This window comes from Filicampus tigris, chromosome 5 (assembly GCF_054856515.1).
Source record: "Filicampus tigris isolate MCC_2025a chromosome 5, RoL_Ftig_1.0, whole genome shotgun sequence".
Lineage (NCBI taxonomy): Eukaryota > Metazoa > Chordata > Actinopteri > Syngnathiformes > Syngnathidae > Filicampus > Filicampus tigris.
Window position 1 is genome coordinate 21,212,157 of NC_141221.1, and position 121,896 is coordinate 21,334,052.

The following is a 121,896-nucleotide window of genomic DNA, read 5'->3' on the forward strand; positions in this document are numbered from 1 at the left end:
CCTGTCTCAACAGCTCCCCAAAACCTAAGGTCGCCTTTGGAATTACCCTTGAAAACCTGAAGTTCTCCCAGAAATTCAACACTTACAAAATGATTAATATCTTAGCCCCTGTAGCAAACAGAAACATAATTCCAAAAGAATTAAAGAGCTTGGACATGTGGCTTTCACACAGGCAGAATTCATTATTTACTGTTTCAATCAAAGATGTAAAAATAACGTGTCAGTGCAAGAGAAGCACTATTTTAATTTTAAAATATTCGAGTGGTAATTACCATCCTCTATTCTGTTACAAAGACGTCAATATCGTCATTGTCTACAAACCATATCATATCACGTTCTACTGGCTCCACTGGTCATGCACGTCGTCTATATAGCACTGCCGTTATTTATCAGAGCTCCCGGCGATCGACGGCGTCCGCCATTAGCCTACCTACGGCTCTAAAAAATTCCACGGCATCCTCTGCGGTCTCGCGACACCGTCACATGTATATTCTAATGCATTAAATTGGCTAAGAGATGGAGGATTGGATTACAAAAAGACACCGACGTATCCGCTCTCCCGGCTTTAAAGGTAGAATGACGCAACAGCGCCCCCGCCCTCTAGTGGTAGAAAGGCGGTTATGCACTCCCATCCTTAATGGGTTAAAAGTAAAGACATCCATCCACCATTATCCAAATGGCTTAAATGGGATCGTCTGTAGTTGCAGCTATTGAAGAACAAGCATAGGCCAAGTATATATCCGCCGCCTCCTATCTTTTGCATCTTTTAGCATGGTTGTTATTCATGGGCGTTTAGGCTACTTGCGAGGAAATATGGTTGGCACTCCATTTAATTTCAAACATTGTTTATCCAGACACACCAGTGAGCTCTCTCATGAGCTGAAGGTAATGAAAGGCCTTAAATGGGTCTGGGCTGAATTGACAAAAGCACAGCCGCGGGTTTTTGGGCCGGTGGACTCTTCCAACTGTATCCTCCCACTGTTTTCTTAACTTTCTTTCTTGAGGAAAGCTATGGAGGCTAACTTCACTTTCTTTACTCCGCTTTAATTTGAATTTACACCCAAAAGCCGCACAGTGTGGCATAGAGCGTGACACAGGAGTGGATTTTCACTCCCAACCCTGGCATAAACAGAGAGCCATTCACACTCATGTTCACCAATGGTCTTCCGCTTATGTAATATGTATTTGGAATGTGGGACGACACTGGAATACTGCCCTTGATTGGAAAATGACAAACAATATTAGTGATGTAGAGAACCGTACCTTGTTGCTGCCGTGATTCAAATTGAAATTGAACTCAAAGGTTGAGCAAGTGTGTTTCACCGAGTAGACAAATAAGAGAATCAATTTGAGTCAAGAGCACCTGGCGCCACAATTGTTGGAGCGTATCACAGGCCAATAACTTTCTCACTCTCGCACAAACAAACAGAGCATAAATCACCACTGATGCAGTGAGGCCACCACTGGCTTCATCACAAAGCTCCCATGAGTCAATGCCTTTCATGAAGCCCTTTACCTTTATGCTGCAGTGCTCTTTTTTTATCTATCCGTTCATCCATATAGCACAGTGCTTTGCAAATTTCTCATTTTTTACAATGCTGGGTGACGAGCAGTTTACACATCCGCCTTACATTTCCGAGATTGGGGTTTGAATCCGGGCTTCAGCCTTCGAAATTTGCATATTCCCTCTCGGTTATTTGTAGGTAGGCTACTCCGAATTCCTCCCACATTGCAACGTCATTTGTGAAAGGTTCACTGTTCGAATGTGCATGCAAATCGTTAATGTGATTGACTGGCAACCACTCCAGGATATACCTCACTCGAAGTCAGCTGGGATAGGCTTCAGCACAACCACACCCTTGTAAGGATAAGTACCCGTAGTGTAGGATGGACAAAAACAACTCTGGTATTCTAAGGATGATATCAGATGTAGAAGAGCCGAATTTGAAGTGATTTGCTTTGATAGTCATTAATATTTCATACTAGTGGGCGTGATGAGACTTTCTTGGTAAGTTTCTCCTTGGCAATTCCTCTCCCATGACCACAGGTGATAATATGGATTTCTTTAAGTGCTTGGTTTTGCTTTTGGGGTGGTAATACGCAAACATCAATGATGATGATAATCAGAAGCGGGGTCGGATGTGATGATAAAATTTCGTTTTCCCATGAGAGAACATGACAAAGTATTTTACCACTTTGGTTGCAATTACAACAATTCACCAACCGATTGTTAAGTTTGTCTTGCGTAAAATGAAGCCACACTCTTGGACAAATGAAACCTCAATTTGCCAAACCCTTCTTTAAAATGTCTGTAATGGGCTTGAAACCGTGCTTTTTAAAGACTGTCAGACGAGAGCTATCAGTCACGCATCTTTGTTGTGCAACCCCTCCGCTTCACCACCACGCACACACACCCACACACAATGGCATCAAGGGCATCAGCGGCTGTGCGCATTTGAGCAGTCATGCTAGATTATTTGAAAGATAAAAGAACACTCATTTGTATTCAGGGTTGTGTGAAGACCGCGGCCAAGTGAGTCTATCATGCTCAAGCAGGACAGAAATTTGCAAATGAGAGCAACCCGTAGGTCGGATCAATACCCTGTCTACAATATTACAGTGAAGTAGTGAAGCAAAAGTATTGATATTCTTTATAACACTTTCTTCTTGAACAGTTCAACGAACGACAATGCAGTGTCAAGGCTCCAAACATTCAAACCCTACACTTGCTTAGAGTATTTCAATGACTATTCTGAGATGAGACATCTGTTAAGATTTCATTTTAGCGAACTGACAAATGGTGTTTCATGACAAAACACAGACAACTGATATTTGGATTGCTCTCCCTATTTCCTTAATCATGTGCATATTTGCAAAGTTGTATATTAAACAATTCCTACATTAGCTCAGTTTCTTGGTTTTCTTTATTTTATTTTCTGTTATGAGAAAAGTGTATGTAATTTCTCTTATTTTTTGCTTGTTGTTGGAATGACTTCTAAATACATCCAGCCATCCATTATCTATACCGCTTACAAGGGTCGCGGCAGCGCTGGAGCCCATTTCAGCTGTCTATGGGCAGTAGGCGGGGGACACCCTGAACTGCTTGCCAGCCAATCGCAGGGCACACAGAGACAAACAAACAACCACACTCACAATCACACCTAGGGGCAATTTAGAGAGTCCAATCAACTTACCATGCATGTTTTTGGAATGTGGGAGGAAACCGGAGTACCCGGAGAAAGCCCACGCAGGCACAGGGAGAACATGGAAACTCCACACAGGAAGGCCGGGGCCAGACTTGACCTCCACACTGTGAGGCAGACGTGCTAACCAGTCGACCACCGTGCCGCCAGGGTTCCGTCCAAGGATCTGAATTTCGTCTAAAACGTGAAATGTGAAAACAGTCATATATTGCATGAGTGCCTGGGACGGTACATAAAAGTTTAAAACTCATTTTTCAAATGATCTGATCATGAACGTTCATTTGCTTGACTTCTCTAAAACATAATGTCTTAAACAACTGCTATTCCAATTTGTAAACACTATAGCTGCTAAATGGTATTTTGTACTAACCAAGCTACATTGATTAAAGTACTAATCTTGTCAGTAAAGTCTGTGAATCCTCATTGCGTATTCTGCAACTCTTGACTTGCCTCATGAAAATGATACATGATTATTGTTGATGTAAAACGGCCATTAAAGGCAGCAAACACCTATGTAAAGCCAGTCAGATTCTTTGTACCAATGATATCAACAGAATTGTGGAAAGAAAATAGTATGGTTAAATGGTGATGTTGTCTGTTCACTTTCAGCCAAATGCTACACATAGGACAGTGGGGATGGATAAGCATCTCCAGAGAGGAAAATCCTCAAACTTCCACCAAGTACAAACATATGATATTGTAGGTACAAGAATACTGTTTACCAGCACAAGCAACACACAATTCAACCCAAATAAATCTTGCTAATAATGTACGATATTGGTAGACAATGAGCTGTCCAGACGGACTGCTCACATTAACTAACAGGCAATGCTTATGAAAGGTAAAAGAGCCCTTTTTATACTACAGTAGTGAGAAAAATGAGTGCAGCTGATGGGCTGAGAGGGTTCCTTGCATCTGTCTGAGTCACCAACTGCTCAGCCTAAATTGGTGGGTCAATTTGAAGAATAGGGTGATCATGGTGGCACCTAATCTTAGACAGTACTAGTACCAGTACAGTACACTATTAACAGAACATACAGAGTTGTAAACATGTACCATAACAGTGCATAAACGCGTAGTCAAACATTTTAAACACTTCTCAGGCAAGCTCGATGTGAAATCAAAGGTAAGTATGCAATGTAATGGAATTGCAGATCAAATGTGTATTTATTGATTCCAGACCAGGCGACGTTTTGGATCAATCAACTGACCTTTTCTTTTCACTTGTTGGCTCTTCCCATAAGATGACAGTCATCAGAGCATTTGAGGAGGTGCTTTGACCTTGAGTTGACTCAATGTTTCTTTTAGCCTCCTCCAAAGAGACTGGAAGGACGCAAGGAAACATTCATTCCCTTAGTTCCAAAAAGTGTTCTCTGCGGGAAAGTGATGCATGTGATGGGATCACTCTGCCATGGCGGGCACATACACTCATTGACCACAGATATATCTGTACAATTAGAACCAATACAAAAGATGAAATTAACCCATTTCAATGGTAATCATGCGGAGGTAAGGAGGTGTTTAATGAAAAGGAGAGTCTGGTGACCAAGGTCAAGGCAAATGCGTGGCTGGCAGCAAGTAAGTGATGGTATGGCTGAAAGTTGGGGACCTGATAACAAGGTCAAGGAATAGCCCAATGGTGCAGTGGTGGAATGAGAGGCCCATGGAGGAATCGTGGAGCAAGGCTGGAAAGTGGGGCACAGCAGTAGGGAGCCGGGAGGCACTGGTAAGACGACACAAAAGGTTAAGCAAAGCAAAAACTTGAAAATACAAATGTTTGCCCTATGAGAGCCGACATACCACTCTTGATATGGGAATCATCTGGCACATGCTCTCAGATCAGCAGAGGTCTTAAGCTCAAGAGTTGATTACTGATCAGCTGCAGGTGCCTGATAGTGAGTGAGTGCGCTCTAGAAACCACACCGCCCAGCCTGAAACAAGATCTGGCCTCGCCAAAATAAAAGAAGGAACAAGCTGGAAAGGAGTAAAATCATAACAAATAAAACAAGTCTGTGCATAAACATCATAAGGAGTCACACATAAGTAGAGAGTGAACAGGCAAACGCCACACAGGAGTGCCTGAGCCAAGATTCGAACACGAGACGTCTCAAGGCAGACGTCCTAACCACTGCCTCCAGGAAGGCCTCCGACAGCAAAATACTGAATAATAAACAAACAAAAAGCACGCAGTTCAGAAAGCTCTTCTTTGAGAAAATAGTTCTCGATCAAATGTAGCTTTTCATTTGGCTTGTTCAATAAAATGCACAAATGTGTGGATATCCCATTACGACCTCACTCTATGGTTTGATAGATTCCATTCATCCGTGTTATTAAAGGCCTGGAGGGCAGCCAATGAACATATTGTATTGTATGGCAAAGCAGCGCTCGTCTGACAATTCAATTAGCCTCCTCCACTTTCTCACCACCTTCACATGACCTGCATCAGCCGTTTTTTGCTGATGGAACAACGATTCAAAGAGATGATATCTTTGAGCTGGAATTTGTACTTGATTACTCTAAAGAATTATGATTATAATTTATTAATTTATAATAAATGCTACTTTCAGCTCTGCTCCGAGATTGACTTCTGTGAAATGGCAGCATAAAATTAGGCTCAAAAGATCTGTCACATTTGATGACTCTTCCTCCAAGCATGTGATGGGTATAGCCTAAATTGCACTATTTCAATTTCAGTAGTCTCTCTAATGTCCTTCTTTGGTCGTTAGGTTGGTGTGTCAAAGGCAATATTATTGTAGTGTTGAAGTAGCTAATTTCTTATGAACATTACACATGCATTCCATTTAGCACATGATGTTATACCCCGAGTTGAAAAATACAATCAACTGTGTGTAAATAAACGTCAATATATTAGCAAATTTAAGCTAATAACTGCTGAATTTTTCAATATAAACTCATTGGTCACCACATCAGGCACAGTTCCATAAGACAATCATTCATACAAGAAGATGATTATTTGGGTGAAGTGATCATTTTGGTTCTTGAGATAAGCAAATTGGTATAATGCGATACAGTTTAACCCCACAACATCCAACTATATTATACTGCATACATTGTGTTATATTAAGATTTCTCTGACCATGTCACTGACAGCTGGGCATTACTATATTTGCAAAGCTAGAATTTATGATACTACTCATGGACACTTAAACAATTGAAAGTTACGAATTTGACCTGGATTTAGACAACAGATTTGCTCGGTTACTTTTCTATCACAAGCATTACCTTTCCCAAGCCAGTACTAAGCATGTTCAGTTTCCTGCCTTATAGTCTGCTGTTGGGTCTGTTTTCTTCAAACACCACACACAAAAAAAAATTGGAGACAAACACCGCTTGCCATCTTTACAACCAAGGTGATTGCTGATGGCTTGTGTAGATACTATATTACCTTCGCATTTGTAGTTTTGAGTTAACTATATTTAACAAATATTGGTTGTACTGTGGGCGGCACGTGGTCGACTGGTTAGCACACCAGCCTCACAGTGCAGAGGTTGTGGGTTCGAATCTTCCTGTGTGGAGTTTGCATCTTCTCCCCGGGCCTGTGTGGGTTTTCTCCAGGTACTCAGGTTTCCTCGCACATTCCAAAAACATGCATGGTAGGTTAATTTGACACTGTAATTTGCCCGTACGTGTGTTTGTGAGTGTGAATCTTTGTTTGTCTCAGTGTGGCCTGCGATTGGCTGGCAACCGGTTCAGGGTGTACCCCGCCTACTGCCCGAAGACAGCTGGGACAGGCTCCATCATGCCCGCGATCCTTGTGAGGATAAGCGGATTGGATAATGGATGGATGGATGGTTGTACTGTCATTGTATTATGTTTGGATATTCAATCCTAATCTCTGTAGTGATCCTCTTGCCCTTTTGATGGCAGAAAAAGGTCAAAATGTATAAAGTCCCAATTCTGTACACGTAATTCTTGTCTGCCTCTGATGTGGTTGTGTTGTCAACAGTTATTAATAGTATTTAATATCCTTAACACTAAAACAGAGTTGCAAATAAAATGCTAAATGTCTCTGACTGTCACACCAAGGTCAGATATGTTGAAAATTATATGATTGCCATATTTGATTTTTTTTTTTTTTTTTTACCCAAGATGATCTCATCGAAACCATTTGGCATTCATTGTCTTCTACATAGGTTGCAAATCCTTGGATGCTGTTCAGAATGAGAATCAGAATCACCTTTATTGGCCAATTATGTAAAACACACAAGTAATTTGTCTCCGGTAGTATGGAACACTAGTATTGTAGTAGCAAGCAACTACAATAAATTACATAACATATCTAAGTATGGGTCCGCTGATAGTGTAGTGGTACACACGCCTGAGTTGTGTGCAGGCAGCGTGGGATCGATTCCCGCTCAGTGACAGTGTCTATGTGTGCCCTGCGACTGGCTGGCGACCAGTTCGGGGTGTAGTCTGCCTTCGCCCATTGACGGCTGGGATAGGCTCCAGCAACTCCCCGCGACCCTATATAGGATAAGCGGTTTGGAAGATGACATGACATGACATCTAAGTATGGAAAATCTTTCTGTAATGTAAGGGTACCATTGTGCAATCGTACCACCCAATGACAGCTGTACAACAATGTGGAGAGTCATGAGAGCAGAGATAAAGTGATCAGTGGTGCGGTACTTACATTACTATGACAGTTGTGCAGATGATCCAGATAATCGTTGTGCCATTTTTAAGTGACCAGACGCAGTACATGTAAAATAGCTTTAGGTGTGCAATCATGCAGAAAGTCCTTGAATGCTTTAAGGAGGAAGTCAACCCAAACATATTTTTTCCCACAATATGTTCTATCTATGAAGGACCACTAGCCTAAACATGGCATTCTGATTAACCCATTAAGGACTAAAGCGCCTGTCTCAACTGCTCCCCAAAACCTAAGGTCGCCTTTGGAATTACCCTTGAAAACCTGAAGATTTCCCAGAAATTCAACACTTACAAAATGATTAATATATCAGCCCCTGTAGCAGACAGAAACATAATTCCAAAATAATTAAAGAGCTTAGACACGTGGCTTTCACACAGGCAGAATTTATTATTATTTACTGTTTCAATCGATGATGTAAAAATAATGTGTCGGTGCAAGAGAAGCACCATTTTAATCAAATGAAAAAAATCGAGTGGTAATTACCGTCTTCTATTCTGTTACAAAGACGTCTACATCGTCATTGTCTACGAACCATATCATATCACGTTCGACAGGTTCCACTGGTCGTGCGCGTCGTCTATATATCACTGCCGTTACTTATCAGAGCCGATTGACGGCATCCGCCATTAGTATACCTACGGCTCGAAAAAATTCCACGACATCCTCCGCGGTCTTGCGCCACCCTCGCGTGTATATTCTGATGCATTAAATTAGCTAAGAGACGGAGAATTGAATTAAAAGAAGACAATGACGTATATCCGCTATCCCGGTTTAAAAGGTAGAATGACGCAACAGCGCTCCCGGCTCTAGTGGTAGAAACGCGGTTATGGGCTCCTGTACTTAATGGGTTGATATTGTGATTGTGGAATATGAGAGGTCCACCCGTTTCTAGCCATATCTGGGGGTGTCCATGCATTTTGTCACAAACCCTCACAAACCCTCAGGGATCAGATAACGACTAATCATGGCTCACCTGTTTTCTGAAGCTGAGCTATGATTGGTCGTTATGTGAACCCTGATGGTCTGTGATGTCATTTTCAGTAGACAGAAGTGATAAAATGGCCGCCCCCAGAGATAGCTAAAAACGGGTGGATTTTGTTGCTTAACTCATATTCCACAAACGCAATATTAATCAGAATGCTGTGTGTGGGCCCGCATAGAACATATTCCTAAAAAAATATGTTTGGGTTGATTTCGTCTTTAAAGTGTCTAGTGCTTTGGAATACACATCAAAGACAGTCGTTCAAGTACGTAGGGTACTACTGTCCCACAGGAGTGTGCAAAATTGGCAAACATTTGCAAAGTGCCACTTTAGAGTTTGAGTCAACTGATAACTCATTCACTGCCAGACATTTTCAGACCCTCTTTCACCCTAATGTTTGAAAAATATTGAAAAAAATATAAATAAGTTGCTGGGACTGAATGGCTGGACTGTGAATAGAAAAGTCCATTTGTCAATGGCAGTGAATGAGTTAAGGGAGTTAATGGGGAGAGGCAAGAAGCTGTTTGAATGTCTGCTGGTTTTGGTGTACTGTACATGGTTCAAGGACGAGGTGGTGGCCGGGGTCTGGGGGGGAGGTGGTGGCCAGGGTCTGGGGGGTCCAGGAGGATTTTACATGCCCTTGTCTTGGTTCTTGAAGTGAGCAATTTTGGGTAGCGAGGTTCAAATAACGTTATGTGGCAAAAGCACAACATATCTCTCCAACTCACACAAGGGGACTGACAGTGACACAAACAGAAATGCGAATAATCCTTGACACTAAAATTGGACTGCATTTCATTACCGACTCTTGCAGTGCTTCTCCTCCCTCATTTGGGAGCACTTCTCAGCAACTAGTCTGCTCTCAACATGTATTTATGAGCCTGCATCAAACAGTCCTTTGTGAGCTTGTCTCAGGTTGAGTGTTAGACTTTTGGTTTTAAATTCAAAGCTTTTATCCATCTATATCATTGCTGTGTTTATTTCGGTGACTTTAACAGGCACTCTGATCATGTATTTTGAGTAAGGGGCAGTGTGTTGTTGATATGTATACCTCTGGTGGGAGAAAGAAGAGGAGTGCACTGGTTAAAGGAACATGGATGGTGCAAATCTGAAGCATTGCAATGAGTAATTCATTTCCACAAAATGGTGTCACCAAAGTCAGGGAGCACTGAGAGAATAGAGAAGAGAAAAGTTGACCTTGATGCAACTAATAACCATATGGCAGCCCTTTGGGTCACACATCTATGAGTGATGATGTGAATGTAATACTACAGTGGAACCGCAAAGATTGAACATGATTTGTCTGTATTTCAAAACACATTTTCCCGTGGAAAATAATAAAAATGGACGTAGAGTTGTACTTTGATTTACAAGTGCCCCAACTTGGAGTTTTCTGAGTTACGAGGCATTCGGGTTTTGGTTGATATTTTGCTTTTGTGTTGCGAGCCGAAATGTGAGCCGGAAAGAGAAAATAGCATTTCAGGTGAAATTGATTTGAGACAGAGTGCAATTATATTCAGTGATGAGCTTGGTTACAGGAATAATTCAATTTGTAAGTCAAGGTACCACTGTAATCCCTTCCAGTGTCCATTGGCATGACTAAACACGCAACACCATTGCACCAATGGTCTAAGTTTTAGAGTAGGCTAACCACTGTATGATGAAAGTACAATTCTGAAAAGCCAGGATTGAAACTTCAAGTGTTTTTGTCGCTTCAGTAGCAGTATCTCGCAAGTTCAATTACCATTCGTCACACACTTTGCAATCATAAACGAGCAACAAATGTCACTATTGCAGAGTATAGGAAGTAGTCAATATGCTAGCTGCATCCTTGTCGCTGTGGCAGGAATGCTGAATTTAGGTGATGAGAGTTAAATGTGAAAAGTATATGATTAATACTAGTAATAATTATGTAATTCAAAAATAGTATATTGTGAACATCAATAGCTGTCTCATTGCTCTATAAATAGCTTTAAATGACAATATAATGTGTGATTTTTTTGGGAGGTAAATCGACCAATAATAATAATATCATCATCATCTTAATCACTTCAATTTGCTAGGTTTCAGGGGCCATATCAGGATAGTTTAATGACATTAACACTACCAAATTATTGATGTTAAAACCACAAATAGCAACGTTAGTATTAGAATTTGTATTTGTATGAGGAATAGAATGGTTCTTTGTGTGGTACAACTTAGAAATAATATACAGTTCTCCATATCGGAATATAAACAGAATCCTCCTCTGTGAAAAATTAGTGTAATGAAAAGATAAATAAAAGAGGAATATTCTACACAGTTAAAGACCACTGTGTACCATTTCATTTTATTTCCAGAAAACAATATGACTTTTAGTTAATTTGTTTATATCTATCTATGATTCCTTGGGTGTGCTAAGCTAGGAATAGAAATCAAAACAGACTACATGTGCGGGGATATGAGCTATTAAACATACAAGTGTTAACACTTCAAATCTCTTGGCCTATGCATATCTTGCGCTGTACATGTTTCTGTTTCCTGATGAACAATACATGCGTTATTCTGTCAATAATGCAGAGTGACGAGCAAAGGAGAGCACTGACAGTTGTACAAGATGATGGGATGTAAGAGTGAGTAGACCTGCTACGCGTCTGAAAAGCTTGTGAATCTTATAATGAGATCTCCAGAGATGTGAGCACACTAGCTCCAAGACACAATTAGGCACAGTGTTGCTTTTACTCCCGATCACACTGTACAGTCAGAACCAAGGTGATACTGTGTGCGTGCACGTGGTATTGTTGTGCTGCATATTTGAGCAACGCAATTGACGATCTAACGATACACTGATTGCTATTCGGCATGTTTCATTTCAAGCTTGATTTTGTATTTTGTGACTATATACTGTATATGACCATGCCAAAATACTGAAACCAGTCACAGCTTGTAAAGCTTTACCTTGGCTCTGTGCACTGTAGCAAGTCAGATCACCTTCTTCTTCCACACGCAGCTCCAGGCTGATTTGGAAACTCAAAGGAAACCGACTCTCAGCAAGGTCTCTGCACCATTTGTTTGGACTGCAGCTGTCCCACATACACAAAGTAGCCCAAATGAGGAAGAGACAGCTCCAGAGTAGAAAATAACCGTTGTAAAGCAGTGAGGTGAGAAGATGCCTTTAGGCAAGGATGAATACAGAATCAGCATCCGTCTGTTCGCGAGGCTTGCATCTAAAAGATCGAAGCAAAGGTTTGTCAGAAGAAACAGTGAGCTGTCAACATGATGAATGCCTTCTAATGACTAACCGCTCATATGGCAACATCAAGACGGTCTGATGAAAATTTGAACCGAAACAGTGCTGACAAATCAAAATGTGCATGTGATTTGTCAGATGTTCAAATGTGACTTGACAAGATACCGCCACAATGTGGCATTTAAATGAATGGGTTGATTTATCCCCAAATATCCATAGAATGTGCACCTGTGACATGGTAGGACAGTATTGACATTTTTCTTCCTTGAAGTCAACTTCAAATCATTTTGTCCAAGTCAAGTAAGGGTTTGTGGCGAGAATTTATCAGTGAAAAAACATCACCAACCATTAATGTTTGCCCATCTATAGCATACATTCTTACCCAGTTTCATTCTGGGGCCATAGATATTAATTGTTATTTCAAAGCAAATGTTTAAGTTTCTTGCAGCTATCCTGGTGTTAGCTATAACATGGTTAAAATGATCAAAATGCCAAGCAGGATTTCACTTAATACTAATAGGAATTGGCTACCGATAGTCAATTTTAGAAAAATAAAATACAGCTATTTAGTTTTTAATATTGCAAATTGTAACATTTCTTGGAAATCTCTTGTTGATAAGATCCCCCCCAAAAATTTTTTTTCCAATGACTTGCACAAAAAGCAGAACACAGAATGGATGGCATTTTAAAATGCATAAAACCTTGTACCTACAAATTAGTCACTTTTCAGGAGACCCCAAAAATGCTAAGTTTGTTCAACCATTGGCATTGCATCGTGAAAGAGACCAAGCCATTTTCAACACTTTAGATTGGTCAGTAATGTGTAAAAATAGCACCCACGCATGCAGACTGGCCAATAGTATAAATATTTGAAAAAATATGATGACCAAAATGTGATTTATGAGGATTTGGCCCGATGCCAAAGATATCCCCTTTCAAGGGAAACATGTAACCCTTTACTAGACAACTGACAGGACAAGACATTTGAGAATAATTAGAGAAACAATTTAATAAAAACTTGCATGCAAGGTAGACAGTTAAAATACAAAAACCAAATCAATAAAGTGATTATACAATATTAGAGAGAGGAACGCTGTCTGCCAAAACAAAAGATTAGATGACTTATGATTACAATGAATGCATTTTAAAAGTGCAAAAGGTACATATTTTTTCAAATATATTCACAGCAGCTCTCTATAACAAACCCATATTTATGAGTTTTTTTTATATTCTCTCAGCTTGTGATAATGAGTATAAATGAATGTGTTTCACAAACCTCACAAGTCAAACTAATTTGCATTGCAATAAGCGTAATCATGAATTTATTTAGCCTGCAATTTTGACTTGCAATCAAACTTGAAAATACTGCACCCTTTCATTGTCAACGAAACGATGAAACGATGAAAGTGTTGCGTTTATATTTTTGTTGAGTTTAATAAGAAGTGGATTGGCGGGCTGTGCATGGTCTGAGTCAAAGGACCGTTCTGACAGCAAATGGAGACATGCCTTATAAACTTGATGTTATAAAACATGTTTTAAATTTAATCGGGTACAGGTAGACAGATTATGCGCTCCGCGGACATGTGTGGTGGATGCCATCGTATTTCATTCATAAATACTGTGTGACAACGGCGTGCATCAAACTCACTGTAGAAATGAAATCGCTGAACGCATAAAAATGATTTTCACCGTTCTTATATGTTTGAAATGTCTTTGCTAAAGACAACGCGAGTGTATTTAAATCATCAACTTGTCATTATAAATTCACTCTAACTACAATACTTGCCCTTTGCACAAGATGTATGGCTACTACTTGGGAAACTGTATCATTTGTATTTTTTATTACTTTCTTTAGCCTAACAAACCACATCTTAAAGTGGAAGTCTACCCCAAAATGTTCTTTACAATAATATGTTCTATGCAGCCGCACTAGGCACAGCAAAGCATTCTGATTAATATTGTGTTTGTGAAGTATGAGTTAAGTAGTGAAATCCACACCTAACCCTATCCATCTCAGGGGGCATCTGCTTTTCAAACAGACCAATAATCAGTCAGTCTTTGCTCTGATGGGGAAATACAATATATGTACAATAACTTCTCACTGTGTTGCAGGGAAAGGGCTTTGGTGTGGCCTCATGGTACATTTTGTCCCTTTTGAAACCCTTTCACCAGATGCTACCCAGCCAGTCACCCCCAGCAGCATTCTGAATAATGAAGTCACCTCTAACTCTTGGCAGTAGCCCAGGCGTAAAAAGAGTATTGTCAGCATCACAATGAGCGCTAACGTGGCTCCCCTGCTCATGAGACGGATGCGTTGTCCTTGTCCATGCGACCCCTTCTCCAGTCTCAACACTATTCCCCACCCCCAGTCCCTCATTTTTGTACCAGCCCATCACTCACTGTCACTTTGTCATCCACTCAGAAGGAAATAAAAACTGTTAACGCAAACCACTTCCATTTTGGGCTTTCAGAAGAATTGTGTTATTCTCAAGCTTACAACATGCATAGATATGTGCTGACATTCGGTATGAGACATGAGCGTGATTCTTGAATTTCCCTTTTGTATAACGAGCATGCACAAAAAAAAAATCCTTTGCTTAAAATCGTCAACTTGTTTTATGAATGTGCAACCGAAGCCTAACTCGTGTTTTTCAGCGGCTCTGTCGGAATGGAATTGTTGTATTCATTCTATAGAATAGTAAATGGCAAATGGGCTGTCACTTATATAGAGCTTTTCTACCTTGGGTACTCAAAGTGCTTTACACTGTACCTCATCTACCTACTGATGACGCAGCATCAGGAGCAACTGGGGCTTCAGTATCTTGCTCAAGGATACTTCGACATGGTCACAATGGCCGGGGATCGATCCCACAACCTCCGGGTTGGGAAACGATCACCCTACCACTGAGCCATGCCGCCCCGATAGTGGATGTCAGCAATTCAAAAAATAGACCAGCAGATGAGAAATGCTGCTGATGTTGGCATTGTCGGCACTGGATAGTAACCTGTTGTATTGTGGGCAGTAAATCTTCGAAAAAGCATCAGCGTCCCAGCGCAAATTGATGTCTTATGTTGAATTAGATGACAGTATATAAAAAAAAATAAAGGTACAAGCTTTTTGGGTGTGTGGACTACATAACGCTGATGGATTCTTTTTTCTGTGCTTATGATTGCTGGGACTTGAGTGAGGCTCACTTAAGCCTGGTTCACACGACAGGATAATCGCCCTGATTTTAGCCCCGAATCTCCCCTCCAGACATTCGTAGTTCAGGATCGACTCTCGTAATGGCCTCAAAAATAATCTTATTAAACAATCCTGCCGTGTGTGGTGTGCTCAGCCTGATCTCGGCCGCTCGGAAGGACGTCCGACCTCAAATCGGGGATATTCAACATGTTGTATTTTTTTCAGCCCGACTTTGCATCGTGTGTGTTGTGCTCTGAGGACAAACCAGCTAGTTGACAGTGACGTACAGTCAATCAGAAAGCGATGTGATGGGGGGACTTGATATTATTCAGTTTGTCATTTTATTAGAATATACAATGTGTCGGGACAGGAGGATTGTGCACAGTGAGAGAAATATTCAAGCCCAGCTTGGTCAACATGATCATTGAGGACTGTCAGCTCTTCATTATTGTGGAGGACAAAGGGTTCTGAAGGTTTGCTACAGCTTTGAACTCTACCTACAGTAATGTTCTCCCCACAAGGAAGGTGTGTATGTGAGCACATGAAGTATTTTTTTCTCATTTCCCCATAACTGGGAATTCCAATAGTGTTATCATCTTCCCTTTTAGGCTATGAAAGCTATGGTGGATGACAGATATAAAATGGGCCAAGAAAAAGCCAAAGAGAAGGCTTCTGCAGTTAGCCTAACAGCAGATATGTGGAGTTGACGTCTATGAACACAGATTTGTATCTGGCTGTGACCTGCCATTTTATTGATGAATATACATCATTGCACGGTGTTGTTTGGGGGGGTAGAACATTTCCCTGAGACTGTTGAAAATCTTGTTCGAGTAAAAACTGCACTCATGTTTGACGAGAGCATCATTGACAAAGTTACTTGCCTTGTGACAGATGGCGCAGCAAACATTCGTGCCTGTGTGAGGGAGCTTCATATGCGACACACAGTTTGTCGCACTGTGCACTATAAATCTCCTGATAAAAAAGGTTCTTGCCCAGAACTCAATGTGCCATGCGAAATTAGGGAGGAGTCCAGAAAAACAGTAGGCTACTTCAAGTTCCTTTCATTGCAATGTTCTAAAGTCAACTGTTTAGTTGTAAGTAGCTGCTGCGGTGACACTTGAACTCACCACTACTGGCTGAGCTGCTGATACAGGTGCAAGAGCAAATGGGCCAACCAGCACTGAAGTTCATTCAAGAAGTCGAGACAAGAGGGAACGGTGCGTTTTTAATTCTGAACGAATGTATGACCTGAGGGAACCTGTTGGAGCAGCTTCGGTGGGCCTGCGCACTGACATGACTCCGCTTATCATCACAAGAGGACTCAGTCGTTGCTGAAAGTCTAAAAGTGCTTGCCCCTTGTAATGATGCCACAGTGGAGCTGTCAGAAGAGAAAAGAGAATCTGGATCAAAAGTCATTCCACTTGTAGGAATGTTACACCATGTATTGGAGCAGCAGGAGCTGGGAACTCCTCAAACTCCAGAGACCACAACAATGGCTAAAAATGTGAGGAGACAGTTTAGAGTGAAGCTCAACACATAAAAATCTACGTGCATCGTGTCACTCAAAACACTGCTTGATCCTCGATTCAAAAAGATAGGCTTCTTCAGCCCTAAGAAAGCAGCAGATGCAGAAAAAAGACTCAACGCGGAATGTGCTGCTGTGATAAGAAAATACAACCCTTCCTCCACTTCTTCACAAGCACACATGTCAGAAGCAGCTCAAACTGTGTGTCAAGGTAATAGGATACACAACGTGTATCATTGTACGCCTAGTGTGTCACTGACAGCCCGTTTGTCTATCAGAATTAGCAAAGTGTGGCAGCGTTTGAATGCCACAGTCCAGAGGACCAGGACCTCAAATTTCATGCAACTGTGGAGGTCCAAAAGTAACTATCTGAACTAAATGTTGACAGAATGAACAATTTGTTACTGTATTGGGAGACACAGAAAACCATATGGACATTTATATTAACTGGCAGTTGCATTTCTCTGCATCCCAGCTTCATCTGTGCCCTGTGAAAGAATATTTTCTAAAGCTGGAGAAAAACTTTAAAAATGAAAACAAATTGCCCTTACAGCACTTGTTGCATTTTGTTCATATTGGAACTCAAGCACGTTTATATCATTTTCTTACTTTTTTTTTCTTCTTACAAGTAGGCATAGAATTCTCAACACTGTTGATCTCTTGGGCTTCCAGACCACTTGATGGCGCCATAGAGCACCATGACGCTTTGAACCATGTGCAAACCAATTGTCTGCAACGCTTCATTGCTTCATGAAGCTTCATTTGGCCATCACTGCCATTACTTAATCACTGCAATAACATTCTTCATATTAAACAATCGCAACTCCTCTTTGACTTAATGTTTTCCTGCTGCCTCGAAACATTAAGACTCTCTTGTTATTACACATTTCACACCTTGAAATAAATGCAAATTAGCTATATGTTTGCTTCTCTTTGGCAACCTTTATATGAGGAGAAACCCCCAGAAGTAGGATGTGAGATGCAGGTAAACCGACACAGATCATGTTAAAAGTTATTTTCTGTAGGCCATGTGCCGGGGCCTCTATAAACCAGGCAATGGGCTGAAAATCGCCTGTGGGACTGGTATCTCTGGCATAATCCCAGCACTGTAGATGCAAAAAATAAAAAATGAAAAGACAAAATGAGAAATTAAGAAACAAAATGACCACCACCTGGGAAACCAATTTTTAAGCGACAGCTGTGTAATATCAGTCCAACTTGATTTTTGATTGATTTGATTTTTAGAATCAATCTCCGGAATTTTCTGATGTAAACTATCTAAACTACAACAAAAGTGTAGAAATGCAGAATAGTTGTCACCAACATGGTAATTATGATGCTAGTTGGGCCAAAGCACAAAGCCTGACAACAATGCATATACAGTTGCAACTAAAGGCATAACAAAACATTGTACCAAGAATATCTTCTTTCGATTGCCTGCAGCTGTTTTGTATGTGTTGTTGTTATTCCCACCCTGTCAAGTGAGTTAGCACTGATGCTGTATTTGTTTCACAGAAGCTTGTAATTGAACTTGAGAGGCTTGTCTTACTAATGGCCTTGAATAACAAAGTAGGCCAAAACACACACACGCACGCACACACTCACAAACAATTTTGTTATAGGTCACAACGTGCTCATGGAGTTTCGTCAGAAAGTAATATAATTGCATCTGTAGCCTTTGCTTCATGCACTCTGCACTGCTGTTCCTGGGAGTCTGTCATACACTGATTTAGCAGACTAGCCTCAGTGGCGCAGATACACTCAGTATGTTCAGCATGGAGTAACTCTGGTCTTTGAGTGTGGTGTAGAGACAACAACCTGCTCCTGAATACATCCAAAACAAAGGAGCTCACCATTGACCTCAGGAAAAACAAAACTGACTTTCAGCCCATTCTCATTGGTGGGAGCTGTGTGGAAAGGGTCAGTGACTTCGGCTTCCTGGAGTAAACATTGAGAAGAAGCTGACCTGGAAGAAGAACTCTGCACAGGTTGCTAAGAAGGCACAAAAAAGACTCCACTTTCTGAGAATCCTGAGAAAGAACAACATTAGCCAGAGACTGCTTGTGTCTTTAAACCGCTCCACCGTGGAGAGCATCCTCACCTACTGTCTGTGCACATGGTTTGCCAGCTGCACAGCGGCAAACAGGAAGGAACTCCAGAGGGTCACCAAAATGGCTGAGAAGGTTATTGGGTGCCCGCTGCCAACACTAGAAGACCTTCACAGCTCTTACTGCCTCAGGAGAGTGCCAGTGCCATCTTGAAGGACTCCGACCACCTGTGCCATTTGTGCTACTCCCGTCGGGCAGACGGTGCAGGTCCATAAAAACCAGGACAAATAGACTGAAAAACTGCATTAAGGGACCTAAACAATGGGTCTCTGTAACATGTGAAATATACTAATGCAACAAGCTCCAGTTTTCAATATGCATATATCTCGCAGTAACCTCACAATGTGCAATACTTAACTCAGTTGCACTTAATATCTGCGCAATCTGTGTTCTGTTAATGTGACTTTTTAAAAATTTTAATAGTGAAAACTTGATTCTTTTATTTATTTGATGTGTATATGCGTGTGTAAGTATGTGTATGTATGTAAATGTTTACATAAATATATATATATATATATATATATATATATATATATATATATATATATACAAACACACAGTATATATATATATATATATATATATATATATATATATATATATATATATATATATATACACAGTATATATATACTGTATAGTCTTTGCACTGAAAGGGCCTGCACCTTACTTTTTCGTTGCACTTGCTGTAATGACAATAAATTAGAATCTGACTCTGTTAAATCAGGAAAACCAATATTGCAAGAACAATTACTTTCTTAATCTTGACACAGGCGTTAGGAGTCACCACACTCACAGTGTTTGTTAATCAGACACCTTAATAACATATTAATGTACACTTGGAAGGCTGCAGCCATCTTAAACGATACAGAGATGACGAATTGCTCAGATGACTCGACTTGAGGCAGAGGCAAAGAAGCTGCAAATTTTTAAAAGGGTGCATACAAGTTGCATAGCACGACAGTCCGCAGTGGAGAAGACAGCCATCTCATTGCTTCCTACAATGGAGTGAATTCCTGTGATTGCAGTGGACTGGGGAAATTGATTGAACACAATGATTATATTGGCCTCAAGAAGAGCGACACAGAGGAGAGGGTGCTTTTAGGAAGCAGTTTTATAGATGTGGAAGAGACGAAAGTTGCATGCGGGTTTGTCATACAGTATTTTCATCTCTTTGAGTTCCAGCATTTGAATCAGGTGTGTTGCAGGCAGGGAGAGATGGAAAACAGAATGGATAGGAGCTCATGAGGACTGGACTTGAGCACCCCTGCTGTAGACGTAATTGTTGTTGTGTCTTCATTCCATAAGGTGCAAACCATGCGCTTTGCCATCTTATTTTTGTCAACGTCATCGACAAGATAATCCAGTAATTCAAGTGAGTAATCCTCAGAGTTGCTCCCACGCTGTTGGTGTTTATGTCGCCACTTCACACTAAGTGACTGACTGGGTTGCCAGGTTGGTGTGAATGAAACAAAACAACTTTTTCTTGTCTTTTTGCTTTACTTTTTAAAAAGGCAAACTGTGTTAAAATGCAGATTCAATTTACGAACGAGATGACTTGCCAAGCCGTATGTTTTGTAATTCAAGTCTAAATTATGTCGAGTCACTTAGATGCCAAGTCAAGTCGTTCCCAAGTTTTTGGCAAGCAAATTGCAAGTCCTAAAATTGGCAACTCCAATCAAGTCATATTACTCGATTCCATGTCTCTGATACACACTACATATACATTATATGTTTCAAATTACTTTGCATATAGAATTTAAGTTAAATAAACAAGGTAGAGCTTTTCTATCAAAGTTTTCACGTTCCTCCTGTCTTTTTATATCACTGATGTCAATCTCATGTAGGTTTGCTAATAAATTTTCCATTTCAGCCATGTGAAAAGGAAATTACGTGTTTTACATTGATAAACTCCATGTTTTCATTCAGAATGGGCAAAAAGAAGGATCTTCATGCCGAGGAAAACTGTACCGCTGGATTAATTCAATGCCTTATGAAAGCAATGGAAAATAAAGTATGCTGTGTTTACACTATTTCCCCGGCGACCCACGGCAGACCTGTTTATGGCCATTGTGATCTAAATGGGATGGTCATGAAAAAAATTGCAGGGCTGAATGAGCAAATGTGACAGTGCACGATTGTCGGTGCTGCTCGGCCAGCTGCTCTGTGGGATGTTTTTGTTGTCCAAGAATTTGCCACAGCAGTCAAGGTGCAGATGAGGTGCCTAGTCAGCCATAGTACATATGCAACAAAAACTGACAGTATATACATTAATAGGGCACTACACAACTTGGAGGCATTCATTACTGATAGTGGAAGTATATTTTTATGCCCACATCTCACATTCACCGCCTACGACTCTTGTAAACCTAAGCCATGGGTTTAATTTTATTTGCTTACAATGCCTGCCATGGCAAACACACGCTGTAAATCCTGCACGGCGTGAGGCAATTTAGCAGATGAGCACTCGTCCGGCAGACCTGAGAGAGGGAGGTCTGCGCTGCTGTGGGAGTGGTCACAGAAAATCTCAACCTCAATATAACACCTCAGATGGAGGGGGTATTACTGTATACATATGGACATTACATTCGAGACGGGGGGGGGGGGCACCCTGAATTGGTTGCCAGCCAATCGCAGGGCACACAGGGACAAACAAACATCCACTCACATAAACTCACACTCACAGCTAGAGGCAATTTAGAGTGTCCAATCAACTTACCATGCATGTTTTTTGGAATGTGGGAGGAAACCGCAGTACCCGGAGAAAACCCACGCAGGCACGGACGGGGAGAACATGCAAACTCCACACAGGGAGGCTGGAGCCGAGATCTAACCCACAACCTCTGAACTGTGAGGCGGACATGCTAACCAGTCGTCCACCGTGTCGCGTCATAGGCCCCCACAGGAAGTAAATTAACTGAGTTAATTCAAAAACACACTCTCAAAGTCATACTTTGTGGCGGCACCGTTGGCTTTTTGGGTAGGAATCTATTAGTATTTTTCATTGATAAATGGTGTAATACCGGTACATGAAATACACATCCAACAAAGTGTAACACAAAGTAACTCAGCTTCTGTGAAGTGAAAGTGAGACATATGATCATAAAAGTGATTTTAATATCCTATCACTGTAAATCCTTCACTCTTACAGTTGGCTATATTACTATATTGTTTTTACTGTTTTATACATTGCTTTAGATATTAACTTACAAATAGTTTGTACATGCTTTAGGGACTTACATTCCCCGGTCAGTTGAAGCAAATAATGGTAAAAAGGCACACAGTTGCAACTGAGCAATACTGTTAAAACAAAACAAAGTATTGTTGTAGTTTTGTGTTGCTGAAGATTTCAATACTGTGCCCCCGATGAGAAACTAACAACCTCCTTTAAAGCCCATTATATACTATAGTAACCACTGAGCGCAATATGTCAGACACAATTTTCAGAACCTCAAAATAATCATTTAATGTGGTAAATTACAATTTACAACTCTGATATTATTTTAAATTGCTCAGGTGCTCTCATCAAAACAATACACACTTGCACACACTCACATTCATGTACAAAGATGAAATGGATAGCTTTACAATAGAAATAAAATCATTTCAAGTCACACTCGTGTGTCACTGTACACCACTTAATACAGGTCAGAAATGTGAGCTTCCTCCAAGTGTAGCCACAGAGAAGTCATGGAGGTGGAAATTTGTGTGGCCTGAGGGAAGCCCAGGAGTGGGGTGGCGTCATACCACATCTTTTCCCAACTGCGACTTGAAAAATGACCCCCAAAAAAGTTTCAGAGGGTTTTCCATGGCTTTAGTGCCTGGGATGCTTAATCCAGTTTCGTATGATCCACTTCTGACCTGAGCATCTCTGCACCACTAGACGAAGGCCAAAGTTGGCTTCCTTAGACATTTCCACTTCTAAGCAACGACCTGTGTCCCTGCTGATGATTGGGCCATTCTGTAGGGGGAAAAGTCAAATAAGACATCTGGCGGACTATAAACCATAGTAGAAAAACAGATTATCGGGATGCTTTACAGAGAAAACCATTGTGAAAAAAAATAGCATGTGTTTGTCATTTGGCATTTTCAGAGGTGGACATTCCGTCAGTCGGGCCGGCCGGTCTGTCAGTCCGTCATTTTTCGTGACGACTGACCGACGGGTACCCTGGCTGCTGACGGACCAGCAAAATTTAGTAAAATGCCCACCTCTGTGTATTTTCCATCGGCATTGTAGACTACCATAAACAGTGTCAACTCACACATTTACACAACTACCTTTATTCTTTATTAATGGTCCCCAGTGGCCAAATTGTTTTCATCTAGATGCTGGGTATAATCATAAATACATTATACTGCTATTGTGACATTTATGTGAATTTATGGATCTATACCTTTCTGCATAACAGGTCATGGGAGCTAATTTGTCAAGATCATTTGTTAGCTGTGCACTGCTAACGGGGTAAACCAAATTACAAAGTGGTAACATGCTCTATAGATGTTTGTCACTGATCCAACTGTGTGAGTGATGGACGCGCATTTTGTGGACGGACGGGCGGAGCAAGTCATTTTTCCAACCAGCTAGTGACTAGCCTTTCACCTTTCTCCCTGGTCTTACTTAAACATAAATCAACGATTAGTATAAAACTGTCACTCAATAATACAAAGCACTGTCAAGCTTAAGTACAGACGCATAGTCATGACCAGAGGTCCGTTGTAGAGGAGAAAAAAAGTGACGCCTTTCAGACATTGAGTTACTTGCTCACGGGTTGTATTGTACATGCGGGGCACACACGGAGCAGCCCTACTTCAGACCTTGTGCAATTTTTGTTGATCAGCATTCGCCTTCTTCAGAGACGTTTGACTTTTACAGCCCTTGACAGCATGCTCAAAAAGCCCAGCGACACTGAAACTGAACAGAGTATTTTATTTGTGTTTTTTCGTTTGTTCAATTGTAGTTGGCAATTGTAACATTATTGGGACTCCTTACTTCGTCTTAATTTTTATACAATTCTAGCCAATTTAAAGCAGTGAAAATAGTAAATACTCAAATAAAGCACAATTTCACGGCCGGATGTGTGTGCCACACAATGACGTGTTCGCCGTCTGCTGAATGCAGCCCCCTTTTTTTTTTTTTTTAAAGTCAATAACGGTTGAAAATAGTAAGGTTCACTGGACTACGTTGGCTTGTTTAATATGGATCGATGAGATGCTTCGTTGCAAAAAAGACCCCCTCACATGTGTCGTGAGGTAAGTCTCTGTTTCATTTTAATATGCACTTTAGACACGGTTAATTGGATCATTGTTTTATTGACTGCATCCCCCATGGCTTTAAACCTGAAAGAAGGCGTTTTGTGAAGGCGTTAGAGCCAAAATGTGTTGTATTACATTGTATTGGGCAGGTGTGTTTGCTGGTGTGACGTTTCAAAGGCTGGGGGCACGATGGGAGCTTCCCATGAGTGTGGACTTTGAAGTACTCGGATGTCGCTGCATGGCTTGGTTTTTGTACTCTTTTAATCAATTCAAGTGTCAAATGAATGATTTTATGTATTTTATAGGTAGTAATATCTGGACGTGAGTGTGCAATAAGGTATGATACATCTTGAACGAAGCGGTGGCTGGGAACTCAAACAAGCTGAAGCTTTTTTGGAGGTTAACGTCAAGAAGTGTTTGCGGCACCCAGGGTTTTCTTTTCCGTGAACACCGGGTCGAAATGGCTCTTTGAGTGTGAAAGGTTGCCGACACCTGACCTTGGGAAATCAACTTCGGAACATTTCGTCACTGTACTGTGAAAAACACTTTGTTTTATTTTGTATTATCATTTTTGCATTAATGGAGTTTCTGCGTTACAGACTTCCCATTAACATGATTTTTTTTTTTTAAATAACAAAATTGGACATATGTGTTTTTCACAGGACAGCGCCGGTATTATAGCAACCTGTCCATTCAGGTTGAGATCATATGCATATGTTTTTACTGGGGAAATGTTGGTCCAATGATACACTGAACCTGACCCCAATGTGGCTCAAAATGGACCAAGTGTGTTTGTTCAGAATATACAGAGTAGTATCACAAGTTTTAATACTATTACATTTAGATTTGTAGTTTTATTTTTCATTTCGTGGTTGTTTTTATCCTGTTCACGATTAAGAGAGGAGCAGTAGCCTCTCCTAACTGAAATGGGCGAGGTACCTGAGCAGGGTACTCCCTGGTAGGAAAACCCATTAATAAATCACCGTGTAATTGTCATTAGGACATTGTTTGGGAACACTATCAATAACTTTAAAATGTATTTGTATTGACCTAAGTTGAGAAAACTGATGTCTACGCCAACTTATCTTCAAAGCTGTTTTAAAATGCCACAAGCAATACATCCACTGATCTCAAAACATTGGTTTTTTTTTTATACCTGTGTGAAATCCCAAAGCCGCTGGGAAATCCTAGCAACAGCTTCACATTTTTTCAAACTGGCAACGCGTCCTCTGCCATCATCAACGAGGCATTTTGTGTCAGGCAGGAAGGTGGTGGACCCCAGGGGTCCAAGCTGTAGAACCCCATCAGTCGAGTAGCGGGCAAGCTGGAACCAAAAGATAAGAAGTGTGTTTCATTGCTAAGTTGAAGGATGTCACTGCTGTAGCAAAGCACAGTTGTGAGTTTTGAGAAACTTCGGTTAGAAAAGAGGGTTGAAAAGATACAGAGAGAGATATTGACAAACAGTAGGAACTTTCAAAAATGAAAGGAGTTGTTAGTGGGCTAAAACATCGATTGTCTTTGTTTATATTTGTTTTATGAACTTTTCTACTGTTGAATTTTCCTATTATTTTCTCAGTGGATATTTTGGACAAATATATTAACATCAAACCTATGAGCTTGAATTATCCACAAGAGAGCTTTATTTTGAAGAACTTCAAGAAAATACAATACAATAATGCAGCTTATAGCATGCTACCATTATGGGCAAGCCAAGTGTGCTAATAAAAAGAAAAAAATGTGCTCAATGTGGGCATATTTCCAGAACTGGGCACTTGACCCTTTTTTGCCGGTCTGGCCGCGACCCTCCGCCCTTGACCTGGGTACCATTTCGGCCTCGACCCTCCGCCCTTATTCATAAAACATATAGACCCCAGGCCCCATTCCATTGCCCCCCCCCCCAAAAAAAAATTAAAAAATGGAAAAAGTGTGCGTGCATGACGCCGCTGCGGGGGGGGGATGCTAACAGCAGAGGTTTATTAAAAGATCATTACCTGGCTAATTTTACTATTCAAACCCGCAGTGGGCACACTTCAAACATGCTCAAACACGCTTTTAACACGCCACTAGCAGTTACCCAACTGTGTTTACTTACTTCCATTACTAGCACATGCACTAGTGTGCAATACACAAAGTCTCACGCAGGGGAATGGCGGCCACTTTATTGCGATGTAGAAACCTTTTTTGTTTGCTCCACCTCTCCAATGTGTGCGAATGACGCGCTGCAGCATTCTGTTTTCAAATTTCCTGTGGTCAAACGCCAGCGTACCTTCTTGGTCTCATTGTTCTTCTCCCTTCTGAGCAGCAAAACGTCCGCTAGCATTCAGCAAGTTTTTTTATTTTCCATACTTCCCCTCCTATTCCCGGCCTTCAAAATAAAAGCATTCCAGCAAACCAATACACAGCACGTTTGCTAGGGCGTATTTCCGGAGCGAGAAAGAGAAGAAAGAGAGAAAAAGAGAAGTGAATTAGAGCGAGGTTCTATAAATTCAATGAAAACGTCCTGCTGTGTTGCTTGTTAAAGTAGGGAAGACGCTAGAAGAAATGCATGAATTCCACCTTGATTTGCTAGCGTAATCCTTGAGTGTTGCGCACAGCTTGAATTTATACTCGAGGACACAATGTGCTTTTGGAACAGTTGCATTCCAAGTCGGGGGCGTCGTTTCAAAAATAAAGTGATAGCAATGGATATCGTGCCTGCTACAACCAAAAAGGGTCCGAGATGACTAGACAATGTATTTAATTGTATTGCGAAAATGATCTGGAAGGTGGCGACGACGGTGGTGCGTGAGTAGCTTCTTTATACACACATACGTGACGAGAGCAGCAGCAATTCCTGATATGTGCGTGGCATGTGCTGCAGATCTATCGCCAACATGTCTCACAGCGTTATACGTTAGTCACGTGATGATCATATTACATATTACATATTACAAGTGCAGATCGAGCAGCTTGGTCTTTTTTTTATGAAGTGGTGCCACACTTTTGACTTGTGTCGAACATCCATAATTATCACACCCTGCGAGCATTATCCTATAGTCTTCATTGCGGTCTGCGTGTGGTCGGCACTTGCTGCTCGCCGGCGCAGAGCACACACATTCCCTATTGGTTGTACTTTGCTCGTGTCTGTTATTTACACACACTATTGGTACTTTGTTTGTTTTGGGCGGTTTCCTCCATGAGACGGATTAGGAATCTAAATGTGGCACCGACATTTTAAAACCTAAACGATTCCATCCATCCATCCATTATCTGTACCGCTTCTCCTCACAAGGGTCGCGGGGCGTGCTGGAGCCTATCCCAGCTGTCTTTGGGCAGTAGGCGGGGGACACCCTGAACTGGTTGCCAGCCAATCGCAGGGCACACGGAGGCAAACATCCGCACTCACAATCACACCTAGGGGCAATTTAGAGTATCCAATCAACTTACCATGCATGTTTTTGGAATGTGGGAGGAAACCGGAGTGCCCGGAGAAAACCCACGCAGGCACGGGGAGAACATGCAAACTCCACACAGGGAGGCCGGAGCCGGGATCGAACCCACGACCTCTGAACTGTGAGGCGGACGTGCTAACCAGTTGACCACCGTGCCGCCCCTGAACGATTCCGTGAGAACCAAAGTGCTAGTCCCAGTTCCATTTGGTTCGTGAGTAATCTTCCGTCCTCCGTCATTCGCCTTTCTTTCCAGGGGGGAAAAAAATAATACTAGTCTATAGGCTGGTCCGCCTCAAATTTTAAACGGTCATCCGTCGGCGAGTCCGATTAAACTTGCACACTGACGGGTGTTGGTCTTGATGATGCAACAATTTGCAACCCTGCCATATTGCTCTAGTATGATCCCCAACACCACATGTTGGCTAGATCACGGGAAGAACATGATCCTTCAGTCTTAAATGCATCCTATTAAAGGCTCATTGATAATGTGGTGTTTCTATTATGCAAGGATACAATAGACGTGTTTATTATTTAGAGGAGTGATCCCTCATGAAAAATGATATGGCAACAATACAAAGGCAGGCAGCTCTCTCTCAAATGTTAGAGCATCGGATAGTTAATGCAGCGGTATTACAGGCTTCGGAGCGCTGATAGAGTCTTTGGAGTCTCCTTGGAGAAAGTCGAGATGTAGCGCTGAATGGCCTGTGTAGGTGTTGCGGCATGTAATGATGATTTATTTACTGCTATTTAATCCAATCAAATGTTCTTTCCTGAAGGGCCAAACCGAACATTTAGGGCATTTGTGAAGTACGACTTTAATGTCACTCCAGGCTCATTGGAGGTGGTTATGGCCTATTCACACGGATGATGAGTCAAGAATCTTGGGAGATATAATGCCGTGAACCCGTGTTCATGTTTGTCTGTGGGTGGTAGCCTAAAGGTCTGAATTACAGATGGCTTACTTCTGTACAAATTCCTGACAGTATAGTAAATTGTTAGTGTCTTGGCTGGGTGTACAAATAAAGCCATATAATTCCTTTAATACCGCTTTACATTTCAGTCTGGAAGCCCTAATGCATTCAAAATGAGACAATAACAAATAATTAATGCGAGCCAATTAACCTGTGTCTCTGCAATGTGCAATGCTTCGCTGCCTCTCTGAGATCATGAAAGGTTTCAAGCTGTTTGGAGGTCAACCTAATCCGTTTCTTAATTAGCTCATTAACAGCACAAGACTGGTGTTGTTGTAAGATGCAGCGCTGATACAATATAATTTTCAGAACTGTACATTTATAGTTTATTGATGCAGCAAGCATGTGAATATGTTCACGGGACCAATTATTGCAAACATTTCAAGTAGGGCTTGACATGCGATAACAGCCGTGGACCTGCATTTGACTTGCCCGTGTGGAACTTTCGCGTCTCTAGGCATGAACAACCAATGTAAGTTAGGATGCATTTGTTGCTTTAACTGACTATTGCTTTGGGTGAAATGAGGCCGTCTTTTGAGAGACATGCAGAATGTTTCCCAGCATCCCCCACTTCTGACAAAGGTTTCAATGAGGAGAGGCACCCAAGAGAAAGAGAAAGAACATGCTTCAAAGGCATAATGGAAATGTATGTAGCAAAATTATTGTTTCACGAGCAAAAGCAATCATGCTAAGAGAAATACAATAGAAAAATAAAATAAATAAATAAATAAATCACTCTGTTCCACAAAATTGAATTGTCCCACACTGTTCATCGTTGTAATCTAATAACACTAAGACAAGGTATCCGGCTCTATTTGTTTATTTCCCTAGGGGGTTGGATTAAGACATGAATAACATTTACTTGGTTTGCAAGGGTTTGGCTTTTGTTTCCCTGCACCAAAGTCAGAAACACAGCGAACACTCAAGGGATTCTGCATCAACATTTTACACGTAGGTAGCATGTTCATGGAAATGTTTTTGTTGCACTTAAACATGTATCTTGTTTTCTTCACAATGCTACAGCATATTCATGATTACATTAGTGACATGAAAGGATCATCTTGAATCTTAGAGGTCTTTGTTGCTTATTTGAATAAGCAATTACTTATTTACACTTAATAAGCAATTTCAATGTATATGTTTGGGAAAATATGCAAAAAATAAATAAAAGTTAAAAATAACATAAACATGAACATTACACCCCTCCCCCCCAAGACACACACATATATATACAATGTCCAAAATACTGATTTTTTTTTTTTTATGTGGCATTTCTGCCATTGTTTTGGAGTGAGTCACTGCAGAGGTTTGCACACTGATGTAGCTGGTATATCTACGAAATATTGTGCACTCCCACTGCATGGCAGCCTCAGGCATAAATCTATGAAGTGATGTGTCATTGTTGAGTCTGATGGTTATATGAGATTTTATCCAATGCTCCGGAACTGGACAAAAGCTCTATGCATTTGGAATTAATTTACCATTTAAATTGTTTCTGCACAATTAATATAAACAATTCGAGCATTTTAGGTTTTTTATTCCATTGTAACTCTACTGGGATTCATGCGTTTCAAAAAAATAGCTCAGCGAATTAAAGGTTCATTTAAAAATAAATGGAGTTTGGATTTACAAAAAACATTTTACTTCCGTTAGCATATGACTGAGATCTCATTTAGACTAATACCATTTTATAGAAACTAATGGCTAAGTTAAAAAGACCTTGGCCGCAGGGAAGAATCAACATTTAAAAATCATTTTTCAGGAAATTAAATAAACAGCAATATAGAAGCTGTTTTTTCCAGGGGGGCGGGGGGGGGGGGGGTTATTGGCTGGTTGTTGCAGGACAGACACATTTTACCGTATTGTACTGGAGATGCACTCATGCCAAAAATCACCATTGGTTTTGAGATCGCAGTTTGGTCCATGGGAACCAAACACAAAACATTAGTCTAGTAAATTAACCAGTAAAAGTAAATTAAAACACAACACCAATAATAGTATAATAATAATCATAATACAGTGGTCCCTCTACTTAATGTCACCACAAGAGGACATAGGCCAGTGCCTTATTGTGTCAGTCCCAAGCCCGGATAAATACAGAGGGTTGCGTAAAACTTTTGCCAGATCAAACATATGACTTCCATACCGGATCGGTCGAGACCCGGGTTAACAACGACCGCCATCGGCGCTGTTGACCTACAGGGCGCCGGTGGAAATTGGACTATTGTTGGAAAGGAGGAAAGTGTGTTCGTAGGAAGGGAGAGAAAAGGAGCGCTAAGAGTATAGGACTGAGAGTAGGGACATTGAATGTTGCAACTATGACAGGAAAATGTAGAGAATTGGTGGACATGATGCAGAGGAGGAAGGTAGACATACTGTGTGCCCAGGAGACCAGGTGGAAAGGTAGCAAGGCTAGAAGTTTAGGAGCAGGGTTCAAGTTGTTGTATCATGGTGTGGATGGGAAGATAAATGGAGTAGGAGTTATCTTAAAGGAGGAGTTTGTTCGGAATGTCCTGGAGGTAAAAATAGTGTGAGATAGAGTGATGAGTCTGAAGGTAGAAATCGAAGGTGTGATGTTCAATGTTGTTAGTGGTTATGCTCCACAGGTAGGATGTGAGCTGGAGGAGCAGGAGAAATTCTGGCTAGACTTTGATGAAGTAATTGCAGAGCATACCTAGAAGTGAGAAAGTTGTCATTGGTGTGGACTTCAATGGACATGTTGGTGCAGGAAACAGAGGGGATGAGGAGGTGATGGGCAGGTTTGGTATCCAGGAGAGGAACGCAGAAGGCCAGATGGCGTTTCAGCATGTTGAATTAGCGTTGTGAGTCATGACATTTAGTCACTCTGATTGGCTGTTAGCTAGCAAATCAGCGCTCAGAGCACCAACGGGACGTGACAAATGCGGATAAACATTGAGCACGCCTTTGCTGCGTTAATTTTACAAGTACAAGCGCGAGGGTTGATAATGTATGATCATTTTCTTTCTTCTTTGCTTGGTGTTCTCCTCCTACCTGACGTCAATGAATGATAAGAAAAAATGTAAAGCCAGTATGTTTTGTACTACTGAGGTGCTCCAGTGAACTCCCCAAAATTTCCATACAGAGCTGCCTGGCGAAACGGCAGATAAACGGACGGCGGAAGGGTAACCCGGCTGTCGGCGATAAACGGACTGCAATTTTTTTGTAAAATGCCCAGCTCTGAGTGCAACATTATCATCATAATGTTATCAAAAATCTCAGTCAGTGCAAGCTGAAAATTATTGACGCTTTACTGGGAGTGGTCGTAAGATCTTACTCTTGTCTTACAACAACAAGAACAACGCTAACACTTAAAGGATGATATCAACAAACAAAACCAAGTGGTCGGTACATCTAACAGATTTAGCTCCACAAATGTAACAGATCCATAAAGTGACCTAAACAGTTATTGCAAACCAATGCATTACGAAAATTCTCATTTACTTTCTAGTAACTAATCCGTTATCTCTGTGAATCTCCCTTATCTGTTTTGGTATGCTCGTGCACGGTAGCCAATGTGCTGTGACGAAAAATACAAATACGGATACATGGAGCGTTACCACTCAACACTATTTCTATTCATTGTAACTGTTAGAACATCATTGACAAAACATTGGAAATAAATACACCATTCTTTGATGTGCAGCTGACCTGTGAGGACATGCCATGGCACGGATAGAGGATTGCTTTGTCATCATCCTCAGAGCCCTGGTCCAGACAATAGCCACTTGCTTTGCTGTTCCTCACCTGAGAGACATAATAGGAGGTAAAATGGTTGATTCATTTGAAATGTTAGCTTTAAAAACAGATTTTTAAAGAGATAAAGATGTGACAACCGCTCAATATCTCAACCTTTATTTACAGATACAATATGCCTAGAATTGCTATGATAGCATTATTAAATAAACACCATCACAGATGCTCAGGGCTCAGATAACGACCAATCATGGCTCAGCTTCAGAAAACAGGTGAGCTGTGATTGGTCGTTGCCTGTGACTGATTTTTGTGATGCTTTCACCAGAGCCTCTTTCAGTTGTTCTTTGTTTTAGTCTCCTTATTAGTTGGTGAACCGCTCTATAAGGTTTAAGTTTATAAGTCTGGAGCAGCGTTTCTTTGTCTTCTTTGCTATACATTTTGTCATTTTACTGCTACATATATCAACCAGTCAGTGAAGTTGTAGGTTAATTTAAATTGGTGGACAAAGGTTTCTGTAGATTTCTAAGATCATTGTTCTTCTGAATCTGTTTATTAGTTGTGGACCTTTGTATTTCTTGTCCATGTCCGATTGCAATACTCGTACATCTGGAAAAATAAAATCAATTAATTGCCTCTAATTATTAGGGAATCATTTTCTATTCATGTCCTGGCTATTAAATCCATTGCAATGCTTTGCAATAACTCATTCTACGTCGGTCATGATGGGATATTATCATGCAGTGACCACCCGCTCTCTCTGCCTGTTAGTCATGCTCCCAGATGGTGCCATGCATCGAGTGTGAGCTTTTGTTCTGTGTGATTTGAATGAATATGGCTTCATTTCCTGCTTGTGACATGTCTATCTTGCGCAGTAGTCGAGAAGGTTCCAGCCCAATGTTTTGGTTAGCGTCGCATAACACGGCGCTGACAGATTGGACTCAATTCTATTACAGCAGCTTTGAGACACACAAGGCAACTGTTACTCAGAATCTCAACATATATGAAATACAGGCACATAGGTGGTTGTTTTCTGGGTAGTAATACTTCTGTAAATCTGCTCTTATACATATATACTCACAACCAGAGCCGCACTTACCAAAGGGCTTGCCTGGGCTTGAGCCCAGGGGCCTACGGAAGTCGGGGGTCTGTCAGAATTTAAAAAAAAAAAAAAAAAAGTTCACCAAGCTGCAGGCGATTGTGTACAACGGCGTGGCTGTAGAGAGGGTCACTTTCTGCTGCAGTACACGAAGCCCGCTCTAGGGGGCCTATCGGAAGGCATTCAACTCCGCATTATCCTCTCATTTGTTTATTTGTCCGTCAATCATGTCATCACGGCATCGGCAGACCAATTACACACCCGTACCATATACTACAGTATGACAATTTTCAGCCAATCCCCATGTACGGGAAGTTCCCGTGACAGAGCTTCGGACGTCACGTGACTGATCCCTGCGCATTTTTGTTTATACAGGCCAGATGACAGGACCGTAGCTGGCGGCACCTAATCAGTCAATATTCTGTCCAAGTGAAGACGCACCTCACTTTGATAAAAAGGACATAATGAGTGGACAGGTTGGAATATCAAAGATGCACCAGGAGTGCTTTTTCAACAACAGCAAATGCACTGGTGAGTCCTTGCGAAGTTGTCTCGCAAGTTTACAACGTCTGAATTCACAGGCCATGTGGACTTAGAACTGTAGGGCTTTAAGCTTTTAGACATACGAGGCATACTAGGCAGGATCAACCATGCAGGCTGCCTTCGAGCCAGGGCTGGGCTGGCGGGCGGCCGGATGGACGGACAAACTGGCGGATGTGGCGAAGGCCGGCCCGACAGGCAGGCTAGGCCCACGCTGGCCCGCGGCCTCCGCCACGGTGGCTGGGGCCGGCCGGCCTCACTCGGAGGGCGAAAGAAACGCGGCATTCGGCATAATGCCCGTGGATGGATGGGGAGCTCGCTTGCGCCCTGCCAACCCCGGCGCTGGAGAGGAGGGTGACCCGCGGGCTGGAGGAGCCATCAGCCTTTCTTTCTTTTGGTATCCTGTAGAATCCTCGCCCTTTCTGCTGCTCCCTGTCCCTGTCTTGCCAAAGTGTGGCGTTTTCATTAAGATAGTAGCAAGTTTTCTACCCTGCAAAAAATGGCCTTATTTGTATTTGGCGCAGGGTATTGTGTTGTTTGTGTCTGCAATTGTTTGTTATATCAATACTATTAAAATATATATTTTTTTAATTTATAGAAGTGGTTGGGAAATGACTATTGCTTTACAAAAACCATAGTGTGTGGACGTTTTGATTTGTTGGCTATTCTATTTGTTAAGTTTTATAAAATGCATAAATATGCATGCTGATCTGATTATCAATGTTAAAAAAATGAGTTGAGTATCTCAGAAAAGCCCTTTATGCCTACACTGAGCTGCGAACAATTGTTTTCAAAGGCAGCAAATGTTGCATTTTTCGCCAGGGTTTGTTCAATGCTCCAAATGTTTGCAAAAACGTTCGCCAGATGTTCACCAACAGTTGTACAGATTTTTCTTGTCGCAAGGAAATTTTGAACATGTTCAAACAAAATTCCGTTGCAAAAAGAAAAGTATATGACGAACTCTGATGTGATTTTTCTACCTTCACCAACAGTTGTAAATGTTTGGGATCGGGGCTTTCGAGTCGGGGAGGGGGCCTATATTCGATGGTTAGCCCCGGGGCCTATGAGTAGGTAAAGGCGGCCCTGCGCACAACTACGCACTGTAGGTTTGCTTTGTTTTTCAAGCAGTTAGTAGGCTATCATGCTTTGTTCCTCCATTGTGTTCAGAGGGCAACTGAGGGCACGGAAATCTAATTGGAATAAAGGACTAATAAGAGTTAGATTAAAATTCATTGTGAAAAAAATACATAACCCTACTTAGTACCTGTACATTATACACGCTATAATTCATGCACTGTCAGTGTCTTCTGTATATACCGGTAATTTTTGATGAGAGGGGAATGACTGCAACAATCAGAATGTGTTCAAACACAAGACCGAGATACTAATTATCCCCGTGGTGGCTTTCTGCGGACAAATGCTTATCTGTAATGAGCACCCCACACATACTTTTCACTGACTAATTTTCTGTCGTATTATCCAAAGTTAAAGGTCTTTCAGTCTGTTGAAAGCACACTGCTGTTAGAATTATAGATGATGAAACAGTATTGTTTTCTTAGCTGTTTCTCACCTCGCCATATGTGATGGTGTTGTTGTAGATCCGCATCTCAGGGTAGACGTGTTCAAGGTACCAGCGAAAACTTCGACATTGCAGTCTTTTCTTTAAATCCAAGCGCTCAGAGACGTCTCCAAAATCAACCCCTGGGTTCTGTCAACAGATGTTATTCAACAAGAGTGAAATTCTTTTGACAAGTGAGAACTTTCTATTCAGGAAAACACAAATGTATAGCTGTGCACTCAGTGTATATTTCTGTTGAAGTCCCACAAAATGAATGGCAACTATTTGTTGGAGAGATGCTAGTTTACATTCTGACGACTGTCAAAGTGCACATGAGCAAAGTACCTGTACTAAGGGGCATATTCTGCCGTTCGCGCTTAAGTCAACTCCTTATGCGACTTTCTTTCACACTTTCAAGGTGATTCTCCCGTCCAGACTTCTGACACACCGACCAAGCATAACCTGGATATGTGTGCGCAACCACCAAAGAGGCATGATTCAATCAGTCGAAGGCTGGCCCTAATTTCTGGATTGTGGAGTTGTTTTGAGAAGTGACCTCCACTGAGATTCTGTTTTGAAAAAAGGGTCACACTTTGATTGTTAAATTAACTGGTATTGTTATCAGTGAGGGGGGGCACGGTGGATGACTGGTTAGCACGTCCGCTTCACAGTTCAGAGGTCGTGGGTTCGATCCTGGCTCTGGCCTACCTGTGTGGAGTTTGCATGCTCTCCCCGTGCCTGTGTGGGTTTTCTCCGGGTACTCCATGCATGGGTAAAACATGCATGGTAAGTTGATTGGACTCTCTAGATTGCCCCTAGGTGTGATTGTGAGTGCAGATGTTTGTCTCTGTGTGCCCTGCGATTGGCTGGCAACCAATTCAGGGTGTCCCCCGCCTACTGCCCAAAGACAGCTGGGATAGGCTCCAGCATGCCCCGCGACCCTTGTGAGGATAAGCGGTATCAATAATGGATGGATGTTATCGGTGATGTGAGTGTGGGTCCTTTACAGGCGACAAGGAGTGTGTGGTTTTGCATTCACTTTTTAATAAATCTAATACCAGCGATTTGATAAGAATACCGTGCTCATAACCAGGGCTGAACTGCCACAAAAAAAAAGAAAACATTGATCCTGGCCTTTTGACTTAGACCTGCCCGTGCGCACAACACATGCCTGAGCACCCCTGTCTACTGCGTAGCTCTGCCACAAATGTTGATTGGTTCAGTATGCTATCTACATTGTGAATGGAATCATGGACTGCTCCCGCTAAACTGTGGGCCATTCTCTTGGGTTAAAATAGAGGAAAATAATCATTAAATCGCACTGCATCCGTGCCAAAAGATGCCAACCCACGGGGCATCTTCCCGGTATGCCAGATTGCCGGTCCAGCCCTGCTCATAACTGAATGCTTAGCAGATGATGCGAATTGAGAGTTGACCAGGTTGCCAAGCAACGCACCGCACGCATCAATTACCAACACAAATCTATAACTCACGGCCCATTAGCTGTGATGACTGCATACTTTGTGATTAGCGTTTCGCCAATTCATATGCTGTAATATGCCCCTAAATCTTCCAGAAACCCAGCTCAGGCTGAATGGTTTGCATGACCCATAACCTGACAACTCTCCTTGCATGCCTGTACAGTATGTGTGGAGTGGTTCTCTATTTGGGTCTGCAAAATAAATACAACCACTGTACATTCTCTAGCTGTGCACAATACGTCTTTGAAAATGGAGCCATACTATTTCTGTTATCTGCCAAGTTTTGTTTTTAATCAGTGGAAAAATCTCTGTTGGGTATATCATACCATATGTCACTATATTCTGACCATAGCACCTGCAATTACATAGTACAGCTTTTTTGTAGCCATGCAGCGACAACAACTAATGCATTCCATTCCATTTCAGCCAAGCCACTGTGGTGACTCATAAAGCCATTCTGCAGTGCAGTCGTGCTCGCAGCGTGTAACTTAGTTGATAACCGCAATGTCAGATTGTGCGTATGGAGGTTTTGTGAAGAAGGGGAGATGGGATAATCATAGTACTATGTCTTTGTAGTGTACATAATGGAACAATGAGTAATCACGTTTCATGCCACTGTTTGTAAAGGCACTACAGAAGGGAAGTGGTGCATTCCACATTGGGCCTTTGTCTTATTTTGCCACTCTTAGTCTGTTATGAACAGCTGTTTTGGCCAGTGCTCAGAGGGCTTTGCTGTCTTTCACCCCATTTTGAATGGCGCCAATTAGGATTTAATATGAACCTTTTTAATAATGATAGTAGCAGTTTGTTTTCTTTTCACAGCCAATCTCAAAAGACCTTTGAAAGCAATTAAGCTAAGTGATGTGTTTGAAAATAGACTGATTACACATGAGGCCCCTCTCATTTGTCTGTCTGGACAGACAGTCTTTGCACTGCCTTCATTCTGCTACCAATGTGAAGGTCACGTTGAGTGAATACACAACTTTAACATTTTATTACCTTGCCTGCAGGGACCAGCGCCGCATGTCTGAATGTGCAAGTATAAGAAAGGGTAAGTGGAGCCAAGACGTGGCGACAGTAATGCTTACATTCATGGGAATGTTCCAAGCCATGTAGACGTGAGATTTGTATTCATCCATCCACACCTCAGCTGCTCGCAGGGCATTGCGCTTGGCATAGTAATCAATGTCGTTGTTGTAGGGCTTCTTGGTGCGCTCGATGTGGGCCACTCTTGCGCACGGCAGGACTTCCATACTGCCACCGCATTGCCATACCTAGAGAATAGTCCCCGCAAAATCCCCAAAAAGTTAAATTAATTTACACAACGTGCATTATATACAGTCAATCAATCAATCACATTTTATTTATATAGCACTTTTCATACATAAAAATGCAACTCAAAGTGCTTTAAAACATTCAAAGCAAAACATAGAATTATCTTCAATCAAAAGAAAAGATAAATTATTTAAAAGTTGTTGAAAGCCAAACTAAAAAGGTGTGTCTTGAGCTTCCTCTTAAAAATATCAACAGTCTCTGCAGACCTGACATCCTCTGGCAGGCTATTCCAAAGGTGAGGACCAAAACGGCTGAATGCAGCCTCGTCATGCATTTTGGTCCTCACCCTTGGAATAAATAAAAGGCCGGCGCCAGAGGACCTCAGGATCCGCGAGGGCTGGTATGATAAAAGCAAATCAGATAAATAAGATGGCCCAAGACCATTAACACATTTATAAACTAATAAAAGTACTTTAAAATCGATCCTGAAACACACAGGGAGCCAATGCAGCAATTTCAAAACTGGCGTAATGTGCTCCCGCCCTCTGGTTCTCGTCAGCACCCGAGCGGCTGAATTCTGCAGTAGTTGCAGTGGTGAAATGCTCTTTTTCGGGAGGCCAGAGAGCAGGGCATTACTCTGGCGATATTCTTAAGGTGATAAAAACCAATCTTGGTTACATTTTTAATATGAGGAATAAAACTGAGCTCAGAGTCAAAAATGACGCCAAGGTTCTTCACACAGTGTGAGGGATTAAAAATGTGTAGTTTTGGTAAAAGCTTCTCTCTCTGACCTTCGGGACCGATAACTAAAACCTCAGTCTTGTCCTGATTGAGCTGTAGGAAATTATCTGCCATCCATGACTTGATATCTAAAATGCAATTTAAAAGGGTATCAATGGGTCCTGTGTCATCAGGAGACACGGCAATATACAGCTGCGTGTCATCAGCATAGCTGTGAAAGCTGATGCCGTGTCCCCTGATGACATCCCCGAGGGGAAGCATATAAAGATTAAAAAGTAGGGGGCCTAAAATCGAACCTTGAGGAACCCCACATTTAATTTCATGAGTTTTAGAGGAACAAGTATCCATACTTACAAAGAAATATCAGTCTGTGAGATAGGAATAAAACCAGTCAAAAACAGTACCAGAGATGCCCACTAGATTTTTAAGTCTATTTAATAAAATTTGGTGATCTACTGTATCAAAAGCAGCGCTTAGATCCAGTAGCACCAAGACTGTGAGTTTTCTCACGTCTGCAGTGCACCTAATATCATTTAAAATCCTTAAAAGAGCAGTCTCCGAACTGTGGTTCATCCTAAAACCAGATTGATATTTCTCCAAAATATTATTTGTATTTAAAAAATGATTCAACTGGATGAAAACCAGTTTTTCTAAAATCTTACTTAAAAATGGTAAGTTGGATACGGGTCTGTAATTATTAAAAACGCTCGGGTCAGAACCGCTCTTCTTCAGAAGGGGCTTCACCACCGCCGTTTTAAAGGCAGCGGGGAAGACGCCTGTCTGAAGAGAGCAATTGACTATATTTAAAATTTGTTCTTCAAAAATTCCATAAAATGTCTTAAAAAGAAATGTGGGAATTGGATCCAAAAGGCAGGTTGTTGGGTTTACCTGGGAGAAAACTCGAACAAGTGTCCTTGCATCAACCAGGGCAAAACTTTCCAGTGTTTCCTCATGTAAATATGATTGTCCGGGTTTATTAAAACTTGTGTTTTGACGGGCTAAAAGACTGGAAGTTTTACAGTGAGGACAGTTATAATTAAGTTACATTTTCCTGTAAATGTGCAATGCACGTGAACAATCACCAAAATATACATAAAATATAAACATTTCAATTATATACCAGTAGGTTGTAAAACATGGAAATTGTAGAACAATGAATCAGCTATGTGTAAAGTAAACTTGAGTGCATACGTTATTTTGACTGACGGGGGCCAGAGAAAATAGTACTGTATCTTCAATTTGCAGCAGTGATGTGGAATCTCCTGCAGAGGAGAATCTTAATGTCATCTTGAAATGCTGTGCTGTGGTCCAAATGGTCAACTCTGAATGCCAACAACGCCACATGGGAGGTTACACCTCCTGCTGCTGAACTCCCACAAAGCTTATTTAACCATCATTCGTGCCGTATGAGTGCTAAGAAAGGAAAAATAATTCCAACAACCAATGAAGCCAAACTTGTATCTTCTCCCATTCAATAAATGCTAAAATCATTACTTCATGCAGAACTGAGTCAACAATTACTCTCAGGGCTTTGTTTAATCAGAATTTTGATAAAAATCCCCAATCTCCTCTGAACCAGAATTCACCAATATCAGAATACTGTCTGCTCGGCACAGAAGCTGATAAAGTGAATAAATCCTGGCAATAATATGTCATCTTGGAAAGTATCCATCACACAGAGAGTACTGATGGATAGGAAAATGAAGGATGTTGTGACACCGAGTCAACACACTCAAGGTGGGAATACCAGGGCAGGCGGCCATGAGGATATTAAACAATCTTTTGTCAGGAGTGCAGAACAAGATAAGAATTGTAAAAGTGCAAAGGCAAATCGTCTCGGCTATTCTCATTCCGATCACACAGTGTTACCAGAATGGGACAACATACGTTTTAGACTTTGCCTTATACAAAACTGCATAGCTTCCACAATCCAGTCACTACATAATGATCGTCACAAAGTGCAAAAGACGCTATGAGCCATTAACTTCTCACTGAACCCAAAATGAGACCTTCTGCATGGCAGAATATATGAATACTGCTCCAAGACTCTTTTTGGACTTGCACAGCAAGAGTGCATCTTGTGCTCAGTTGACCTTAAGATTAAATGTGTCACAAATGCAATTTTAGGAGCTTTGGTGGTGGTTTATTCATATTCTTTAGCTTTTTTTAATTGTTAGTTGAAATGTGAAACTGAATTTGGATAGTTGTCGTTGCTACATTAATCTGGCTTCTGTGCTGGTCGAGTGGGTATAGTTTCTGCTCTGAGAGTTTGTGAATGGCTGTCTATCTCTCTGTGCCCTGTGACTGGCGACTAATGGAGAGTGTAGCATGCCTTTTGCCCAAAATCAGCTGAGATAGGCTCCCGCGACTCTGGACAGGATAAGAGATACCGAAAACACATGAATTTGGATAGTACCACTTTTGTACCCATGTAAGCAACCTGAAGGTGCAGGTGGTTTTACATGAACCACCGCAGAAAAGGCAACATGACAGTTAAATTAAATTAAATCACGTCAAGTCTGAAAGTAACACACGTTTATCTGCTTCAAACTGAAAGGAACCAATTAAAGAGCAGCCTGATATCACTTGCTTGCTAAAACTACTGTCAACTTTCAAGATGTGTTCATTTCATAGTGAGAAACAGGGGCAGAGCCATGGGTGGACCTGGGTGTGAACAGGCCCACCCAGATTGACAGACTACCCACCCAGTGGGATTCATGAAAAAAAAACAGCTTTTAAATTGTTAGTAAATTATTATTGAATTATTTTTTAATTAGTGTTTTGTTGTGTTTTTTTTAATTGAATATTAAAAATGTCATGATTGTGGTTGTCTAAGTAATATCCGAACTTCATATTCAGTTTGTCGTTTTATTTGAATGTGCGATGTGTCGAGACAGGAGGATTGTGCTCAGTGACTGCCAACATTGATTTCAGCACCATCTGCTAAACTCAGCTAAAGTGGCCGCAGAAGGGGGGATACAAGCCCCTGACTCACAATTACCTTCAAAGGCAGTCGGATTAAAACTTGTGCATTCATCTATGCATCACAAATGAAGGTTTGCTACAGTGCATTATTGAAAAATATTGCTTCATCCTTTGTTTAAACTTTATACTATTCTTATCTACAGCAGCAATAACGACCCTGTAGTTGTGTTTCAAGAATTGTAACTTGTTAGAGAGTTTCTCTACATTGGCTTACAGAGCAAGCAAAGACAAATAACAGTGGCGTCATCGATTAGTCGATGTCAACTCGATTATCATCACATTTAAGTCGACTGCAAAAAATCTGAAGTCGTTCAACCCTTATAACAAATGCTTTTTTTCTCAAGACTTCATCGCCAACACAAGTATGAAAATTACAGGAGGTCCTTTGTACAATGAACTTGTCATTTTTTTGCAGCGCACTAAGCTGTGTACAATGTTAATAAACGTGTCTATGTACTCACTGTGTGTGTTGTGTGCGTGTGTGTAAGTATATGCACGTGCAAATGTGCGGGCGTGCATGCATGCTTGTTAGGTCACTGTGTATGCAAACTTGTGCATAATAAAAAAAATGTGTAATTATGGTATTAGCAGTTTACCTTCTGACACCGAAAGAAAATTGAAGATCAATATTTCTGCATTGTCAATGTCCAGAAAGTCACAAACCTACTGGTGAAACAAATAGTGATTTCTTTTGCCAATTAATTCTCATGAAATGCAATTGGATAGTGACAATTCAGTATATTTCAAATGTTTTCTGTATGTGATGAAACAAAGCGGTGTTTCATTTCTTTTTTTACACATATACGAGTATTGGTGGACAAATTAACCACATTGACATGACCTGGGAACATGTGTAAAAAAATAAATAAATCCCATTATCCAGCCATTCATTTTCTATAGCACTCAGCCTCGTTGTAAGAGCAGTCGCCTATCGCAGCTGACTTTGGGAGCGGAGGCAGAGCACACCTTGGACTGGTTGCCAGCCAAGTTTGTAAATTAATTTCCTTTGGTCAGCTCTTCATTTTGACACTTTATGCTGTGGAATACCACAAGTGATTGTTAGGGACAAAGAGTTAACAAAATGTGTCTTGTTGAAATGTGCATTGGTTTATTTCTGGTTCTGGTGAGGAGCGGTAATAAAACCCTGAAAGTCAAGGTAGCATATTTTATTCAAAGAGCTATTAAATGAACCAAACAATGCATGGCATTAGATAATACTACAATAATTGTGTTAACTCACTGTCCTGTTGGACAATATATTATTCGCTTACTGCCAAAGCTAGAAGGGAATAAAATCATCTTTCAACAGTATTTAGAATCAAGACAAAAGTACTCATATTTGGATGGTTGCAAGAAGTTTAGCGAGAACAATGTTTGTACTCAATAGTATATCTTGCCATACACATTTCAGATGTTTGGTTTAAAGTTTGTTGTTCTTCACTTTTTGATTTGAAGTATCAGTTTTCTGTTGTTGCACGTGTACTATAAGAACGTGTGTGTGCAGTGCGTGTAAAGATTGATGTTCTTAACTCTGTAAAAATACAATGTAATGATACTGGAGTCAAGTCATAACACCTCATACGTCTCAGTGGGTTGAGGTACTTGCAATTTATTCCCTTAAACATGTTAAAAGACATGGTTCATACATGACGACTGACGATTATCGATGTTGACATGACCATTTTTGGTGACTGAGGAAAAAAAGTATTGGCTCTCAGCAGGTTGCTAGATTTTAAGACCTCAATAATCATCAGTGACAGTTAATAGCATGACAACATTATGTCACTCCCAGACAATTATAGTACATGTATAAGAAATTGTTAAATGATGCACTAATTTCCCACTACAGAAGCGACAATCTTTAGTAATTCAATCATCAAATTACTAACAGTAAATGCTTATTTAGTCATTTATTAGCTCTTTCATTCATACATGCATTGTAATCTGGGACAGCATATACTATGAGCAAAGCTTACTGATCCTAAATACTGCACAAAAGTGCAAAAAATTAAACCGGAAAACAAATGAAAATGAAGTGTTTCTTTTCAGGTACAGTGTACCTTACTTTGTTCTGGGTTTGAGAGGGGTGAAAAAAAAGGAAGAAATGTCCCGCCTCTTTTGACATCCCACACACAGGTTGTCCTTTGGACTGCATGTCTGAAGTCCATTCAGCTTTGACCCCCTCATAAAATCGCAGACAGTCTCATTAAAATTAAGCACGAAACACATGGGATTTTTATGTAGTGTAATGTAATTGCTAATTTCATTTAATCGTCACTGTGCCTTGTGGTTGGTTGATTGCATCTAGGCCATTTGAGTGATCAGCTTCTAGCGGGTGCGGAACGCACAAGCGATAAAAAGCATAAATGACATTAACTGCAGTAAACAGATTTCCACAAGCACCATTACTCAGCACCATCCATAGGGCAGGAAACAGGAGTGCAGCACTTGTGCGTATTACTTGTCACCAAAAAAAGCCCAAATATGTTTTATAATACAATACATCTTTACATTCATTAAGAACCTGATGTAAAATATGATATGATGTACAGTAGCTCATGTCAACAAAAACAAGTTAGTGTGGCCTGAAAAGGTGAAAGAAATGGTCATTTTCTGACCTGACAGTATTCAAGTCGCACTCTCTCAAACACTGATTATATATAGAGAGTCCACCTCTCAAAGCCGCTGGTTTTCTGAAACTGCAAGGGTGGTGCTTCCAAATAGTGCTCCAAGATGAAATGAGGGCAGAAGAGTCTTTTAGGAGCTTCAGACCCACATTTGAACGATGAAAGGGTGGGCTGAGGTCATGCAAAGTTAATATTGTACCACAGCCCACCAGACACACGTATCCAACAGACATGCATAAGAAATCTTCCCTACAGCAACAAACAGAGGCCTCAGGCTTGCTGAAAGTGTACGAGTTGCCTTAGGTCAAACAGAGTTCACCTTCACTTTCATCACCATACAGACAACATAAACAACAATAACTAAAGTAATACAAATATAATCATTAAAAACGAAATGAAATGTATTAATGTACCATAAGCCTGGCACTACCATAGGCATTTCTGAGAACTTGGCAGTACATCAAACAGACCTCTCCTTCAAGATCGTTTGATCATCACTTTGTGATGAACAAAGCATTGTTATGCATTATTGTGAATGGCCTCTTTTCCATGATAGATTCTTTAGTGCTTTGACTAAATCTTACATTTTGGTATACAGTCCCTGACAAAAGTCTTGTCACTTGGGTACAAGTTGGCCTTAATTGCCCTTCAAATATATTTCTAATCAATTCTTTTAAACAAGAAATGGCTCATTTAAATCCCAACAGCTTTCGAAAGAATGTTTTGGTCTCAACGGTATACTGCTGAAAAACATTTTAATGTTCACAGCTTGCTAAAGCCCGCAGAGTCAGTTTTTGCAAAGACAAAAGACTTGTCGCCTTGTCATATGACCCCAATAGATTACAGCCTCACATTTGATCAATAGTTGATCAATCAATTAGTGGGTCTATATAAAAAGAACCCCAGCACATCAGGCCTTCATGTCAACTGCAACTTGAGCTCTGACAACATGCCTAAGATTCACTCAGAGACCAAAGCGTTGATTATCAAGGGGCTGAAGACCAGAGCTACTGCTGAGGTGGCTGACACCTTCAACGTGTCTCAGGATCATGTACAAAGAATACGTTTTTCACAAGCATAGGTATGGCAGACCCCACAAGGTAACTTCTCGGGAGGAGCGTTTGTTGCCTTGAAAATCCAAGGCCGGCCCCTTTTCCGCTGCAGCAGAGCTCTACCAGGCCTGGTCACCTCAAGTCCCCGTGTCAAGCAGAACAGTTTGTGGATTTCTGTCTCTAAATGGCCTCCATGGTCAAATCAATGCCCAGAAACCAGCACTGAACAAAAGGAAGTTAAGAACGTGTGACATTTTCCGAGGACCACAGTCTGCTAAAAGGACGGTCGGAGGAAAAGTGGCAGAGGGTGGATTTCTCAGATGATTCTTTGGTTGAATTACATCACTGTTGCCCCAAATATTGCAAAAGACCTACTAAAGCCCACATGGATCCAAAATTCACCCAAAAAACTGTAACGTTTGGTGGTGGGAAAATCATGATCTAGGGTTACATTCAGTATGGGGGTGTGCGAGAGACTTATGGATGGAAGGCAATATCAAAAGCAGAAAATAACAAGAAGTATTAGCTACCTTTTACATTCCCAACGACAAAAGAGGTCAAATTTTGTAGCAGAATGCTGCACCATCGCATGCATCCATTTCTACATCAAAGTTCTTCAAAGCGAAGAAGATCAAGGTCCTCCAGGACTGGCCAGCCCAATCACCAGACATGAACATCATTGAACATGTCTACGTTAGAATGAAAGGGGAAACATAAAAGACGAAACTCGATTAACTCTGACAGCCATATAAGACTGCTTTCTTTGCTATTCCTGATGACTTCATCAATCAATTGTGTGAGTCATTGCCGAACCGAACGGATGGAGCCCTCCAAACTCTTGGACGTCATACAGCATATGAAATATGGATCTCACAGCACCACTACTTCATTCACTGATGGTATGCAACATCATGTTGTATTTTAAAGAAAATTATTTGTTCAATTTTCACATGACTTTCTGTAGGCGACAAAATGTTTGTTTTGCCAAAATCTGACCTTTCTGTGTTCATTAAATGATCAATCTTTCTGCAATGAAGCAAATTTATTTTTGTATATTAAACATAATCTGGGAGGGATTGATCTTTTATATGAGACATTCTAAAACCAACGGATTAATTAAAAGTCAGGTTATAAGATGTTGTTTCTACAAAATGAATAAGCAACAAGACGTCTGTCAGGGACTGTACATGTTTGCTTATAAATCAGTATAGAAAATGGATGAATTGATGGGTGAATGTTTGGTTATTTTGGGTTTTACCTTGGATCTTTGTATTTTCATCAAGATATACAGGTGTCCAACAAAAATATATGAAACATTTTAGATTTATTTAGAAGTGTTGAATAAAAACACTAAAGGTTTCACAATTAACAAATCCACAACTAATTGTTTATCAAATTAATCAACAATTTTTTTTTTAAATTAATCATTTAGAAACCTTTAACTTAAAATTGGCTAAATGATCTGATTTCATCCTATCAAAAGCAAATGTTCTCTGGTTTTTGCAGTCCTCCATGAAAGGTTTGGTTTTGTTTGATTATCAAACATCCCCAAATAAACAACATCCATCCATCCATCCATTATCTGTACCGCTTCTCCTCACAAGGGTCGCGGGGCGTGCTGGAGCCTATCCCAGCTGTCTTTGGGCAGTAGGCGGGGGACACCCTGAACTGGTTGCCAGCCAATCGCAGGGCACACAGAGACAAACATCCGCACTCACAATCACACCTAGGGCCAATTTGGAGTGTCCAATCAACTTACCATGCATGTTTTTGGAATGTGGGAGGAAACCGGAGTGCCCGGAGAAAACCCACGCAGGCACGGGGAGAACATGCAAACTCCACACAGGGAGGCCAGAGCCGGGATCGAACCCACGACCTCTGAACTGTGAGGCGGACGTGCTAACCAGTCGACCACCGTGCCGCCCAAATAAACAACAATAATAATCAATTAATAAACAATAATGAAGGGCTGTCCCGATACAACCTTTTCACTTCCTATACGATACCAAGATTGCAGCCACGAGTACTTTCCAATCCAGATATCGGTCTGATATCAGCAGTACTGATACATGTGTTTATTTATTTTTTAGTATGAAATGTTAGAAGGGACTTGATCAAGTGATACTATTCCAAAACAATCAAACAATCATCAGCAACAGTAGGTATGAGAACATATGACTATTTATTACTTGGGTTACATAAATTCAACCTCAAACAATAAACAATAAACAAATAACTTCTGTCGACTGAAAATGACATCACAGTGTCTCAGGGCTCAGATGACGACCAATCATGGCTCAGCTTCAGAAAACAGGTGAGCTGCTTTCATTTTAATATGTATGCGTGATTGCGTGTCAGCAGTACAAGCGAAGAAGAGCAGCAACTTGTCTTCAGTGTTGCCAACTTAAATCCAATTCCCTAAATTCCAACCTTTCTAGCAACTATTCTTATTTTTTTTTAAATAAATAGTGCCAATGCCAACTGCAGTCCTCAAAGCCTCTTAGCAACATTCTTTCCTGCACAGTCGAGGAAGAAAATAAGTTGGGAGTCCTAAAAATGGATAATAGTGGTTTTTGCTCCTCATCATGTCAACACACCTTATTAATATTTTTTTTTTAAATATGGATACTGGAGATGTACTGTACATGGTTTCTATGTTGATTATATATTGATTTAATACATATTATAAACCTTATAAACCTCCTGCGCGTTCTGCCGTGTACCTTGTGGATTTAGTTGCGTCACCAGCCTCATTACAACATCACATTTTACACGTAATTGGTGATTCTGTTGAATAACTTGCAACCTGGTCCGATAACCAAACAGTTGTCCTGGTCCTGGTAGCTCGGTCAAAATGGCATGTCGCACCTAGACGTAGTGAAGAATAGTTTTGCCGTCAGTGCAACCCAACCGTTTTGCCGTCTGTGCAACCCAAGACGTCAATCCCCCAAAAAATATTTACAAGAATAAGTTCTATGCAGCCCCACTAGTCGAAACACAGCATTCTGATTAATATTGCGTTTGTGGAATATGAGTTAAGCAGTGAAATCCACCAGTTTTTGCACATCTCAGTGGGCGGCCATTTTGCTACTTGCTGTCAACTGAAAATGACAACTTCAAGCAATCATGGCCCAGTGATTGGTTGTACTTCACTTCTGTAGACCAATCAAGTCATTCGGCTGAAAAAATGTCAATAAATCAAGAAATAGCAAAGAGTAAAAATTGTTCTAAAATGAATTTAAAAGGTTGTCGAAGAACATAATAAAATGTGGCTGAATTTGGCTGACTTGACTCTGGTTGAATGTGCATCAATAGACATTGTTTGTTATAGGTTCAAACCACATTTTCTCATTTTAACATTTGCCATACATGGAATTCAATATAATCCGACTTTATTGAAGCACTTTAAAAGCAAGCACAGTGCTCTACAAAGCAATAAAGACAACACCATACACAGAGAAGATGACAAGAAACAGAAAGGTGGGTAAATAAATATAATGAAAAGGTACAAATGTCGGTCATGAAAGAAGCAGTACAATGAAGGTGAATAAAAGTTGTATGCGTGCACTTATGTGAATGCCTGTTCGTGTGTGCGCGCGTGTGTGTTTTCTTTCTTCCCTTACTATTGATTGTTATATGACTGCTTATGTGTAAAGACATTTAGCTGTTGTGATGACCGTAAATGTGTAATGCAATTACCGTCTGGTCAATATTATGGCTAACATATTAGCTAATACAAAGCCATCCATCTAGAGTCAGTAATTACCAGCCTGATTCTAATATTGGACACATCCTTCGGTCCCCTCAATGGCTTAAAGTGCTGCCTTCAAATGATTGGTTTGACTTTGGACATCTGCCTTAAGCGGTAAACGCTGAACTTAACAACTCCCCTGGCATGGCTATCAGAGATCAGATCAAAATTCAACTTGACAACAAGATTAGAAATGGTTAGATTGGTTAGAGTGCCCAAGGGACCGAAATCCATCCTGATGTTCCTAGCGGTATTACCAAAAACCATCATCTCTGTTTTGTCATTCCAACTTAAAAAGTTCAGAGACAGCCAGGCTTTTATATCATCAAGAAAGTTCAGCAATGTGGTGAAGAATATCCATTACTGAATGTGAATTAAATAAACACAGCGGGACAGAATCATCGGGAGAACCCGAGGGGTTCAAGTGACCCACAGTCTTCTGTAAACAAGAAAGAGACACAAACTCAAACTGGTTGAAAGCAGCTAGACGGTTGACAGGGAAGGGATCGTAGGAGGGGACTGGCCCTTGTAGAAGAACTTTACAAAAAAGTTAAAGCAGAAGTCAACCCAAACATATTTTTTTCAAGAATATCTTCCCAGCAGGCCCACTAGTTGAAACACGGCATTCTAATACATTTTCACGGCTGACCTGTTTTATCAATCTGAGCTGTGATTGGTTGTTGTGAGCAGTTGTGATGTCATTTTCAGTCGACAGAAGACAAAATGGCTGCCCCGGAGATGGCTAAAAAGGGGTGGATTAACACTTATTCCACAAATGCAATATTTACCAGAATGCCTTGTTTCAACTAGTGGGCTTGCATAGAATATATTCTTGAAAAAAAATGGTTGCGTTGACTTTCCCTTTAGGGAACTCTTCACAAAGAGAGAGGGAGACATCCAGACAGACATATAGGCTGGGCATTCAGGATGGAGTTATACATACATTAATGGGTAAAGAGTCTTCCTTGGTCACATTAACAAATTGTTTTCTGCCTTTTTAACCCATCTTGCGGGAGCAGTGGATACAAATGCAGCAAAGCAGAATCACTCAATTGGGATTTTGGTGATAATGAGTAATGTTTCAAATGACCTAATTACTGGGAGTCAGCATAATCCCCTTGTTATGATCAATCCCTTCCGGTTCTTAAATACTTATATTCCCGTAAGAAATACAGTAGCTGGTTCATTCACTCATATTATCTATGAGGCATGTTGTTGGTAAATCTGAATCTTCGCACAAAGGTCCAGTGCTTGACGGAAGATAATCCAATTCAGTTTGCTGCCCAGTCTTGATTTTTAATTTGATGCAGCAACAAGTACCCTTCACATACCTTCTGCCTGGTGAGGTCATTCTCCATTTTCAGCCTGGGTCAAAGACATCTGACAGTGCTAATCATATCATCTAGTGAAGTAATGCTTCAAGGGAGTACATTGAGTAATAAAGGAGACAGTATGGGGTGGGCCAGTCTAGCTGGGTTTCGTAAAAGTAACTCTATTGATGGTGATCATAATGCCTGCAGAGAGGACGTCCCCTTGCACAGCACGTTTAAGTGGGGGTACCTTGGCAGAGGCTATAATGAAATGCGTGTGCGCGCGCGTGTGTGTGTTACATTAATAAAAGGCGAGCTGACAAGGTCTGTCTAATTACCATTAGCCTTGAAGCTTAATCAGTGACAGTGATGTATGGCGAGCTAGTGTTGTCACGATACCAACATTTTGACTTTGATACTATATCTGCATAAGCACCTTGATAAAAATCTAAAATCAGCAAGAGCAGCAAAATTATGACAAAAGAACTTCAATTTTTTTTAAATGTGTTATTAATTCAAAATATTAGGATATGCTTGATAATAAAATAACACTTTAAACATTTTTAAACACAAACATTTGCATACATGTGGGAGAGTGATATTATATTACACAGTTATTTCTTTACTTGATTATTTATATTTTATAGACTACATAAAATTTGACTAAATTAAACTAAAATTAAACATAAATTAAGATAACTAGTTCCCATTCTTTTGTTCAATATATCGAGTGTTTGAATATTCCTTTTGACTTGGAGGATGAATAATGTGCATAATTCTTTTTTTTTTTTTTAGTTACCTTTATTTATTTTTCAATCACAGTCATTACAATTATCATTTTTGATATGTTTTTTCCCCCTTTACTCCCCTCCTGGGGAATTATACCTAATTTGTTGACAACAATGTGTGTGCTTGTGTGTGTGGTTATATGGCCTTTGGGTTGGGATGAGGGTGGGTTGGTGGACAAACATACAGTTATATCCTCTAAAATATGACTTGAGTATTCCAAATTCACTATATGTTGGGTATTTTTTGAAAAAAAAAAGTTCAATCAATAAAGTTGGAAAAAAAGAAAACTAGTTCCTATTTATTTATGCAGTGACCACCATGCATGAAAGGGTTAAGAACCATGCATGAAAGGGTTAAGAACGACATTTTTTAAAATACTGGGATCAATGCCTGCATGTACAGTATATGTTAATTTAAGCACAGTATATATCATCGCTGTCATGTGAATCTCCATCTTTTATCATTTTCTTATTTTTACCTGAATCATGTTTCCGCGTTACGGTGGATGACTGGTTAGCACGCCTGCCTCACAGTTCAGAGGTCGTGAGTTCGATCCCGGGTATTCCGGTTTCCTCCCACATTCCAAAAACATGCATGGTAAGTTGATTGGACTCTCTAAATTGCCCCTAGGTGTGATTGTGAGTGCGGATGTTTGTCTTTGTGTGCCCTGCGATTGGCTGGCAACCAATCCAGGGTGTCCCTCGCCTACTGCCCGAAGACAGCTGGGATAGGCTCCAGCATGCCCCACGACCCTTGTGAAGATAAGCGGTATCGATAATGGATGGATGGATGTTTCCGCGTCACAGGCATCACATTAATGTGAAAATTTAAAAAGTTTCCAAAATTGGAGATCAGTGTTTTTCACAGGACAGAGACGAATACAGAATGTCAATGTATGGACATATGTATATATATTTATTCACTGTAAGATTTTAAATTGCATGCCATATTCTTGACCTATTTGACTGTATTTCATGTCATTCATTGCTGATATTGACAATACATTTGCACCGTTACGGTCAAGCGAATATGTTCATTTCATTGATAACGACTCAACATAATGTTGCTTGTGTGCGGGTGTGTGCATGTAGGTGTGTGTGTATGTGTGTCTAGTCTTCTCTGGTCCGCTCCCAGCTAGTTGAATGCCTCATCAAATTATACGAATTGTGAACAAAATAATTCACACTCTACTTATTTTTGAGGGAAGCGTGAGAAATGCATCACAACCTGTCGCTCTTTAAACTGTTGGTATAACTCTGGATGGCGGTCAGCGAGGTGCTTGGCCAGATTGGACGTGTTCCCACCTCGAGCCACGGTAAAAAAATCGTACAGACGGGCTTTGTCATGTTGGTCGGCTTGCCATGGCTGCGGGCCATGGAAGCAAAAAAGTTCAATATGACACTTCTCGCGTCATGCCTTTCAAGGAGGAGCAGAGGGGCAGCCAGTGCTTTCCTGCTTGAGGCCATCTTCCTCTTGCCCACACACAGAATGAGGCTTAAGGCGTTTCACACGTCGGTAGACAGGCACCTTCACGTGCATGTAAAATTGCCTTTAAGAAAGAGTTGGTGAGCTATGTGTACTTTTCCTTTTTTTTTTTAAATACCGGTGCTAAAAAAAATGTCGTTGAGAGTATTTTACACGCAGAAAAATCACGGTACGGTACTGGTACCAGTATCCTGTGCAACACTAATGGGAACAACAAAATTTTTCACAAATGTCAAACACCTCACAAGTGTTTTATAGTATAAATAAAATATGGGTATAAGATAAATAAACACAAACAGATCTTTCAAAATGAGAATATATTCGGAGCCTGGATCAGAAAGGCAAATTGTCCAGTTCCTGCAACTTTAAACATTGAGACTGAGATCAGTGATAGTCGCGTGTCGTAACTTTTATCATTCATTCCAGGATATCAGTAGTGTTTCTTTAATCCACCAGGAAAATATTTTTTCCCACTGAGTAACTTTCCTAATATACAGTATGACACCTTGACTATGAAAATTTTGGGAATATTTACATCATACCTTTTGCATTCAACTTGATCCAAAACTAATTCATACACAATACAAAAAAAAAAGATGTAAAAAATAAGTTACAAGCAAAGGAGAAGCTGGCCAGGCGAATCATTATCTAAAGCTGCACAATCTTACAACCTGCAATACAGTACATGGACATGAATGGGAAACTCTTACTTCACAAAACTAATACTGTACTAATAACTTCAAATATGAATTTAAAGGGCCAATGCTATAATCCAAATGCAAATTTTTTAAATACATCCCAGAATGTTGGCGTTCCCCATATGTGGGCATCTTGTGGCCACCCCATCTCTTCATTGTGCTGGCTCCTTATAATTCAGTGGGCCATCGGCAGAAATTGTGTCCAGCTACAATGCATTTGGGAAAATGTTTCCTCTTTCATGTGATGCCCGGCAACCTCGCAGCCCCCCAGCTAGCACTCTGAGGGGCACCGAGCAGTTAGAACAAAGCCAGGTCCCCTCTACTGATTCTCAGTGTACACTGTACTCAGATTTTTTGTGTGTGTCTTTGTTGAATCCAGTTCCTTGGTGACGCTGCGTGACCTTGCAGCTGACAGAGATGACTAACCAATATTTACGTAGGCGTAGCTGTGTGGCTTAAGAACTGGAAATACATTTGCGACGTGTGTGAAAGCTCCCAGTTGCGGAGCCGGCCTCCAAGATGTGCCAAAAACAGCTGAATTCTTGAGGTTTGAATGAGTTTCTCCAAAACGAAATTGAACCAAACTATACTTTATCTTTTTACGTGTGAGGTGTGCTGCCTCAGCACCCTGAGGTGTGTGTGTGTTGGGGTGTGCGCGCGTGTGTTTTGGAGGCTTTGCAGGTTTGGTGTTGTCGGCAGCTGAGTCCAATCTACCTAATGACTGCCACTCCTTGAGGTGCTCTGGGCCGCCAATACATCGCCAGACTGTCTACGCTCTACAAGAAGTTTGTAGCTATCTAATACCTAGCACTGAGCTCCACCTTGTGTATACAAGTGTGTATTTAGTTATCTTTTCTCTGACCACAGATTACTCATTGCCATCATCGTTCTTGTTAACCCTGCCTGCCTGCTTACCTGCTTGAGCCCCACACCTGTGGCCTGCTTGCCACCTTGCCGGAACTACGCTTCACTGGACATTCAAATAAACATTTTTGATCGCTAACTTGCCTTTCCCCTTCTTGGATTTGGGTCCGCTACTCCCCGCCCATGAATCCTGACAGTACAAGGCACTTTATTGAGTTGATGGGGCCTGTAGCAACCACAAAGTGGACACGTACTTGAATAATGAGGCACGATCCTATATCACAACACCGTCAAATTCACATCCCCCCATTTCTGAGTGCCTTTGCGTTTCAAAGGTCACTCAGATGGGGTTGTTAGACTAGGTCTCTTTGGCGTATATGTTTAGATAGGTGACTTGAGCCGGGGCGTTATCTTGCTGTGACCTTTCTCTTGCTTGGCCTCCCTTTTCTATGACTCTCTTGGCACACTTAGTTGATTTCATTATGGCCGTAGGGTCACACATAGTCACATGGGCTATCTCCACAGCAGCATCTTGATCTTTCTGGCTCACAACAAGGGTCTAAATTTATGGCGACCCCACAGGGAGGTGCTCTTTTTTACAAATTATTAAATTCCAAATTACGTCGGCCTCAGTATTTGAGGACGAAAGAGGGAGGTGCGCTTTTTACATTAGATTTTTTTTTTCTAATTATTCGATTCCAAATTATGTCGGCCTCAGTGTATGAGGCACAACAGTTCGGTAGAACTGGAAATTACAGAACAATACAAACATATTGTAAAACTATAATTTAACAGTTTTGAAATGACCACTGTCGTCTTCATTATCTTTGCATGAAATTTTATTTAGTTCTCATATAACAATTATATTGTGTCGGTGTACTTAATTGGGTGCCCAATGACTGGTGGAATTCAGCTGTTCAAACAGCATCATTAAATTCTGAGGAAACAATATCACATGATTCTTGCCTGGACAACTTTTATGGCTACATCTATTATCACTGGCATTACTTCCCTGATACAGATGTGAGCTCAAACATACAATAATGAACAATAGTGTAACTAAAACTGAGTCCATTAAGCTTGAAAAGATTGATCCGGCCTCTAAATAATGCAGGCTTTGAAAAAGACAAAGGCTGGATCAATATCTAATGCTACTGCCCCTACATCAGTGGAGGGCAGATGGTTCCACCCATGGTGCTGTTCAAGCTGCATGGTGAGAAAAAGAATCAATTGAGGATCATGATTCTTGAAAGAAGATCCAAGACCTCAACTGGATGTAATTAAGGCCTATGTCCAGATAAAGCTTGAAATAATAAAACCATTAAGTGGTCTTTTATACTGACCGTCTTTAGACCATAAGACATGACAATAGGGGAGTACAGTATTACAGCAGAGGAATTTTGCACAGAATGTCTTTACTGTGTGAAAAGGTCTATTAATGATGCAGTATACTCAGCATTGCTCACATCAACAATTACAGGGTAAATGTATGACATGCATCCATTAATTGTTTGTGTCTCTGAGTCTCTTACCTCTTAAGTCAATGTAATAGAGGAATTTGTCCATAGCCAAAGATTAATCATCTTTTTTAATGTGCCTCTTGTTGGAAGTGACTCGCATATGGTCAGTGCCCACTATCATTTGCTTCTTGATGTGGTCGGACATGCTGGTGATTTAGAAGCTGCCAGAGTGTCTGGTGTCCACAGATGGCTTATTGCCACCTCAGAGCAACACTTTTGTCCTTCACAAGGTCTCCGTTCTTGCTGCAGGAGGCTGCAGACTGTACGAGTTCAAGGCCAGAGCTACTGGATATCATCAGCAGTCCTGATTGAGCATGACTAAAACAGACATGAATAAACCTTATATTGTCCCTTAATCCATAACTCTAATTGCAATATACATACACACAAACACATACATATTTGTTTATATAGCAGCTGAGCACAGAGAAGACCATGATATCACAACGTTTTTTTTTTTTATTATTAAAAACAAATAGTATACTGTAAACCCAATAAACATGTCAAGCATATCATTGGCTCTTTTCTGGAAAATGAAATATGTACTGCACTCATTCATTCGAAATGTAAAAGCAGTGCCAGGGATGCAAGGGACCAAAAGAAGTGTAATTATGCCCCTTGCCTCTCTTGCCATTAGAAGTGTTCGACTTTAATTATCTCCATTCGCCACACTAGCTATATATAAGGAACGTACGGCTCAAGGCAAATCCAGGTAAAAAGGTGGAATTATGAATAATGATAAAAATCCATACATCCATCTATTATCTATACCGCTTGTCCTCACAAGTGTCGCGGGGAGTGCTGGGGCCTATCCCAGCAGTTTTTGGGCAGTAGGCCTGAATTGGTTTCCAGCCAATCGCAGGGCACACAGAGACAAACAAACATCCACACTCCCAATCACACCTATGGGAAATTTAAGTGTCCAATTAACCTACCATGAAACCCACGCAAGCACGGAGAGAACATGCAAACTCTACACAGGAAGGCCGGGGCCGGATTCGAACCCACGACGTCTGCACTGTGAGGCGGACGTGCTAACCAGTCGATCACCGTGCCGCCCATGTAATTTTCAGTCGCCCGTAAATGGCAAAATGGCCATCCCCTGAGATGGATTAAAATCGGATGGATTTCGCAGTTTAGTGTTAAGTATTTCATATTTGATCTGTATTTGACTTTTCAGCTAGAAACAACATAGGACAATCCTGTTTATTCACAAAGAGGCCAGTGCCTTCTTTCCTGGAGCCGTTTATAAAACAACAAGCAACAGAAGCGGCATCTCACGATGAATTATAAATACCTTGTAACCCTTCTGTATGGACCCAGTCTTTCATCAGTCCCCTGCAGTCACATATTGTTTGCGCGGACTTGGTTATTACGAGCTACTCTGGCTAATTGCTTAACTTGTTCTTGTCGATCAATCCGATTCCAAATGGCACCTCGCCTCAGTTGATAACGCAATGAGTTGCTTGAGACATCCATGTTTCCGTGGTGAAGCTATGCACCTGTGCATTTGCTGCCATATGAACAGCTGAATCAAATTGATGCCCGTAGAGCTATTCTAGCTTGTACATTACAAACTAAAATGTCAGCGTGTGTGTTTCATTTTATTACAACACACAGTCACATGAAAAGGTAGGAATTGCATTTTGTTACATTAATCAAATCTGGACAATAAATGGGCATATTCATGTGTAATAAATTACAGAGTTGCTTGTGTTTACAAAAAAAAAGTAGCATATCACACAGTTCAATAAGGTTAGTCTAACTTAATTTAGCTTTCGTAGCTGAATTGATCTCCCACCTAATTTATATGCACAGTTAGTCAGGTACATAAAAGTGTCTCGATTGAATGAGAAAAAATGATAACCACAGGGGTCCCTAGTGGTTAGCAAATAATGCATCACATTGAATTATGACTGTGATAACGGCACACTAACGATCAGAAAGACACGTGAAGCTGGAGAATTTTATCGTTGTTGTTGATGGTATTATTGTTGTAGGGAAACCTCCACTTTATGCGTAGTAGTGATGTTTCATGAAATGGTAATCAACCACCATAAACATCACTGGTTTGACTGAAGCTGCAGAGGAGTGGAGCGGACCATGCACCAACTCTCATTCAAGTGATTTTTCAAAGGTGTCTGGTACTTGAGAGCACATATGGATGACATTTTAAGATTTGGAAACAAGGGATGGTGAAGATTATCTCCTCCTCATGTGACAAGCTTAGGTGAGCAATTAGAGCCAAAATGGTTCCACTTGGCTTGGAACATTTTTATGATTTTAATCAGCAAACCAGCAAATGAATTCTTCAAGTCTTTGGCTCACATGAAGCATTAAATTCAACTCCAAGCAGCAGCAATAGAACCTTTGGGTTGGCTGTAAATTTGCATAAAATGAATTTTCCATATGCACTTCAATTTCAGAAATTCTAACTGCCTATTTCAATCATGGTTTCTGTTGATGCCTTTTTTTTATACAGGAAGTCCTTGAATTATGACGTACAAGACCTACGATGTTTCGACTTTACAACGCCTGTGCCTCTTCCTCTTTTCTTTTGTCCCCAGCACCATAATGACTATGTTTACATGCAGTCCATATTCGGTTGAAGGACAAAATTCAGATTTGTGAAACATTCTGAATAACCCGTTTACATGAATGAGCAAACAGAGTTGCTCCGGCATTTTAATAAGTCACTGTGATGGCGACGCACAGTGTCGTGACTCAAAAGGGGGGCCTTTCCGCGCGTTACTTTCAACTGTCAATAAAACACTTCCCTTTACAGAGATTCCTTAAGCAACTCTTTTTTCTGTTTTATCCTTTTTACTCCATTCAACTGTAAAGATTGTCCTGTTATTCTCCAAAACCTAGTCCCAAAGTGAATTCAGGAAAATTTAGCTTTCATGTGAATCAGACATTACCCTCATGCCAAGCTCGATGTTCTCTCCTCCATAGACCTCCATACCAGGATCCAGCAGACCAATCTCTCCAAAATATTCACGATCTACCACAAAGGAGCAGCCAATCATTGCTGGTGTTCTGGAAGACAAAGATAACAGCATGATTATACTCAAATTATCAGACAGTGGGTTCTGTTTTCCTACACTTCCCTTCAAAACCACTGGAACGGTGAGGTTGATTCATTTTGTTTTCCTGTAGCCTTTAAACGAGATTAGGACATTTTTGCTTGAATCCAATCATTTTTCATTTGAGCCATGACATTGGAACATGTGACTAATAGGTGTGGTTTTATTTTTTACCCATTTGTTTTAACAGATTATTCAATCAATAAATACCACTAAATGTCTATGCGCTCCTTTAGTTCAGAACAGAGCTGACCATAGGTAAAAACAAGCAATTGTGATGTTAAGAAAGAATTCACTTAAGAGACAGTGAAGAAGTATTGGCCATAGCCAATACTGTACAACCAATTAAAACAGGGCTCACCAACCTTGTTGAATCTAAGAGCTACTTCTTGAGTACTGCGATCAGGCTACCAGTTAGTGACACACCTCTGAAATAAGAAATGTGCTCAAATTGTGCATCTTTAATAATGTTATTACTCTAATGTATATTATCATTCCTAAATAATGACATTCATGTACATGAGAACATTGATAATGTCAATGAGTTCAAGAAAATTAAATAAGAAAAAAAAAATCAATGCGCAACACCTTTTTGATGAATCTCAAACAGTGATCACATTTTCAAATGTGAAAAATTACCCCAAAAAACAAAACAAAAAACAATGCCCTTGGGGGGCAATGTTATGCCTGCGGGCACCACACTGGTGACCGGTGTTTTTGAGTGTCCTGCAGAAGAAAGAAACCAGTGATGTACAGAGTAACAGCGGTCGGAGAACAGCAGCAGATAATGGCAGAAGCATATTGAGAGCTGGAAACAAGGCCCAAAGAACTGTTAATGACGTCTGCAACAATTTCCAGAGGGTACGGGTGAAGGTATCACTACTACGAGACTTCATTAACCAAAATAAAGAGTAAACAGAAGATGCAAAATGCTCATCAAAAAAGAAAACAAATTAAGACCAGGCTGAAATTTGACAAACAATACACATAAATTACACAGATAAATGTGTTACCATCAATACAGTGGCTTGCATGGCCTCCTGAGATGAGCTCAGTAACTTTACTTTTGAACAACATAATGGTCACAGCAAAATGAACTCTTATCTCTCCGCAAACATTTTGTCCGCCAATTTTAAACTTTTTTTTTCAGTTTATTAATCAACAAACATGCAGCTTACAAACATACACATGGAAATAAATGTATCTATCTATTCCCCAAGGCTCTTAAATGAAAATTTACATATCTTCTCTCTCAATTTCTTTGAAGGTAGAAAAGATAAGTACATCCCTCAACCACTGCAGACGGGGTTGAATTTAATTTCTAATTAAAAAAGTATGAGTCTGCGTGAAAGCAGTGAAGCAAATGCTCTGGCATTTGTAAATTTGAGATGTTTCAGCCTGGGGTGGTACACCAAAGATAGTTGTCTAACAGTCAGATGCTATAGTCTGAAAGTAGATTTGGGAAATACAACAAATGTCTGTCCATTTCCAATAGTTATTGAGGGAGGTGCATGACCAGAACATGTGTCCTACACACACAGTGGGTACAGAAAGTATTCAGATTGCCAAATTAAAAAAAGTTCATTTTATTTCTCATTCACGTACACTCAGCACCCCATCTTGACAGAAAATAACAGAAATGTCGATTTTTTTGCAAATTTATGAAAAAAGAAAAATATATTATATGATCAAAGTATCCAGACCCTTTTGCAGCGACCTTCATATTTAATGCACATGCCGGCCATTTCTTCTGATCCTCCTTGAGATGGTTCTGCTTCTTTATTGGAGTCCAGCTGTGTTTAATTAAACTGATTGAACTTGATTAGTAAAGACCTTACAGCTCACAGTGCATGTCAGAGAAAATGAGAATCATGAGGTCGAAGGAGCTGCCCAAGGACAGAGACAAAGATCAGAGACAGATATTGTGGCAAGGCACAGATCCGGCCAAGGTTACAGAAGAATTTCTGCAGCACTCAAGGTTCCTAAGAACACAGTGCCCTCCATAATCCTCAAATGGAAGAAGCTTGGGATGACCACAACTCTTCCTACACCTGGCGGTCCAGCCAAACTGAGCAATTATGGGAGAAGAGCCTTGGTGAGAGAGGTAAAGAAGAACCCAAAGATAACTGTGGCTGAGCTCCAGAGATGCAGTAGGCAGATGGGAGAAAGTTCCATTAAGTCAACTATCCACCAGCCCTCTACCTGTCAGGGCTTTATGGCAGAGTGGCCTGACGGAAGCCTCTCCTTAGTGCAAGACACAAGAAATCCCACATAGAGTTTGCCAAAAACCACATGAAGGACTCCCAAACTATGAGAAATACGATTCTCTGGTCTGATGAGACCAAGATTTAACTTTTTGGTGTTAACTCTAAGTGGTATGTGTGGAGAAAACCAGGCATTGCTCATCACCTGCCCAATACAATCCCTACAGCGAAACATGGTGGTAGGAGCATCATGTTGTGGGGGTGTTTTTCAGCTGCAGGGACAGCATGACCGGTTGCAATTGAAGGAAAGATGAATGCGGCCAAGTACAGAGATATCCTGGAGGAAAACCTCTTCCAGAGTGCTCAGGACCTCGGACTGGGCCAAAGGTTCACCTTTCAAGAGCACAATGACCCGAAGCACATAGCTAAAATAACAAAAGAGTTCAGAACAACTTTGTAACCATTCTTGACTGGCCCAGCCAGAGCCCTGGCCTAAACCCGATTGAGCATCTATGGAGAGACCTGAAAATGGCTGTCCACCAACGTTCACCATCCAACCTGACAGAACTGGAGAGGATCTGTAAGGAAGAATGGCAGGGGATCCCCAAATCCAGGTGTGAAAAAATGTGTTGCATCATTCCCAAGAAGACTCATGGCCCAACTAGCTCAAAAGGGTGCTTCTACTCAATAAAATGTATCAGGGTTTGAATACTTATGACCATATGATATTTTAGTTTTTCTTTTTTAATAAACATGCACACATTTCTACGTTTCAGTTTTTTTCTGTCAAGATGTGGTGCCGAGTATACTCGTTACTGAGAAATAAAATTAACTTTTTCATTTTGGAAAATGGCTGCAATGACACTGTACGCCTAGGTGAAAGACCGGTCCGTCTATCCGTCACTAAAGATGACGTCATCATTACCATGTGTAAAAAAGGCATTGATCTACGTGACTGAATTACTCCTATCACCATAAATGTCCATTGTATGCTTCAGGTTTCAAGTGGGATTAAATTCAGGTCAAATATAAAGTCAATATTGTTACTCAAAAAAAAAACTCAGATACAGGTCCGAACAATCCGATCTGGGTTGCATTTGCCTGCGGTGTGAACCTAGCATAAATGATTCCTAGATGGTATGACTGTAAACGGGGAAAACTTCTTGGGTAAAGCTATGTACAGGAATAAACCAAGTTATGTGATCTCGGTGGATCATGGTTATTTTCAAGTGAGTTAAATATGACGTCAAGGTGCGAATAGCAGAAGAGTATGAATCCACTTCTATGCCAAATCACGCATCGTGTAACCTAGGTGGAAGAAAGAAGTTAAAAGTTATATGCTATAGAGAAATACCTGCTATGCTGTCATAGTCTGTCTTTTGAGTTTGGTTTTTGACTGTAGTTTCATGATTCCTTTTGTTCCTTTGTCTGTCTCTCGTTAAGTTATTCAGTCGACCTGTGGTGGTCTGCTGTCTGTTATCAAGTCAAGGACTAGTATGTGTTTAGTTTCCTTTTGAGCCTTGTTGTTTTGGAATTAGTCCAGTGAATATTTGGCCTTTCTGTTTTCTTTTATTTAAATACTTTCGACAGCACTTGCTTTTTGCCTCCTGCTTTTGGGTCTTCCTCCACGCATATCATGACATATACAGCTTTGAAAAGGTCTCCTAAACTGCCACCATTTACAAAGTGAAGCTGTAACAAACAAGATTGAGAGCTGTGTACTACAGTTGTGTGGTAACGTTGACGTGGGTTTTGGTAGCATGTTGATTAATACTGGATTTTAAATACGAACCCAGTCTGGAAACTGCTTATTTTCATGTGTAAATCCAATGACTTAGTTTTATTACATAATGTTAGCCACCCAATAATAACAAAGATAATTGGGTCATCACCACCCAGCAGCATCTCTAGGAACCTCAAGGCATACATATTTTCTTACACTATGATTAGAATTGTTTCATATAAATGAAGACGGTCTAAATGTTTAAATGTTCATGTTCTGATGAAACTCAAATAAATAAAGGAAGCATTGTCATTTTTAATAATTACACTAATTATATTAATGCAGCATGCTATCAAAATGAATAAATGCACCATTTACCAAATTTTGAATTTCTAATTTTCTTGGTTCTAAAGATGACTAAAAAAGTTGTTCTACAAATTCCCTTGCACACGGGGAACTTTAATTCCTCGATATGTGAAGATATTGGGTTATATTTTGAATGAAACATTTTGAATAATGGCCATGCACATCACTTGTGCATGTGTGGGGTGTTCAGGATATTGAATAATTTATGCATGTGATAAAATGCCTGTCTCCCTGGAATGAAACCTGTCAGGAGTTGGCGTGGAGAGGGACCCAAACGCAGGGAAGCGAGGCAGGAGTGCAGAAAATGAATAATTGAATTTGAGAAAACAAAACAACATAAACAAGGTACTGGGATAATAATAATAATAATAATAATAATAATAATAATAATAATAATATTAATAATATTAGCAATAATAATAATAATAATAATAATAATAATAATGATAATAGCCCAAAATAACTCGGATCAAAAAAACTAAAACTACAAAAAAGGACTTGGCCTTAACATTGACACATCAAAAGCAGTGTGACAATGAATCTACAAGGACTGAAAGAAAGCAGGGAACTAAATACAGACAAATTGACGAGACAACGAGGAACACTTGAACAAGACACAAAGGGCTGGAGGGATCTGATTGGCTAAAATTCGGGACTGGGATGACAAGCACAGGTAACCAAACAAGACAGAGTGACAAAGGGACACAAAGATAACAAGGAAAACATGAAACTAAATCCTAAAACCGAAACCAACCAAGATTGATCATGACAGAAGCCCGTTTGATTGATTGCTGTTGGAATTACCCTGTCTATACCTGTGCTATTATTGTTGAGAGAATTTTACAGTCACCATTTACAAGGTTTATTGGGTTTTAAAAGCCACATCTATCTATCTATCTATCTATCTATCTATCTATCCATCCATCCATCCATCCATCCATCCATCCATCCATCCATCCATCCATCCATCCATCCCATGGTTTGTGGCAATTTCTGTTGTTCCAAAATGTCCTTGCACAACTGCATAAATATTGGTGGTAACATATTCGCAAATTCCTTGTATATCTCAATTGAAAACTCATCAGCCCCCTCGGCCTTGCCGCTCTCCATTTATTTAGTTGTCTGCTTTACTTCATTCGCTGTATCCGTAAACTGTCCTCTGGGGTGATTGGTCCCCTAGATTCTCCAACCTGTAGAGAGTCATGTTTTTTTTTTTTAATAAATCAGTTATTGTTTTAGGGCTTGTGCTTTTCTCCCCCAGCTCTGTTTGGATTTTAGGAATAGTTCTTAAAGTGGAAGTCAACCGCAAAAACATTCTTGGCAATAATATGCTCTATGCGCTTTCACTAGTGTAAACATTGCATTCTGATTCATATTGAGTTTGTGAAATATGACAACAAAATCTATCCCTTTTAGCCATTGTCATGACCAGAGCTGGGCAGTCCGTCCCTGGGCCGGACCGGTCGGACCCTCCGGCCCGGCCAGATGCCCATTTTTGGGGCGGAGGGGTGGGGGGTGACAAATTTTAAAAAATGGCTGGACTAAGCATGGCCGGAAGTAGATTTTAGTCTGGCCCTCTAATCGGCCCTCATGCGTTTGACTTGGTCGTGAGGTGGCCAAATTTCATCTCAGCCTACTCGGTGAAAGGCTTCTTTTTATCGGCGCGGGCCACAACTGCCGAATTGATTCAAATGACCGACTCAATGTGCTGTTGGCGACAGGTCTGCGACACATGCCACGCACACATCAGGAATTGTTGCTCCTCTGATTGGTCCATTATGTCACATGTTTCCCACACGGAGAGGAGGAGAGAATGCAGCACGCTGCTGCTGCAAAGCAAACTAGTTTGGAAATGAAATTAAATGCATCGTCTAGTCAACTTGGTCCCTTTATGGTTGTAGCAGGCACGATCGCTGTCTTTTTGAAGCGACGCCCCCCGACTTGTTTCAAAACAGCTCGTGTCCACGAGTATATTGAAGCTGCGCGCAGCACTGACTCAAAAATGACGCTCGCACATCAAGGTGGAGTTCATGCACTTCATCTGGCGTCTTCCCTACTTCCGGAAATACGCCGTAGCAAACCTGCTGCAAAATAAATAAGTAACTTGTTGACTGCGACTTCTGGCCGTCTGTTGGACCCAAATAATTATACAATACGACAAAACCAACCTTACTCGCAAAGGAAGTAATCACACGCAGTTTGGTAAGTAATAAAGTACTAGTGGCGCATTTTGAAGTGTGTCTACAGCGGGTTTGAATAGTAAATTAGCCAGCTAATGATCTTTAAAAAGCCTCTGACGTTCGCATCCCTCCCGCGGCGGCGTCAATCACGGACACTTTTAAGGGCGGCAGGTCACGGCCGGAAGGGTACCCAGGTCAAGGGTGGAGGGTCGCGGCCAAACCGGCAAAAAAGGGTCAGGTGCCCAGCTCTGGTCGTTACACTATCTGTGACCCTGCACGATGTAAGTCGCGCATACACAGAAGGTCGGCCCAAATTTTCTCGCTAACTACGGCAAATACACTAGGACAAAACACGTAGCGATGTCTCTGTACCATCTGTAGTACGCATTCGAAACCCTAATAATACTTTTCATATTGTCTAGCTCAAGTACAAAAGTGTTTTAAACTAATTACAGTAGTCTACTATCTCATCCATCGTATATTATTTTAAATTAAACAAACGCTTCTCAATTAAGCATGAAAAATGCAATACCAAGCAAAAAATACTCATTCTAAGGTCTCTATATCTTCATAAAAAAAACACTGTTAATTTGCTCTAAATATTATAATAACATAAAATATAATATTACTAGATATGTTTTAAAATCTTTATTAATCAAAACCATCATCCACACCCTGGTGAGGAGAAGGGGTTCAGATAATGGATGGATGTGTGGTTTGTTAATCGAAGAGGTTATAAAATTTGGATTTCCTGAAGGAGCACTAAGAACAGATGATCCAACTACCATGTGGCCTGGTCCGATGCAAAACACACTGTATTCCATCTGTACTGGGCCATGGTCATTGGTCAGAAATAACAATGCCATAATATTGGCTATCCTTTATAAGGAGAATCCCGCTATCTAAGTGTCTGCCAATTTAAAGTGACCAGAGGCCTCATGTATCAAAGAGTGTGTAGAGCAGGTTCTAAATTTGTTTGTAAGACTGAAGTTTAATATGTGCGCACGTACAAAAAAAATCTGTATTCATCGAACGGGTGAACACCTGCCGTACGCACACCAGTAAGAAATGAGTCTTGATAAACCCCACCTGTTCTGCCTCGTTTGCGCATGTCTAGCCTCATTTACATTGAGAAACACATTCAACTGACCATATTTAGTAGCAGTAATCCCTTTAAGAAATCTGAAATCATGGCAAAGGTGCTGGATCAAATCTCCAAGACCGACAATGGGGTACTCCTCCGAGAAGTGGAAACAAATAAATAGTACTGTTGTGAACAACTAATGCAATGAAAGAAAAATGATGCGAGAGAATTTAAAAATATTGGTTTGACATCGAACTCAATGCAAAAAAAATTCACAGCCCGCAGATGAGAATTATCTGGTGGAGGACAAACAAGTTATATGGACACCCCTATGGCATGATGGGAATATTTAAAGTCACTACTGTTTCCACACAGCCAGCCCTCCTCAGATTTTTTATTGTTATTATTATTAAGCGCACAGCGCAGAGCTATTCTGTAGAATGATGAATCATATAGTAGTTCCTCCACCATATGTAGATCTGAGATTATTTGTGCACTTGAGTGAGATTAATTCCTTTTCATATAGCTGAATTCATGGTGTGATGGTGCTTTCATTAAGATGTGGGTACAAATCATCCATGGCTCCAACTAAGTTTGGGAAACCCTTGTTTAATTTCAGCTTGTTCGTGATATCTGTATAGCCGATATATCTGTACTTTCACTGTAGGATCACAAGTTTTTTTTTGTGTATGCAGAGTCAGAGCTGTGCGCAAATTTACACACGTCCTCACATACAAGTCCAAATTGATAAATCCCTGACTGCGTGGCAATGTTCTTATGCAAGTGTGCGTACACGCTTGATAAATGAGGCCGCAGGCAAATCTGAGATCCTTCAGCCTAATGCATCAGGATAGTGACCCAAAACATGGCCAAGTAAACATTTTTTTTTTTTAAATCTCAGTATTATATTGAAATATGAATATATATATAGAATTTCCAAGGTTAGATAATAATTTATGCTTTTTTCAAGTGTAGCGCTAATTTAAATCCACCTCCTTGATTTAAATGGTTTCTTCTGCTTTCTTTGTTTTTTGTTTTTTTTTTTCAGAAAATTTCCCTTCAAAAGAAGTAGTTCATCAGAAGCGCCTACTTAAATGACAACGTGTCATATCTCTGTCCCATTCTGGTCTTTAAATGCAAAATTGCACTTTCAAAAGTAGCACAACCTGAAAACAACCTCGGGTCAGCATGTACAACAAATATTTGAGAGTATTCTTCACAAAAGTGGGGTAACCCACTCCAGCAACAGTCCCTAGGCTTCTTTTATACCACTATTATCTGCCAGGTCCCATCTTAAGTGCTCTGGATCAAAGACCCATAAAAAGCACTCTATTCATCCAGTGTCCTCAACAGTTATTTTTTTCTCTAAAGTGACTCGCTACGTATATTCTTCTTTCTGGAAAGATGCCCTGAGTAAGTTCATCATGCAGTATAAGATAGCATGCACACACATGCATACGTGCGCAGACGCACGCACACCCCCACGAACGCCCCCGCACACACACACGCACACACTGGCCCGGGCTTGACCAATCGTGGCCCTCGCCTCAGGGATGGTGACTTTGGATAGCCGCTGGAGGGCTTCAGACGCCGCAGAGTGAGCATGACACGTTGCTGACTTGGAGAGGCGGCCAAATAAATGAGTATGAGCGCTCCAAAATGAAGAAGCGCTGGCGGCGAGATTTGCGTGCCGCTGGTAAAATCATTATCGCACTATTACATCCATGGTACATATGAAATTGTGAATATGGTTCAGTGTTGTATGACATAAAATATGTGTATTGTATACACTGTGTTAGTTATATAATTGTTTTTTTTTTTTTTGTACATTACTTTGCTGCTATGTCCGCTGATAGTGTAGTGGTACACACGCCTGAGTTGTGTGCAGGCAGCGTGGGATCGATTCCCGCTCAGTGACAGTGTCTATGTGTGCCCTGCGACTGGCTGGCGACCAGTTCGGGGTGTAGTCTGCCTTCGCCCATTGACGGCTGGGATAGGCTCCAGCAACTCCCTGCGACCCTATATAGGATAAGCGGTTTGGAAGATGACATGACATGACTTTGCTGCTTTGTGACGTCCAAAACTCACCTTCCGCCACTGGTGTAATCATAAGAATAATTGCAAGTATGCAGTTTTTGTACTTTCCTGTAACCTCTTCCTGTCTTCAGTGTTCAAACGGACAGAAAAGTCACTGAGAACGAGCTCTGACCGGCCACCCAGCTTCTGTTGTTGATGGGAAGAAACCTTGCGGAACATGTGGGTGAATGATTTCCAATAGAAATCCACACAGCTGAAACACTTTACCCTTGAGGCAATCTGTCCATAAGCAGCAAGCTGCCAATTGAGAAACATGGACCACTTTTGCCATACTTACAGCTCTTATCTTATCTGTCTCTGGTACAAATGCTCAAGTGAAATAGCATTTTCATAACAACCACACCATCCTACGGCCTGCCCACCAAAATGCTAGTGTGTGTGTGGGGGTGTGTGTGGGGGTGTGTGTGTATATATATATATATATATATATATATATATATATATATATATATATATATATATATATATATATATATATATATATATATATATATATATATATATATATATATATATACACACATCATCAGTCTATTAAATTCAATCTACATTTTACAAAGAGCACATGACCAATTAAAGGATTACACTGCATTGTGATCCAAGCTTGCTCTTGGATGCCATCCAAGTACATTAATGATGCAGCATTGCTGTGGCCTTGTCATTCCGTATATAGCTAAATTTATTTATCATGGTAATAAGACAGCCTTCGATGAGGTTATTTATTTGTGTGTTTGGGTGGCACATCAGTCCAAAGAGGACCTTAGTTTGATGGGCATCCACATGAATAAGTCACAAGCTCCAGTTATCCATATTTAATCAAACATCCTCATCTACAATGGATGTTGTTCACTTGCTGAAGTGCTCACCTGATAGGGGCCGTCTCATCGCCCTTGTCCAGCCACTCCTGCGGAGGGATGATGTACATACACCACAGCCCCCAGTTGTAGCCGTGGGCGGCATTGGCATACTGCTGCACCTCAAAGGTGTTGTATTTGATGTTGTCTATAGCGGGCAGAATGATGCGGGTGTGATCCTCTTTCATTCGGGTTAGAATAGGTTCAGCCCTTAGAAAGAAAAAAGGGACACACAGAGATTAATTTATGAGACTTCGGAGTCTAAATTGTTTTAAAGAGGTTTATTCACTGTAATGTATTAGTCAAAACACAGAAATTCGTTCAGAAAAAAGAAAAAGGTTGTCCAAACATTTGACCTCCATTGTACTGTATTCTCATTAGTTACATATAATTTCTAGTTTGTAATAACCAAAACATTTTTATTCATTGCTTTCTTTCACACATTTCGATACAAAACCACGGTTATTTAACATCCAAAACAACTTCCAGATTCATTTCCCTTGTCTGTTGATAATGCAATGGTTTTGAAAAATGAATTTTCCGCAGATGAACAAATACAACCAGATTTTGAATCGCTTGGGCATGAAAATTTATGCCAAGATTATCCTAGACTGAGACTTGATGAGAGGCAAGACCAAGGTCTTCTGAAGCAAAACACAATGAGAAAAGATAAGCCTTCTTTGCTTCTTTGGAACGTCATCACACCATACATCTGAATGGTTTCGCTCCTGCGAGACACAATTATCGCTAAAGGAAGAAAGAAAAAAGAAAGAAGGAAAAAGAATAAATATAGATATAGATAATAATATAGATGTAGATAATTTCAAAACATGTTTGATGAAATGCAAAAATAAAGACTAAAGTAATTGAAGATTGTTTTTTCACAGGCCGACATGTGGAACATTTCAAATGTCAACCTCAATAGATTTTGTGCAATTTCATTAAAAACGAAAGCTGAAATGTGGCCAGAAATACATTTTCTTGTTTGCTTCCCAAGACTTAAGAGGAAGTCAACCCCCAAAAATTATTTACAAAAATGTTTTATGAGCCTCCACTAGTCAAAACACAGCATTCTGATTAATATTGCGTTTGTGGAATATGAGTTAAGTAGCAAAATCCACCCATTTTTGCCCATGTCAGTGGGCAGCCATTTTGCCACTTTCTCTCGACTGAAAATGACATCACAGTTGGTCAGGGCTCAGGTAAAGACCAGTCACTTCTCACCTGTTTTCTGAAGCTGAGCCATGACCGGCTGTTACCTGAGCCCTGAGCAACTGTGATGTCATTTTCAGTTGACAGCAAATGGCGAAATGGCTGCCCCTGACATGGACAAAAATGGGTGGATTTTGCTGCTTAACTCATATTCCACAAATATAATACTAATGCGCATAGAACATATTCTTGTAAAAAAAAAAAAAAAACATTCCTCTTTTCCTCTTTAAAGGAGATGACTGTTTATATACTGGATGTTACCCTCATTCACGCATATTTTGCAGCAGTGTAGCTAATGAATAAATCTGTTTATACATTTCGTTAAGAATTTCCGTCATTTATTGTTGACAGACTTGTACTGATGAGGCACAGGGCTCATCTTCTTGGGTATTTGTGCAAAATACCAAATCAGAGCCTTGGCTGAAAAACACTCATCTTCATGTTACAGAGTCACAGTGAAATCACTGCCAGTGGTGCATTAGTACACTCTTTCTCATGCTCAGAGATAATATCCAGCATATCTTCAAAGCCAATCCTAATACACTCAGCTTGTCATGTGATATACTTCTAATTTTATAAAAGGAGGCTACAATTATACCGTGATAAATGTGTCTCTGAAGGATATTCCCACACTTCTAGTTTCTCTGCATCTTTCCGCCCACTGCCTCCGTTCACCCTGATTTCTGTGCTCTCTCGCCTCATCTACTTCTCTTCAGTGGGACCCATTTGTCTTGCCCGGGCAAAATTACTACTTTTCACAAGAGGGTAGTGCTCAGAGTGCCAATGGAACAGACCAGAATTGACTGCATAATTACATATGCTAAAAGCAATTCTAAATGGATAACTTTAATAAAGATGATTAAAAAACATGATAAAGCAATTAAAACAGCGTCAACTCCCCCTTCCACAAATGATAGACAATTTACTATCATTCATCAACCGACACTTTCCACTATGACATCAATATAGTTTCCCGTTTATTAAAAGGATAGACATGTTGGCATTTGACATAATTTTAAAAAGGAATGGGCACCATTTAAAGGAAAAATCAACCCAAACATTTTTTTCAAGAATATGTTCTATGCAGGCCCACTATCTAAAATACGATTAATATCGTATTATATTCTATTATATATCGTATTCACAATATTCTGATTAATATTGTGTTTGTGGAAAATGAGTTAAGCTGCTAAATCCACCCGTTTTTAGCCATCTCAGGGGGCGGCCATTTTGTCTGAAAATGACATCACAGACGCTCAGGGCTCAGATAATGACCAATCATGGCTCAGTTTCAGAAAACAGGTGAGCTGTGATGTGTACGTGACTTTTCCCACTATGAAGGCTACAGGTTGGATACATTAAAGTGTCCTTTTGCAAGATGCTGAACTTACAATTGCTCCAGAATGGTGAAATGGATGAAAGCCTCTTGCGATGAGTGTGCGAAGTTATATGAGTGTATGCATACAGGAGAGTCAAGCAGTATTGTGAGTTTTGGATATAAGAAGCACATGTTTTTGCTCTGGAGCTACCAAATCAGAAATGAAACAATGTTTGTTGATAAATACAGTGGAAATATATGCAATTAAAGAATATGGAAGCAAATGTGTTTTTTTCTGCTTACCAACAACTGCCACAAGAGAAACAACTATAATAAACTAAATAGTGTCATCGAAACATGTCATCCAGTAAGTAGAACGTGAAGACAATGGTGTTGACTGAATTAAACAAATAATTGGAGAGCTTCATGGCAAGCATCCAAGGAACCGTGAAATTTGGCAAGATGGAATTGAGAAACATATTGTAACATGGAAATCAGCAAGGATGAAAACAATTTAGGCAAACATTTGGTGCAACCGTTCAATCCAAAACAGTCAACACACAGGTATGGCAAAACATGTCTATTCAAAGTTACAATTGTGATTATTTCTGTTCATTGTTGACAGATTCTTCCCTTCTTCTCAAATAAAAAGAGTGCCAACTGAAGAATACAAATACCTTTAAAACTTTAAATAATCTGTATCACGTTGCTGACTTGTTACGAGGTTAGGAGTGCACCTTTTCTATTCATCTTGCAGCATGCTTGTGAGCCTATAACAGCCCCTGAGCCAAGAAGCAGTCCCCCACCACAAGGACCTATGAGGATGTAACACAAGATATGCTCTGGAAATGAGGATGTACGCTTTGAACAGTTGAGTCTGCATGTTTCATTCCCATCCTTTATTTGCTGTCTCATCTGCACAATGATTCTTATTTATCCACACCAGGCGAAATCATACTGAGATCAGTAGGCCTAATACAAAAGAAGTGGATCCCTTTCAGTGATGACGAACCAGAGATTGTGAAAACATGCCAACACCTGTGGTTACTTTTGTCTCACCATTCAATTCCATTTCATGTGGCACCTCATACTAATGTACTAGCCCTACCTACTGTCTCTTCAAGGCAAGTACACAAATTTCCATTACAAGCATAAGCATGCTAATATTTTGTCAGCAAAGATGCACAACCTATCTACCTTTTTGATACACTAATATAAAAACGCAGCTGTCCTGCAATTTTATTTCACCGCTATATTATTTATTTTCTGTCACTTAACCTGGTAAGGGTCATGGATGAGATGGAGCTTACTCCAGCTGACTGGGCAAGAGGTGTTGTAAATCCTGGACCGGTCAACAAGACAGCCAGTCACACTCACATTTATGCCTGTAGGCAATTTAGTAGTCTTGGTTGAACATTATTTTAGAGTGGAGCAGCACAGAAAAATTCCACACAAGCACAGTGAGCACATGTAAACTCCTCTTGACGGTAATGCAGATGCGTTAACCACATAGTACATCACATATAAGTACAACATATTGACTCAATATGAAATCAGAAATGATCAGATAATAGGGTCAAAGTGGGTTGGTGGTAACAGCTTGAAGGTATGCGGTGCCACAACAATAAACGCAAATCCGCAATTTTTTATTTCCCCCAACAATATTGAATGATTTTTTTTACCTTTTTAGCAATGTGATTAGGCACCAAGTATGACGCACTCAAGGCACATTTGTTGACGAATCACTTTTGAAGGCTTCATTGACTCATTGGAGAGGCACTCGCCGCTTATTGTGCAGAGCGGGCTTCGTTCATGCGTGGTAATCACCTGTCACCATAATTCCATATTTCAAGTAAGTCTTTTAGTATTGTCTGTGAAATTCACCTTTATTTTTCTTCTTGGGCATAGAAGCTTGTGTTGAATGCTCACTGGGCTTTTTCCGCATTGCAAAGTAACAGTCCAAATGTGTCTGTTTATTTCACTCCTTTTGCTAGCTTGTGAATGTAATATTAGCTTTGCGTTACTGAGACAACTTGATATGCGTCAAGAGTCAGTTGAAGACGGATGTAAAGGAAAGAATTTGATCACTTTTCAATTTTTTTTTCAGGTATGAATAATAAATAAACCGGTGTTATGAAATTCCTTCCTACCCATCGAGATGTCCTACCAATGCTCAGTGCGCTTGCACATGCATGCGCACAACGCCGATAAGTGTTTTCGTGGGGATTTTATAACTTTTTGTCCTACCTGTTGTACATTTGTTAAAAGCGGTGAGAGGTTACTATTTTCATTTTCATTGAGTCTTATTTGACTTTTTCATTTCCTCAACAATACCTTTGACATGTGATTTCCATCATAGCTTTTAAGCATCGTAGCTTTTGTGCATAGTGAGCATAGTCATCATGCAGTGTATGTATACTACACGCAATTGTCAGGACGTACTACCTGCTTTCACCTCTGCGTAAGTATTTTCTTAAGGGATTTTGTAAAATTCTACCTACCAGTCTGCATCTAAACAAAACAAGCTGAAAGCGCATGGTAGCATTTTGGCTGTCAAATTAGCCTTTGGTAAAAAGTTTCGCAAAGGGTAGGACATTTCTGCAAGCAGGCTGTCAAATCAGCCATTGGTAGGAAGTTTCAAAGGTAGGGCAATTTGGCAGAACACCGGAAGTACTGTAAGTTTTTTTCTTTAATCTGTGTGGCCCACTGCCACCTGGTGTTAGCAAGTCGCCGGTTGGGGTCCCCCATCCCACAAGCACACATACTATGCATGCATCCACAGAGATATCGAGCATCTCGCTGGTCTCGTCGCTTCTGTCTGAGCTTGGAGCAGACACACTTTGCTATCCTAAAGTGCATTAAGAGCAAAAAATGTCAACAGAAGACTGTTCTTGAACAAAAACCTGAAATCAAAACCTTTGTTCTGCACAGGGTGGCTTTTTTTTTTTTTTAGTTGTTTACAGTTTATTTTATTTTCACCCATTTGCTGTTAATTGTTTTCTTCAGAGAGAAAAAAGTTCAATGAAGGGAGATTTTTTTGTGTGTCGTAGTTTCTTAACAGTACCTGATTTGCTTGAGCATTTGCGTAATGAGAAGAGAAGGGGAAAAATCCAGAGGACAATGCATGGGGGAAAAAAAAACGTTTTGTTACAGTTGTATATTTTCAGTTTTTTTTTGAGGGGGGATAGTAATTTATTTATTTATCCATCCTATTTTTTTCCTGGGTTTTAACTATTTAATTATAATAATAAAAAAAGGAAACATCACAAAAACACTGAAAGATCATGAACGTTAATTCCGTTTTAGCAATTTGATGATGCTTAATCATTGAAACATGTTGGTATCGGTGATACTGGACCAGTATTTACTTGGTATTTTATTGATACCAAAATATGCAGTTTCACACACCACTAGTCCCAATTTCACTAGCCTCATTTTCTCCTGCCTGACAGATTCATACAGTATATGACTGCATAATCACTGTGGCTCTCCTGACATTACAAAGAGCAGGACTCAAAGAAAGTTAAGGTATGAAAGTAGAATATTAATGTAGTGTCAGGTTTTTTTTTTAATTATTATTATTATGGTGGGTTGGTGACACATGAAAAGGCTCTTTGAACCGTGTTACATTCCATTCCATTTTGAAGAAAGAAAGAAAGAAAGAAAGAAAGAAAGAAAGAAAGAAAGAAAGAAAGAAAGAAAGAAAGAAAGAAAGAAAGAAAGAAAGAAAGAAAGAAAGAAAGAAAGAAAGAAAGAAAGAAAGAAAATAATTACAGCCACTGCACAACAGCATTTTCAGCATTAACCCTGCATGGAATGGATACCACGTAGCTAATGGTTAATCATTAATAACGTGAGACTGCAAATGTGCAGTGCAGAGGTTTCAAAAAACGATAAATAACAATTTCCCGGTGTCTTTTCTGCAGTAATGGGGTTCAGGAGTGAGAGACACAAGGTTAAAATCACAACGTTTCCTCCCACTAATCCAGTTTATTTGCCAAGTGAAGCAAAGAAAACTGTTTGAAACAGCCCAGTTTGAAGCATGCATTGCTCACTCAAGGGGACAGATCAAATGTCAGTGCTTACTTTAACTAGTACACAACTCAATTACGGCAGGCGAACATAAACTAAACAAATTCAAAATGTTTTTTTTTTAGTAAAAAATTCATAATTCCACATATATACTGAACTAAAGTATAAACACAACATTTTTGTTTGTGATTTTAATGAACTGAACTTAAAAAAGCTAAGACTGTTTTCTTTTGGTGGAACAGAGTTTCTGTAAAATACAGTCGGGGGGAAGGGGGGGGGGCTTTTTCGGGGGGTTGCCGCGGCCCGGTCCAAAGCGGCCCGCAGCCCGGTACCGTAAAGTAACTTTCATAAGGCCCATCGAGAATGCTCCGCCCCCTCTGTGCTGATATCTACGCTCCGCCCCTGCTTTCAGTACATTATGTTATAAAACGGACATTGTATTGGGATGTACACTCCCTTTGTGATCATTCCTCTTGGTCAATGAATGCACGTTTAGCCACTACCCGTATTCACAGAGAGAAAGAACATTTTCTTGTTCCTGAAAAGTGTGTACTGCATTTGAGAGCCATACAGGCATTTAGTAAACTGGTAAAAACTGCCACTTCTCTTTGACCAAGAAGTTAAAAGGGGCTTTGAAACAAACAGGTGCCCAGATGTATTGCACACTCAATACAGTTATGTCAGCTTAAACAATGTGAACAGGCAGCATTTTGCCTGCAAATACATGGCCAACCACAGGGAATGCCATGCCAATGAATCAAAACACTGCAGCTGCACCTTGGCAGCATTTTTGCTGGCTCAATATGCACAGGCAAATGTGCACAAGGTCATTGATGGAGACTCACAACAAAGAAGATCCATCTTACTAATCACTGGATGTGTCATGGTGAATAATCATATTATGATAAATAGCTGACGCCTTCCATTGTAACAAATAGGTTGTATAGATAGAGGGTGAATCTTTGGGAATAAAGAAGATGCAAAAAATGCGTGCAAACAGACGATTATGTAAATTCACACATTTGCATGCACACACAAAGTGGAACAAACAGGTCTTAAAAAAATCTCCTGCTTTGGTGTATTTTCTCACCCCTTACCCATCTACTTTTGGTAAAATCACAGAAATGTTACGTAGACTTCCTCAAAAATACGATTTTAAAGAGCTAACTTGTAAAGAGATACTTTAAAATATATGTACAACAGCCTGGCATGTAAAACAGTGGCTGTGCAAGGGCCAGCATGAGATGACCAGTAGGGAACATGTACAAGGTGAACGGTTGACATAATAGCATAAAAGGCCAGTTTTGGGGGTCACATGTTACTGTAATATATTACATTTAGGCAGTAACGAAGTAAGATAACAAGTTACTCATTATATATTTTGTAATATTACAGTTGCTGAGTCCCATAACATGTTACAATTTTGGGACCACAAGAAAAAAATCAGGAGAAGGACACAGTCCATTAGATAATTCACAATACTGTATTCACAGAGCTGGGCATTCTGCTATGGGACCGACCGGTTCGTCTATCTGCCTATGACGAACGTCCATTCTGTAGGCGAATGGGAAACTTAAAAAAAATAGTCGGACTAAGCATAATCGGAGGCCCATTTTTTCTGCCTATGTAACAAGAGCAATGTGGTTTTCGTCCTCATGTTGAGGATGATGCATACATTTGTTGTTATTCAAAACTAAACTACCTGTCCCCAAACATAAATGTTTCAACCAGCAGGAATTAATTGTGTTGATTATTTCAATATCATCTTTGTTATAGAGCAATAGAATTATTTAGGAGCTATGCAGATTTTATGAAGATTGCAATTCATTCAATTTTCAAATTCATTTCTAAATAAAAAAGAATACATATATAGCACAGGCAAGAAGACAGCATCACTGAAAATATATGGTGGCACTGCAAAATGATATGCAGAACCTGCTATTAAATACTTTATGAGTCATTCAATGGAGAAGAAAGGATATCATTTCACAGGCAAATTGTGTGTGTCGGGCGGTAAGAGGTTAGGCACTGAGGGTATTGCAGATAATGAGAGGACATCGTAACAAACACAAGGTATCAACTTACAAATACCTTTTTTTAAATTGAGGTTGTACATTCTATAAACAGAGGTTTCCAGATTCATTTAGACTATCTACAATCTGTCAAGGAAGATCGAAAGCCACCATCACATCCCACTGAGACAACCCCTTTCATTTTTTTTCAGACTGTTAGGAATCAGTGCATCACTTTACTTTCAGATATTAAGGTGAACTTCTAAGACAAAATGACAAGCATACAGCATTTTTTGGAAAATCTTTTTTTTTTCATAAAACTCATTGGGTGGGCGGTCTGTCAATCTGGGTGGGCCTGTACACACCCAGGCCCACCCATGGCTCCGCCCCTGCTTCAAGGTCTTTTTCATTATGAAAAGAATAAAAATAAAACCTCTTCATTTATTTTATAAAAACACTTTTGCTCATTAAATAATTTCAAGAAAACATTCAGCTCAAATGTCTGGCAGAATACCTTGTTTTTTTGTTGTTTTTTTTCAATGGGCAAAAGTGTTTTATAAAATTAATGAAGTCAAAGTTCTAATGATCTTTTTTCTTTTTTTTGCTGATCCGAAACACAATCCGATTCGTGACTCAAAATCCGTGAGCGATCTGAACCGTGATCCGTTGAACCACTAGTGAGTACTAAAGTCAATCTCCTGGTACTCATTTTAGTACCCCATGAAAAAAAATGATGTGCACCCCCGATGTCTGTGTATGTATGTATGTATGTATGTATGTATGTATATATATATGTATGTATGTATGTATATATATATATATATATATATATATATATATATATATATATATATATATATATATATATATATATATATATATATATATATATATATATATATATATATATATATCAAGACAGCAATCAAGACTAAATGCATTGAATCCATGAATTACTACCCCGCCACTTTTACTCTCCATACTTGGCTCCATCTGACTCCTACCGGTTTCTGAAATCACTGAAATAGAAACAATGATGAGGTCATATGTGCTGTGGAGGAGTTCTTAGGGGATTAGGACGCCGCCTTCTTCTCTTATTCGATAGCAATGTTTCAGCATTGTTGCACCAAGTGCATTGATCTCTATATAGAAAAATTGTGAAAACTGTCTCCATCCTGTGCGTCCTTCAGGGTGAGGATTAGAACTTTATGAAAAACCTCATACACACACGCACCCCCCCCCCCCCCCACACACACACACACACGCGCACACACAGGTATAATAAAACGCATTGCTTGAGTGAATGTTTTGCTGGTAAACAGTTGCAGGTCGACATTGGACTGAAACCCCCATATGCAATTCCACATAACAAAAATACACCCACAGCTCTAAGTAAAATAATGTAAAAAGGCTATGTGTGAATGCAATCCTCATTTCGGTATTTGGCCCTTTTACTTGTCTTGTGCATTCCATAGTGAGTTTAAATGAATGTGCCTTTTTAGTCTATACATACCAAAACTCGCAGGTAAAAGGAAACTCTTCATTGTACATCAAGGGTCTCAAACTTACAACCCGGGGGGCATGTGTAGCCTGCAGGATGATATTTTGCGGCCCCATACGTGACATCAAACTTTAGTTTTAGGACAGCCCCCACCTTTTTTGCCAGGCCATTGCCCTGGGCTTTTTATGTTGTTGTATTTTCAATCAATGATGTACTATTCGGGAGAGCGGGTCATTCAGTAACTGGGGGGTCAGCTGTTCGAATCTCGCTCTGTCTGAATGTGGCGTTGTGTCCTTGAGCAAGACACTTCACCCACCTTGCCTCCAGTGCCACTCACACTGGTGTACGGCTGGGTGTGAATGTTTGGTGGAGGTCGGAGGTGCACACTGACAGCCATGCTTCCGTCAGCCTGCCCCAGAGTAGATGTGGCTACATATGTAGTTTACCACCACCAGAGTGGGAATGTGTGAGCACATGTACAGTATAATGTATCCATTGAAAAGCGTCTTTGAGTGTCCAGAAAAGCGCTATATATATCTGATGCATTATTACTACTATAGTTTAGGCTCATGACAAATTTTGGCAAATAGTAATTATGAAGTGACTCCAAGTGGAAGGAAAAGATATTAACCACTCCCAGTCAGGTCTTTTTCAAAACCTGCCATGAAGATAAAGGTTGGTGGAGACCAGCCAGTTTCAAGAAAAACAATGTTTTTTGTTGAGCACAGGGGCAGCCCAAGAAGTATTTAAAACCCTTATTACTGATAAGGTCTGTCAGTCTAATAAAGTGCACATACATGTTTATATTTCAGTGATATCATCAATCTTAGATGACATACTTCTATATTGAAAGATAAAAAGCAGACATAGGATGGCAGATACAGATCAAACTTTGACCCACTCTGTGCTGCCGCTACTTCTTTGGGTCCCCTAACCTGAAAAGTCAGATGGTGTCCCCCCTGAAAAATTCAGTCACTTGATTCCTGGGTCGAACTAGGGTTGGACTGGTAATAGAAACAGTGCCTGGCATTTTTAGCAGCCCGCATTAGTAAAACATGTTGATGGAAGTACGGAGAACACATCCACATGCAGGCGCGTACGCAAAGCTCCTTACTCTCTCGGTAACTGTGAAGCCATTGTTCCCCAGGGCATGCACAGTCATGGTTCAATAAAACAAAATGTACACATATCCAGAACCAAAACACAACACACCAGCAACACACGCATGTCCAAGTAAAAAACAACATTTACTGCGCTTAACTGACTAGTTCAGTGCTTGGCAACCTTTAACACTCAAAGAGCCATTTCGACCCGGTTTCCACGGAAAACAAAACACTGGGAGCCGCAATCACTTTTTGACATCTGAAATGAAGATGTTTGCATATATATATATATATATATATATATATATATATATATATATATATATATATATATATATATATATATATATATATATATATATATATTAGAGCTGTCAAACAATTACATTTTTAAAGTAATTAATTGGAACCTTTTTCCATAATTAATCGCGTTTAATCATATTTTTCAACTACATTTTATTACATACCTTGGAACCGATATTTACTTGAGTAATATCTTGGAATTAATATGGAAACAAATTAAATGTATATTTTGATTCAAAGACTGTTCTAATAGCTTTCTTTGATCCTTGAATACAATTATTTTCCTGTAAAATACAACTGTTGAACAATACACTAAAGACGTACAACTAATGTGGTATTTGAATTTGGCTTTGCAAAGTGCACAAATTATTTGGAATTTCTCCAATGAGCCATCGAGCAAATTTTTTAAGTAAAACTACGTAAAAGTCCGTCTTTGTGACAGTGACTCCCCTCCAAGTTTGGCTGCAAAGTATAAATATAATTTTAATTAATATCCACAGATAACGCTTTAACTTTTACAGCCTTATACAGCTATATACATATATATATATATATATATATATATATATATATATATATATATATATATATATATATATATATATGAAACTTAACTTAAATTAGCCATCTAGCAAACAAAAATGCCCGAATTTAAGAAGGCAATGCAAAAAACTGCAGCATTTCACTGAACAATGAAAATAAATATTTGCAAAATAACTGCCTGAATATTTATTTGACCTTGTTAATGGGACTTCAGCTCTTGAACCTTTGCAGCGCCTGCAAATCAGGGCTGTAGGAAGACACTTTCATCTTTACGCAGGACTCTAAGTTGCCGTCTTTTTTGAAAGAAATCATAATTATTTTTGTAAGCATTCATATTACATTATAAATGCGACCTCGGCCTCTTTCGTGTGCGAACATAATTTGTCCCTAAAGTGACGACCCGCATGCGGAGAAGAAGAGACGATGTCACTCACGACATAGTGTTTACCGAAGTAAATGTGGTCCAGCTGTTGGGGCATTTCTACACCAGAGCAATTAGGTAGGATGTAGAAATACAGTATTTGGGGTAAATGATGAGGCGAGACTTTTCGATCTCATTTCATGCAGACGTCACTAAAGACGACGTCACGTCATAACCGCGCCTAAAAATCACCCTAAACGTCCACTTTATGCTTCATGTTCCAAGTGGGATTGAATTAGAGTCAAATACAAAGTCAATACTGTTATTCAAAAACACTTTGCAGATTCGATCCTTCCCAGCTGCCAGAATTTTCTTTGTGCTCCGGATGAGGTCAATGTCTGATATATGCGACCTGGTAGTTCAGACTGCGGTCCCATTGCAAACAATCCAATACGTATCTGATCTAGGATCACAAATGAAAGTGGCCGAAAACTTTGAAGGAGTCATGATACACGTTTTTGAGACAAATGACATACACTTCAATAGGACACTTAAAATGTATTTTCCCATGTTACGAAAGCCGCAACATAAGGATGAAATAGGCCCCATGCGGCTCCGGAGCGGCGGGTTTCCGACCCCTGGGTGTTCAGCCGATGTGACGGACCGGCCCGTCTATCCATGACTGTCGGACAGAGGTGGATAATCCAGGTCCAGAAAGTAAAAACCCTGCCACAGTTTGGCTTTGGCCACAGGTGCTTCTACTCAACTGGCGGGTAAACGAGCGCAGTTGGATTACCCACCTCTGCAGTCGGACGCCCGTTTTGCTGAGGGTTGACGAATGAAGGGTAAAATTTCAAAATAAATGGACTAAGAATAGTTGGAAACTAATTCGTCTGTAGTCCGTCATTAGTCTATTTTTCACGGCGGGGCTTCCATGGCCGCGGCGAGCGTGGCAGAGAACAATAGTGAGTTGTAGTTGCCTGGAGAACAGATTTGAGTGATGGACCAGGGCTGTCAACAGTTTCCAAGGCGCAGTGAGTCACTCTTTCTGTTCAAATAATTGTCTTTAGTCTATTTTTTGCGATTATAATTCAATGGCTGTTGAAGCCTGGGGCTGTTTGTGTATAGAGAGACACGAGACAGTAGTGTGCGTTCAAGCGCACTTGTATTTCCTCATTCTGACTTCACGTACACCCGCTCTCCCTCCTGCTGCTGGGGCATACCAATACAAGAGGGGGAGAGCAATACCACAATCCTTATAACAGAGGCTTCCGTTTTGCAGCTTCGGGGTCCTAAAAGGAGACGCATTCAGCAGGCCGGACATGGAGCATGAAGGCTCCCAATGTGGTTAGTCCGTGTGGTGAGTCTTTTGTTTCGTTTCAAATATTGCTCAGCGGGTGGGGTCTCGAGTGAAAGTTTAGTCGGACTTGCAGACGGACAGCCGTTTAAAATTAGAGGCGGACCAGGCAATAGACGGGTACTATATTCCCCCCCGGAAAAAAAGGTGAATGACGGACAATATAAGGGTCCCCACGCTGCCGACGGATGACAAATAACGGACACTCAATTTTTTGTAAAATGCCCAGCTCTGAATATAAATATAGTGTATATGTTGGAGTGTTCGCGCATGACATGAGCACTTGATGATGTCGCAATGCGTCCCCTCACACAAAAGGTGGTGCCTTATGTAATGTGCATACTAGGTGACCTTGGACCCGCTTGTATTAAACATGACCTTCTCTTACCAGCCAATGTTGAACTCGACGTGGGCATCAAAGAAACCAACAACAGGAGCTGTGGCTGCGTTCCAGCCATGTATCCTGGCTCGGATCAGACCCTCCCGTTTGCTGTTCCTCACTATCTTGACCAGGCCAGGGTACCGTTTGTTCACATACTGATCCAAGTTGAATTTCAGCTCCACTGTAAAAGGGCACATTAGACACTTCATTACATAATGACAGTTATAAGAAATCGAGTGCATCTGACATACAACGGTTGGGCTTCTGTAAAGCAGTTTATTGTTGAATGTTTTTTCCTTCTTTTTCCTTTTTTACCTTTCTTCATGAAAAGATGGAAGTTGTTAAATGCATGTCTTTTATGAACTATTGTGTACCTTGTATGTCTTGTTCAACGTATGTAGGCAAAACAAGCAGTCTGGACGTAAAGATGTGCTTGTTTGCATTCAGATGTGCTTGTTTGCATTCAGAAACACGTATCATTATTTTGTCACAATGCCATGTTTAGGAGGAGTATTTAAATATTTTCATAAAAGATGCAGCAATGTTATATGGTATACTTATACAGCAAGGTTGGGCAATTAATTTTGCAAAGGGGCCACATGAGAAACTGGAATGCTTTCTGAGGGCCAAGCCACAAAGCTAACCTCAATTTTGTCTTCATTGTTTTTGCATGCATTTTTTTCATTGTTTTTTCATGCATTTAGAAAAAGCATACTGTATTGTCTTGTTTTGATAAATTGCTACATGTGTGGATATGGTATATATTTTTAATCATGATTTAAAACAAATGTATTAGTATATAATGTCATTAAAATCACATCTTTACCCTTTAAAAATTATAAAATTAATTTTGTGCACCAACTGCATATTGGACATTCCTTATCATGATTTAGATCCTTCAGTCCTAAATATATCAGTGATATATGAGTGTCACACATTCAGAGATATAAATTAAGGACAAGGATGCATGATGCACTCAAAATCCGACCAGCATCCAAAGCTAGCGTTTGACTGTGGTTCGCAACATAAATCAGCAGAGGTGTGCACATCAGTCCGTCAGTCATCCTTCCACCAATCCGGTGGCGACAGCAATTCGCGTCAAGAATGTACTTATTACATCACACGGACATGCACGCAAAAAACAACAACAACAAACAGACACACACACACGTACAGAATGGTGATTGCTGAAATTAAAATTAGTGAAAATGTCATAGGGGTTGTTTTTGAATTATGGAAAGAAGTGAAAATACTCCTAGAAAACCCAGGCACGCACAGGGAGAACCCACAGGAAGGAAACGTTGATACATTTATTGCTACAGTATATATATGTTGTTGTTTGCTGAAGTGCTATTTTTTTCCCATTGAATGTTTCTCAGGTTGAACATAACGTCACAATGCTTTTTGGTGAGGAAGTGTCTGGTAAATTCCTTGTAAATTGTCCAACATTCTTCAAACTACGGGTCATTGCAGATTTTCAACAAAGTCCAGCTATTCTGACTTGTCAAGCTGCAACAATGTATTTTGATTATCACATCAATGCATTTTATATTGAGAACACAGATGTGTTCCTTTGGATTTGAGACAGACGTCATAATAGGCAACAACTAAAAAACAGTGATGACCAAATGTACATCATCCCCTACTGTTATTTTGTTTGAAAATGTTGCTGAAATTATGTCAACGTGAGATAAAAACACGGTCTGTGAAACTTTCACTTCGTGTTATTAATATGTTTTTGGGGATGGGCATTATTAATAAACAACTAAAATAGTGGAATAACCCAATCATTTGCATTGTTTTGACCCAATTTGCTGTGGTTATTTAACCCTAAAAGTTGGGTCAAAACTGAATAACACTTTTTTTTGTTCAAATGGACCCAAGTCTGGGTTGGTCGTTTTTTAACACAGCAATTGGGTCAAATTTAACCCCCCAATTTTTTTTGGGGGGGCCCAACTGTTTTTAGAGTGTGGAAATTTTTTGGGTTGCTTTCAGAGCAGCATTTATGAGTGCTCCTGCTAACCTTTGCAGACAGACAAGAGCAAAGAACAGTCTGCCTCAGCATCTCTGGTGTGTATGATGTTCAGTATTTTATTTAAAGTTTTTTTTTTGTCGTGTTAATAGATAAATAATGATTAGTTGTTTGGAAGTGATGTATTGGAAGATAAAGGTAACTGTGTTTGAATAATAATAATAATGGTTGTCATCTTCAAATAGGCGGAATGCCCCTGTCTCTTCTTTAATGCCACACATAGTTTTTAGCATTTTGGTATATTGTACTGGGTGGCATTATTATGGCATGGTCACTTAAAATCATCAGCACCAAGCTGACACACTATGATGTGCTGTACATAGTGCACTTTATTTACCATTTTAATCAAATTGGTTCAGATAATGGATGGAGGGATTTTTCATCTGTTGGACCTTTATTTTATTTAGTGACGATAGACGGACTGGCGGACGTTTGATGTTTACTGAAGGAAGCGTGGTTTAAATAACATGACGGACAGACGGTTACAGTTTGGTTCGCCCTGAAAAATAGACGAATTGACAGATGACGGATTGGTACCCAGGCTGCTGACAGATGACGAATGACAGACCGGCAAACTTTAGTAAAATGCCCACCTCTAATAAATTCTACCTTGAAGTCTTCAATTAACCTGAGATACATGTTTATGGACTGTGGCGATTGCTGTGGATGGAAGTCAGAGTACCTGGGAAGAATACACACACAAACTAAGGGACAATGCATATTGTACACAGAAAACGTCCGACCTGAACTTCTTGTTGTAAGACACATATTCCACAGTCCACCACATGATTCTATTCATTCATTTAAAATGGCTTAGTTCACATTCCAACTTCAAAAAACATGAAACCGAGTTTGACCAGTAATAAGGGTGCTGCTGTGCTACTGCTTACCGCTGTCACTGTTGTCATCCACTAGGATGATTTCCTTGAGCAAGTGAGCTGGTGTGTGGTTGACCACACTGTGGACGGAACGTAGTATCACCGACAGAGCCTCGTTCACGAAGATAAAGACCACAGAAATCTGAGGAAGGTCCTCTGGATATGTCAGCTGCTTGCACCTGTAAAGATAATTACAACATTAGAATCATTTGCTAATACTTAATTCAAATGTACTGTATGTAGCATGCTTGTTCCAACTTTAAAACATTTCATTTGTAAGTGTCACAGTTCAATGTTTGTATGGTGAACTGTCTGTGGAGGACCTAAGTGCAGGGAAGCAGGGACATTTGAAATAATCAAAATGAATAAATTAACAAAAGTTCATTAAAAGTAACAAACCAAAACTGGAAATAAACTCACCACCATAAGAAACAAGACATGACTAAGAGAAACACAAGTTACAACGACAGAAACAATGAACTGACCAAGCCAGAAAGAAACCAGGCAACTAAATACAAGCAAACTAACGGGATATCAAGGTACATCTGGGCAAGACATGAGTGGCCGAGAGAGCCGATTGGTCGACACAATGGACCGGCTGATGAGAACAGGTGGAAACAAAAACCTTATGAGCAAGATAATACCTGAAAAAAGCCACACAGGGAAAACAAAAGCAAAACAAAGTCAACAAAAACACAGATCATGACAGTAGATTTCCCAAAAGTCACAACAAAAATTTCCCCACAACAGGGTGGTTGGAAGGCGTCCCAGGAGTGGGCATAGTTTCAGGCCATCAGGGCCAGTCTGCAATCCAGGATGGCTGACCTGGGGTGTTTGACTGGGCCAAGCCAAGCACATGATGCTTTTTGTGGTTGTTCAGGCACACCACTGCCATGCCGGCCCCTATGGCATTGCAGGGACCAGGGCTGGGCTTACCTGGGCTGGAGCCCAGGGGCCTACGGAAGTTGGGGGCCTATCAGAATTAAAACAAACAAAAAAAAGATGTTGATTTTTCTGTCAATCACTTTACATTCTTGCCATGAGTTGACCAAGCCGCAGGCGATTCTGTGCAACGCCGTGGCCGTAGAGAGGACCTAAAAGAAGCCCTATCGTCGAATAATTTCGTATTATTCTGCCACTTGTTTAAAATCAATTGTCGCTGCGGTAAACGAAGCCTGCTCTAGGAGGACATTCAATTCCACATTATTCTGTCATGTGTTTATTTGTCAGTCAATCATGTCATCATGGCATCCGCAGACCAATCACACACCCGTACCATATACTAAGACAATTTTCAGTCAATCCCAATGAAGAGGAAGTTCCACTTCCTCTCAGCTCCCAACGTCACATGACTAATCCCTACGTGCATTTTGTTTACGCAGCCAAGCTGACAGGACCGTAGCGGCGGTAGTTTCAGTTATATTCTGTTTCTGTCCAAGTGAACTCACATCTAACTTTGATGAAAAGGACATAATGAGTGGACAAGTTGTAATATCACAGATGCACCAGGAGTGCTTTTTCAACGGCGGCAGATGCAACTGGTGAGACCTTGCGATCGTACAAAGACTTGGAAGGTGACATAAAGTTTAGGTTACTGGCCGTGTGGACATAAAACTACATGGCTTTAATCTTTTAGACAAGCATACTAACAGGCTCAACCAGGCTGCCTCGGAGCCAGGTCTGTGCTGGGCAGGCTGGCGGCCATGGCGGCGGCCAGCCCAGTGACAGGCTACGCCGGGAGTCTCGGCTTCGCTGTAGAACGGGTGCACCGGATGGGGCGCTCGCTTGCGCAACCCCGGGGCTGGAGATGGAGAATAACCCGCAGGCCGGAGGAGCCATCACCCCGAACGCCGGCACAACTACTTAATTGGATCTTGTTTTGGTATCCTGTAGAATGCGCACCCCTTCTTTTGCTCCCTATCTACCATTGTCAAAGTGTGGCGTTTCCTTAAATTAGTGGCAAGTTTTCTACCCTGCCAAAATGGCCATGTTTGTATTTAGCGCATGGCGTTGTGGGATACGTGATGCTAGCGTCCGGAGCTCTATATTGTGTTTTGTATTTTATTATTTTTTACATAGTATTGTGATCTGAGGAAGTATTGTCGGCGCAAGAGTGCACCATGTGTGCTAATTTCGTGTAGTGTAGTTTGTGATATCAGTGCAATACTATTAAAGTATATTTTTTTTTAATTCATAGAAGGGATTGGAAAATGCACTATTGGTTTATAAAGAATATAGTGTGTGAACCTTTTGATTTGTTGGCTATTCTATTTGCCAAAATGTATCAAATACATACATATGCATGCTTATCTTTTTGTCAATGTTAAAAAATGATTTGAGTATCTCAGAAAAGCCCTTTATGCCACTGAGCAGTGAACAATCGCAGTGTTTTCAAAGGCAGCAAATGTGAGTCCATGTCAGCGTTCGCGAGGGTTCGTTCAATGTTGCAAATGTTCGCAAAACGTTCGCCGGATGTTCGTCAACAGTTTTACTGATTGAACATGTTCAAAATTCTCTTGTGACAAGAAAAACACACGCGAACGTGTGACGGCGGTTTGGCGAACATTTACGACCTGGAACGCATTTTTCTACCTTTGCCAACAGTCTGAATTGTTCGACCCTAATTTGGCAGTGGGGCTTTAGAGTTGGGGAGGGGGGCCTATATGTGATGGTTAGCCCCGGGGACTATGAGTAGGTAAAGGCGTCCCTGGCTGAGGGCCACACACGAAGCGTCGATGGCAGCTGCAAAGGCGCGTGCCATTCGAGCAGGGCGGCTGCAGGACAAGACAGATGAGTGGCCTGGCGGTCTGTGCAGCCCAATTATGACATGGACAGGCCACTGACACGGTTACCCCAGATCAGCGAGAACACAGTATGTGTCGTAACTGTCATTGTGCAGGAACAGTGGCATGGAGAAATTGCTACACATAAGCAGGGGCATGGATGCCACGGAGCAGGAATGTGGGCTGTGCAGGAATGTGCATCAACAGCCTGCCACCATAGAGCTTGGGGTGCAGGAAACGAGGGTGTACACGAAAAACAAGTGAAATATGACGAGGTGAAGAAAATGGCCTCAAAGAAAGTGACTCTGAGACAGATTCGGAAGAACTTGACTTTTAAAGTTGTCATAAAATGTTAAGAATGTGCTAACACTCCACTTCAACAGGCTTGACATTTGTAGTATCCCAAATGTTCAATACCAGTGGCATTGCCACAGCCTTTTTATTGGGGCACCTGCCCCAGAAGTAACGAGCTGTGCCCCAGTATCAGGTGCAGACTGGCAATCGGACCGGCCGGTACGGCCAGAGTGGGAAGGTGAAAAAAATGCTGCACCGTTGTTAATATTTTATAACGAGACACAGTGTTTCCTTACATTCATTAATTTGCGACCGGCTCAGAACTTGACGCTAACCCCTTTCCTCTCCTCCGCTCATTGTGTGTTAAGTGGTGCTGTGGGCCCCACTTCCAGCAGATAGCTGTTAATGGTCTATTATCAACGACACAACTCTAAAAAGTCATTGCAATGACAGGGCGTCAGTTAGCCCCCTACTAGCAAGCTTGTTGAAAATACGTCAAAACAAGACTGTATGATGCAAACTTATCGATCAAGGCGTGCAAAAAGAAGAACAAGGATAGATACATATTGCAGAAAGATATTACATATATCTCCAGCTGACCAAATATAGCATGCTCTTTTTCTTGATGCTATAAAGTTTTGGGGAGGACAGCAACTGTCTTCAAATCAGATTAGGACTTTACTAAATTTATACTCATACATGGCGCCATCCAAGCTATATCCACACACACAGCTTTCCCTGCAGTTTGAGGTCTATGTGACACAAAAACAGCCTTACTATGCTTTTGTTGTAATGTTCAAAGTGTTCATAGCTGTGGAAAAATATAATAATTATGTATTTGTGCATTCATTAATAACTCAAGTCGCGATTTAGTAAGAGTGTAGCAGTGGGGTTGCTTTTGTGTGTGTGTGTGGGGGGGGGGATGCGTGTATTTGTGGAAGGGGGATATAGTAGGGCAGTGTTCCCCACCCTTTTTTCTGCCACGGACAGGTTCATAATATAGTCTGACTGATATTTCTGTTACATTCCTGCCGTGGTGATTTTTTGCGCCGCTCCAGAACTTTAAAAAAAAAAAAAATATATATATATATATATATATATATATATCTGCGGCCCAGAACCGAGTGGTCAGAAGACCGATATCGGGCTGCAGACCGGTGGTTGTGGACCATAGTAGTAGGGGGCCTGTGGCCCAGTAGAAATTTCAATCAATCAATCGATCACATTATGTTTGTATAGCACTTTTCATACATAAAAATGCAGCTCAAAGTGCTGTGCAATACAAACATCAAAAATACAATATAAAAAGAAGACCCGCTCCCTCCCTCCAAAACATACACCAAGACATATATCCACAAGCACATCAGCACGCGCACACACACACGTGCGCACCCCCACACACGCACCTGATAAACTGAGTTAGAGACATGGCAAGGCACAGAGAAACCATATGAGGAAAGGGTACTCAAGGGGAGCTCATCCACACTGAGAGGAATGGCAGCCCACAACCACAGGGAGTGCCACCATCACAGAGACCACCGGGATCTTTCCAAACAGCTCCACATAGTGCAGAGGCCCCCGGTCACCCGGACCAAAGGAGCCCCTGCAATGACGCCCCCCGCTGGATGGGCAGTCACCCTTCTTAGCACGGAGGCAGACAATAATATAGGCTAAGAACTAAAAACAGTAAGATAAGGTAAAAATAGTCCTCAATCAAAAAGAAAAAGATACATTATTTAAAATTATTTAAAAGCCAAACTAAAAAGGTATGTTTGGAGCCTCCCCTTAAAAACTTCAACGGCCTCTGCGGACCTGATGTCCTCTGGCAGGCTATTGCATAGCTGTGGACCTTTATGCCTAGCAACACCACTGGTCAATACTGTAGATCTTGTGTTAGATATCGTGAGACCTTAAGTACCTAATTTTCAGATACTAACAGTTTTCATTGAAGCCCCTGTGATAATCACAATGGCCTCGACTGCTTGCTTTGAGGTCTGAGCAGGCAATTCATTCTGCTATAATAGTTGCCTGGAGTTTGACCCATGCGGGGCCAATTATTAAAATTAACAGCAATCATGCTGAGAATTTTCCCATCTCATCCTTCAAACAACAAAGCCTATTCCGTCATTCAAGTCAAAACTCCCTTTCACTTCCAGCTGAGTACAATGTTTTCCTCATACAGTATATTCACTTTGACTTTGAAGCCAGAAATAAAAGTGTCAACAAGCCACAAGCCTTTCGATGACTTTCACACATACTGTGAAATGACACAACACAACAAAATTGGGATCTTTCCAAACAGCTCGAATTAGGCCCCTCACATAACAGCTGACAAACCCATTTTACTTGCTTCAGACTCCTTTTTCCATGTTTTCAGCAACACTGAGTCATTTTACAGGGATAATGACGTTGCTATTATAAGTGTTGAGGCAGTTATAAAAAAAAAAAAGATCGAAACACGTGTACTCTGCATTAGAACATCATAATTAGAGGAATAAACCAAAGTGTAAACAAACCTAGGAGTGTAATGTGAGCCTACGAGTTCTATAAGTAAGTTCATAAACTTCAAGGCAGATTATATGACAAAGTGACAGTTGGTATTTAGCAAGTGGAACTATTCATGCCAGAGCAGTTAACATATTGATTTGTCGGAATGTAACAGTCCCTCTATCATTGCTTATTAGATGTGACGGAGAAGTAGAGTCTTAAGAATCATCACTTAGCAGGTAATATGAACTTGAATCACAAATTAGAAAAGTAAGAGGCACAAGAACATTTTAAATTTTTTTTCTCATGAGACAAAGTAGACACTTTTGCCTGAATGAAATTGGCTGTGATGGATATTTGTGTGGGCACGGTCGACTGGTTAGCGTGGGTTTTCTCCGGGTACTCCGGTATCCTCCCACATTCCAAAAACATGCATGGTAAGTTGGACTCTCTAAATTGCCCCTAGGTGTGATTGTGAGTGCGGATGTTTGTCTCTGTTTGCAATTGGCTGGCAACCAATTCAGGTTGTTCCACGCCTACTGCCCGAAGACAGCTGGGATAGGCTCCAGCATGCCCCGCGACCTTGTAAGGATAAGCGGTATCGATAATGGATGGATGGATGGATGGATGGATATTTGTGTGTTCATAGTTCAGCATGGGCGGCACGGTGGTCGACTGGTTAGCACGTCCGCCTCACAGTTCAGAGGTCGTGGGTTTGATCCCGGCTCCGGCCTCCCTGTGTGGAGTTTGCATGTTCTCCCGTGCCTGCGTGGGTTTTCTCCGGGTACTTCAGTTTCCTCCCACAGTCCAAAAAACATGCATGGTAAGTTGATTGGACTGTCTAAATTGCCCCTAGGTGTGATTGTGAGTGCGGATGTTTGTCTTTGTGTGCCCTGCGATTGGCTGGCAACTAATTCAGGGTGTCCCCCACCTACTGCCCGAAGACAGCTGGGATAGGCTCCAGCACGCCCCGTGACCCTTGTGAGGGTAAGCGGTATAGATAATGGATGGATGGATAGTTCAGCATGGGCGGCACGGTGATCGACTGGTTAGCACGTCTGCCTCACAGTTCAGAGGTCGTGGGTTCGATCCCGGCTCCGGCCTCCCTGTGTGGGGTTTGCATGTTCTCCCCGTGCCTGCGTGGGTTTTCTCCAGGGAATGCGGTTTTCTCCCACATTCCAAAAACATGCTTGGTAAGTTGATTGGACTCTCTAAATTGCCCCTAGGTGTGATTGAGAGTGCGGATGTTTGTTTGTCTCTGTGTGCCCTGCGATTGGCTGGCAACTAATTCAGGGTGTCCCCCGCCTACTGCCCGAAGACAGCTGGGATAGGCTCCAGCACGCCCCGCGACCCTTGTGAGGATAAGCGATATCGATAACAGATGGATGGATAGTTCAGCATGTAAAAGTTGGCTGTCTTGAAAGTCTAAAATTCAGTTACTTCACCACCACTGTGATTGTGTTCTTTTCTAAGACAGCATGTTTGCCATCTCAACTCTGCAGGTGCTCTGTTGAACTGGGACTTGAGTGTGACGACAAGCAACTGAAAGATGGGAAAGGAAAGGCGACCCTCCAGGTGGATCCCAGCATGGTGCTGATCTTACATCCTCCTCTTCTTTGCCAGTGTGAGTCTGTTGTCAACATGTAATCATGAAAACATTCATATTTCATACATACCAAACCACTGATTTGGAGTCATAGAAATCACAATAGCTTGCTTACTCTCCCTTGCCAACGGCTTAAGCAGGATGCACACAAGACCCTTCCTTACACTCCAAGTCAGCAAAACCCAATTCTCAGATGTCTCTTAAAGATTATCCTGACCCATTATCTAGTGGTGTATTAAGAGTGGTTTATCCTCCCCTATCTACTCGAAAACGGTCAGGACCGACAATCGTAAATATTAAACCAAAGCCCAGCCCTGTAAGCACATGAACAGGAAAGAAAGAAAAAGCGGCGCTAACAGTTCCTAATTGGCTATTTATTCTTCCACTACTTGTACCATTTCTTCGTTTTATTTTCTTTCACACTGGATGCTGCCTCTAACAAGTCGCACACATTTTGTATGATGTGCTGTGTTGAGCATTTCAAGTACACCACAGACTATAAGAGCGATAAGAAAACATTGTAATTCCTCTCACGTGTGGGGTACTTGCATTCTAAATATCGGCTAGCATGTCGAAAATTGGAATGAGTGTGTCCCCCTTGAATGAACTGGAGTCTGACGCAATATTTGATGATTAAAGGCCATGATTATAGCACATCCATTATTTGCCTCGGACAAGTTACTTTAAAATGACTCTCCACATGTACAGCTTATCGTGAAGATACAACTACAATTAAGACCAAAATAATTAATTCAGTAGTGAATCACTGCTCACTGGATATGTTTCTGGTGAATATGCAGGCAATACTCGAATGATATCAACATCCATGAATTGTGTACATGTTGCAACGCGGGCCTTCATACAGTGTTACAAAAATAAGGTCCCGACAGCCGATAATAGCAGTACAATGGATCAATTAAATTGGCATGAATAGCATGTATCTGTGTTTGTTTTCTGCAACTTTACCTGCACATACCATCATTACACTCACCATGTACTGTATGGAAAAACTTGACATATTTTAGAGTGGTCTTTATTTTTGTGATTAGTCCGAGGCCTGTCAATAATGTCATTTTAATACATTCATAAAATTGGTACAGAATCAAGAAGCTTATTTTTTGTTAGCTTACATGTCCTTTAACAATCAGTCCACATCTAGCTGGAAAAAGAAGCTATGTAAATTTGAAAATATTTTGGATACAGCTTTTGCCTCCAATTTAAGCCATGCCATCAACCTCTCTTCTTAAAAATAAACACGACTGATACTGCCCCAATGTATTATTTCAGTAATTTTTTTATGCACGTATGCTCTCCCACAGCAACTCCATTTGTTCCCTTTCACAGCTTTCTCTATGTCTCACTCAATCAGCCCTGCCAACTGCTAAGTGTATAAATACAATGACAAATCTGGCAGTGAGTTTGTATTGGGATCATTTTGCATCACAGTTTGACTTTGCGGAGCCAGGCACCACATTGCAGAAGTGCAAACCAAAAATAAATACACATATTTCCGCTCTGTTCCATGACTTGTGGAAAGTCACTGGTTGAAGAATGCATGGAAATGTCTCGATGGCTACAGGGTTCATCTATTCATATATTCTTCAGGTCGTACGTGAGGAGTTGAGGCTAGATTTCAGTTGCGAAATCATATATTGACATTGTTCCATTTCCCTAGTTATTGGATCTAAATGTTGGACATCGGTCAACCTTTTCATTTGTACCTGTCTGCACTGGTGGGGAAGTCTCGTAAAGCTGCAACGGAGTGAGTGATTGACTCGTCTGCTTGAAATGGGCCTGAGCTCAATGGCCAGCACTCATAATTTGACCAAGAACAAATTTTGACAGAAACAGAACGCCAGATTAAGATCTATTTCCAAGATACCGCCCCATCTCCACCTGCGCCATCCTGCAATCCCAGCTGCTTGCTTTGGCTTTTTTCCCACATCAGGTTGTTCATGTGGTCGATAACTAAACCAGTGCACTACGATGATGGTGTCATTCCAAACTATAAATATACTCTCAGAGAAAGACAGTTTAGTTTACTTCACCCACTATAAAATCAAATCTGGAGAAATCGACTGAAAAGAATGAAGGCTGTGTGACAGGAGATTCAAACGCTTCAATCCATTTCAGATCCTAATGAAGGTTCGCCTGTTTCCTTAGTATCAGCCATCGCCTTGATCAGATTCGGTTATCAGCCTCCTACACAAAGACAACTTCACGTCCAAGAATCTTGAGGGTGGCAGACCAGCTGTGTATTGGATTTATTTCATATTTTCGCTATATGTTTTCACAAAATACATACTTTGTAGGAAATCAAGTAACAGATCTGTGAATATATAACAGATTATTTAACACATTTGAAAGGGGGAACTTGCAAGTAAAAACAAACAAATAATCAAGTCATAGAAATGTCTTTTTTAATTTTGTGACTCTGCTGAAGTATTTTTGTTCCATGAACAGTAGAAATGTTACCAGCATGTCAGCTTTTATTGTTTTTTCCTCCCACGGCCCAAAAACCCATTATCAGACCAAGGCCATGCCCCAAGGACAGCAAATAGAACCTACTTCAGTTGGTGTCTCACCCGAACGTGAAGGGCAAAAGAGAAAAACAGGAATGTGGGCAGTGATTTGGAGATTAGCATACAATCCAGTGAACAAGATGCATTTTTCCCATATAAAATGATCTAAAATTGTACCATTGCATTATACACGGATTCCTTTAAAAAAAAAAAAACTAAATGTATCTAATATTAGGGACCTAGTTTCAATTAACTTCTGGCCAAGTCAAGCTATAGCAGCAACAGTTGTTCATACAATCCATGACGGTGCACGCTGCCTGCGTGGTGAGGCCAACTTAAAAATAACATCTTTCCAAATACAGCAATACACTGACATCACTGCCTTGTTACGCTCTTTTTTTTTACGTTGTTCCCGGCAGTGTGTCGCGGCGTAACGACAGGCTTAACTAGGTTTTTTCTAGCCACTATAATTGTGGCATTCCACAAACCTTTGCACCGACGTCAACGACGCGTCGTGCTGAAATCAAGTTCAATCGCTTAATTAAGGATGCTAAAAAAAAACGACTTAATTATGCTGACATTGTATTATACAGCGCCTGTTGTCAGCGTTTAGTGGCGGCTCCAGCTTTAGCATTTAGCAGCGGCTAGCAGCTAGCTGCTAATACATATTGACAGGCGTAAATATATAAATCACAGTACTTCGTTTTATTTCCTGAACCTAGCTAGCTCATGGCTAATGCACAATGAAAACGCCATTAACTTGCTCACAAAAATCCCACCAATCGCGGCACTTGAATCCCTCAAACAACGGGCACTTATCTACAAACGTTGCAGGAAGGCACACAGAGAAGCATCCAAACAATACTCACGGGCATATGCTTTTCGTAAACTGCCAAAAATTAAGTTGCAAACTATGAAACTCGATCATGATTTTCTTCTACTTCTCAATGTAACAACACATATCTCAATACGATTACCCACACTGCCCCGAAGTGACCCAATCGTGCACAGCTTGAATAGCGCGCCCACCAAATTACCCCGACCACACACACACACACACGCACACACACGCACCCACACACACACACACACACACACCCACCCACACACACACACACACACCCCCACACACGCACACACACACACACACACACACACACACACACACACATACAGAGCTGGGCATTCCGGCTATGTGACGGATCCCCATTTTGCTGTCGGTCGACGGATATAGACGGCTTAAGCATCGACAGAAACCTTTTATTTAATTAGTTCGTCATCCGTCTTCAATCCATCATTAGTCTGTTTTTCGTGGCGAGGCTTTGCCTGTTGTAGTGTGTCTTCAATGACCACTCTGCTTGTCTGACTGCGCTCAGCTTGATTCTGCTGGGAATGTACAGGTCTTTGAGCCTTCGAGCCACTTGTGTGACTAGGAGCCTCTCAGTCACACACTGCTTACATAGAGAGCTGCTCTGTGCCAGCGCTTTTTTCTGTGCGCGCCGTGTGCGGGAGCCCTCCCATCAACACTGATTGGATGACCATTTCCCCGGTGTGGGCCACCAATCAGAAAGAAGCGCTGGCAAGGTGGAAGTTTAGTTTGGACTTGCTGACGGACGGCCGTTTAAAAGTAGAGGTGGACCTATAGACTGGTACTATTTTTCCCCCCTGGGAAGTGACAGATGACGGACAATGGAAGGGTACCCTCCCTGCTGACGGATGACAAACGCACAATTTTTAGTAAAATGCCCAGCTCTATAGATGGATGGATGAATGGATGAATAGATACACCTTTTCGGCTGTATCTTTCTTTTCAAGCATGTCCTTACAGTATTCTTTCATTTTGATGCAATTAAATGAAAGGTGGCAATCGTTATCACAGAGGGCCTTCTATATGCAAATCATGTTTCATATGAAAATCAAGCAAACATTCAGAAAATTAGGCAATATTAGCAGTAAACAGAAAGCTGTTTGTTTCATTTTATTAGAGCATAAATGATGAGCGTTTTTTATACCCCCCAACAAATTATGAATCAATTAATTCTCAAAAATATCAATCTCTAAAACTAAGCAAATCAAGGGACCGTATTATACACAAGTACATTAAAAAATGGTTTTAAGGGTGAGCAGAGCTCAGAACATCATCAAGGACAGCACACACCCTGGTTCTCAGCTCTTCGACCTGTTGCCCTCTGGCAGGCGCTTCAGGCGCATCAAAGAACAGACGAACAGACTAAAAAAACAGCGTCTACCCGAGCGCCATCAGCATGCTGAACTCTCACACATGACTGACTCTACCACCAACAACTTTGAACTCACTATGAGCACCTTACTATATTATCCCCAGATCCTTATCTTGTACATGGCTCATTCTCATTCTATCTACAGTACATTTCCACAGTGTTATTTTGTTTTATTTTATTGTTGTTTATCTGCTGCACTGAAGAGGGGAAGCAACCCAATCTCGTTGTACTCTGACAACAATGACAATAAAGGTGTTCGCATTCATGGTTTGTGGGGGGGAGTATTATATACGGGTGCATGTTACACAAGGGTTTTTATGGTACATGCTTTTCTGAAAATAAGCCGCAAATTTCATTCAGGCAGGGCTTCATCAATTTCTCTCTTAAAAGACAAACACTAATTTAACCGAAGAAGCTATATGGTCACCAGTCAGCCATGAGCCACAATCACAGATCAGAATTATCCACTCATCCGTTTTCTATGCTGCTTGCTTGTCCATATTAGTGTTAGGTGCAGCCTCTCCTAGCTGATTGTGGAATACAGGTTGGGTACATCCCAGACTGGTTTGACAGGGTACATATGGACACACAACCGATTGCACTTATTTACTCCTTTTTGGACAATTTAAAGTCTTGAATGAACATAACATACATGTTTTGGGAATGTGGGAAGAAGCTAGAGCACACAGGCACACAGAGAACATGCAACCTCCACACAGAGATGCGCACCATGAGCCCCAAACCTGTGAAGCAGACGTGCCCAGCCATGGTACACTGTACTGTCACATCACATGTTTTTACATGTAGAACATGTACTGTACTTCCTGATTACCTACACAACATTACAAATGTCGTTTGGACCTGCTTTGAGTCTGCTTGTTTCTGAAATAGGTAGTACAATTTAAAAAAATCTTTATAACAGCTCGAACAGAAAGAGCTATGTGAGAAAGAGCAGTTTGCAGAATGTAATCCCAGCAGTACAACAACCATTATACAGAAAAAAGTGGGTGCCGTTTAATAGCGTAAGCAGCCACTTCAAGAAATCTCCAACCCTCTCTTCTCTTGTGTCGGAAACCATATTCTTTGGTCTTCTTTTTTTGTAAAATCAATTAGAAAAGATTTTCCTAAAAAAACCTCCACTCCAGAGGTACTCTCTGCTGACTTTATTAATTAACAAGCTTCTTTTTACTCGCCCTTCTCCCGCCTCCACTCTTGACTATTTTCCCCTCAGGATAAAGGAGTGTGAATAAAATGCATTGTTACCCCTGCTACAGTCCTTAGAAGTCTCTCTTGGCTTTCAGATTCCCAACCAGTGTCACATACCACATTCACATTGTTCTGACACTGAGTGATAGTCATGCCATTCAGTCCGGAATAATGTATGCATCAAGATCTCACTCAACGCATCTCAAGCAAAACAAGTCATTCCATTAAAAATGACCTGTTGCCAAGAGACCACTGGGTCTCTTATTAAAGGAATACCATTATCTGGTCTTTTCATTAATGATGGGCTTATGTGTGCTTAAAGTAATTTTCTTTTGTCCTTTTTGCCTGGGTTGGTAGCCTTGCCAACTAAGCTGTTCAAATCATAAACTAGGGCAAATGGTGTTGTGCCTCTGAAAAGAAATAGGCTGTGTATGTAGCAGGGCTGTAGTCAAGTCCACCTTCATCAAGTCCAAGTCAAGTCCGAGTCACAAAGGTCTGAGTCCAAGTCCAGATGAGATCAAGAGTAAACCTAAAACAGAAATATGCAATTTTCACGACGACAAAATTAGATAAATTTCAATATGCTCAACACTCTTTTTACATGTTTTGCTTTATCAACCACGGGTGCTTATAAACAATAAAAACTATTTCAAAAACAATGTTGCTTTATTAATGGTGGTCGACCTCTGGGAAACGAGGAGGAAATTGGGCACCGGGGAGCAGCAAACTGCACCAAGCAGTGAAAGGCTGATACACAACAGCGCCAATCTCAAAGCTAATGAATGTACATGAAAGCATCACTGCGGCAGGGTTTGCTGTCGCAGATTCCCACCTAGATTATGTGAGTGCATAATAAACAAGTAAAGCAGAATGACCGTATGGTTCAGCATATGAAGATCACTGTTGCTTTTGTTTTCAAGGTGTTTTGATTTTATCTGGCCGCATTTACGAAGCATTTCTGTGCTTACACGTGTGCTAAAGGCAGTTATCGATGGTTGGTAAAACCAAATTGCATAACCCCGCTGCTGAAAGAAAAAGAATGCGTGCCTTGGAACTCGCAGTCAAGTTAACCAATCAGATGGCTACTTTGATCATGTGAAAAACTTTATTTCAACCTTCTTTTGAAGGAAGATATTAATTTTCAGGAATAAAAAAAATAGTTGGACTTGGTGGAGTCGATGAAAAAATTTTGCGAGTCCAATGGGGGAGACGGAGTCAAGTCCCAAGGAGTCAGAGTGAAGTCAGAGACAAAAACGCGTCAAACCTTGACTGTCGAGTACTACAGCCCTGGTATATAGTTCTGTTCAATCCTCGTTGGTGTGTAATGCTACTAGTGACATGTACATAATATGTCGTTTTTTTGTGTATTTTCCTTTGCTCCTGTTTTGCTTCCTTCTATTCGGATGTTTGATTTCTGTGATGTGTTTGCTTGAGTGTGTCTCTTGACTCCAGTGACTTTGTATGATTATGGGGGGGATTGAAGCCGTTTGACTAATTTCTACCTGTAGGCCTCATCATGGCAAAGTTTACAGTATGTGTCCACCCATCAGCAGCATGACCTTTTATGTCCATTAACTGCAGATTTGTCTTCTTAAAGGACAAACCAATAGTCCACAGAATGTACTCGTGATTGTTTCCTATCATTAGCCATACTTGACTTCACAAAAAAAGCTGACCAATGTTGAACTAAATTATTTCTGTAGTAAACAACTAAGTTCCAGCATAATTTGTAATTCAGGCAGGTTTGTAACACAAACAGTTCCACTGAGAAGCTGAGGGCAGTCTGCACGTAATTACCGCCATAAACCACCCGCTGTGAAAGAATGTCCCAAAGGAACCATTTTACATTTTACATTTACAAGGGTCAATTTGAATTTTTGTGTTTTATTCATGCAGCATTCCAAACATTCCATCTGCAACTGTCCCACAGCCTGAGCGGACATCTTGTTTTTGGCAAGAAGATAAGTGAGATGGATATACTTATTGAAATAAAACAATGTAGAACACAATTTGACCTTCATCGCTGACATTGTAGTGCGGGAGGGATGCAAAACTCAATAATGACCGCATCATAAAGAATGGAGGGAGAGAACTCTAGAGAGAATTCTATGTGTTTTCACAGTAATGGAGCCCATTAACTGGCGCTGGAGTCATGCTGGTCTCCAATTCAAAACCTATCGGCTCAGCAGTTGTTGAGCTGTCTATGGAGGAACAATGCAAATTCCATAAAATGGTAACAAACCAACAATGTGCATACTTTTTAGGCCTGTAGTCCGGGATGCTCCTGTCCAGGGAGATCCTGTCACTGAGCTGAGCATTGTAGCCATACTCTTCGTACTTCCCCTCGGCATCACGGCTGTCCTCCCCAAGTGAGGCGGCAGCTCCCCCCTGACCGAGTCCTCCGGGACCCTCTACCAGCCCCATGGGCTTTGCTAAACCTGCCAAAAAAAAGGACACAGAGGATCAGAGGTGGGTGCAAACAGAGTGGGCAGAGTTAGGTGAGCAGAGGGAGCATGTAGAATGGCAGCTGATTGACATTTGATGGAAGCATGCAGAGACCACAGAAGCAGCTCCGATACAGCAAGGCCGCATCCGGAGGGCATCATTATGCTTTCTGTCAATGACAGAGCTGCATAAACACTCACTTGGACAAGGACATGACTGAGCTGCACAGCAAAGGAGAAGAAGACCGTGGTGTAAAGGCCAGAGCGGATTGTGGAAAGAAAACAGCTGATGACTGACTGATTCCCAGCTGTCACATGAAGACAAGAACGGCCACTATGTCACGGATGGATTATTGATCTGATTATCACTGTCTGTTTGGGATATTTACATTATACAATTGGGATGACACAAAAAGATGATTGTGCACCATTGGGATGTCATATAACATAAATGACATTCTGTGATCTTATCATCAAAAATACAGTATACTGCACTGTACAGTATATAGTGAACAGTGCAGAGCGCTACCCTCTAAAGCCTGGAAACTACTTAACATTATTTTTATATTGATAACTATGAACAGTAGGGTCAGTAACAGGTTTGAACTGGTGGATTATTGCTGAAATTCAAAATTCACGGTGCGGTCCTTGTACTGTATAAGTACATAAATTGAAACATGTACAGCATATCTGATGACGTCAATACGCGGTATATCACAACTGCATACAGGGCATGTACGTTTTTATGGATGGTTACGCATCTCCTTTTGTTATGCTAGCATCATGCATTTAGTGAAAAGAGAAACCATCCTCTGTATTATAAAAAAAAAATTAAGTAAGGGACAGCACCCTTCCACAAAAATGCTTTTAAGCTTTAACTATCATGTAGTGATTAAGAAAAAAAAACACATTTTTAATCCAGCACCAGATGTCACATTATGTTTTTGGAATAGATGTATTGTAGAGGCATTGTGCAACACCAGCAAGACAGTGGATGGGAAAGTCTGTAAGTCTGGACTTGATCCATGCAGGTTCTTTGAAGTCACTATGAGTCACCAGGTCGTTTTTTTCTCTCTATGTTTCGGAGACCTTGGTCATCTGCCACCCACAGCACATTATGCTTCCTTAGTCTGATGGAGTTAATAGGATTTTTCATGTCAGACTTAAAATACGCCTCTACACTGATTAAGGTGGCTCATCATGACAATAACTTTGGACAGACGTCACTGTGATGCCGTGAGAAAGTTTTAATGATGCAATGGGGGAGATTTCGTCCCACGGTCCACCAACGACTTCCTACACTTTGTAAATCTTAACACAAACTTCATGTGTAAATACACTAACCAGCATTCTGACCACTTGCAAAATATGATATCTAATACAAGAGCTATATCTAATATTATCCGTAAACAAACGTTATAATGTTCAGATTTTGTTAAGACTATCAGAGAGGTATATCATTATTTTGCCTCTCCGAAACTTACTGCAACTAAATGATGTAAGAAACAGCTACTGTTATAATGCCGTACAGTTCTACACCATGTTGTTTCCACGTTCAACAATAACCTACCCGCTCTTTTCTCCATACAGATGGACATGTACACAGTTAGTAAATAGCACGTAGCAGTGCTCCACCCACTGCAGTGCAATCGGCATATTTGGATGGCTTGAAATACCGAGTGCCACTGAAGATTTCTAAATGAGCTGAATGGAAAACAGGCTTTTCCCATGAGAGGGATTCAACATACCCTGCTCCAGTCAAAGTGGTGGCATTTTGACAATTCTGGGTGGGGCTCACGTCACAGTGCAGCCATCTGGCATCACAGCCGTGTCACAAAACAACACAGATACCCTCCAGAGCAGGAGGCATGAGAGGAGAGGGCCGCACCGTCTCTGCATGAGACTTGGAAGCAGAGCATTGCAGCTTTGTTTTTTCTTCGCTCTGTTATTTGGCTAACCCCTGCCCTCTTCTTCCGCTATGGCTGAAACAAATTCCATTGTGGAATGAGGGCCACAATTTAGAGGTTGAAAAGTCGCATAAAGTCGCATACAGTATTCTACAAAGGCAATGAAATCATCAGGACTGTGAGTTCATAAACAACCTGACGGCAAATGAATTCTGTTTGCAGGACATGCAAGGGAAGCATTTTTTTTAATATTCCAAAAACGGTTGTCCAAACTGTTAACGTTAACGTTTTTTTTTTTTTTTTAAGAATATGTTCTATGCAAGCCCACTCATTGAAACAGGGCTTCTGATAAATATTGCGTTTGGGGAATAAGTGTTAATCCACTCGTTTTTAGCCAGCTCTGGGGGCGGCCATTTTGTCTTCTGTTGACTGAAAATGACATCACAACTGCTCACAACGATCAATCACAACTAATATGTTTGGGTTGACTTCCCCTTTAAAAAGAAAAATGGACAAGGGGTAAATCGGCAAACTAGGACTTTAAAGAGCTTCATCCACACAGCTTTCTGTTTCATTTTAAAAAGCATTATCTGAGCGGCACTTAGTATGAAAACTATTGTGTGCTGTTATGTCCAAACATTAGATATAGAGAGCAATGCGCAATACTTGGAGTGAATATTGATTCATTGCTAAAATGAACATCATACTTTTTCTTTTGGACCAAACGTTGTGTTGTGTATTTGCATACTTTCTAAATTATTGATTATACCATATCATCGCTGTCCTGTCAAAAACAGCTATGTCCATTCAGTTTTTTGTATTTTTACATGAATGGGGTTTCTGCATTACAGACATCCCATTAATGTGAAAATTAGAAATAAAGACAATATTGGATATACGTGTAACATGACCAAGCTTTATTTCTTGAAGTCCTTTTGTCAAAATATGTTTGACACTATACACTTATTTAGTACATTACAAAACAAACTATGTATTATTTGACCCTTGTGAGATCAAGACTCAAATTCAACAATGACCATAGGATAATTAATGAGAGTGATGTTTTGTGTGTATGTGGAGCTGAATATACAGTGTCATAAATCCGCTTTGTCAAACAGGTCCGACATTCCTGCACAGGCTGTCATGATTAAAAATTGTGCACGACTGGGCAAACAGTGTCAGTAAGGGCAACACTCTCCTTCTGAACATATTCCATTACTGTGAGTGACTGACTGCTGATTTTCAGGTGAGCCACTGAATTCATTATCCCAATTTCTCAAGGCTGAGGACAATTGATTCTTATCTGCTCGGAACACTGGTTTGCCAAGCAGAGCCTCATCTACATATCTTTATTGGAATATATATGATTCCATCTTGCTTCCTGCAGCCTTCGTGCTGTAATGTGCTGCCCTGCTGTCATGAGCATGCTGCACTGATGCAGACAGTGATTTTGATCATTAAGATACAGTCAGAGCATTGTGTGCATCAATGTGGAGGAGAAGGAAGTGTGACATTTCTCATCCTGCAATGGCCTTCTTGGAATAGGAACAGTATGGGTTTCTTTGCTATAATTGGGCATTAAAGATAAGAAGCATATCAGGTTCCGCAGCAGGACCCATCCTATCAGCACCTTCAGATGGGAAGAAGGCCATAGAATGACTTGCATGGCTGATGAAAAAAGCCTTGGTGTAACTGAAGGTTCAAACAATTAAATATGGAGTGCTGGTTTGAGGTAGAGACAGAATGCAGGCACATCCAACGGCTGAGAGCCTTTATCTGTTTACAAAATGCTTTGAGTTTTGTAGTCGAGGTAGTAATTTAGAGTTTGCACATTTTCCCATGTTTGTGTGTGTGTGTAATTTACAGGTACTATGGCTTCATCCCACATTCCAAACACTTCTATTTTTCCGTAGGTATGAATGGTTGTTTTTTTTCCATATGTGCTCTGGTGATTGGTTGGAGACCAGTTTAGGATGCACCCCGCCTCTCATCCTAAATCAGATGGGATAGGTTCCAGCTCACCAGCCACCCAAATGAGAATAATTCGTACAGAAAATGGGATCAAAGTAGAGTCGCTGCATCGAAAGGAGCCGGATGAGGTGGCTCGGGCATCTTTTTAGGATGCCTCCTGGATGCCTCCCTGGTGAGGTGTTTGGAGCTCTGGAATCACCTTCCTTTAACCCTCGTGTGGTGTTCGTATTTTTGTTACTCAGCTGATGGGTCTGGTGGACCTGCTAGAGTTTTGGGTTTTCAAAACAACACAATCAAATAATTTTCAGTTAAAATACTCAACCGATGTTTACTACATCCCAATTACAAGTTCTATGAACAAGAAACATTGTTAATATTTGCCCTTTACCTTTGTTAGATCATATTTATGAATTAATGTGCTACTCCTTTTTAAAAAATTAAATCTAATGAAAAAAGAAGAAAAATCCCATAACAGTGTGTTATCATCATGAGGAGGTTCCTTGATATACCTTGGGTCATTTTTTTTAAGTAAAAACTGAAAATGATAATGTCAAAAAAAATGTAAAAAATGTTTCTCTTACTAGAAAATACTTACCCTACTGTCCCGTATAGTACTCAACTCCAATACAGTATTCAATATTATTAATATCAAATCTCACAATATCAAAATTGTGTGCAAGATTAATGAGTTAATTTTAAACAAAAGGCAAACAAGGTGGTGGGATTGTAAACTAACAAAATGTTGAAGTCTCCAAAAAACAATAAGGAACAAAACAAACACTAGGACTAGGACTAGGACTTTGACAAGACTTACAAAGACAGGATAAAACAGACGAACCAACAAGGGCTGAAAGAAAGCTGGCAACTAAATATGAACAAGTTAACGATACAGCGAGGAACACCTGGACAAGACACAGAGGGTAGGAGGAAGCTGGTTGGTTAACACAAGGGACCGGGATGACAAGCACAGGTGGACTCAACTTAACGAGAGACAGACAAGGAACACAAGGCAAAACATGAATCTACAGTCAAAAACCAAACTCAAAACACAGACCATGACAGCTCCCCTCTTAAACATTGTTCTGACCGACTGCAATTTTCAATAAATGGCAATTATATTGCACACGGCCATGTGGCAGCAGTGGCCAGAATGTGGCTAATGGGCTAATATTTCTCTCACTGAACACAAGCCTCCTGTACCAAATCCTATATTCAAATAAAATGACAAACTGAATAATGTAAAGTTCAGAGCCACAATTATACCATTCGTAATATTCAATAAAATATAAAAAAAAAAACACAATAAAAAGCAAATCAAACAATTGAATAATAATTTAAGATTTTTTTTTTTTTTTTTTTTCATGAATCTCACTTGGTGAGCAGTCTTTCAATCTGGGTGGGCCTGTTAAGACTGAGACAGCGCTGTCAGGTAAACCAAACAAACTTGTGTAAGTTGTGTTTCTAATGCCCGCCCACCAAGGTACTTGTGCTCCCCAACTTTAATGCACAGATGTCTAAAAATAAACAGCTGTTTAAGATATATTTTCATTTTATCATAGTATTATTTTAAAAGAAATACTAGTGTTGAGTTCTTCAACACTAAGATATTCACAGAGTGAATCTGCAAGGTTTCTTTTGGGGTATTGTGTAATTGCATGACACGTCTCTAAAATACATACATATTTGTAAATAACGAGAGCCAAATTGCAACGCTGGGTAAACAAACTCACACAATACGGCAAACGAGGAGGGACACTGAACATTTGAACACATGAAAACATGGGAGCCATAAAACCATTTTGACATCTAAAATGAGGATTGTTTCTCCTGCAATGAGCAGAGTGGCTCTTGCCGTGATTCCGTTAGCATTCTGGATGTAGCCATCGTATTAGTCATAAAATCTGCAAATTCTACTCGTAAAATGGTTTTAGAATGACATGATACAATCAAAAGCTATGGTTCAATATTAATCCCATGAGTCCCATGAGGCATCTTCCCAGATCAATCCACTCTGCCACATCCAATACATCTGTGACATCGATTCAGTGCACAAGGCAGGGTATGTACATGTCTGTCTGTGTAATTGTTGTCTTGGTAATACTTGCCAGAGGATATCGCCAAGGGCTTGATTAGCCAAGGTGATTCAAATCTATTGACTGTGTGCAGCAACACTGCGTGTATAGGGTACAGTCCAGGAATATGGACCAAAGCAAAGTAAGTAGGCTAAGAATAATAATTGGACACACTTTTAATGGTTAAAGGGTATAGCATTAGTTTAATTGTCTGCATTTTGTTTCGTTCCTTGAAAACTGTTGGTACTACCGGTATAGTATTTATCTGGACAGTGCTTAATGCACAATTGTGTTTAACTTTTTTTCTATAAATCTTGTATTAATTTGTAATGTTTTTTCATAAACAAAATCTGCTTTTTAATTGAATGGAGAAAAATAAATGTCATTCACTTCAGGAATAACCTACGTTGCATATGGTAATATACTGTATGACATTATCGGGACATGAAATCACCAATGTTGGAGTGTAAGATTTTGTCGCTAATGCACAGCAGAAGTATATTCTGAACTTTTCCAACATGGTGTCAAGGCAGAAGCAGTCCATAGCTGGGCTGTATTTCATGCAAACACATGTGGTTACGTGCAGCACTTGCAAACATTGAAATTAATCAAAGGGGGGTGGGGGGGTTGTATAATTTTAATCTGCAAAAATATGTTATGATAAGGACATCAGTGATGTATTATTTGTATCATCATCATTCCCTCACCCAATGAGAATCAATAAGGAAATTGATCAATCAGCATTATCAATAAAGGAATTATAATCGCTAAATTCCTACCAATTCTCATCCATAAATATTTCACAACTGAAAAAAATAGAAAATGAAATAAACTATAACTTGGCTCAGTCGTGATGCAGAAGATTACTTGACCAAAAATGATGTAGAATGGATATGATAATTTAATCCTATTCTGAAACTTCCTCTGGGCATGTACAGTTATTTGTAAGGGAAGAGATATCTGGAAAATCACTGCATGGACAGCAAAATGGAGACATCTTCCTTAAAACCTAAATCAATAAATATTTCATGGGTGCAATATTTTGCTTTTATCCTTAAGAAATTGTTACAACAATACATCATTCTATTTCACAACCTTCTGAGAATATTGCACAATACCATTGCCAGTGAATTTGCAAAATTAAACAACAATAGTATGGCTCCTTCTCAAAGTCAAACAAATCTTATTTTGATCAAGTCCAAATTGTAGACCTTCGCAGATGTCCACCGGGATATTTAAATATAGAGCTGCATTTTATCATTAAGAGCCATCATGCATTATTCACAGAGAATGTGCAATAACCGGCCAAGTAAATGGCAGAAGCAGGCAGAACCAGGAAGCAAGAAACAGACTGAACAAGCGCACACGGATTCGGCACACACATTTAATCAAAACCCATTCCCAAAGAACGAAACAAAAGACAAAAAAAAACAAATGAACTCAACTTTTTAAAAAAGTAATATCGAGTTTAAATAAAACAATAATGACAAACTACCTGAAGTCAATGTCACAATCTTAAAAAAAATAATAATAATAAATCTGTAACGGTTAACAACAGTTCATCTTATGCGCGTACGCTCACATTGAGGCTCAACAAGCACCAGTGAGGAGATACAGTATCGTTTGCGCTTAATGGACTACTTAAGGTCAAAACACAGCTTCGTAAGCTGGTTAACAAGCTTAAAACATTTTCATCTGATTAGCGAAAGGCGGTGGCATTCACAGCTAAACTTGGCAGTTGATAACCCTCATGTCGATGCCTTTTGTGGCAAAATGAGAAGCTAACAAACGTTGACTGTTGTTTTCTTGTTGGGAGTCTGGTTTGCCCACCATCAGGAAACTATCAAAAGCACAATTCCAAGTCTTGTTTATGTCCTTCAAATCTAATTGAACCTTTGGGTAACTACCGTGACATGCCATTGGAAGGTAATAAACAACGGAAAGACTGGGTGATTGCTTCATATCGCTGCTGGACATGGTAATAGTCCCTGGCACTCTGAGTCCCCCCTCTCACCGTGGCTATTTCACAAATCTAAGAAGTAATCACAATTTAGAAATAGGGGTGACCTGTGTACTGAATATTATGTTGTTTGTCATTAATAAAATGAAGAAAATTCATGCCGGGATTGCGGCAGTCAGTGAATGTTTCCAGACAGAGATTGTCCACCCACCCATCTAGCTATCCATTTATCATCACAAAGTGAAGAGGCGAGGTACAATGGTTGATGGACTGGTCATCAGCCAATCGCAGATCACAAACAAGCATTCACAATAACACCTAAGGACAATTCAGATTCTTCAATTAGAACAAAAACCCTCGCAAGCACTGTAGAATGTGCATATTCCAAAACAGGAAGGCCATAGCATGTGCCGAATGCATACTGTCATTTTGAGTGAGGGAATACAGTTAATTCATTAACTGCCATTGACAAATGTACTTGTCTTTTCACAGTCCAGCCATTCAATCCCAGGAACAATCCTAAAACTGCAGCATTGCAATTGTTTGTTGTCACTATATTACATTTTGAGAATGATACACAGTTCAGAGCCCTTACATTTGTTTTGTATGCAAGCCAGAAAACGGCATATTGTAACTTCATACATGTGTTGGCCATTTGCTCTTTTCAGCCAAGCATAGACTCAACAACAACAACCCAATAATCACAAGGTTACTTGTTTTGTATTGCCATTGTCGTGGTCAGTTTTAAATGAATTGTATTATTATTATTATTATTATTTTTTTTTACATTTGTAAATGTTCTACTGCTTGTTCTCTTCAGGATCGCTGGGGTGCTGAGGTTATCCCGGCTGACTATGGGCACTATGAGACATCTGAACTGGTCACCAGTTAATCCCAGGGAATTGAGAGACCAACAATCATCCACACACAGTATTTGAGTCCTCACTGAGCATGACATGTGTTTTTTGAAACGTGGGAGGAATTGTGATTACCAGGAAAAATCCAACACAAAGACACAGTGAACATGCCAACCATGCCAGCTGTGAGTCAAAGCCAGAACATTTGCCTCTGATTCAGACAGCAACACGCACTATTGCACTGCCCTATTTGTGTTTCAGGTTAAGTGAGAGAGCCATTAATTAAAGGGCTTTTGAGATATGTGTGCTCTCTACTGGTGGCAAGTATGAACTACATCAATCCTATTGTATTGAAGTTTTGACAAAACATGAATTGACAAAAAAAATATTGATGAATTTCAAAATGATGAATTGAAACTGTATGATTAAGTAGAGACTGCCCAGCTGCAAAATAGTAATTGCATATATTAAACAAACATTTGGCCTCTAACGCTAACTGCGTAATCTTTACATTACAGGATTTGACAACTTGTTCAACTTTTCCAGAATACACAATATTTAGATCTTGTGTACAATGTCTGAAACTGTATGATTAAGTAGAGACTGCCCAGCTGCAAAATAGTAATTGCATATATTAAACAAACATGTGGCCTCTAACGCTAACTCCGTAATCTTTACATTACAGGATTTGACAACTTGTTCAACTTTTCCAGAATACACAATATTTAGATCTTGTGCACAATGTCTAAAATTCCCAAATAACCAACAGTACTTTACATTTATATAAAAGAAAGCAATTTGGATTATGCATATCATTCAAAAAGTGTAGAATTTGATGATCTATAAGGCGATTTAAATTGTAAATATTATGAAGATTATGTCAAATGACAGCATCTGAGAGGTTTACAGTAGATACATCAGTTAAGTGTCTTTGCTGGCGTGTCACAGTAATATTACTCGAATGAATCAAGTTTAGCTGCTACTGTACGATATATTATCCTTGAATGCATAATGCTGCTTTATAAGCTTACTAATGTGCTTCAGAGAATTTAATGAGGAAAGTGATTTCACGTTGTCTCACAATGTTGTTTTTTCAAGGAGATGAGGTCGTATGAAATCAAATGGATGATTTTCAGATATATGATGACTCATATAAAGATTGATGTGATTGTGATTTTTATATGACACTAGGCGAATCTCCCTACCGTTTAGTTGATTATAGACGACATCCTCCAACCTCTCTAGACGCTGAAGAATAGACTGCCTGTCCACCAAGTTGGTAACTTTACCATGTCTGGCGCGCAGCCTTTGGTCAGAAGCACGTCCGATCTGGACGAACTCCTCGGATCGGTCCTGGATCCTGCAGTAGACCGAGAACAGGATGATCCCCACAAACACGAGAATGTTGACGGTCAGCAAAGTTTTGATTTTGCGTGCCACGGCCATGAAAGTGACTTGCGTGTGGCCGCCGAGTCCGAACTGTTCATGTGTGTCTTTGACCAGCTGTCGGGGTCTTTCTGGAGGATGACTCCACTTTGGGGGGAAAGAAAAAAAGAATAAGAAGGTCAACGCGTGTGTCGCTCGGAGGGCAGCTGAGTGATCCGTTCAGAACCACGGCCAGCTCACTTGGGACCTCGCGAAAGCAGCCTATGTAGACGTGGAGGTGCGGTGCTCGTCTGGGCTTCTTCTTGTTGCGGGCACTTGCGCTTTACAGCGGAAATATGATTCCACGGGACGCGTTTATCATCTGAAACAGCCCACGGCGGTTCCGAAGCATCAACCGTGGAACGTCGCCACTCGGTTAGCCCCAATATGTCTCGTCCATCTTTCGCGAGAAACACAACAATAACATCCTCCTCCTATTACTAGATCTGTCCGTTTGTGAAAATATGAAACCGTGCAGCTTAACTCCGGTATGTGCATACATGCTTCAAAATAAAATGTCAAAAACATACATAGGCCTATCTTTCTTTGCTGTGTGCAGTCCTTTGTTGTGGTCCTTGTCCTCCGACCGGAGAATCGAGAGCCGATTCGCCCTCTAAAGCAACGATGTTTCGTGTCGGTGGGAGAGATGCAGTCGGCCAGTGTGGCATGCTGTCTCTCCTCCACGCAGCCTCACGGCTCGATGCGCTGCCTCCTGACGTCCACGGCTGGAGCATGAATAGTCATGAGCTCGATTGGGCTTAAAACACAGAAGAAGCGGCATAAAGTAGTTCCACTTGACAGAGCAGTCGTCTACTGCTGTTGGCCGCTCATGTGTGAATAAAATGTCAGGCAGATCCGCCATGTGTAGATTGTTTCCATCATCTCATTCTCAGCTTATATATATGATCATCCTACCTATTTTTGTGTCTGGCAGGGGCAGAGACATTTCGGGGGGGCAGGTGCTAAAGTCCCCCAAAAGCAGACGGATCTCCAAAACTATTCATACAATAAAGGAAAAAAACAACATTATGTATGTATTTAACTTGTGTAGGTTGTGTATTTATGTCTGTAAAGAAAATTAAGAGTCAACATTGCAACTATTAACAAAAGAGGTGAAAGGAAGCTACAGTGGATTTATAGTCAACGCAGCCCTTTTCAAATCACATTTTTTTGTTAAATACAAAAGATTTCAAACTTAATTTATCGTCCGTGTCCCGTGAAAAACACTTGTGTCCAATTTTGGAATTTTTTTTACATTTTCATGTTGATGAGATGTCTGAAACACCATTCGCCTAAAAATTAAGGAAAAGGAAAATATAGACTTTTTTTCTCACCGGACAGTGACGATATACAGGGTAATTTCTTAAATTTGTTACAGAATGATGAATAGAAGAGGACCAAGCACAGAACCCTGGCTGACACCATGGGACAAGGGGGCAGTGGATGAGGAGCAGTTGTTGATGTGGATGAATTGTTTCCTGTGTGTGAGGTAGGAGTGAAGCCAGGTCAGGACTTTGTATATATATATAGATACAGATTATGTTTGTCACCACCGTGTGGCAATCATGTGGGTTATAAAAATTTTATACAAAATATAAACAAAGCTCTTTTACACCACACCACAAATGACATGTTTAGCATCCGAAAGATCTGTGTTTATACAGCCAGATGAGTGTATATGTTAATCTTTTTCTTTTCCAAGCCGCACATTCTCAAAACTATTGCATAATAATGACTCTTCACAATTAATTGCTATTCATTCATCATTTGTGTTCCTCTCATCTTTTTTTCTCATCTTTTTTGGCTTTTAACAGTACATGCAGGTGAACATGTACAATCGATCTTACGTAAGAAGTATGAGTTTACATGCACACACACACAACACAATGTTACTGGTTTGCGGAAAGGTTGGCTCCTGTAAACAGAATTATTGAAGGACTAAGTTGCAGTATGCATTATGCAATCCCAATGGGAACTGTCAGCATACTATTCAAATTCCTTTCTCGTCGCAAATCTCCCGCTTGCCTTTGCAATCTTCCTATCCACATTTCCTCATGAATTATAGCTCTAGAAAATCATGTTTTCATGTATAAATATTTGCAGAGCCTTTGTTTATTTTTATTCAATCATGCGGAAGCAGACCTTCAGGCTGTCCAAAATGCACACTGATCTTACGTCCCACCCATGCCAGAATCTCAAATGTACTGCCTTTGATTCGTTAGCTGCATCAATCTAATCAGAAAGCAACAGTGATTTCAGAAAGAGCACAGGTCTTTTCAGAAAACATCTGGCAGCAACAATGTGTAGATTTACCCTTATTTCAGTAATGTAAGCACAATGTTGTCCATCATTTACCCAATTTTATTTCATCAAGTGGTTGCATGAAATAAAATCAACTGAATTCAGATATTAAGCAGAATATACATCTACTTAAAAAAAATGCATCTTGATACAGATGATTTTATTTTGTGCAACCACTTGACACAATAAAATGGAGTAAATTCAACCATAATTATTTTTCAGTGTATTAAGAAAATTCTATTATACATGTACAAATATTTAATAATTTTTATTTTTCAGCTTGAGAGCTGAAGGGAATGGTACATAGGTATAGAGAGTACTCTACTATAAGTAGAGCAAATTAAACACGCTCAGCAGAACGGAGGGGTTCAGTGGTCCTTATTTCACAAAGTCACAGTAATTATTGCGCCCAATGTTGAAACGTGTGTGAACCAAAGTCACTGCCAGAGTTCTGATGAAACACTTTCTTTTCCATTACACACCCTTTGTGTTTTAATGATGTAGGCTGTGCATTTCCTTCATAGCCTTGCAGCTCTTGTGTCTTTCCACATGTATTCAGAAAAACTTTTGCCTCAGTGAAGTGTTTAATTGGGATTCTCGCAGCATGTGAGTTCCACTACAAAAGCTGCAGATTTGATTTGAGGTCTGTAGGGAAAATACGTCTGAATGTGAGGGGAAATGACTGTTACAACCACATCAGCTGCAGGGCCTCGGCTTAGCAGCTTAGACAGCAGCCACATACTCACTGATCCCTGTGAAAGACTCTGAAGATGTCAGCCTTCTGCATTCAGAACCCCGCTTGCTTGCAAAAATGCAAGGACTGGCACTCAAGTATTTTAGCCATATCAACCTGGGTGACTGCCAGCTATCCCTTAGTCATCTCACTAGCTGATTCCACATGAGCCATTTAACACGTTCAGTGGGAGGGACATATTCTGCGCATCATTTGCCCTTGCGTGACGGCAGGAAACCTGCATAGGTCATGCATTAATTACATCTGTTTTGAATAGCTACGAATTATAGCATACACAAATTAGGTCTAATCAGTAACATAGACGACGGTGTTAGCAAAGGTATTTAAATGTCATCACCAGTAGATATGTTTCTCATTATGAAACACGTGAAATGCAATTTAAAGCACAGCAGAGTGTGTCTCTGTCATGTTCTGTGGCTTATTGTTATTTTTTTCGGTCCCTGGGTCTGGCGGATGGGCGGAGCCTCCAGTGCACACCTGTTTGGCATGATAATCAGCTGGGTATAAAGGTGCTGGAGAAGTGGAAGCTAGTCGCCGGAATATTGTTGCTGTTGGTCTGTTCTCCCTTTGTCGATCGTGCGCTTATTTCCACAGCCGCGCAATACGTCGTTTAGCTTTGTCAAGTAATTCCGGTTTTGATAATTCTAGATTAGGTTTGTTTTCTTTTGTTTCCAAACCCATCTAGTTTAGCTTCTGTCTTTCCTTTTGACTTGTTTATTGCACTCGTCTGTCTTTCTCTCAATTGGGCTGAGTTCCTTTGTTAATCTCTTGCTGCACTTCTGTTACATACATTTCCGTTTAGTGTTGTTTGCTCTTCCGGCGTTTAGCTTCCACTGTGCTCCGCCCATCGACTGGCTTTTCGTGTAATCGCGTCAGCCTTATGCTGATGTTGTCCTATGTTTGAATGTATTCCTCCTTGCTCACGTTTACGTGCTACCTTGGTTTAATAAAGCTTTGTATTTGTTCATAAGTTTTGTTTGGCTCTGCTTTGGGGTTTTGGAATTCTGGGCACGTGATCGTGACAGTCTCATAGAAAACAATAATCACTAAAACTGTAAATAAAATCGTATAGTATAAGCAAAATCTTATAGTATAAGCAAAGGATCTACAGTTCCCCCAGGCTTCAAAAGTGGATAGTAATAATTGCCAAATACCAGTAAGTAAGTGTTTTGGGGCACCATCTCATTCTCTCTATTCCACTGATTTGTGCGGTATATTGAGAGGTGTGCTTTCTTGCCAAACCGAACGGGCATAACTTGGAGACATGTATGATACGTTGTTCGAGTAGTGGTCTGTTTATCTCAAAAGGCAACAAATGACTGGTCAGCAAAAAGGAATACAAATACAATGCCCAGAAGAGAGAGTGCTTGGTTTGTATGGTTCATTTTTGGGCAGCTTGAGCCTCTCAAGAACACTTTGAAATTGTGAGTCCAACATTAGACATTATGGGCCCTATCTTTGAGCCCAGTGCAAGTCCAGCGTAAAGTGCAGTCTAACTGTGCGCATGGGTGGAGTTTTCTTTCTTGGTATTTTTGTAGATAAAAAGGGGCGTTTGCGTCGTTGCGGGAGTGAACACAACCAGCCTGTTTCCAGGTAAATGAAAGCAGCTCCCCTCATTCCCTTTAAAGTCAGCACGGAAGAGGTGTGCAGAAGATCGAAGTATGTTTATACTGCAAGCAGACCTCTACTTACCGATGATGTAAAGTTGGCCATGGCTGTCACAGATCATTGCTGTGAAAACAGAGTGGGACCAACAGCCATCCTGATTGTTCGTGTGTCTGACACGCCAGGCCCTCTGCATAGCTGTGCCGCGGCCCAGTGGGGTGTTTTAAAAAATATAATGAAGATTATGATGATACTGCATTTGGCTGGCAACCAATTCAGGGTGTATTCCGCCTGACAGCTGGGGTAGGTTCCAACACGCCCGTGTACCTCGTTAAGATAAGTGGTTTGGATAATGAATTGATAATGATAATGATAATAATGTAACTTGTCTGAGATATAACAACCAATCATTTAAATTACAATTAGGAGACAAAATGAACTTTATTCAATAACAGTCATAATGCGTTCAAGGAATTTATTCCTACAAGGATTCATATTTTAAAAGGAAATACAGTAATATCCACCACATGCAGTATATCAGCGGAGCGCAGAATTTGTCTGCCTGTGCATTAATCAAATTCACCAAAATGTGATTGTACCCCCTCTGCCACAACTTAGATCTGCTTTAACCTGGTCTAAAGTCTAGTCTACTTTTTGTCACCAAGTTCTCAGGTGTGTGCCATGGGGCGTGTGAAAAAAACAAAATGCCTTTGGGTCTTGGTAACGCTAAGAAAGGCGCAGCACACTCTGCCAAACTCCCAAACATGGCAAACTAGACATGCCCCGGCACGAAAATGAAGATGCGACTATTTGTACGCCAAGTGCACATATGCCTCTCTATGAAAATAGAGGCCTATGTATCTGCTGTTGGCAACTGTCTGTACGTGGTCCTCTGAGGAGGCTGTCAACTAGCTGGTGACACATCTGCCGATCATACAATGTTCTCAGCCCGTTTGTCCATCACCTCTGACATAACAACCTTGCAGAAGATTGAAATGAAATGTGCTTGAGCGGTAGACTCACCGACTTCCATGAGACGATGTTGTTTCTTGTATTGTCATCTTGAGTTGACCTCAGTTACATCTTAGCAGATATAAGGAATTATATTTTTCAGGTTAAGTACCTGTATGATTATATTCTTCAATCCGATTCTGGTGCTGTTCTTGTTTTGTGAAGGTGGTGTGATAAAACCAAACCAAATTGTTTTTAATTAGTTTTGTGTTCATTCAACAAATACTGTGTTAAACCAACGCTACTAAGTCAATAAACAGGCACAGAGACAAAATGATGTTTGCTGAGTTTAATGAGACCAGGGCAGAGGTAAGGAAACGGGTCTGAGAATTCGTGAGGCTGTCTTGACATTCAAGGCTTGAGATTAAGCATCTGATCTTGGCCAACATAGTGGGTTGGTTTGCCAAGAAAGGTCAAGTACAGCCAAACCATTATCACAGAGGTACACTGACAAACCAGCAACGAGTTGCAGAAAGAAGCTGGCTTGAATACAGCAGAAGAGGTCAAGGATGTCAATCAGGAAATTGGTTACTGGCCATTACCAGCCATATGGTGAGACAAGGGACAGCGAAAACAAGACACAATATAAGTTAGGGATGTGAAAAAAAACGAAAGCTCCACATCAGTGCATCGTCTGAATCATCTTCTGTGCGATGGCTTTATTGAATAATCATGTGACCTGGATATAATAGAAACAAGATTATATGCTTTAAATTTCATTCCAAGCAATATCAAATATTTTAATGTAAACATCCTCGTTATTAGTACTTGGAAATTCCCCAATCATTTGTATACAGTTAATTTATTGATACTATTTATCCTTTGTTCAATATTGAAATAAATGTTTGAGTTGTCAGAAGCCAAATCTCTGTTACAATGTGTGAGAATTGAGCAGAAAACACTGAGCTGGACCTTCCGGCGGACAGAAGGCGTTTTCTTTTACACCCGACATTTTGGTAGCTGAAAGTAGACTAAACATTAGACCAGCTGAAAGCAGGACTAAGTTGTGACGCAGGTGGCGTATTGTGATTTGGATGGATTTGATCAAGGTGCAGGCAGACTAATCCTGAGGTCCGCGTGTGTGTGTGGTGGATGTCAGCATATTTCACTCAATGAATGCATTACTATTATTATTATTATCATCACCTTTAATATATTTTTAAAATCACCCTCGCGGCACAGCTATGGGTAGCGTCGGGGGACAGATTGTTACACATGAACTCATGATTCTGTGTGGAAGGCGGTCCAACAGCCTACTTCAAAGTGGTCAACATCATACACAAGTGGAGATATTCTTGTAGTTCCTTATAAAAGAAGTTGATCTTCTGCATGGAGTCCAACAATTCTGTTCATGCTTCTGCCATGCACCTCTCCTGTGTTGAAGATCGATACACAGCTGTGGACCTTTTTTCTGCGAGATTGCCAAAGAAGGTCTGTTCCGTCCAAAATGGTTCCTATTCTTTATACTTCTTTGGCCACCCGCTCTACCTGGCCCACGTGACTATGTTTGACTCTACGGTGTTAACTGATTCCAACTAGATGTGTGCCAAGATTATGAAAGAGAGGAAGATGCCGAGCCAGGGCGAAAGGTCACAACGACACTACGGCCAAGCTTAAGTCACCAATCTCATCATATGCCCCAAAGAGGCCTAATCTAACAACGCCAATGGAAGCATTAGCTATAAATTCTTTGGTGCTGTGCAGTGGGGATTGTTTTTCATTCGTCTATGTTGTGGCATCTGCCCCTATTCAAATAAACATGACCACACCACGCCGTGTGTGTGTGTGTGTCTGTTTTTTTTTTTTTTTTTAACCTTTTGGGCTGTGTCTGCTCATGCTGCGCCTGTGTTTCGTAAGTACATTCTCAAAGCCGATTGGCTGGTGCTGATACCATGCTGACAAAAGCTCACTTCATTCTATCACAACGAAATAGGCAAAAGAGCAACATTTTTGCTTCAAACGCGCCTATCGGCTAGTGTCCGCAAACTGCAATGACTACACAGCAGTGTTTTTCAAACTTTTTTGACTCAAGGCACATTTATTTTATTGAAAAAATCCCGCGGCACACCACCAGCTGACAATGTGAAAATAAAAATTATTTAACAATATAAGTGCTATATTGTTTGTATAAGCATGTTTTAACATTGAAGAATGATGTTATATTATAACATCGTGAATAGGAATTAAATAAACATAAAGGAAAATAGTATGCACAGGCACACAAATTAGATCATTTCCCACGGCACACCAGACACACATCAGTGTGCCGCGGCACAGAGTTTGAAAAACACTGCTATACAGTATATGGAAACGCGTCGCCAGGAACGCTCTTCTTTGACCTATAGTAGATGACATAGCCTGCAAAGTCCCTTTGTGGTTCTTGCAGTACAGTAGGTGGCGGTATGCTCCAAGGAGCTGTAATCCATCAATAAACTATGAGAAGAAGAAGAAGCACGGTTAAAATAACGAGGACAGAGTGACGGACTGTCTACTGATGGACTGGGCCGGCTTGAAATAATGATGATGGATTTGTGGTCTGGGCGCTGGCGAATGACGGATGAGGGACCGGCGAAATTTACTGATGCACCCACCACTGCTATTTAATGTACGTAATGTACCTCCATTTCAAAATTTCAAGCTTTACCAATGGCACGCAATTAACTGTCTTGTGCACAGAGGCGTAAGAGTACTCTGCCATGCAGCACAAGAAGGCTCCCTCAGGTAGTACTGTTCTTACTGATTTTCATTTGATTGTTTTATATTTATGGCCTAGAAGTGTTTTTCATTCAATATTGACAGTAATTATGATTTTACTGCAATGTTAACACAAGTTCCAAAGTACAATCTTTGGCTACATTGCCACCATAGGAACAGAACTACGTTGTATACCATGGAAACCCTGTATAATGACAGCACAATTAGCTGAAGTCCTCACAGTGTGACCAGGTAGCCGTATGACCATTTAACCCTCTTTGATTCAACTCCAACCTTGAACGACACAGTTTGCATGAAAACCGCAAAACCAACTTTTTTTTCATACCTCAGTAGTGAACAGGGGCTAAATTACAGCTCATCTGCTCTCACTCCAGTGTCTTCAAACATTACAGTTTTTAATTACTGCAGTGACATCCTTGCATGTTAAACAGTCACACGTTCTCTTGTGGGTCATCTTTAATTTTACTTTACAAGAATACGCTATAGGCCAATAAAACAAAATGAGGTGCGGGTCATAAATGGCCCAAGAGCCACAGTTTGGAATTTTCATCAAAAAATACAACCGTGTGTTATCTCTACACCAAACAGAAATGATGAACACAAATTGACCTCGCAGCTACCTCAAGGTCAGTGAAACCACTGCAGGTACTGCAAACTGCACTTGACAACCATGTCACCAGTGCAGTGATACACATGTAGAGCAAAGCAAATGATTTATGTTAGTTCCCGATCACTTGATGTGCAGATTTGCTGCGTCATCGCCTGAACAGTACGCACCATCCGAACACTTGCTGGTCACTAATGCAGTGCTGCCGCCTCACCCGCCAGCGTTAAGTTCATACATTATCACTTTGACCCTGAGGCTAACAGCTAAGCCCCAGTTCTGTCTGCCTCAACTTAACTCATTCACATTGCACCTCTGGCCACTTGGCCCCGCTGCACTGCTGCAGGAGCTGTAGATTTGCTTAATGCCTGAGCTAAATTAGAATAATAACCCTCCGGACTAGAATATTTAGTGTGCAGCTCTGGGAAAATGTTGAAATGGATTTAGTTTTTTCTAC

The 121,896-nt window shown here is 40.6% G+C and overlaps 1 protein-coding gene across 4 annotated transcripts; it reads right to left on the reverse strand.

The window, feature by feature from the left end:
* Window positions 1-21,911: 21,911 nt before the first annotated feature.
* Window positions 21,912-113,329, reverse strand: galnt9 (polypeptide N-acetylgalactosaminyltransferase 9). 4 transcript variants are annotated; one of them, XM_086031553.1, is made up of 13 exons: window positions 112,651-113,328; window positions 112,484-112,557; window positions 112,230-112,384; window positions 102,071-102,251; window positions 86,688-86,854; window positions 83,772-83,946; window positions 69,654-69,851; window positions 58,969-59,086; window positions 38,039-38,224; window positions 35,482-35,619; window positions 32,231-32,326; window positions 25,316-25,483; window positions 21,915-22,867 (listed from the first exon to the last, which is right to left on the reverse strand). In XM_086031553.1, the coding sequence occupies exons 4-13, from the start codon at window positions 102,235-102,237 to the stop codon at window positions 22,721-22,723; spliced, it is 1,560 nt and encodes a 519-aa protein (XP_085887679.1). In that variant the 5' UTR covers window positions 102,238-102,251; window positions 112,230-112,384; window positions 112,484-112,557; window positions 112,651-113,328; the 3' UTR covers window positions 21,915-22,720. The 4 variants fall into 4 exon arrangements, with proteins under 4 accessions (XP_085887677.1, XP_085887676.1, XP_085887675.1 ...); XM_086031551.1 differs by having other exon boundaries at window positions 21,912-22,867; window positions 112,230-112,849; window positions 112,980-113,329; XM_086031550.1 differs by having other exon boundaries at window positions 21,912-22,867; window positions 112,230-112,557; window positions 112,651-113,329.
* Between the last annotated feature and the right edge of the window lie 8,567 nt (window positions 113,330-121,896).

Coding starts and splice junctions, on each gene's coding strand:
- galnt9 (XM_086031551.1), bottom strand. CDS start 112,470: ATGGCCGTGGCACGCAAAATCAAAACTTTGCTGACCGTCAACATTCTC. Junction 86,855..102,070: donor CCGGACTACAGGCCTAAAAA/GTATGCACATTG, acceptor TTATCTTTACAG/GTGCAAGCAGCTGACATATC. Junction 32,327..35,481: donor ACACCATCACATATGGCGAG/GTGAGAAACAGC, acceptor TATGTCTCTCAG/GTGAGGAACAGCAAAGCAAG.